The 144,179-nt window shown below is 47.8% G+C and overlaps 2 protein-coding genes and 1 long non-coding RNA gene across 14 annotated transcripts in view; 1 reads left to right on the forward strand and 2 right to left on the reverse strand.

Moving 5' to 3' along the window:
• Positions 1 to 13,334: 13,334 nt before the first annotated feature.
• On the reverse strand, positions 13,335 to 64,367 carry LOC109557819 (uncharacterized). The gene is made up of 3 exons (XR_002180590.2): positions 64,174 to 64,367; positions 53,817 to 53,917; positions 13,335 to 18,001 (listed from the first exon to the last, which is right to left on the reverse strand). It is a non-coding gene; the product is annotated as an uncharacterized lncRNA (long non-coding RNA).
• A 13,707-nt stretch (positions 64,368 to 78,074) lies between these two features.
• Positions 78,075 to 119,536, forward strand: RNF32 (ring finger protein 32). 6 transcript variants are annotated; one of them, XM_070788497.1, is made up of 10 exons: positions 78,075 to 78,257; positions 80,665 to 80,756; positions 81,279 to 81,546; positions 85,971 to 86,144; positions 92,064 to 92,206; positions 96,474 to 96,506; positions 97,246 to 97,370; positions 97,503 to 97,611; positions 116,182 to 116,349; positions 117,518 to 119,536. In XM_070788497.1, exons 2-10 carry the CDS (start codon positions 80,742 to 80,744, stop codon positions 117,614 to 117,616), a joined length of 1,134 nt encoding a protein of 377 aa, XP_070644598.1. In that variant the 5' UTR covers positions 78,075 to 78,257; positions 80,665 to 80,741; the 3' UTR covers positions 117,617 to 119,536. The 6 variants fall into 6 exon arrangements, with proteins under 6 accessions (XP_070644598.1, XP_070644597.1, XP_070644594.1 ...); XM_070788493.1 differs by lacking the exon at positions 117,518 to 119,536 and adding an exon at positions 117,033 to 117,426 and having other exon boundaries at positions 78,076 to 78,257; XM_070788494.1 differs by lacking the exons at positions 78,075 to 78,257; positions 117,518 to 119,536 and adding exons at positions 78,577 to 78,635; positions 117,033 to 117,426.
• Positions 119,537 to 132,216: 12,680 nt separating this feature from the next.
• The window catches only part of LMBR1 (limb development membrane protein 1), a 136,394-nt gene continuing 124,431 nt past the window's right edge, over positions 132,217 to 144,179 (reverse strand). For 5 of the 7 annotated variants that reach the window (XM_019959376.2, XM_019959375.2, XM_070788490.1 and 2 more), the window contains 2 exons: positions 137,601 to 137,762; positions 132,217 to 134,087 (listed from right to left, as the gene is read on the reverse strand). In XM_019959376.2, the coding sequence (XP_019814935.2) occupies positions 134,002 to 134,087; positions 137,601 to 137,762 (248 nt within the window). In that variant the 3' untranslated portion in view covers positions 132,217 to 134,001. The other 2 variants (XM_070788489.1, XM_019959377.2) reach the window with 2 other exon arrangements.

Here is a 144,179-nt window from a genome sequence, read left to right on the forward strand (position 1 = left end):
CAACAGAAAGAGCACAGGGCATGCGCATACATGTGTGTCTACAAAGGGTGTGCTTGCACACGCGCATGTTCTACAATGGGTGTTGTGTGAAGTGTGTGCAGAAAGCCTCACCCTGCTCTGTCACAAGAAGCAGGATGGTCACCTCCCCTCTCTTGCACCAGACTGACGTGTCAGGGAAAATAACTGGAGACATCAGGATCAGGCGTGTCAAGCTTACTTCTTCTACTTTCTATGCTTACTACTTAACAGTGACGAAGAAAGCAGACCAGTTACCCTTTTCTGACTAATGTAAACTGAAGAATATATGCGTAAAGCTATACACCATTTTATTTTGTAATAGTAATTTTTTTGTCTCCTGTGCCATACGGTACTTCTCTACGGGCTATTTTAAACACAGTGTGTGTTCACGTCAATCCTGAACTCACTATTCCCTCCCCTTATTCTTCCCCCAAGGTAACCGTAAGCTCTCTCTAAGTCGGTGAGTCTGTCTCTGTTCTGTAATTAAGTACATGTAGATTCCGCCTACCACAGATACCATGTATTTGTCCTCCTCTGACTTACTCCGCCTAGTATGATGATCTCCAGGCCCACCCATGTTACTGCAGATGGAATTGTTTCTTTTGTTAGTGGCTGAGTAGTAGTCCATTGTGTGTACACACCACAGCTTTCTTATCCATTCATCTGTGCACGGACATTTATTTTGCTTCCGTGTCTTGGCTACCGTAAATAGTGCTGCAGTGAACACTTGGGTACACGTATCTTTACAGATCATGTTTTTCTCCGGATATATGCCCAGCAGTGGGTTGGCTGGACCATATGGTAGCTATATTTTTTGAAGAATCCACATAAGATAGCAATTTTAAATGGCTGGGCTTCCCAGGCGGTGCAGTGGTAAAGAATCTGCCTGCCAATGCAGGAGACTCAGGAGACCTGGGTTTGATCTCCAGGTTGGGAAGATCCCCTAGAGAAGGAAGTGGCAACCTGCTCCAGTATTCCTGCCTGGAGAATTCCATGGACAGAGGAGCCTGGTGGGCTACAGTCCATGGGGTCCCAAAGAGTCAGACACAACTGAGCAACTGAGTGCACACACACACACACACACACACACACACACACACACAATGGCCGACTTAAGATCGACTTATTTTTCACAATATACGGTGAATGAGGAGTCCATGTTCTATGTTCTCTGAGGCGACTGAGTCGTAAAAATACAAAGTTTAAAATTATGCTTCCCTTCTGTAAGTTGCATGAAGGTCTATGTACTGTCTTGGCCACCACATGTACCAATGTTCACGGCGGACCTCTGCGGAATTCATGAGCACACGAACCAGCTCAGGCTCCTCCCGGGGACGGCCCCTCACTCACCCTGGTGGCCAGTCTGCTTGGCTGCTCCCAGCACAGAACCTCATTCCTCACTGTCCTGGGGGAGCATGTCCTCGAGACCTCTCTCCGGGGCTCGCAGACGGCACCCCCCCACCACTACCTCTCCACATGTGCAGCCCTGGGGTCACATCCTCTTCTCAGGGGACACCAGTCACAGCGGACTCACCTCATGTAACTTCAGCATCTCTGTGAAAGCCAGTCTCCAAGCAGAGTCACATGCTAAGTACTAAGGTCAGGACCTCAACATATGGATTTGGGGCATGATTTGGCCATAACGGGCTGGAAAACACCCTTCTCTTCCTTAGAGGTGAACTGGTACACAGAGACCTCTGGGTTCTCAAGAGTAGGGTTTGAACCACAGGTCCAGGAATCGTCCACAGTTCACAGTTAGTGATGAAAGTGGGAGAAAAATGTCAGTAAATGCTGCACTGCGGCGGGTGGGCTGGGGCTATGTGTCCAAGCACTGGACGGGATGGGACTTCACGGTGAGACGTGGAGCTGGGCTTCTGCTCCAGGGATTCCAAAATGGGAGCAGATGAGGGGAGTAAGTGCTTGGGGGAGACCCTGACACTCAGAAGGGTGGTCACGCTGGGAAAACAGAATGTTTCTACACAAAGCTTTCAAACTGTGTTGTTGGAGAAGACTGTGGAGAGTCCCTAGGACTGCAAGGAGATCAAACCAGTGAATCCTAAAGGAAATCAACCCTGAGTGTTCACTAAAAGGACAGATACTGAAGCTGAAGCTCCAATACTTTGGCCACCTAATGAGAAGTGCTGACCCATTAGAAAAGGCCCTGATGCTGGCAAAGATTAAAGGCAGGACGAGAAGGGGACAACAGAGGATGAGATGGTTGGATGGCACCACTGACTCAATGGACATGAGTTTGAGCAAACTCCAGGAGATGGTGAAGGACAGGGAACCCTGGTGTGCTGCAGTCCACGAGGTCACAAAGAGTCAGACACGACTGAGTGAATGAAGGACAACACAAAGCTGAAGTCAGGAGCGTACAGGCTGCGTCTCCACTAAGGACTCGGCATGCTTCCCGCTTCCTGGAAGAGCCGAGGCCCATGACCGCTCACAGACAGGGATCCTAGAGACAGAAGAAGGAGACTGAAAAGAGGGAGCTGTCCTGAACCACAGGCCCCAGGGGGCAGACTTACCGAGCACTGACCCTGTGAGTCAGGGCCTGGGCAGTCCACCCAGTTCTGCTGACCAAGGGTCCCCGTTCCTGCCCTCACTCAGGAGACTCTCTCCACAGACTTTCTAAATTTTATATTATCAGGTTGAATTTACTCTCTCCTCTCATTAGAAGTACTTATAAGAGAGTCTCTTCTAGTTAATACTTCTAAGTTCATGAGAGAACTAAAAATCTCTCAGTCCATGCAAAATATAATATAATTTTAATCATTTCTCAATAATTCAGCCCTTAAGAAAAAAAGAAAACCCTTGACAGTTTTCTAAACGGGAGTAATTTCTTCTTTAACAATCTTCGCTGCCATCTTTGTCCCAGGCAGGGTTGAGCATGGCCACAGGCCACATAAATACTGTTCTCACCTGACTGCCCTGCAAACAGCCAACATCACCCCCAACCCAGCGGCCCCACCCATCTCTGCACGGCTCTGTGCCGCCAGCAGACCTCATGGGAGTGCACCCCCCAACCCCGTGACCCCGAGTTTCGGGCTGAGCCACTGTGAGGGTCGGGAGACAGAGACGTAAGAAGCTGCATAAAGGGACCTCCCCCAGAGACCCCACCCCGGCACCTGCCCCCTGGCCCTGGCTAACAGCTTCCTGCTGGAGCAGCCTCCGGGGTCTGGCCCCTAAACTCCCTCAGTGCCCCCACTTAGGAAGCCCTTCACTATGGTCTCTGCATTTGCGTTCTCTGCTTCTGCCAGAACCTCATCCATAAGACACTGCCGCAGCAAACGAGGAGGCTTCATCCGACCACCGTGTTGTCGCTTCATGACAAGTAAGATGCTTTCCACGTGAAAAATGTGGCAAAGGCACCGGGGGCCTTACTAACGTGAACTCAAGAGAAGAGCCATCGCTGCTGTGGTTTAGCATCTTCAGATGGTGCGTTTCAGGTGCCCACGGCCCCCAGCACAGCCATCCTTCCATCTGGACGTCCTTAAGAAGACGGGCCTGTCACTCAGGACTCAGAGACCCGCACAGCATGGTGGCCACATAGGCTGCCTGCCCTGTGTCCACACCCCTGGGAGAGGGGTGGTCCGCAAGGGCAAATGGCCCCTGGAGCCCACTCTCTCCCCTCCTGTACCTTCATGTGGTTCCACTCCGTGGAAAGACACTGTGTCCTCTCAGGAATGGCAGATAAAAACAACGGTGTGGCCTCCAACCGAACCTCCCCGCCTTCAACTCATTCAAGGACCCCCTGAGAGCCAAGCATTTTGCTCACAGTGACTCACAAAACCAGTATCCACCAGAAAAGCCTTTCTACTTAAGGGCAGACACAAGAAGTCAATGTGTTGATTTAAAAAAATGGGAAAACGCACTTTTTAAAAATTAAACAAGTCTGATAACAGGGTGAAATAAAGAAGTCACTACTTCTGGGACCTAAAAATAGTCTCTTGGAGTAAAAAAAAACTCTCTGGCTGTTGATCTAGTAGGAAAAGAGATTTCTGTTTAAAACAGTGAGTCTCAAATTCCTGATTTCCCTGCGAATGCATCATGAATCATGGAAGACCTGCCAAGGTCTTTCTGCTCCAACCACTCATAAGCCATTCGGGGAATGGTATGCTATTGATCTTCACCGTGTGCTGAGGGTTCTCTACATTTCTTTTTGTGTTCCCATTGGAAAGACTCATCCACCATCAGAGTTTTCAGATCAGGAGCTAACTTCATTAGAGTTGGCATGGCATTATAAAATGCTCTGACACCAAAACAGAACTTCACCTGAGACCAAACATAATGTAGGCTGTGAAAGGTGCCTCCCCAGCAGAACTGGAATTTCACTCGTTAGCGGGGAGTTCTCCCAGTCGGCCCCAAAAGCATACCCTATACTCCAGAACGCCTCAGTATTTTCTCTTTGCCTGGGTCCTTTAGTCTTTTTTCCCAAGGTGTTAGATTTTGCACATTCTCACCTGGCGGAGAGAATGCTGGAGCAGAATTCCAGATATGTCAGCGTCATCTCACCTCTTTATATCTCGATTTTCTCAACTACAGAACACGGTGAGGAGCTTCCCTGGAGGGTCAGTGGCTAAGCCTTTGTGCTTCCAGCACACGAGGCACAGGTTCAGCCCTACTGCTGTTGCTGTTGTTCAGTCTTTGTGACCCATGGACTGCAGCACACCAGACTTCCATCCTTCACTGCCTCCTGGAGCTCACTCAAACTCATGTCCATTGAGTCGGTGATGCCATCCAACCATCTCCTCCTCTGTCATCCCCTTCTCCTCCTGCCCTCAATCTTTCCCAGCATCAGGGTCTTTTCCAATAAGTAAGCTCTTTGCATCAGGTGGCCAAAGTATTGCAGTTTCAGCATCAGTCCTACCAATGAATATTCAGGACTGATTTCCTTTAGGATTGAGTGGTTGGATCTACCTGCTATCCAAGGGACTCTAAGAGTCTTCTCCAACACCACAGTTTGAAAGAATTAATTCTTTGGCACTTAGCCTTCTTTATGGTCCAACCCTCACATCCATACATGACTAGTGGAAAAACCATAGCTTTGACTAGACAAACCTTTGTCTGAAAAGTGATGTCCTTGCTTTTTAATATGCTGTCTAGGTTTGTCATTGTTTTTCTTCCAAGGAGCAAGTGTCTTTTAGTTTCCTGGCTGTGGTCACCATCCACAGTGATTTTGGAGCTCAAGAAGATAAAATCTGTCACTGCTTCCACTTTTTCCCCTTCTATTTGCCATGAAGTGACAGGACCAGATGACATGACCTTAGTTGTTTGAATGCTGAGTTTTAAGCCGGCTTTTTTTTTTTTTGGACCCCTAGACTGAGAACTAACATTCCAAAGGCTGAGGGGCAAGGCCAAAAAATAAAAGAAATGGGACAAACGCCCCATCACCTCACAGACGCATTACACAGACATCTGCAACTCACCCAGGAGCACTTCTCATTTCTCAAAAAAGCGAGGCAGAGTAGTCACGCCTCTACTTTTAAAGCGAGGCAGAGTAGTCACGTCTCCACTTTTAAAGCTCTCATGGGCAATGTTCTCGTAGTTAGAAGTGGCTTCTTACGGCTCTCTCTACACTTCAGATGGAGGGTGCAAAACAGGTCCACTTGGTCTCTCTGTCCTTCCCCATCCAGAAGCCAACATTCCCACCCCTCTGTCCACTCTAGTCCCTCTTGAGGTGGTAGCAGGTGTCAGTGCTATTTCTCTGAGGGTTGTTTTGTTTTGTTTTTGCATTTCAATAGCAAATTATGGAAAACTTCCAGTGTGTCTTATGCTGGAATTTCAAAGTCTCTCACAGGAAGTTCAGCAGGGCTTCGGGAGTCTTTGGAGACACATTTCAGTCTACCCCAAATGCAGACACCTCTCTGCTCTGCTCCAAGGAGTCAAGCCCTTTCTAAAGAGAATGTTGTGATCCTACCCACAAAATTAAAACCTGAAAATTACACAAAATCTAAGACAGCAGTTGCTATAACAAAATCTCATAGGCTGGGCAGTTTATAAAGAACAGAAATTTATTTTTCATGGTTTTAGAGGCTGAGAATCTAATACTAAGATGTCAGTATATTCAGTGCCTGCTGAGGACCCCTTTCCTGGTTCATAGAGGGTCCTTCTCCCCATGTGCCTAAGTGGGGACGAAGGAGCAAGGAGCTCTGTGGGTTTTTTTAAATAAGGGCACTAATCTCGTTCATGAAGCTCCACCCTCATGACTGAATCACTTCTCAATGGTTCCACCTCCAACACCATCACCTGGGGGTTAGGATTCAATGGATAAACCTGTGGGGACACAGACATTCAGATCATACAAAAGGCAACATTTGGATGGAAATCTTTTCCACTGAAAGATGCCCATAGTTCCTCCTGGCTGTAAGATCCATTTGGTCTCTGGAGAAGATTTACGGCTTCATGACTTAAACCAGCTTCCATCAGTGCACCTCAGTCAACCCAGAGCGGAGCCTGTCTGCACCACTCCTATCTCTTTAAGACACTCATCAGCCCTGGAACATCCTCCAGGATAGATCACATGCTACTCTACAAAACAAGTCTCGGTAAATTTAAGAAAACTTATCAAGCATCTTTTCCAACCACAATGCTATGAGACGAGAAATCAACTAAAAGAAAAATACTGCAAAAAACACAAACATGTGGAGGCTAAAAAACAAACACATCACTGAAGAAATCAAAGAAATTTTTTTTAAATACCTGGAGACAAATGAAAATACAACAATCCAAAATCTGTGGGATGCAGCAAGGCAGTTCTAAGAGGGAGGTTTATAGCAATACAAGCCCATGTCAGGAGACAAGAAAAATCTAGAATAAATAAGCTAAACTTACACCTCGAGGAACTAGGAAAAGATGAACAAACAAAACCCAAAGTTAGTAGAAGGAAAGAAATCATAACGACTGAAACAGAAACAACAACAACAAAAAAAGAGCAATGAAACTAAGAGTTGCTTCTTTGAAAAGACAAAACAGAAATGATAAACCTTTAGCCAGACTTATTGAGAAAAAGACAGAAGGTCCAAATAGATAAAATCAGAAATGAAAGAGAAGTTACAACCATCACTACAGAAATACAAGGGATATAAGAGATTATAATAAACAATATGCACCAATAACATGAACAATCTGGAAGAAATTAATGAATTCCCAGAAATATACAGTTTCCATCTAAACTAAACTCAAACAGATTCAAAGATACGGAGAGCAAATGCATGCAGGCTAAGTCACTTCAGCCGTGTCCAGCTCTTTGTGGCTCCAAGGCCTGTAGCCCGCCAGGCTCCTCTGTCCATGGGATCCTCCAGGCAAGAATGCTGGAGTGGGTTGCTGTGCCCTCCTCCAGGGGATCTTCCCAACCCAAGGATCAAAGCAGCGTCCCTCATGTCTCCTGCACTGGCAGGTGGGTTCTTTACCCCTACTGCCACCTGGGAAGCCCTCGAGGGCACATGGGGGGTTGCCAAACGGGAAGGGAGAGGTGGACTGGGAGGGAGGTGAGACAGTTGAGGGGGATTAAGAGGCATGAATCTCCAGTTAGATAATAAAGAAGTCACGGGATATAACATACAGCATAAAGAATATGGTAGATAACATTGCAATACTTTTGTATAGGGACAGACAGTCATGTGACCTACCATAGTGATCATTTCAAAATGTAGGCAAATGTCAAATTACTATGCAGCATGCCTGGAATTAACACAATACTGTATGCAAACTATATTTGAACAAAAAATTAAAAAGCAAAAACAACAGAAGAAGACACTCATCAATCTTTAGCCTGTTCTCTGCTTCAGTGAGATTCTCTTCCAAATTCATGGAAAGCAGTTAAAAAAAATCTGACAAATAGGGTCACTAAATAAATAGTCATTGTTCTTATTAGTATTAATGCTTATTAGGCTATGGTTTTTCCAGTGGTCATGTATGCATGTGAGAGTTGGACTATAAAGAAAGCTGAGCACCGAAGAATTGATGCTTTTAACTGAGGTGTTGGAGAAGACTCTTGAGAGTCCCTTGGACTGCAAGGAGATCCAACCAGTCCATCCTAAAGGAGATCAGTCCTGGGTGTTCATTGGAAGGACTGATGTTGAGCTGAAACTCCAATACTTTGGCCACCTGATGCAAAGAGCTGACTCATTTGAAAAGACCCTGATGCTGGGAAAGATTGAAGGCGGGAGGAGAAGGGGATGACAGAGGATGAGATGGTTGGATGGCATCACCAACTCAATGGACATGGGTTTGGGTGGACTCCGGGAGCTGGTGATGGACAGGGAAGCCTGGCGTGCTGCGGTTCATGGGGTCGCAAAGAGTCGGACATGACTGAGCGACTGAACTGAACTGAATGCTTATTAGTTTTATTCTGTCAGATGAACTTTAAAACAATTTTGTCAACTAATAAAAGTAAAGAAGAGGGATTTCTATCCAATTTTTTTAATTGAATTTTTACCCCCAACAAATAACTGTGGAAAAACTGACATCTGCATAGTATTCAGTTTTCCTATGCATCAACATGGAATGCTTCTTTATTTCTTCCTATTTTCCAATAAAATAAATGATATTTCCTTCTAATAGTTTCTACACTTTTCATCTCAATATCATTATTTCAGGCAGGAATCACTGGCTTCAATAAAAAGAATTACCACTCAAGCTAAGAAGGAAAAAGAGAGATTTTACTGTTAGACTGCCTCTCGTGGAATTCAAAGACAGAAGATAACACAGACCCCATCACAGAGACTGAAACGGGGCCTTCGGGAGCCCAGGCTCTTCCTCCCACCTCCATCTCTGGAGCCAGTGGTCCCTCCTCTCTGCTCGTCGAGAATCTGCTTCATTCTTGTGCTTCTCTCTTCAGACCAACTTCTCTGCTTCCTCACAGCTTCTGTTTCCCTATAATTTTAGTCGGCACATGGCTTGGGTTTTTCATGGCCCAATTCCACCCCTAACTCTTCATGAATTTCTACCTCTGCTTCCTTCCACCAAAGAAGTCTCTGTGTCTCTTAGGTCAAATTCATAAGATATAAAATCCGGTGTGTTATCGGCTAAGTGAAAGTGAAAGTTGCTTAGTCGTGTCCGACTCCTTGTGACCCCATGGACCCCACTATACAGTCCATGGAATTCTCCAGGACAGAATACTAGAGCGGGTATCCTTTCCCTTCTCCAGGGGATCTTCCCAACCCAGGGATCGAACCCAGGTCTCCCAAGTTGCAGGCATATTCTTTACCAGCTGAGCCACCAGGGAAGCCCAAGGATACAGGAGGGGATAGCCTATAGCTTCTCCAGGGGATCTTCCCGACCCAGGAATCGAACTGAGGTCTCCTGCATGGCAGGAGGATTCTTTATCAACTGAGCTATGAGGGAAGCCTGTGTTATTGGCTCAGATCAGATCAGTCGCTCAGTCGTGTCCGACTATTTGCGACCCCATGAATCCCAGCACGCCAGGCCTACCTGTCCATCACCAACTCCCGGAGTTCACTCAGACTCACGTCCATCGAGTCAGTGATGCCATCCAGCCATCTCATCCTCTGTCATCCCCTTCTCCTCTTGCCCCCAATCCCTCCCAGCATCAGGGTTTTTTCCAATGAATCAACTCTTCCCATGAGGTGGCCAAAGTACTGGAGTTTCAGCTTTAGCATCATTCCTTCCAAAGAAATCCCAGGGCTGATCTCCTTCAGAATGGACTAGTCAGATCTCCTTGCAGTCCAAGGGACTCTCAAGAGTCTTCTCCAACACCACAGTTCAAAAGCATCAATTCTTCAGCGCTCAGCCTTCTTCACAGTCCAACTCGCACATCCATACGTGACCACAGGAAAAACCATAGCCTTGACTAGACGAACCTTTGCTGGCAAAGTAATGTCTCTACTTTTGAATATGCTATCTAGGTTAGTCATAACTTTCCTTCCAAGGAGTAAGCATCTTTTAATTTCATGGCTGCAATCACCATCTGCAGTGATTTTGGAGCCCCCTAAAATAAAGTCTGACACTGTTTCCACTGTTTCCCCATCCATTTCCCATGAAGTGGTGGGACCGGATGCCATGATCTTTGTTTTCTGAATGTTGAGCTTTAAGCCAACTTTTTCACTCTCCACTTTCACTTTCATCAAGAGGCTTTTGAGTTCCTCTTCACTTTCTGCCATAAGGGTGGTGTCATCTGCATATCTGAGGTTATTGGGATTTCTCCCGGCAATCTCGATTCCAGCTTGTGTTTCTTCCAGTCCAGCGTTTCTCATGATGTACTCTGCATAGAAGTTAAATAAACAGGGTGACAATATACAGCCTTGACGAACTCCTTTTCCTATTTGGAACCAGTCTGTTGTTCCATGTCCAGTTCTAACTGTTGCTTCCTGACCTGCATACAAATTTCTCAAAAGGCAGATCAGGTGGTCTGGTATTCCCATCTCTTGAAGAATTGTTCACAGTTTATTGTGATCCACACAGTCAAAGGCTTTGGCATAGTCAATAAAGCAGAAATAGGTGTTTTTCTGGAACTCTCTTGTTTTTTCCATGATCCAGGGGATGTTGGCAATTTGATCTCTGGTTCCTCTGCCTTTTCTAAAACCAGCTTGAACATCAGGAAGTTCACGGTTCACATATTGCTGAAGCCTGGCTTGGAGAATTTTGAGCATGACTTTACTAGCGTGTGAGATGAGTGCAATTGTGCGGTAGTTTGAGCATTCTTTGGCATTGCCTTTCTTTGGGACTGGAATGAAAACGGACCTTTTCCAGTCCTGTGGCCACTGCTGAGTTTTCCAAATTTGCTGGCATATTGAGTGCAGCACTTTCACAGCATCATCTTTCAGGATTTGGAATAGCTCAACTGGAATTCCATCACCTCCATTAGCTTTGTTCGTAGTGATGCTTTCTAAGGCCCACTTGACTTCACATTCCAGGATGTCTGGCTCTAGGTCAGTGATCACACCATCGTGATTATCTGGGTAATGAAGATCTTTTTTGTACAGTTCTTCTGTGTATTCTTGCCATCTCTTCTTAATATCTTCTGCTTCTGTTAGGTCCATACCATTTCTGTCCTTTATCGAGCCCATCTTTGCATGAAATGTTCCTTTGGTATCTCTGATTTTCTTGAAGAGATCCCTAGTCTTTCCCATTCTGTTGTTTTCCTCTATTTCTTTGCATTGATCGCTGAAGAAGGCTTTCTTATCTCTTCTTGCTATTCTTTGGAACTCTTTATTCAGATGCTTATATCTTTCCTTTTCTCCTTTGCTTTTCGCTTCTCTTCTTTTCACAGCTGTTTGTAAGGCCTCCCCAGACAGCCATTTTGCTTTTTTGCATTTCTTTTTTATGGGAATGGTCTTGATCCCTGTCTCCTGTACAATGTCAAGAACCTCATTCCATAGTTCATCAGGCACTCTATCAGATCTAGGCCCTTATATCTATTTCTCACTTCCACTGTATAATCATAAGGGATTTGATTTAGGTCATACCTGAATGGTCTAGTGGTTTTCCCTACTTTCTTCACTTTAAGTCTGAATTTGGCAATAAGGAGTTCATGGTCTGAGCCACAGTCAGCTCCTGGTCTTGTTTTTGCTGACTGTATAGAGTTTCTCCATCTTTGGCTGCAAAGAATATAATCAATCTGATTTCGGTGTTGACCATCTGGTGATGTCCATGTATAGATTCTTCTCTTGTGTTGTTGGAAGAGAGTGTTTGTTATGACCAGTGCATTTTCTTGGCAAAATTCTATTAGTCTTTGCCCTGCTTCATTCTGTATTCCAATGCCAAATTTGCCTGTTACTCCAGGTGTTTCTTGACTTCCTACTTTTACATTCCAGTCCCCTATAATGAAAAGGACATCTTTTTTGGGTGTTAGCTCTAAAAGGTCTTGTAGGTCTTCATAGAACCATTCAACTTCAGCTTCTTCAGTGTTACTGGTTGGGGCATAGAGTTGGATTACTGTGATATTCAATGGTTTACCTTGGAAACGAACAGAGATCATTCTGTCGTTTTTGAGATTGCATCCAAGTACTGCATTTCGGACTCTTTTGTTGACCATGATGGCCACTCCATTTCTTCTGAGGGATTCCTGCCCGCAGTAGTAGATATAATGGTCATCTGAGTTAAATTCACCCATTCCAGTCCATTTCAGTTTGCTGATTCCTAGAATGTCGACATTCACTCTTGCCATCTCGTTTGACCACTTCCAATTTGCCTTGATTCACGGACCTGACATTCCAGGTTCCTATGCAATATTGCTCTTTACAGCATCGGACCTTGCTTCTATCACCAGTCACATCCACAGCTGGGTATTGTTTTTGCTTTGGCTCCATCCTTTCATTCTTTCTGGAGTTATTTCTCCACTGATCTCCAGTAACATATCGGGCACCTACTGACCTGGGGAGTTTCTCTTTCAGTATCCTATCATTTTGCCTTTTCATACTGTTCCTGGAGTTCTCAAGGCAAGAATACTGAAGTGGTTTGCCATTCCCTTCTCCAGTGGAGCACGTTCTGTCAGATCTCTCCACCATGACCCGCCCATCTTGGGTTGCCCCACGGGCATGGCTTAGTTTCATTGAGTTAGACAAGGCTGTGGTCCTAGTGTGATTAGATTGACTAGTTTTCTGTTGAGTATGGTTTCAGTGTGTTTGCCCTCTGATGCCCTCTTGCAACACCTACTGTCTTACTTGGGTTTCTCTTACCTTGGGCGTGGGGAATCTCTTCACAGCTGCTCCAGCAAAGCGCAGCCATTTCTCCTTACCTTGGACGATGGGCATCTCCTCACCGCCGCCCTTCCTGACCTTCAATGTTATTGGCTAGTCAACAGCTAATTCAGATTGGCAATTTCACTCCTGAACCAATGTCACATCTTGGGTCTAAGATGGTGCAATGAGCTGAGCAAGGCAGCGAGATGTGACAAGCAGGATGGCTGTGTGCACAGCAAAGGACCAGGCCTCCACAAGCGCCCCAAGTAGGTCAGGAAACGACAGGCCTGTCCAGCGGTGCTGCTATACATTATCCACAAGTCTGCTACCATGAGCAGGGGTCGCTTTTCGTTGTATTATCCACACTCTATCCCTGTACATAGTAATAACCTTGACACTTGTGTTTTTATTATGTATCCAGCAACTTTACATATGAAATCCAATGGTTTTTAAATTATTCCTTTTAGAGTTTTCAGTTCTAACATACTGACTTATTTTTGCACTCTCTTTTTAAATTTTATTCTTCAGATCAATCGCTCAGTCATGTCCGACTCTTTGCAACCCCATGAATCTCAGCACGCCAGGCCTCCCTGTCCATCACCAACTTCCAGAGTTCACTCAGACTCACGTCCATCGAGTCAGTGATGTCATCCAGCCATCTCATCCTCTGTCGTCCCCTTCTCCTCCTGCCCCCAATCCCTCCCAGCATCAGAGTCTTTTCCAGTGAGTCAACTCCTCGCATGAGGTGGCCAAAGTACTGGAGTTTCAGCTTTAGCATCATTCCTTCCAAAGAAATCCCAGGGCCGATCTCCTTCAGAATGGACTGGTTGGATCTCCTTGCAGTCCAAGGGACTCTCAAGAGTCTTCTCCAACACCACAGTTCAAAAGCATCAATTCTTCAGCGCTCAGCCTTCTTCACAGTCCAACTCGCACATCCATACGTGACCACAGGAAAAACCACAGCCTTGACTAGACGAACCTTTGCTGACAAAGTAATGTCTCTGCTTTTGAATATGCTATCTAGGTTGGTCATAACTTCCCTTCCAAGGAGTAAGCGTCTTTTAATTTCATGGCTGCAGTCACCATCTGCAGTGATTTTGGAGCCCCCTAAAATAAAGTCTGACACTGTTTCCACTGTTACCCATCTATTTCCCATGAAGTGATGGGACCGGATTCCATGATCTTCGTTTTCTGAATGCTGAGTTTTAAGCCAACTTTTTCACTCTCCTCTTTCACTTTCATGAAGAGGCTTTTTAGTTCCTCTTCACTTTCTGCCATAAGGGTGGTGTCATCTGCATAACTGAGGTTATTGGGATTTCTCCCGGCAATTTTGATTCTAGCTTGTGTTTCTTCCAGTCCAGCGTTTCTCATGATGTACTCTGCATAGAAGTTAAATAAACAGGGTGACAATATACAGCCTTGACGAACTCCTTTTCCTATTTGGAACCAGTCTGTTGTTCCATGTCCAGTTCTAACTGTTGCTTCCTGACCTGCATACAAATTTCTCAAAAGGCAGATCAGGTGGTCTGGTATTCCCATCTCTTGAAGAATTTTTCGCAGTTTATTGTGATCCACACAGTCAAAGGCTTTGGCATAGTCAATAAAGCAGAAATAGGTGTTTTTCTGGAACTCTCTTGCTTTTTCCATGATCCAGGGGATGTTGGCAATTTGATCTCTGGTTCCTCTGCCTTTTCTAAAACCAGCTTGAACATCAGGAAGTTCACGGTTCACATATTGCTGAAGCCTGGCTTGCAGAATTTTGAGCATTACTTTACTAGCGTGTGAGATGAGTGCAATTGTGTGGTAGTTTGAGCATTCTTTGGCATTGCCTTTCTTTGGGATTGGAATGAAAACTGACCTTTATCAAGTACTCTTATCAGGTCATTTGCGATTCCTAGGATTTTCAGCTGTATGCACGTCAGGAAGCAACAGTTAGAACTGGACATGGAACAACAGACTGGTTCCAAATAGGAAAAGGAGTGCGTCAAGGCTGTATATTGTCACCCTGCTTATTTAACTTCTATGCAGAGTACATCATGAGGAATGCTGGGATGGAAGAAGCACAAGCTGGAATCAAGATTGCCAGGAGAAATCTCAATAACCTCAGATATGCAGATGACACCACCCTTATGGCAGAAAGTGAAGAGGAACTAAAAAGCCTCTTGATGAAAGTGAAAGAGGAGAGTGAAAAAGTTGACTTAAAGCGCAACATTCAGAAAATGAAGATCATGGCATCTGGTCCCATCACTTCATGGGAAATAGATGGGTAACAGTGGAAACAGTGGCTGACTTTATTTTTGGGGGGCTCCAAAATCACTGCAAATGGTGACTGCAGCCATGAAATTAAAAGATGCTTACTCCTTGGAAGGAAAGTTATGTCCAACCTAGATAGCATATTGAAAAGCAGAGACATTACTTTGCCAACAAAGGTCCGTCTAGTCAAGGCTATGGTTTTTCCAGTGGTCATGTATGGATGTGAGAGTTGGACTATGAAGAAAGCTGAGCGCCGAAGAATTGATGCTTTTGAACTGTGGTGTTGGAGAAGACTCTTGAGATTCCCTTGGACTGCAAGGAGATCCAACCAGTCCATCCTAAAGGAGATCAGTCCTGGTTGTTCATTGGAAGGACTGATGCTGAAGCTGAAACTCCAATACTTTGGCCACCTCATGAGAAGAGTTGACTCACTGGAAAAGACCCTGATGCTGGGAGGGATTGGGGGCAGAAGGAGAAGGGGACGACAGAGGATGAGATGGCTGGATGGCATCACCGACTCGGTGGACATGAGTTTGAGTGAACTCTGGGAGTTGGTGATGGACCGGGAGGCCTGGCGTGCTGCGATTCATGGGGTCGCAAATAGTCGGACACGACTGAGCAACTGAACTGAACTGAGGATTTTCAGAATAGCATGAAATAAGAATGAAACTATCGAACATTCATGTTTTTCCTATTTTTAGCAGATCTCCTCTAATGTTTTACTGTTAAATAATATGTAAGGAATTCGAAATGATCACAAATGGCTTAGAAATGTAGATGAGCAATGCTGATGCAACACAGATGTAACAGGACAAGACAGTGAGGACCAGCCTGACGCTCCCAGACCTAAGAGAAGTCCTGAGACCTGAGATGATGAAGAGGATTGAGCCAATCACGAGACAGCTCTGGAAACACCCCTGTTCACTGAGGGTGTGGGAGCGGCCACCCTGAAACCACAGGCTTCACACAACAGCCAAGCCACACAGAAAGCCTGGAGCATGGACAGGGCTCCCTCTGGGGTGGTGGTGGCCGACCCCGCTCTTCCCGATGGTGAAAGTGGCCCAGAGAGACGCATGCAAAAATCAGCCCCTGGGATGACAGTCACCTTTAAAAAATGGGGGGGAGGCAGTGGGGGGAGTTGGGAGTTGAAGGAGAGTGTGGAATGGATAAAAATAATATGCTATGAAAATATTTAATTACCCTGCCCCAGAAATCCTTACATTATATATTATTTTGAAATTGAGGGTTTTTTTGTTTTAAATTACAGCATGCTATTAGTCAAACTCCTTTCTTTTTTAAAAGCCTTTAATTTACTATGGCCAAATATCTTTATTTTGTACATGGCATTGTCAGTTTGGTTGATTATAATATGATTTAATTAGCACTATATTTCTCTATTGCCTTTCCAAATAGATTAAAATCTTGGAGCAGTAGTCATGGCTTGTACTTCTTTCATATTCTACACAACAGCTATCATTTTGCTGTAACTATGATAGGTATTCAATAAATACTTACTAAATATAGACAATATTACCAGACCACTATTGATAGCCAGGGATTCCATTTCTAACCTGGTCATTATCTCATGAACGCTTGTTATGGGTATTAAGTTCAACTGAGCACAGATGAGTGTAAACAGACTGTGCAAGCCCATTACCCACCCCAGTTTGAAAAACATCAACCTGTAACACAGCAGAAGACCAGAGAACATGAGTCTGTCAGTGTGTGTGTGTGTGTGTGTGTGTGTGTGCGTGCATGCATGTGTACAAATAAATGTTGATTCTTTTCCATAGGTTTTTTGTTTGGAAGAGAAACAGGGAAAGGACAGCCTCTCCAAGGCAAAGCATAAAGTTTGTAAGAGGTAACTTCAGGTTTTCACTCAAAGTGAACTCAGTTCTTCCTTTACATATAATTTTAACAGTCTGTCAAATGTTTACATTTTACAAAATATATAAAAGTGTTATTTTTTTAAAATAAAATCCAACAACATCTGTCATCTCTTGCAAGAACTGGAATATGTTTGGGGCCAGAGGTGGAATACAAACAGTGTTCTCTTGGGTTAGATTTTTATTGTTTTTAAGTAAAAACCAAACAGGCGAATGGGCATCAGACACACACATGTCAACACAAAGCTCAGGAACCCTGAGTCTGGAGGGAGGGGAGACGTGTGAGCACGCTGGCAGCCTGCCCCAGACCAGGAGAACCGAGCGGCCTGCAGCTCCTGCCGGACGTCTGCTCAGCAGCCGCAGCCTCCCACACGCGGGACCCAGGCCGCTCGGATGCACTGACCCGCCACGGTAACTCACCCAGCACAAGGTCTCGGGGGCCTGCGCTTAGATTTATGGTATCTATTATTGGGTTGTAGATCAACCTAGATATTACATGTCAGTGTAAACACCTTTTCACACTCTTCACCATATAACTTGTCATTTTTAATCTCCTACACTGATGTTAAACATCTCCTTACCATCAAACTGTAAATACAGCATGGACCGTATTTTCTATGTGACTAAAAAGAATGATTGAAGAGCTGATTGAAGAAAATATTCCTTGATTTATTTCACCTGAGGTTCCCCAGCAATATGCTATGATTTATGCCCCCGTGCAGGCTGTCTGATTAGTTCACTCTGGGCTAAAAAGGCAGACCATCTAAAAGCATTAAAATCACAACAAGAATGTGATCCGCTCGGTAAGCACAATAGTGACATCTTGTGTCTAGGAGCACAGGAGTTACCAGCAGCCCCGCCGCTCCCAGTTAAAACCCGGGCCTGGTGAATCAGCAACAGGCCCGTGCTGCGCAAGCCAAGCACGGACTGCTCCAAAGTCCGGCAAGCCCCTGGGCCTGCAAACAAACCACAGCGGTAACTCTTCTCTTAGCATACTCAGCAGGCAAACGGGGGTTCTTACAGCCTTCTTCATCATTGAGGAAAGTCTGGATGCAAGAGAATGAGCATCAGACGAAAAGCTGAGAGGCTGGCGCTCCTGGCCCAGCTCTGTTACTGACTCATCGTGCTAGTCCCTCGTCTGAAGGCAACCACACGAACAGTTTCGTGTCCATGGCTCTCACATTATGTTTATTACAAACGCTGTCAAAAGAACACAGAAAGCACACATCATTGTTACATATAACGCTTGGTATCCCTGGATTCAGACAGAGACTCCAGCCCTCCTCCACCACTGGCGACCGTCAGTTACCTACAGGCGCCACGACGCTGCATAAGGAGTACCCACGAGCTTCGGGAGCACAGCACAGGCAGGCAGCTGTCTCGCACGTCTGAAGGTCAGTGAGGGGTCAGCTGATGCAGGCTGAGTCCAGCTGAGCGGCTCAGCTCCTCTGGGGAACAGAGGCCTCCTGCACAATCCCCCCAAGCAAGGATACCTCAGGGTAGGGGCCAAGACACACGGGTCTCCAAGTGCAGGTGCTCACCGCGCCACTGCAGCTGCCACACGTCTGAACCCGCAGCTGAGGGGCAGGGAGGCAAACCTCCATCAGTGGGAGTCTGCAGAGTCATGTGACGAGCCCCATCACTTCCCTCTCTGGACAGAGAAGTGAAGACACGGGCGGAAACACCAGCATCACGCCAACGCGTGCCAGGAAAAGTGAATCAAAGACAGGGATTTCAGTCCATGCTGCTGATTTTCCTGACAGCCAGTGCTCCCACCCAGATGCTGGAACCCACTCACTTAACTTACTAAGTACCTGTCGCAAACACCTCTGAACAAGACGGGGTGGGAGGCCAGGATCACGGACCTGGTGCAACAACCCCTCAGCACCCTGAACTCAGGTCCACATACACTCACTGCCCAGGCAACACGGGCACCTGTGTGGCGCGTGAACACCACTTCTCACTACACAGGATCCTAGAAAACATGCAGAGCGTCAATGTGAGTTTCGTGCAACTGCGCTTCTGAAACACATACTCAAAACGGAAATGAACAGCAAAGAGGATTTGTAATCTGAATCAAAAAGTGAAGAATTTCCTTTTTATAAAGAACTTAGGAATAAGGACATACATGTGAGAGATTTGGGAAGAGTTTAGTCAATGGCCTGGATGTAAGATGGTTTTCAGTTTGCTGGGACTGAAGGAGCCTTTTCTCTCCCACTGCTGCAGCATTTTATCCAAGCATATCTTCGTGAACTAGATGCTCACTTATTCCGAATCCAACACATTTCACAAGTGGATTTGTGACTTGAGAGTCCCTTGGACTGCAAGGAGATCCAACCAGTCCATTCTGAAGGAGATCAGCCCTGGGATTTCTTTGGAAGGAATGATGCTAAAGCTGAAACTCTAGCACTTGGGCTACCTCATGCAGGGTTGACTCATTGGAAAAGACTCTGATGCTGGGAGGGATTGGGGGCAGGAGGAGAAGGGGACGACAGAGGATGAGATGGCTGGATGGCATCACTGACTCGATGGACGTGAGTCTGAGTGAACTCCGGGAGTCGGTGAGGGACAGGGAGGCCTGGCGTGCTCGATTCATGGGGTCGCAAAGAGTCGGACATGACTGAGCGACTGAACTGAACTGAACTGAACTGAACTGAACTAGTGTCAGAGTATAGGCCTGAGAAAACGCATTATTGGGGCCTACAAACAGTTTAAAACATTTCAGTGTCAGCTGAAGAGGAACAAATAAAACACACACTGTCCCTGGGAAGGGGGCTGAGAACGGCAGTGCTGACCTGTGGTTAACCGGACGGATGGGGGTAGGAGGCGTGGAGCGAGGGCACCACTGTGACCCCGGGCACGTGCCCCGGCTGTAACCGCCACCCGCGCGCAGCGAGGAGCAGTTACAGACGACACGGGACGGGGCCGCTGGGGAGGGACGCCATTACCCAGTGGGGCGGGCTGGCTGCAGAGCCCCAGAGCCCCTCGTGGAGGCACACACTCAGGTAGCCTTCAGTTTACATTCAGGGCCCTCACAACAGTGTCTGAGTGTCCCTTATCTCAGTCTTTAAACCTCCCTCTGTGTTTACAATGCTTCCAAACAAAACTTGAAAACAGTAAACAGATATCCAGTGGAGGACTTGTGAGAGTCAGCTTTCCAGGAGCCCTCTCAGCGCTGACAACTAACACCACAGATAAGATCTATCAACCGGGAAAACAGACAGGCTCCAGCTCAAAACCGGCTGCACGGCTTTATGAACCAGCACGACACACGGACGCAGAGCTGAGAGGAAGCCACGGGCTCCCTGGGAGCTGGGTTCAGGACGGTCCGGCCAGCTGACTGTCGGCATCCCTAAGATACCACGGTAGCAAGGGCCGCACAGGGCGAGGTGGGCACAGAGCTCATGACTCAAGCAACAAGGTCTACAGAACACTGATGATGATGCTGGAGGCCAGCGACCCCATCCCTCCTTTTGATCATAAACGCAAAAATCCCAAATAAAATAGTAGCCCATCAGTAGCGTATAAAGATAAGCTCTCGTGGCAGAGTAGGATTTAGCTTTAAGAATTTAAAATGACTCAGCATCAAAATATCTAATCAGGGCATCTACCAATTAACCCAACAGATTAGGGAAGAAAAGCCATGGAGTCACCTCAACGGATTCAGAAAAACCATTTTATAAAGTTAACAATCATTCATGTGTTTAAACCATGTAGAAATAGAAAGGAACTTCCTTAACTTGACACTCCCCCGCCCCAGAAAAAGACAAAACCTAAGGTAGGCTTCCCTCCCAACTATGATGAAAGAGCTTACAGCAAACCAGTGTTCTCACCAAGAACAAACACAAAATCTGGGGAAAACAAAATCCTGTTTGGAAGTGCCAAACAGGCGCTGGAGCGCCTCTGAGGGAACCAGGACTTAGGGGACAAGATCGTGGGGCAGGGAGATCACAGCAGAGCTGAGCTGACATCGGCAGCTTCTCCCACCAAGGCGCCGGCTGGTCCCAGTACCAGCAAGGTTCTGGAGCCCGTGCAAGGCCACAGCTAAGAGTCAGAGACACCTACCAAGGTGGCGACTGTCTTAAAAGGATGGAGCGATTGAAGCTGGAGGCGCGAGGGGCCAGGACCCCGGTGAGAGGGCAAGGGTGAAACTGGCCCCACAGCATGCCAGTCTCTCCCTCCAGAGGCCTGCTGGTGTGAGACCATGAGGGCAGGTAGCATGCAGCCAGAAAGACCCCAGGACACAGTGAGCAAAGTGCAGCCAAATGCAAAGAAATCAGGACTGGAGGCGGGGTCGGGCGGGAGGGGGTACCCCGGTGACCAATGTGGGGAGAGGGGCAGACGAGAGCCTCCCAGCCCAGCCTCACGGCAGCTCAGCCCACCAATGGATAAAGGCCGTCACACACCCTTCCAGCACAAGCAGTGTAAACCCTGCCTTGGACAAGAGGACATCACAGATTTTACAGCCGTTCATACACAACGTTCAGGAAAACAGTGACTCACACATTAAGAGACAGAGCCATCTGACCCCAGATCAAGGAAAAACACACCAACAGAAAGTGACCCACATGTGATGGAAATACTGAAATCATCAGATAAGGAACTTACAAGGGTCACGAACATGCTCAGGGAAATGATGGAGAAGATGATGAATAAAGGATAATCTCATCAGAGAACTGACATTTGTTAAAAAGGACCGAATGGAAATATTAGAACTGAAAAATACAGTAACTGAAATTAGGAATTCCAAAGATGGGTTCAGAGGGAGATGGCATTTAATAGAAGGAAAGATTCATGGACCAGAAGCAGGATGAAAAGAAAGTCTCCCAACCAGAGCATAACAAGAAAAAAGAGCGAGAGGAGATCCACATTATGTTAATATCTACATTTCTTCTTGGAATTGGAGTTCCAAGAAGAAATGGGAGTCACTGCAGGCAAAAGACAGCTGGAAGAGATAAGGACTCAAAATTCCCTAAAACCAATGGAAGACATCACCAAGCCACAGAGTTGAGAAGCCGAGCACCTTCCAAGCAGGACAGATGGGGTGGGGGTCCCCAGGGAGCCCTGCGCTCACTGGGGAGAGTCTGAAGCACGACAGAAGAGGGCAAATGAGTCGCAGCCCAAAAGAAGACTTCTGCAACCTGCAAAACCCACAGAAGATCAAAAACCACATTCCTGTTCTCAAAGGCTGACCATGCAGTTTTTAAAAGACAAGCAGATCACTCACCTTCCAAACCTTGGCACAGCAGCCAGTCCCTCGCTGAGCACTAGGCGCAGAGAGGAAGCAGCAGCTCTCGCCCAGACAGCTCTCCCGAGAGCCACAGACCCCGTGGCCACAGTCTGCCTCCTGGGCACCAGGCCATCGAGAGCAGCGCTGTGTCTCCCACGACCTAGCAAGGGCACCACACTCACAGCCTGCAAAGTCTGCTCTTCACACCTGACCACTTAGTCCGTGCACGTATTTGGGTTTTTTGTTTTTTGATTTTGCAGCAGAAACCCACCTAGAGGTTCACACTTCTAATGAGAGTCTGGCCAAGGAGACCCAAAATGCAGTGGGATAAGTAAGATGGGAGCTTATTTTTCTCTCATTTCACAACCCAGTCAGTCACTGGGTGGAAGACTATGGCATGACGTCACCCAAGGGCCCTGGCTGGCCAGCCAGCTCTGCAGGATGCACTGCAGACAGTCTCTGCACCCAGGACTGCGGCTGTCTTGGCAGGACGGCAGGGACAGTCCGGGCAGGGGACGCTCTTACTTCTGCAACCTTCGCCACCCAGACCTGGTCAGTCACACCCAGCTACCCAAGGTCTCAAAAGCGCAGCTTGAGTTTTCCAACCTCTCCAGAATAAGGAGGGTGAGGACAGGCTGCCAGCCGACCCAGAGCACCTCAGGGCCGGTTCCTGACCCCGCAGAGCACACCCCTTCCCAAGGAGGCAGGTGCCCGAGGAGAGCAGCGCTGGGCCAGTCCCACCGGGGTATCAGCCCCTCCAGACTTGGGGCCACAGCCTGGCTCCTCTGCTGTTCTCACCTCTCCTTCCACCAGGACAAACCGGTTTCAGGAACTTTGTGGGCTCTTGATCTGGACTTCACAGGTGGCTCAATGAGTAAAGAATCCACCTGCAGCACAGAAGATCAGGAGACGTGGGTTCCATCCCTGGGTCAGGAAGATCCCCTCAAGGAGGAAATGGCAATCCATTCCAGCATTCTTGCCTGGAGAATCCCATGGACAGAGGAGCCTGGCAGGCTACAGTCCATGGGGTCACAAAGAGCTGGACAGAACTTAGCAACTAAGAAACAAAAACAAGCTTTCAGTGGCCAAAAAAAAATTTTAAATAAAATAAAAATGGCTCTATGTACAGAAATAGTTGTACACCACCACAGAATCCATAAAAACGATGAGAGAGAACTCTACCAATGGACCTGGAGGGATTACTGCGTTTATTATTTGATTATCTATCATGCATTTATGAGTATATTTTTTATATATATTTATATATTTTATGTATAAGTATTTTTAAAAATCAAGATACAGGGAAACATAATATGAATTGATATAAAACAATGAACAGAAAAGCACATATGCCAAAATATGTGCTAATTATTATTAAGTAGCATGGAGAGCGTTATGAAATTATACACATCGTGTTTTTAATAATATTGTCGTAGGAGGACCCAGAGAGGACTCCAAAAGGATACGGACGTGAGAAATGACAGAAGTAACTGAACTCTGCACGAAACAGTTCCACTCAGTTAAAATCACAGGCGCCTGACTCCCGAGTGCTGAGGTCTGCTGTCACCGAGCAGAGCACATGCAGGTGAGCTTGCGTTTCCTCTGACCGTTTTACAACCTGGATGCCTTATAAAGTCATACTGTGACATAATCTCCATCTTTGGCTGCAAAGAATATAATCAGTCTGATTTTGGTGTTGACCATCTGGTGATGTCCACGTGTAGAGTCTTCTCTTGTGTTGTTGGAAGAGGGTGTTTGTTATGACCAGTGTGTTCCTCTTGGCCGCCACTCCTGACCTGGGACGTGGGGTCCTCCTCTCAGCCACTCCTGCGCCACGCACCACTTCAGCAATACGTGAACCGTGAGCTTCCAGATGTTCAAGCTGGTTTTAGAAAAGGCAGGGGAACCAGAGATCAAACTGCCAACATCCGCTGGATCATCGAAAAAGCAAGAGAGTGCCACAAAAACATCTAATTCTGCTTTATCGACTATGCCAAAGCCTTTGACTGTATGGATCACAATAAACTGTGAAAAATTCTGAAAGAGATGGGAATACCAGACCACCTGACCTGCCTCTTGAGAAACCTTTATGCAGGTCAGGAAGCACCAGTTAGAACTGGACATGGAACAACAGACTGGTTCCAAATAGGAAAAGGAGTACGTCAAGGCTGTATATTGTCACCCTGCTTATTTAACTTATATGCAGAGTACATCATGAGAAACGCTGGGCTGGAGGAAGCACAAGCTGGAATGAAGATTGCCAGGAGAAATATCAATAACCTCAGATATGCAGATGACACCACCCTTATGGCAGAAAGTGAAGAAGAACTAAAGAGCCTCTTGATGAAAGTGAAAGAAGAGAGTGAAAAAGTTGGCTTAAAACTCAACATTCTGAAAACTAAGATCATGGCATCTGGTCCCATCACTTCATGGGAAATAGATGGGGAAACAGTGGAAACAGTGACAGACTTTATTTTAGGGGGCTCCAAAATCACTACAGATGGTGACTGCAGCCATGAAATTAACGGATGCTTACTCCTTGGAAGGCAAGCTATGATCAACTTAGACAGCATATTAAAAAGCAGAGACATTACTTTGTCAACAAAAGTCCGTCTAGTCAAGGCTATGGTTTTTCTAGTGGTTATGTATGGATGTGAGAGTTGGACTATAAAGAAAGCTAAGCACCGAAGAATGGATGCTTTTGAACTGTGGTGTTGGAGAAGACTCTTGAAAGTCCCCTGGACTGCAAGGAGATCCAACGAGTCCATTCTAAAGGAGATCAGTCCTGGGTGTTCATTGGAAGGACTGATGTTAAAGATGAAACTCCAATACTTTGGCCACCTGATGAGAAGAGCTGACTCATTTGAAAAGACCCTGATGCTGGGAAAGATTGAAGGCAGGAGGAGAAGGGGACGACAGAGGATGAGATGGTTGGATGGCATCACCGACTCAATGGACATGTGTTTGGGTAAACTCCGGGAGTTGGTGATGGACAGGGAGGCCTGGCGTGCTGTGGTTCATGGGGTCACGAAGAGTCAAACATGACTGAGCGACTGAACTGAACTGAACTGAATGACGTATTCAGAAAGTAAATTACTTTGGATGATCAATGGGTATGAATCAAATAAAACCTAAAGGAAACAGAAGGAAGAACGTAATAAAGGCAAGAACTTTATAAAATAAAATAAAATAAAATAAAATAAAATAAAATAAAACTAATATCTGAGTAACAATTAGAGAAAAACCAATTTGCTTTTTGAATTACAAGTGAAAGTAATACACTGTAGGAAGAAATAGAAGAAACACAAATTTCCCGTATCAGGAATAAAAAAAAGGAGACGCCGGAAGAAATCTTACAGGTTACAAAAAGATGAGAGGGAAATATGAGGAACTACCGTATGACAACAATTTAACAATTCCAGCAGAAACGAATTTCAAGGAGCACACAAATAATAACCAACTCAAGAAATTTAAAAATGTAGAAAGACGCAAAAAAAGAAACTGATTTTGTAATTTAAAACCTTCCTATAAAAGTTTTATTTTATAAAATAATGCCTAAGGTGGGAAAGAATTTGAAGAAATAGGCATTCTTGTGTTGTTGGAAGAAACGAAAATTAACACAAGCTCTCTGGGGGGAAATTCAACAGCATACATCAATTTTTTTTAACATGTACACCTTCTCACTCGGATGAAGAGCAGGGCTGTTCTGCAAAGCCTTCCGTCTACTAACCCCAGCAGTGGACGAGCAAGAGCATTTGAGATTATCCATCATCAGGCTGTTCATATTTGCAAAAACAGAAACTGGAAACAAACTGATAAGCTATACAATTAAATTAACTAATATGAAAACAATGTAGTTAAATTAGTGTAAACCCATTACATTCTGACAATGAAATGAAATTTCTATGGTGGTGGTGATTACCTGTATTTACTGAATTCAAAATATGTTCAAAAGATATATTTGAAAGGTTATAAAGTAACATACCTGGTAAAAAATAAGTTGTGGTTTCCTTGACGGCACCTCTGTATATTTTCATGGCCAAAAATTAATCTGGAAGGGTTTTTTAACCAAGATGCTAATTATGATTATTAACAGATAGTAAGATCTGAGTGATTTTTCTTTTCTCATCTGAAGTTGTCTCTGTTGAGTATTTTGATACTGATCATACATTAATTTTTAATCTAGGGTTCAGTTCTAGATTTATTATTTTTTTTTTCAGTTCTAGATTTAAAGATACGCTTGAGTCCTTGCCTTTCCAGCATCAACCCCTTATAAAATCAGAGCCGTAAAGCCAGTTAAATTGAGCAGAAGGACCACCGCCCGTTCCCATGCATCCTTCTGTGACCACACTGATACAACAGCTGGGGACTCGGGCGCCGAGAACACTGGCTTCCCTCTCACGCTGATCTCACCCAGGCCGGCCCGCTGCCCGACGCACGAGCCGTGGTATCAGAGCTGGTGAGGACACGTCCCCCAGCGGGCAGGTGTTCAGGCAATGACAACGCGCAAGTCCACCGATGGAAGGAGGGGGAGAGGAGGAGGAGGAGGCAAGAAGGGAGGGAGAAAGGGAGGGCAGGAAGGAGGGAATTCTAAAGAGCACAGAAGGAAACAAAACCTTGGCGTGATGGTTATCTCATGAAAGCACTCAAATTCTTCACAGCCTGTTCCCTGGATGATCAAAGTCCTGCCTGTGATCACTAAACTTGGGGATAAAGTTAAGCAGGTGCCCAGCGGGACATGACGTCTCCTGGGTCATGTGACTTTTCCTCCTTGCAGAAGAGCCAAAAGTGACAGAATCTGTGTCTAGGATCCATCCAGGAGCCAGGGGAAATGTAAGCAGGCGGCTGTGGAGGCAGCGTGACAGGGTGCGAGGCCTGTGTTCAAGCACCAGTTTTATCATTTTTCATCTTGGGAGCTTAGATAAAATAAAGTACTCCCGAAAATAATTAAGGCTGTCGTTCCTCCGACTGGACCTAAAGGGCCGTAAAGGCCAAGTGTCGCCTGTAGGGTCGAAGCCACGGGTGGATGCGTGGGTCCGGGGAGGGCCGCCTTACTGGGTGGTGTGGAGGGTCCCAGTGGGCAGGGGGCTGCATCCTGCAGGGAGATGAAAGCTGGCCAGGTGGGCCTTGCCTGGCTCCTGGACACAGCCAGCGTGCTGCCCGTCAGGAACTGTAACCCGCTGAAAATGAAGACCCAGCAGCAGACACACTGCTGCTGTTTAGTCGCTCGGTCTTGTCCAATTCTCTACAACCCCATGGACAGCCCCCAGGCTCCTCTGCCCATGGGGTTCTCCAGGCAAGAATACCAGAATGGGTTGCCATGCCCTTCTCCAGGGGATCTTCCCAACCCGGGGGTGGAGCCCAGGTCTCCCGCACTAGCAGGTGGGTTCTTTATCCTTTATTCCAGGAAGTCCAGCACCCGTCATGAGCTGGACCAGCTGCAGAGCCGCATGTCTGGGAAGGTGGGGAGGGGACTGAGTGCCACGCCTGCCCTGAAACCCAGAGCCCACCTCACAAGCTCACTCAGCTCTAAGACCTATGGCCTCGCTTCCCCTTTGTTCCAGCCGACTCCACCCCACCCCAGGCCACTGGGAGCCACTCTGCAGGGTCTCTACCGTGGGTGGCCCCAACTCCTCCATACAGCGCTTTCCATCTCCCCGGACAGCAGGCTCCCAGAGATGGAGCGCCTATCATCTAACTGTTAGGTCCCTGGGGTTCACCACCGACGAAGCACATGCTCCATCCACACTCATGCACACTGCTCGAAAAGCCAGGGTAACTCGCGTATGTGTGTGCTCAGTCGCATCCGACTCTGCACTTCCATGGACTGCAGTCCCGCCAGGCTCCTCTGTCCATGGGACTCTCCAGGCAAGAATACTGGAGTGGGTTGCCATTGCCTCCTCCAGGGGATCTTCCGGCCCCAGGGATCGAACCCACGTCTCCTGCATTGGCAGGCAGATTCTTTACCATCTGAGCCTTCAGGGAAGCCCAACCCGGGTAACATTTACTGCTGTTTCACAGGAAATTACCATGGAGTGACGCTCCAGGTCTCTTCCTCCAGCACCAGGAACTTGGGTGTTGGGGGGGAGGTGCTCAGGAAGTTAGAGTTGCAGCAGGTAAGGGGCACCGGGTCCACCCCAGCCTCTCAAGGGACAGCTTTGCAGGGGGTGGGGGGGGGGGGGGCGGGGAGGGCGGATGTGTGGACATGAGAGCTGGGGCGGGCCTAAACCCAGGCCTGGTGGCCTCTCAGAGATGCCAGGCCAGGGGAGGGACAGAGGGGACCAGGGTGACTCGGCCAGAACAGGAGGAAGGTCCAAGGCCAGCTCTGAAGGTGACCCTGCCTGGGATTTATTCACGTGCAGAGGCACCTACATCTGAAATTGCCTGTAAAATCGAAATTTTTTTTTCTGACAATTTTTGCTAAATTGGGTAAAGAAAGATATTAAATCCCATTTATGATATCATAAATTTTCCAAATCTGAAGAACTACTTTCCACTCTACAAGGAGAGTGCCAGGCCCAGGAACCCAGCTGTCCCCCTCACCTGCTCCTCACAGGCACTTTCTGGTGGGAGCATCTCATTTTATGATCCCATCTTTCTAAGTGATATCCTGAATGAAGGGGTAACTCAGATAATAAATCCACTCCAATTACTGTCCATTAGAAGACGGGAAAACATTAAGCCCAACCGAAGCTGGTGGGCTGCCCTTGCAGGGGAAAACTAGCCGAACGTGACCACAGGTAACACCCCTCTCCAGGCAGCACAAGGCCTTTCTTATGGAAAGGGCAGGTTCCATTCCAGCAGCGAGCTTTCCCACAAGCTTTCCCACGGCGCTGGCGGATGGAGAAACCGTGGCGGGAGGGAAGCGCAGCCGCTCGCCTGCTCTGGCCCCCTCTCCTGTCTTTCTCGGACCTTCTCTTCTCAGCTACCTTACAGCTTGGGAGAACCTCGCACACGTCCAGACAGAAGCAGACAGGTGACTGTTTGAGGGGCGGAGGGACTCCAACTTCAGATCTCCTGGAGACCCTGATGGCAGGGCCCAGGCCAGCATCCACCCTGGTCCTGCCCCTCCAGCCTGCAGTGGCCGGAGCACATCAAACAAACAGATCTGCACCCAAGCGCACCTGGACAGGCGAGGGCCGCAGAGAAAGGGGGCTGGCTCAAAGGTCAAGGAAACGCCTCTAGAATGTGTCTACCCCAGTGGCTGTCCCTCACACTCCCCATGCTTTGGATGAAGGCTTTATGCTGACATCTGTTATGAGACCGAGAGATTTACCGGTCATCTCACAGTGACCACGAGCGTGTACTACCTCAGTCATCTACGACCGTGACGGTGCAGGCCCCGGGCAGGGACTCTGCCCAGCCCCGCCTCCTGTGGAGTCCTGACCCCCTCTCACTCCACAGGGGTGAGCAGCTACATAGCCACGATCTTGTTATTCACATTCACAACCATCGTGGGAGACTCATCAGGAACTCAGTCATTCCAAGAGGCTCTCAGAATGACTGATCAGAACCGGGAAGAAGAAACTAGCCAGACTGGTCCAAACATACTCGTCTGTCCCAGAGAATGGGGGGCTCATGCCCCCCAAGTTCACGGAGCATCTTCACGCCCAGCGCTCTCTCCTCCCGGGACGGGGCCGCCGTCGGGGCGCCTGCCTCCAGTGGGCTCCAGGTGCCTCACAGGTGACACTGATTCATGTCACTGCCGTGGACAGCAGTGGGAGCAGGAAGTACAGGTGGGTTTAAGAATGACTGGGGCAAAACAACATCCAAGCCACGAACAGCTCATGGAAGCCAGGACACATGTAACCTTTAAAGATGCTGATTTAAGGACTGATTCTGAACCCGTTCCTCCAGGCAGGATTTAACTGGGAACCACAGCAGAAGAGAAAACTCAGCAGACAGTGGGAACGGCAGGAACAGGACCCTGCAGACAGGCATGAGACACGTGTTGGGGGCAGGCAGGCCCCGCTACTGGGGAGAGACGGTGACTGCCCTCTCGGCTGGGGCGCCCGTCCTCCGGAGCCAGCGCCCAGGCCGCCTCTCCTGGAAGGCCACGGGGCCAGCACTGGACTTGAGGGCCATCCCTTGACAGCAGGGGCTCTGCTCAGGTAGCCTCAGCCCCTGCTGCACGGCGCGGGCAGCCCCAGACGCCACCCACCCTCCCCACTCAGACACTGCGGTTTCTGCTCAGGTAGCCTCAGCCCTGCCGCGTGGCGCGGGCAGCCCCAAACGCCACTCACCCTCCCCACTCAGACACTGCGGTTTGGTGCCTTTCTAATTTGGAAACTTTCTCTGATTTTAAGACACTCTTAAGGATATGAATCATTGTCACTTCTGATAAAACTGTTTCTTCTGACTTTTTTAAATTAAAAACTTTTATTTACAAAAACAATCACCTCTTCAGAAAGACCTTCCCTGAGTGGCCAGCTTGAGGAGGCCCTGGTCACCCTCGGTTACATGTTCTCCTGACTGCACTTGTCACTGCAAACAAATGTAAACACATATTCGTCTGTATTCTCTTGGGACTCGAGCGTGCTGAGGGAAGAAAGGAAGGGATGGGTTTCAAGACACCGGACCCCAAAACTTGGCACCTTGGCATCCTGACAGTTTCAAGCTGGAGGAGTCAGAACGTGCCAGAAGCAGGAAGGTTAACCTGACCTCCCCCGTCCCCCAGGTGGACTCCCAGGCTTTGCCTTCACCACCTCCGTCACCTCCTCAGCAAGAGACCCAGCATTTAACTGAGAAAAGAAACCTCGGCGTCACAGCCGACCCACCACCCTGGATTCAGCCTTCAGCTCCAGGGTCCACCGTTCTGATGAGGAAGAAGGGAAATCAGTCTGGAAACCAGCACTCAGGAAAAGACTGCTGTAGAACACGGGCTCCCAGGGTGTGGGAACTTCATCTTCACCGACCCCATCCCTGGCACACAGATAGAGCTATGTCAACATCATCATGGAAAAGGCAGTGGCAGCCCACTCCAGTACTCTTGCCTGGCAAATCCCATGGACTGAGGAGCCTGGTGGGCTGCAGTCCATGGGGTCGCTAAGAGTCCGACACGACTGAGCGACTTCACTTTCACTTTTCACTTTCACACATTGGAGAAGGAAATGGCAACCCACTCCAGTGTTCTTGCCTGGAGAATCCCAGGGACAGCAGAGCCTGGTGGGCTGCCGTATATGGGGTTGCACAGAGTCAGACACGACTGAAGCGACTTAGCAGCAACATCATCATTATTGAAGGATTCAGCTATTTTCATTGTAGCACATCAAAACACTCACTGACACTCTGGCTCACTCAAATCAAGCTGCCACACTCCGAGGATATCCGGTACGCAGGGCACACTTCTCTCTCTGAGCATCTCCTGTGTGGGGGGCACACCTCTCTCACTCTGAGCATCTCCTGTGTGGAGCACACTTCTCTCTCTGAGCATCTCCTGTGTGGGGGGCACACTTCTCTCTCTGAGCATCTCCTGTGTGCCAGGGCACACTTCCCCTTCCTAGTATCTCCTGTTTGCAGGGGCACACTTATCCTACTGTAATCCCTGCAAGAACATTCAGAGGCACAGATTAGCAGGAGGAACAAAGGAGATTAAGTGATTTGCCCAAGTTCAGAAAGCTGGTAAAGGACAGAGACGATTTTCTGATTTCAGTTAAAAGCTAAAAATGAACGACCCTTCCTGGTTAAGTCTCAGTTAACCCACCCTTTCACTGACACATGGTGTCTCGTTCCCAGAACTGACGACCTCAAGGAGACCAACAGAACCAAAGTCAGCTGGAAACACACCTCTGGAGCTGGGCCGTGAACACAGTGACTTGCATCTCCAGCCTAAGATCCGTTTGCTAGGCGGGCTCGCTGTTCCTGGGATGAGGGAGCATCCATGTCCCATCTTGCCCAGATGGGTCAAGGACAACACAGAGACAGAAGGGGTTTCAGCCCATGACACGACATGGCAGTCGGTAAACACGGTTGCCTAAAAATTTTCCTTACGACGACCCTTCTGGAGCATATGTGGTTTCACGGGCAGTGGAAACAGGAGCTCAGAAAGAATCGGACATGATGCTGACACTGAGTGTTGCTCCTCGAGCCTGCTAATGCACGATGTGACGCCTCCCCCAGCCCGTGCGAGCGCCGGCCCACAGGGGCCTGGCAGGTTCTGTGGTTCCATCAGCTCTGTGCTCGGCCTCCTCCCCAGAGGCGTCCCTCTGCTCCTTCTCCTCCATCCTTCTCCACCTCTGGCCACAGCATCCCGGCCGACGGTGTTAACTGACCAGCCGGCTCTGAGGCTGAAGCAGATAAACGCGTGTTGTGTGTAGTAGACTAGATCTTAGTCAGCTGACGTGGACTCGGGGAACAGCTTTGCTGGGAAACGTGGAGGACGCTTTACTCTGAGCCCTGGGTGGGATGGCTAACACGTCCGGGCTCCAGCTGTTCCTCAGGCGATGGTGGCCCAGAAGTGGGGGCGCATCAGCCCCCCTGTAGTCTGGGAACAGAAGCTTGGCAGGTGTGGCCTCAAGCGTGTCCCCAGGCTGCCCTGCGCCAACCGGGGTCCTGCACCCACACCCCCGGCCCCTCTGCACCAGGGACCCTGCGCCCCACGCCCAGCACCCCCTCACCCTCGACTCAGTCCTGCAAGGCGAGATCTCTCTGCTTCAGAAGCTCCCAGGCCCGACTGGCAGTGAACATCAGGATGAACGTACCACTGGCTGTTTGCTTAAGAACTTCTGATTTCCCAGCTTACACACTGGAAGCTGCACACACGCAGAAGGGTGTATATATTTTAAATTTACATAATGGAGGAAAGGAAACTTTATTTTGAAACATGAATTAAAATCTCAATTTGCTTTTAAGTGTATAAAACACATCTGGGTCCCACTTTTCATCTTATTGGCACATCTTGAAAATCAATTTAACTTTTTTTAACTTTTTATTTTGTTTTGGGGTACAGCCGATGAACAATGTTTGACAGTTTCAGGTGAGCAGCAGAAGGGCTCAGCCATACGTGTACCTGTATCCATTCTTCCCCAAAGCACCCCCTCTCCCATCTAGGCTGACACGTAACAGAAAGTCTGTTTAATTTTTAATTGCTCACTATTGACAAATAGAGACCAGGAGAATTTGTGCTGGGAAAGTCATAGCTAGACTAATAGCTGTAGGGAGCAAACCCTTGTAATTGAAGTAGAAAGCATGAATGCGGCCCACTGCAGTAGAGGTGGGCCTCCTCTCTGGAATTAATACAGCAGAGACCCATAAAAGATTAATCAAGACAAGCAATCAATAACTTCTCAAGTGCTAATAAGCACTGCCTTGTTCCGCGGCGTGTTAAGCAGTTTATCATGTTTAGCCGTACGAAGATTTATAGAAAATCCATAGTTAAAACCAAAGGATGAGGTAATGAAACACTTAGTAAATGAAGCCAAATTAAAACTGATGCCTCATACCACGCACTCCAAAGATTTGCAAAAATCAGTTTTGATTCCCCCTTCTTTTTTTAACAATTAAAAATAGTCACGTCACTTCAGCTGTGCAGTTAGGGAAATAATTTTTTAAGTATACGTTACTGAAATGACTACCTGCCTGTTTTGTGGTGGAGGGCAGGAAATGCCTTGGAAATTAATGAACTTTTTTTCTACTCTCTTTTTCATCCAAGGATCAACTTTTTCCTGGAAATTTTTTGAAAGTTCTGTAAAATATCTTTTAGGATCATTCAGGTCTCTACTCTCCATCAGCTGATGGATCAACAGGTCGTGTGAGCAGATGAGTTAATGGCTAACTAATAGTTCATAAATTGTAGGTCTGGACCAGCAGGTTACATCACTGAACTCCGCTCTGTGGCAGGCTATTAATTAAAAGTGTCAATTGTATGTTTTGTAAATTAATCTCTGAAGCAATATTATAATCACAAGGATATACCTAATCAAATAGATGGGCCACCATAAGTGTTTTCTTAAATTTAGAAACATAAACTAACCATAAGTAATTACAAACATGTGGATGCCGGGCGGAGGGGGGTGTCGAGACTCCTTCAGTGTAAACAATTGGAAAGACCAGAAAATACAAACAAGGTATCTATGAAGCTGCTAGCTGAATCAAGGTTTAAAATGAAGACATACTAAAAACGTGAAAAGCGCCAAACTTTATTAATTAAAAAAATCAAGTTTGCCCCATACCAAACTGGGAGCTTACAAAATAGAGAACGTAATAGATCCCTGAAGATGAAGAAGGCATTTCCTGAAGAAAATCCTCATGTTTATAATGTCTTCTGGCCCATTGTGAATTTTTTAAATCAGAAACTCTGGGTGCATGATGGAGCAGGAAAGCCCCACTAGGATGGCTACCACAAGTAACCACTCCACACACACGCCCACACACACGCACCCGCACACACACGCACACAAACACACGCCCACACACACGCACCCACACACACACGCACACACATGCCCACACACACGCACACACACACCAGCACACACGTACCAGCACACACGCCCACACACACGCCCACACACACGTACCCGCACACACATGCACACACACACACACCAGCACACATGCCCACACACACGCCCACACGCACCCGCACACACGCCCACACACACGCACCCGCACACATGCACCAGCACACATGCACCCACACACACGCACCTGCACACATGCACCAGCACACACGCCCACACCCTCGCTCTGCCCGGGCGCCTGCTGGGATTTACCGGAACCGCCTCTCTGCAAGCGTCCCTCCAAGTCACTTGATTGGACGGCTGTCAGTAGTGTGGGTCTCTTTCCACTCCCAGTTCAGGGGAAGCTGGGCCCGGCCAGAAACCACTCAGCAGGCAACAGGAGGTGGAGAACAGAGGGGACGTTTCTACCACGGGAAGCTGCCTGAGAAACAGCCACCCATCACCAACATCAGCGACTGCGCCTTCGCCTCCACGGAACAGGAGACTCAGCCTGCCACAGTCAGCTGGGCTCCAAAGGCCCATCCGAGGGCCCAGAGACAGCAGCAGGACCCCGACGACCTCCCTCCCACGAGGCCGCATCCCGGGCTCGGCTTCAGGCTCAGGTGGGTCCCCGCGGTGACCTGGGCTCCGTACTTCCCCCTTCGGAAGACGCCACCACAGGAGGCGAGATTTTCCTTCAGTCTTAGGAGAGGAAGAGCTTGCCCTGCAGCCCCCAGCAAATTCTAAGTGTCACTGTCCAAAGCGGGGCCACGTCCCCAGTCCTGAGCAATCCATGGGGAGACACGGCGGTGCTGTCTGGATGTCAGGTCCATGGCTAAGGCCCATCCCTCATGTGCTGCTGACCTTCCATGAGCTCCAAACAGACATGGGCAGATTCAAAACACTCCAAGCACACAGCAGAGTGGTTGCCAGTCACGGCTCAGTGGCCAGCGAGGGTCCCGGGAGTAGCTCTGCTCACACGCGGCTGCCAGAGCCCGCGCACAGGGTTTTATCGCCGTGCCCCTGCGGTTCAGTCCTTATGTGCCTGCTGTTAGTTGCCTGCCGGCCAGGCAAGATCTGGCTCATGATTTAATTACATCAGAAACTGCAAGTAATTATTAAGGCCCAGTTCAGGGTCAAAGCCTCATAATCATAAGATAATTACCTTTGCTGTGTAAATCACATCGTTTCGATGAAATACAAAAGTTGCCTGGCAAATAAACATCGAATTACACGGCACGTTCGATGTAATTCCTATTAAGGAAACTATCGGAGTATAGAACCACCACTCAGTGTGGCTGTAATGGTCAGCCGTGCTGTTGCGGAAGTTTCACTCAGCTGCTTAGGTCTCGAGAAAGGAAACGGTGTTAAAGCCACAGGGTGCTAAGAAACAGAAGCGGTGTCCCAGGGCTCTGGCTCGGGGGCTTTGTTTGTGTCGTTGTTCACGACGGTCAGCTCTTTTCTCACTGCATTTACTTTCGGCCAGGCTGCGTCTTCACTGCTGCACTCGGGCGTGCCGGCTGCCGCAGGCAGGGCCACCCTGTTTCAGCGCTCGGACTCCTCACTGCGGTGACCTTTCTTGCTGCGGAGCACAGGCTGTAGGCACGGGGGCTTCAGCAGTTGTGGTGCGCAGGCTTAGTTGCTCCGAGGCATGTGGGATCCTCCCAGACCAGGGACTGAACACTGGCAGGCAGATTCTTATCTGCTACACCACTGGAGGAGTCCTGTGGATTTTATTTTTTATCAAATAGTCTTTTCATAGGGTTCAATTCTAGGAAATTTAGGACATACACAAGAAGTCACATTGTAAGGGAGAAAACAAAAAACTAAAGGAACATGAAAAACAACGAAACCTCAGATGTAAAAAAAAAGAAAAGCAGTTATGTAATCAAGGAGGCAGATTCCCAGTGATAAAGAATCCGCCTGCCAATGCAGGAGATACAGGAGATGCGGGTTCGATCCCTGGGTTGGGAAGATCCCCTGGAGAAGGAAAAGGTAACCCACTCCAGTATTGTTGCCAGGATAATCCCATGGACACCGGAGCCCAGCGGGCTACAGTCCATGGGGTTGAAAAGAGTCGGAAATGACTGAACAGACAGGCAAACAAGGAGGCGATTCAACAAGCGGCTGAAGAGGTGAGGGCTCTGACAAATGAATGGCCACTAGGCTTCTCAGAATCTCAGGATGCAAAAAACAACCTCCCAGGTCTGTCCAAGGAGCAGAGCTGGATCTTTACAAGCCTCTCTTCATTAAAATTACTTACAAAGGAAGGCTCTGGGCTGACTATCCCTACTTTCCCTACCTTCCATAAGGAGCCAAACACACGCCACGGTCACCATGGATCTGCTCTCCCATGAAGCAAGAGCAGAACACCCAACCGCCGGGACTCGGGCCCTTTCGGTCCAGGGAAAAAGGGTTCACCAGTTTGTTCTGACTGACGGCTCCCATACCCCCCGCTTTGTTTGTTTCTGTTCCTCGTCACTTTTTTCCAATTCCTTCATACGATCAGTCCCCTGTCCCTACAGATATCATACATGTCAGCTCTCATCGACCTGGACCCCAGAAGTTTCATACGTTAGAACTCAAACGCTCAGGGCTGCACACACGTCCACCAACACGGTTTCACCACCTCACCCTCGACTGTTTTCAGGCTCCTTCTCCATGAAACAGATCTGGACCACAAGGATGCACGTTCAGCTTCTTCTCTGAAATCTTGCTGAACTTACCATCTGCATACAGTTGGGATCTCCCTAAGTACAGAGCCGTACTACTGCATCACTGTCTCATGTATTTTGTCTCCACCAATGAAATGGTTAAGCTAAAGTTTATTTTTCATTATTCTCATTGCAAGGAGATCAAATGAGTCAACCCTAAAGGAAATCAGTCCTGAATATTCACTGGAAGGACTGATGCTGAAGCTGAAACTCCAATACTTTGGCCACCTGATGCGAAGAACTGACTCATTGGAAAAGACCCTGATGCTGGGAAAGATTGAAGGCAGGAGGAGAAGGGGACGACAGAGGATGAGATGGTTGGATGGCATCACTGACTCAATGGTCATGAGTTTGAGCAAGCTCTGGGAATTGGTGATGGACAGGAAAGTCTGGTGGAGAAGGAAATGGCAACCCACTCCAGTGTTCTTGCCTGGGGAATCTCAGGGATGGGGGAGCTCAGTGGGCTGCCGTCTATGGGGTCACACAGAGTCGGACACGACTGAAGTGACTTAGCAGCAGCAACAGCAGGAAGGTCTGGTGTGCTGCAGTCCATGGGGTCGCCAAGAGTTGGATACAACTGAGCGACTGAACTGATTCTTACTACTGAATATATAGTGGGTATATAATAGCTATTAAACACTATTTGATTCATGCAACAAATATTTCTAGAGACTTGCCAGGTCACCAATGTTATGTTGAGATACAAGGGTGCACGAGGAAGACGTGACCCCCCACTAAGAGGTTTCAATCCAATGAGTGAGTTCCAAGGTAAGCAGTCACAGCTGATCCCTGTGTGGACGCTATGACAGGGACGCCTCTGCACGGTGGGGGCCGGGATGGGGGACACCTGGCCTGGAGAGACTGCAACCCAGACACAGGCAACACCCCAGAGCCAAGAGATCTTCCCATCACCATCTCAGCATCAAGAAACCACCTGCCCCCCTCCAGCAACTGCTCCCCAGCTTTTATAAACTCCTCTTTCAGCAAGTCTGATCACTGGTGTAAGAGACATCTAAGGTTAACAGTCAAAATGCACAATGGTCATGTCAATTTTCATGCACAATTTTGAAAATCAGAAATACAATCAAGTAAAATGTCATGATTTTTTCTTTTGACTTTTCGAAATCTCCAGATCTGTATCTCTTCAGTCTGGAATATTTGCAGTGAAACACAAATAACAGCAGTCACAGCACAAACCACGGGGTCGCAACCACGCTCAGTCACGCCTGGGCTGAGCGCTCACTTCTGCTTCCGTGGGTGACTCACCAGGACCACGGATTTTCGGAAGCATAAATGGAATCCAGCCACACAGTCCCTAAAACACTAAGAGAAGCCACACCAAGCCAGCAGCGAGATTCTGACGGAGTTTACAAAGTGAAGGCCAAGTTCTGCTGCAGCGCCTCGGTGACATCAAGGTCTGCTGCACAGCGTCCGACGGGAAGGGGTGGGGCTGCTTCTGAAAAACGTCACCTGCATCGTGGGTGAGCTGGAAAGCTGTGCCTCCTCCACAAGCACAAACGTCCTCAGACACAGCTTACGCAGCGTAAACCGACCGAGCCTGTGCACCTGCGAGTTAAGTCACCTGCGCTGTGCGACTCTGCAAATGGTATTTTCCTCCACAGTGCCTATCTCAACTCAACTAAAACCATCTGCACAGTCTTCCCAGGATCGCTGTCTTCTAGATCGGAACCCAGACCCCACAGTTTGGGACCACTTCTTCCTGCTCATCACGTCACTGCCCAGTGCCCAGCATGCTAATCTGCGCTGACTAAAAACCACAAGTGTGCCACGTTTCATGGCGGTAGGGGGGAGGTGGCATTTAGAGAAATATAACACAGCATCCTTGTAGCCAAGGAGCTACAGATGGCTGGACAGACAGAACGTCACCATGTCACAAGGTAATTCACAGAGTAGACAGTGTAAGATAAGTGACGAATGGCTTAGATACTAACCCCAACAGACACTGCACACAGAGTACTACAGTACACAACTTTGTGCTCAAAGCCGTTTCGTGCAGAATTACATTCTTATGTGATATTTCCAGAATTGGGCTCAGACGGTAAAGCGTCTGCCTGCAATGCGGGAGACCTGGGTTCGATCCCTGGGTCGGGAAGATCCCCTAGAGAAGGAAAAGGCTACCCACTCCAGTATTCTTGCCTGGAAAATTCCATGGATGGAGGAGCCTGGTAGGCTACAGTCCATGGGATAGCAAAGAGTTGGACACGACTGAGCAACTTCACTGGTTCAATTTCACTGGCTAGTATTCTGTAGAAAAATAACATTAATCCACTTTTTGCAAAAAGAAAAAAAAATAATAATATAAAAATGGTAATATTCAGAATATCCTAAACAAACTTCCAGGTTTCAAATGCTTGTAAGGTATTTTAATAGGAAAATTATCTAAATGTATGAAGCAGCAGACACAGATAAAGGACTTGAAAACAAGTCCTTCCTCATATGTCCAACTGTTATAAAGGACATTAATAAAAAGTCAGTCACTGCTATTATCCCAACACGTAAGAGCTCAGAAGTTGCTCCTCCTGTCCCGACAGCAAGGAAAACGTTTACTGAACGGAAAATCAGTCACCTTTTTTGGCTCCATCAGAAACTGGGGTCACAGGGCAAACCACTGCCCAGAGAACTGGAGACAGAAGAGTCAGACAGTCATGGAGAGATTTTACCTGAAACAGAAGCAGTGCAGCCGTAACCGGCAGGGACTTGGGAGTGGAGGTGTGGGTGCTGGGGTTATGGGTGGACACGCTGGAGAGATTCCTGGGGCCACAGTCTCCGGGGAACCCTACACAGTCACACTAAACCTCTAGGAACACCTCCAGATTCTCAGGTGAGCAGCCAAGAAAAATCCTCCTCTGTTTCTGGCAGAAAAGGAAAAGAATCATTCTGTAAAGATACCTGGGGCGCTCGCTGTCACAAAGGTCTACTCAGTGGGGAAAGACCCATCCAACCTGGATCACTGTCCAGCCCGTCCCACCTTCCTCTCACCTGAGGAACACGGCAGAGGTCAGAAGCCACTCACAGCTCTACTTACAGAGAGGCAGAGCATCAGAGAAGGAATAAACGAAAAAAGTACAATAATTTTATCCTTATTCTTAATTCATGTCACAGACAAGTGTTTGTGGGAAGTCATCACAGTAAGGATGTAGCAGGCGATTACAGTCCTGGGGTACAGGCAGTGAACGGCAGCAATGTTAGAAGGGGGTGGGCGGGGGCATCAGGGGACTGGGGTGCCTAGTTAAAAGGTAGCTGGAAGTGAACTTAGATTAGCTGCAAACATATGTTGCATACTGTCCACAGTCACTAATGAAAAATTTAGAAGTAGGTATAACTGACGTGCTAAGAGGACAGAAAGTGGGACAGTACAATATTTGGTCATAGACCATCAATTAAAACCAAAGAACCACTATCTAACCCCAACAGAGAAAGGTACGCCCTGTTAAGCAAAGCCTTCAAAGGAATCCCATCCGAGGGATCCTATCTCCCCTTCCAGAAGTAACGACACTCAACCCGCATGCTCTTTGGTGCCCAGCCCGAAGATGCGGCTGGATGTCTGGAGCAGACAGTCTCAGCAGCCCAGCCTGGGGTGGTCCCAGGGCAAAGACACGGATGCCAGCCCGAGCATCAGGAAATCGGGCTCTGGGTCTCACCTCCTGCTGATGAGCTAACAATTAGTCTACACCAGTTTCTTCACTCCTCCAGCCTCATTTCTATCATCTTTAAGGTGAGCTAACATAGTCTAAACACAGTAAGTTCCCTACATACGAAACTTCAAGTTTCGAACTTTCAGAGATGCAAACGCGTGTTCCATCAACAACAGGCATGAGAGGAACTGCAGCTTGCCTTCTGTCTCCTATTGCTGACAGCCCTTCAGCTCTACCATCTGTACCTCCTCGCCCTCCCCAAGTCAGTGACTCTTCTTGCCTGTTCACGTGATGCCAGCCCGTGTGCCAGCTGCTGTATGCTTGCAGTGTTGTTGCTGTTCAGTCACTAAGTCATGTCTGACTCTTTACAACCCCATTGACTGCAGCACACCAGGCTTCCCTGTTCTTCATCATGTCCTGGAGTTTACTAAAACCCATGTCCATGGAGTCAGTGATGCCATCCAGCCATCTCATCCTCTGTCATACCCTTCTCCTCCCGCCTTCAATCTTTCCCAGCATCAGGGTCTTTTCCAATGAGTCAGCTCTTGGCATCAGGTGGTCAATTATTGTAGCTTCAGCATCAGCCCTTTCAATGAATATTCAGGACTGATTTCCTTCAGGATTGACTGGTTGGATCTCCTTGCAGTCCAAGGGACTCTTAAGAGTCTTCTCCAACACCACAGTTCAAAAGCATCAGTTCTTCAGCGCTCAGCTTTCTTTATGGTCCAACTCTCACATCCATAGGTAACTACTGGAAAAACCATAGCTTTGACTATATGGACCATTGTTGGCAAAGTAATGTCTCTGCTTTTTAATATACTGTCTAGGTTTGTCATAGCTTTTCCTCCAAGGAGCAAGTATCTTATAATTTCATGGCTGCAGTCACTATCTGCAGTGATTTTGGAGCCCAAGAAAATAGCCTATCACTGTTTCCATTGTTTCCCCATCTATTTGCTATGAAGTGATGGGACCAGACGCCACAATCTTAGTTTTTTGAATGTTGAGTTTTAAGCCAACTTTTTTACTCTCCTCTTTCATCTTCATCAAGAGAGTCTTTAGTTCCTCTTCCTTTTCTGCCATAAGGGTGGTGTCATCTGCATATTTGAGGTTATTGGTATTTCTCCCAGCAATCTTGATTCCAGCTTGTGCTTCATGCAGCCCAGCGTTTCTCATGACGTGCTCTGCATGTAAGTTAAATAAGCACTGCTGTACTTTTCCAGGTACTGTAAGAGTTAAAATGTTTTTTTGTTTTTCTATGTATTGCTTGTGTGAAAAGTATTATAAGCCTATTACAATATGGTACTACATAGCTGATTACATTAGTTGGGCACCTAGGCTAACCTTGTTGGATTTACGAACAAACTGGGCCTATTCATGCTCTCAGAATGAAACTCATTCGTATGTAGGGGACTTACTGTAATAGCTAACGGTCTTTCCAAATTCACAATTCTTGAATTCTAAATTGATAAAAATAATACAATAGCTACTAAATGTATACAAGTATACTGTGCAATTCTAGACTGTACGTGACTGTGCATACAGACAACACAAAATACGGCAAGGTAAATCTCCACTATTAACATTGCCAACAACGCCTTCATTGTTTCATCATTTGAAAGCCAACTGGTGATTCTTGTTTATCAAATGTAAACACAATGTACATAAAAACAGCCCATTCCACACCAGATTCATTACCTCTCTTCACTTCTAAACTTACTTCAGTTTTAATTAACACCATGTTTCTTGATGAAGAGACAACTTTGAGACTTCTCCACTCATTTGTCCTGAATTCTTGATTCTTGATTTTGCTGGTTTAAAGAATCCCATGACATCACCACAGTACCAAGACCACAGGTACCATCTGTGACTATACTCTGCACTGTATTCAAAGGATGTATTACATACAGCCCTTCATTTACTCCTCATGATAGACCTATGGTGTAGGTACCATCCGTATTTAATCCACAGAGAAACTGAGTCTCAGAGAAGTCAGGTAACTTGACACTTGACACATTAGTACCTTTCAGGGTCGAATTCAACTCAGATCTGACTCACCCCATGTTCTCGCCACCATATCAGAGTTTTTAAATATCTTTAGTAACAGGGCCCCTTTCTGGAGAAAAATGTACACGGAATCTCAATATACAAAACAAATCACTGGACTCCAAGCCATGCCATGCTTCTCAGTCATGTCCAACTCTTTGTGACCCACTGGACTGCACCCTGGCAGGCTTCTCTGTCCATGGAACTGTCTAGGCAAGAATACTAGGGTGGGTTGCCATTTACCACTCCAGGGCATCTTCCCAACCCTGGGCTTGAACCCGTGCCTCTATGTCTCCTGCACGGGCAGGCCGATTCCTTACCACTGCGCCACCTGGGAAGCCCACTCATAAATACTGGACCCATAAATCACAAATAAATATATTCACGCCCCATTATAAAGTAAATCAATGAGCATAATAATGAATTCTGATGAGCATGTGAAATCAGCCATTACTGTTATGGTAGCGATTTTTTCAGGCTCTGCATCAATTTACTCTTGTATTTTGTTTCCATTGCACAGCACTCAACACAGCTGAAAAGCAATGGGTTATTAACATTTTTTATGTTGCAGTCACAAGCTACTCTTCAATTCAAAGTGATCCACAAGTCTGAAGGAAGGGGAATAGGAAACTATAAAAATAAGAAGCCCCAGGACTTACAATACACACTACACCAAGGTAAAGCACAAGAGCACGACTCCGAGATGCCCACACACCTGGCCTCAGCCTGCAGGCTGACAGGCTCTCCCAGGTCATGTCCAGATCAACACTCCAAAGCCTGCCGCACGTTGCACGGAGCCAGCAGACAGTACAGACACGGTTACACACGCTTGGGTAGCATGATCTTTTCTAGGAATCACAAGCCTGAATTTTTCTTTGAAAAAGGGGGAAAAAGGATCATTTAAGAGACAAAATTTTTAAAATTAACAATAAAGCTACAGAGTTATAAGAAATGCCCCCAATGGCAAGATGTTCCTTAAAGTTTTCCCAAAAGAATTAATCTGGAAGCATAAATCAACATTCTAATGGCTTTTTATATCTTTCAATGTATTAAAATACAGAATATTTTGTATTTGAGGATGTTAATTTTCCCACTATTTAAAAAAAAAAAAAAGAGGAGCTTAAGAAAGAAATTCACAGGCATAGAACAGAAAATGAACTTACAGTTATCAAAGAACAAAGGGGAAGGGGAGGGATAAACTAGGAGTTTGGGATTAACATATACACAAGCCTATACACAAAGCAGATAACCAGCAAGGACCTAGTGTAGCACAGGGAGCTATACTCAATATTTTGTAATAACCTATAAGGGGAAAGAATCTGAAAAGCATATGTATATAAAAAATATATCTGTAACTGAATCATATATATAAAAAATACATATTAAGAGAATTTGTGTATGCATTATTGGGTCACTGCCCTGTACACCTGAACCATAACACTGTGAATCCACTATACTCCAGTCTTTCATAAAAGAGTTTAAATTTATATGAAGATAATATCCTATTCACAGCATGAATGCACCCTGCCTTGGCGTGTGGAGGTGGTCCTGACTGGAACACGCACAAAAGGGCATCTAACTCCAAATGCTCAATACGACTGTCAGGATGTAATGAGCTCCTCAAACCAAAGCAGTGACCTTGTTCTATCGGTTCCTCTCCTCACTGGGAAGACAGCACAGCGCTGCTGCACTGGGTATTCCTTCCATGCTCCCTTCGGAGGTGCAGAGCTAAACTGATCTTTGTAGGCTCTCAATGGTTTGCCAAGTGTCACAAGTAAAACAGTAGAGTAATCGGTTCCAAGAATTTTCTTAAATAATATATGGTCTTAGTGCTGAGTAATTTATTAACACAACTACTAATGCCTAAAATGTTTTTGTCAAGTTTTGCAGAGATGGCATAAATGTTTCAGATGCCATCCACCCAGGCTGACTGCCAGCAGAAAGCAGCCCCGTTGCAGAGGACTTCATGGAATATTTATAAGATCCAACTTAAAACAACCCCAGGCACTTGGCCAAAAGTGCAAGATACTTGCTTCATAGTTATAATTTAAGAGTTTTATGAAATTCAACAAAACAGAAGAGAATCTGAACAATCTTAGGTGTCCCATTACACTCTATACACACTCTTCTTGAGACTGTGCAACACACTCGCACATACAGTCTGGATAGCCATCCACTTCCTCCCAAAGAACCCCTGAGCTGTCTTATGAACCTACTTAGGCTGCAAAAAAATACTTGGTCCTTGATGGATCTTTTGACCAACATGTGGAAGAAAGCAGAGGGCTGGTATGAGGAGTGTTCCAGGATGCAGACGCTGGGGTTATTAGACCATTAGACAAACTCTCTATGTGAAAAGTTACTGTGGACAAAGTCCACAAACAGGATGGCCCTGCACTGCCCAGTCAGGGGGCACCACGATCAGCCTGACTTCTAGTTTTGAGTAAGACGAGGTGTCTCTTGGAAGTGGTGCATCCGGAGATGGGAAGTCACACCTGAGTAAGGAGGAGGGGTGCTGATGCTTCTCTGGGGGAAAGTACAGACTAAACGAACTTCAGGAACTGTTCATGTGGCCTCACTCACTCCAGGCCAGTTGAAGCGGTGTCACTTACTTAGTAAAACAAAAATGGTACCCTGATGAGGCCTACTTCCAGGGATTTGGGGGGCGGAACTAATGAAAACAGGACAACTCCCACTATATTACATGGAGAACTAGTTTAAAATACAACATTCAGGAAACTACATAGCTGAGTGCAACAGAAAGAATAGAAAACACCAGAAGCTAAGAGTAAAAAGAGAAGGATGTTGTCAGCAGGACTTTGGTGCCCCGAGGCCCTGGGAACCGGAGACAGGGCTGCCCCCCTCAGCTTCTGAGCATGCGGCCTGAGTCTGGAGTGGGAGCACAGACCCTGCAAGGGATGAACGCTGAACCACCAAAGGCACCGGGGACAGACGCAGGGTAAAGATGCCGGCTGTCTCCACGGGGTCTGGAGAGGCAAGATTATCCACAAGACACGGAGGACCAGCCGCAGCACAGGAGGCTGGGGCGTGAACGTGAGCGCCGGGAGGGACCTGGGACTCCAGGCAGAGAGCCCCCTTTACACGCGCCAGAGCCACCGCGCCTGCATCCAGCCCCGCAAAGAGCCAAGAGGCAGATGGTCTGGTTGGATAGGTGCAAACCAGGCCAGAGGGAGGTCACGCACCCACCCACACCCCACACACACACTCACACACACTCTCACATAACCACACACACACCACATACACACACCATAAGTAAACTCTCACATACACACCACACACCATATACACACACCATACACAAACTCTCACATACACACCACACACACACACACCACATACATACATACTCACATGTACCATATACACACACACTCACATACACACAATCACACACACCATATACACACACTATATACACTCTCACACACTTACATACACACACACACACCATATACACACACCATACACACACGCACACACTCACACACACCATATATACACCCCTTACACATCCCATACACACACTCACATACACACTCACACACATCATATACACACACTCACATATGCACACACACACCATATACACACACCATACACATACACTCACATATGCACACTCACATATGCACACTCACACACACCATATACACACACTCACATACACACCACACACCATATAGACACACCATATACACACTCTCACATACACACACTCTCACAGACACACATTCTCTCACACACCACATACACACACACACCACACACTCTCAAATACACACCACAAACACATGCACACCATATATAAACTCCCACATATACACCACACACACCATATACACACACCATACACACACACTCTCTCTCACACACACACACACACACACCACACCCAGACCAGTTCAGAAGACTGTGTCACGGAGGAATTATGTAATTTCCCACTGTCAAGAGCTACTAAATAAAACAGCTGGTATGTGAACCCAGGCAGTGTGGTCACAGAGCCATTAACACGCAGTAGTAAAGTCCAGGATTCAACCTCTGCAGTGCTGCCCTAGCAGCTGAAGCAGGTAGGAGGGAAATGTATCTGGGCCGGCAGGGGATGCTCTGAAAAGAAACGACAGATTCTGAACCAAATGCAGGGGAACGTGATACAAACCTTGGAAACGGCTCCCATGGCACCTGAAGGAAAACATTCACCTTATGTGCATGGATGAGAAAAAGTTACAAATTAATAACCAAGAGTCCAGCCTAAGCTTGTAAATCCTGAGGAGAGGACACTGACATGAATGTCTGTGTCCCAGAGGACTTACAGGCTGATGCCATGACCCCCAGCATGGCCACATTTGGAGATGAGGCCCCGAAGGAGATAAAGGTTAAATGAGGTCACAAGGGAAGGACCCCCAGTCCAACAGGATTAGTGTCCTCACAGGAGCAGATGCCAGACAGCCCCCTGACCCTCACTGAGGGAAAGCCCACAGAGGTCACGGGGAGAGGTCGGCCTCTGCAACCCAAGCGAGGGCGGCCTTCCCCAGAGCCTGACCTCACTGGCAGCCTGGGCTCAGAGGTCCAGCCTCCAGAACTGGGAGATGCAGACGCCTGCTGACGAAGCCGCCCGGTCAGCGGTACTTGGTCACGTCAGGCTGAGCTGACTGACACAGAAGGAAATGAAGGATCACGACACGGAAAACCGTGAGGCGAGATGCTGTTCTACAGCTCGGGCCTTTGTCGACGATGCCGGGTGTTCACAGACAGGCCGTTCTCCAACTATTTCCTCTCTTAAAAATCGCCTCCCGGCTTCCCTGGTGGCTCAGTGGTAAAGACTCTGCCTGCCGATGCAGGAGACTCGGTCCGATCCTGGTTCAGAAGAGCCATGTGTCACAGCCACCGAGGCTGAGCTCTGGAGCCCATGCTCCACAACGAGAGAACCCACCCCGAAAGGCCTGCGCACCGCAGGAGAGTCGCCCGCTCGCAGCAGCTAGACACAGCCGTAAACAATTAAACATGTTAAAACTGCCTTCACGCCTCTTGGCCGTTTTCATTTTCATACAAATTCTTTAATCAGCCTATCAGTCTCCATAAACACTGCACAATTTTTATTGGAACTCCACTGAATCTACAGATGTATTTGTGATGACATTTTTACAAAAAAGTGTTTTCTAATCATTGATACAGCAAGTCTCTTCACATAGAAGGATCTTTATTTCAACCAAGTTTTACACTTTTCCGTATGGAGACCCTGCACTTTGTTCAGTAGATTAACCGTCAGCCATTTCATCTTTGTGATGCTACAAGTAATTTATTAAGATTTTGTTTCTAATTATCTAATGACAGTGTATAGAAGTGCAAGTACTAACCGTGAAAACTTGACCCACCAATTCTAATATTCACCTGTAGATTCTTCGGATTTTCTATGTATACTACTCAATAACATCTGAGCACACTGAATCTGAATCAAACACTGGAACTATTTTCTATCTGCTGAATGGTTTCTTCGGTAGCAGTGTGACTCTGTGTTTTAAAGGAATGTTTAGGAATTATGCTTCCAGGTTACTTAGATTTCAGCCCATTAGCAGAATTGAACTCTTCCCCACCCACCCCCATCCTCAGCCCAGGATGAGCCAAGCGCCCTTTACTCTGGGCGTGGACCACACCCTGTGTCAACATCCACGTCTCTAAAATGCTTCTTAGATGACACCATCTTCTCCTCCCTTGTCTCTCTCTTGTCCTGAAAACAAGGCCTGTCTTCTTCAATTCTGTATCCCCAACACCAACTGTAACATAAGAAGCTCTCTATAAATATCTATGGAACCAAAGGGCCAAGCTAGGTTATTTGAGTCCAGTAATGGCCAAGAGTTTCACTAACTGATCTTAATCTTTGTGAAAGCAGGTGTAATTAATAACCAGCTTACAGGAAACTCTGGGTCAAAACAGAGGTTAAGCAGGAACTGTCCACAGTGACTAGCCTGGTGTGGGCAGATTCAGTGGGCACACGCACTTCCCCTTCTGGTGGGCTGGGTCCATACACACAAGAAAACACTGAGAGCATGACCCCAGGGTGAGGTTTCTGTGGGGTGTGCACATGTTTCAGACACGCATTACCGCCTCTGCATCTGCCTCTCACACCCAGGTCCTCAGGAACAAAGGATCTCTACAGCAAATAAGAGCTTCAACTCTTAATAATATTTTAAACTAATCATAACCAGTGCATGCTTGCGTGTGCTAAGTCGCTTCAGTCATGTCTGATTCTTTGCAACCCCATGGACTGCAGCTCATCAGGCTTCTCTGTCCTGGGGATTCTCCAGGCAAGAATACTGGAGTGGGTACCCTTTCCCTTCTCCAGGGGATCTTCCCAACCCAAGGATCAAACCCAGCTCTCTCGCATTGTGGACGGATTCTTTACCATCTGAGCCACCAAGGAAGCCCAAGAGTACTCGAGTGGGTAGCCTATCCCTTCTCCAGCAGATCTTCCCAACCCAGGAATAGAACCGGGGTCTCCTGCATTGCAGGCGGACTCTTTACCAGCTGAGCCACCAGGGAAGCCTCGTTCTTTACCACTAGCACTACCCAGCCAGGCTCCGTGTCAAATCTCCAGATCGCTACAGTCACAGTGGGCTGTCAGCCACAAAATTCTTGTGTTGAAGCCCTAACCCCAAATGTGACCGTTTTCAGAGATGGGGCCTTTGGAGAAGCAATTCAGGTTAAATGAGGTTACGAGGGTAAGGCCCTGATCCAACAGGAGACCAGGGAGAAACCCCAGGAATCTGACAAGAGAAGAGGCCACAAGACCCAGCAAAAAGCCGAGGAGAGGCCTTGGGAGAAACCCTACCTGCTGGCCCCTTGAGCTCGGGCCTCCAGCCCCCCGACTGTGCGAGGACACACGTCTGGGGCTGAGCCAGCCAGACCAGGTGCTTTGTTACAGCTGCACGAGCTGACTAATACACGGGCCCCACACGCAGCTGTCGGACGAAGGCCCTCCTGTGTGTCTGCACCTGCCCTGTCCTTCCCCCACCCATCACTTCCAGGCCCCAGCAAACTGCAGAGCACAGGTCTCCCCCGACGTGTCTTCCCCAGGAGACCCTGCACTGGATCTGGGGAAGATTCCCACCCTCAACCCCAAAGGACCCACCCCATGGGTACAGCCTTCCGCGGGGACACACAGACGTGGGCAGCCACAGCAATGGAGCAGAACTCACCTAGCACACGGCGGGGCGGGGGGCACCTGACCCTTTCACACGATGGAAGAGGAGAGGCCACGCCAAGGGAGGGGATGCTCGGCCTGGCCCGACTCCAGGCCGACTCATGGTTTACCCGGTGCAGTGGTGGAGTAAGCGAGGCAGAGAGGCACGCGGCTGTGAGATTTATCGCCCATAAAGCCCTGTGACCCGCCCCAGGAGAAGCAACAGGGCTGCTGTACCCAGTAAGTCTGTGTCAACATACTTGTGCTTACATGTTTATGGAAAACTCTAAATTTCTATAAACACTTAAATTCCTACAGAAGATTTCACTCCTTTGCTGCTTCTCTTGACTTCTCCGAGGTCCCCACCAACCACCCTCTTTGTGGCAACCTCAGTGCGACCATCCTGGGGGCAGATGAGGCTCATGTCTCCAGTGCCTCTGGCTCGCAGACCGCAGCAGCACGAGAAGGGGTCTGCAGCTCTGCTGCGGGGCTGGAGGCACAGAGGACGGGCAGTCGCCTTCCAGCGTGAGGACCACATTCTGCTCCTAGAATCTGAGCCGCGCACGAGCCTCACACCTTGTCCCCACTACATCCAAGCCAGTGACATCCAGCAACGTCTGCAGCTGGGTTAACACAGCTGTACCCGTGGTGATTTCTTAGGTGTTTTTCTCCGCTTTGATAATTACAGGATGGTTCTGTGTTCACATTAGAGGGGACCTGGTAAAAGATACACACAAATCTGTGGTATTTAGCAACTCGGCTCTAAGTCTAAAATCATCTCAAAATAAAAGCTTGAGAAAAACAAAACACTGGCTTTGGATTTGACCTGGAGGTGAATGAGTGGAGGAGATACGTGGTCGCCGGCTCTCTGGTTCAGGACTGGACAGATGGTGGTCCCCCCCAACTGCGAACAAGACCCTCTATTTACTAAGACAACACCAGCATCTGTAACAAGCAGTCCCCAGCACTTCTGAAGCTGCCTCCAAGGCCAGCCGGCTCTTGGTCTTCAGTCTGTGGTGCTGGGGTCTCTCACATGGCAGCGTCAGTGGCCGGAGAGAGAAGTGAGGCACTGGCCCTGGGTTTCATGGCCAGACAGGAAGCAAACCCATCACTTCTGCTCAAAGTCTGTTGTTACCACCAAGTCACGTGGTCACACCCAAGTCACAGAAAGGAAGTTTTTCTGTGAGTCCAAGATGAAGCCGAGGTGATGTGACCGGCACTGGTGGCCCTGACTCTGACCTCTGACCCCGGGAGTCACTTACCAGCCATCACAGCCTCACCCAGGTGCAGGTGGAAATGTTCAGCACCCTGACCTCTGAGACCTTCCCTGGGCCTCAGTAGCCAGAGGTTGCCGAGATGGGTTGCTGTCACCCCAGGAGGTGACTAGTCTGAAGCTGTGGTTGGGGTCAAGGGTCAGCAGTCAGGACACTGCAGAGCCTTAATGAGCCGTGCTTGGCAGCTGCTCTGCTCTAGTGGGTCAAGAGCGAGAGAGGAGAGGCCTCAGCTCTGGACTCGGCTTGCAGGAGGCCAGCCCCAGTAAATGGAGGGACGAAGCCCCATGGCACCCTAGGGCTAGGCCTGTGCCAGGTGTGGACACATCGGGACCTGGCATCACACTCACGCCCACCCTGTGACTCCAGCATGGACACGTCCATTCCAGGGCTGTGGAGTCTGAGGTCACACGTCCCCAGAATCCACAATACAGTGTCTGGCGGCGGGGCCTCACATGCGGGGCTTCCAGAGGCCACGTGTACTGTCCAGAGCTGGTAGCCCCCACCCACACCCACCCAGAGACCCGGCTCCACCCCCAAGGGGCCTGGCCTCCTTCAGGTGCAGCAGCCCCAGCGCAAGCGTCCATCCCGAGTGACTCAGCCTTCCCCTCGGGGCACCTCGTCCGAGGTCCCCATGAGAGATGCTAAAGACCTGTTGGACCTCTGGACATCAGGACATGCCCCTGGTCGTTACTCTGAACTCTTTTTGGTGAACCCTAACTTTTGACAGCTAACATCCCAAATCCCAAACTTTACTTACTGAGGTAACTTCCTTAAAAAGAAACAAACAAAAAACAACAAAAACACACCCCACTGAATGGGAAAGAAGCTCTGTGTCCACATAACATGCTTCCAGCCGGGCTTGCTCGCATCTCTGTGAGGCCCAGGCGGCTGTTTTCACCGCCATGGTCAGCATTCAATCCCTGGTTGGGGAACTAAGATCCTACAAGTTTGCACAGCACACCCCCTCAAAAAAGGATGTCCTCTTTCAGGGGCCCCATAAGCCCCCATCAGTCCCCCATCAGTTCCCCCACCAGCTCCCCCAACCAGCCCCCAACAGCCCCTCATCAGTCCCCACCAGCCCCGCCATCAGCCCCCATCATTGCCCCATCAACTCCCCTTTCGGCCACCATCAGCCACATCAGCCCCCACCAGTGCCCCCATCGGCCCATCAACCCCCTTATGAGCCCCAGACCATGAGCTGGACAAGCTCCCTCTGCTCATCTGTGCTGACAGTGAGATCATAGCCATCACCAGCCAGGGGCTGGGCCCCTGATGTGCCACCAGCCCCTCACCAAGCAGGACTGCTTCATCACAAGTGCTCAGACCCTGAAAGCGCTCCCATTCCCAAGTAATATTTGCTCCTCTGCTAACTCTATCTTGGAAAAACCAGGTTTCCCTCCCAAGAAGTGCAAGTGAGAGAGGAAAAGCAAGTTTTTAGCCAAAATAAGTGGGAAGTAGAGTCTAACTCGGTCTTGACTCGTTTCACAGATTTTCTGATTTAGGGATCTGAAGAGGCCCGCCGCTTCTCTCGTCTGCCCCTGTGACTTCACACAAACCCAGCTGACAACGACAAAGCGCTTTCTTTGTCTCCACATCAGTTCATTTAAAGGGGACATGTTTACCAGCAGCTTAATCTGTTTAGTGCAAATACTCTTACATTCTTTTCCTCCATCAGAAACAAAGCCCTTCAAAAATCGCAGGGAAACTTGAAAGTCACAAACTGGCCTTCGAGGCCACGTGACAGTCGTGTGCATCTCAGCTGCACACACACGCCTCGCTCAGCTCTCCCAACTTCCTCCCTTTGTGAAAAGTTAAGACCAGAAGCTGGCTTTCTGAGTGCTGGTCTCCATTTTTACAACTTTGTGTCACACAAACAATACAGCCCAATAAAAGACTGCTTTGATCCAAAGAAGCCCGCTCCTCTGGGAATTAGCAGAAAGGGAAGCGACTTGTATGTCTGGCAATAAACTTAATTAGATCTGACATATTTAATAAGGGAACAATTGCTTGGCATTTCACAAACAGAATAAACCAAGATGCTTTTCTTTGGCTATTACGTAGTTATATCAGGAAACATTTGATGCTACCAAAGTAACCAGCTGCCTGGAAGTTTTAATATCAGATTTGCAAAAGATGTAGAGTATAATTGTAATACTGTACTTGCTTATATTTTACTTTAAATATAGAGTAATCTTTAAATTGAATTTAACTATAAAACTTCCATAAAATAAAAATGCATGATCTCATAAAATCAAATCAGTCTTTAATTGTAATAATAAAAATTACATTTAAGTAATGCTGTCTCTGAGTTAATAGCTCCATAAAAGAGCAGCTGAAGAGCCAATCTGTGCTACCTGAGCAACTATTTCTTCAACATTTCTGTAAGTAAAAGATGAGGTTTTGATACACTGTGCCCCGATTTGGCAGAACTCTTTGGAGGGAATTCCCAAGGGAACCCACCTGGAAGTGGTGAAAGATGGCAGAGCAAAGACGACTTCTGTTGTTCTCCAAAGGGGTTATTCATTTTAACCAGATTCCAGAGTAAAATGGCAACATTAAATCTGGAAACATTAAGAAAAAAATCAGTGCCAGTTATTACACGTATTAATAAAGATGGAAGTAAATTTTGCTGTTGTTATTCACTGAACAATGAGTAATATTTTCCCAGTATTATACACTAATTTTCTAATTTGTGGACTATGTGGTTTAAAAGTCTGATCTTCATTTTTTAATGCATTATGAAGCTAACTAATAAGAATATTCTACTTCACCAATGAACTTTATTTTCAAGAAAGGCCCCCACTTGTTTATCTTCAAAGTAACACATGTTACTTCTGTGTCTCAGAGAATATCTGAAGAGTTTAAAGGCAGCTGATGGGACAGCAGAATATATTTGCAAATCATTTATGCCTCATCAGGGACTTAGATCCATAATATACAAAGAACTCCTAAAAGTCAACAACAAAAACAACCCAATTCCAAATGAGCACACGATGTAGCTTGTCCACTAAAAGCTTAACTTACCTTTCCAAGGTTTCAATCCTTTTATCCACCCAATTATTAAGCAAAATTACTTGCAAAAAACAGGAGTGACTAGTGACTCTGACTTAAATCAACAGCAGAAGACTGGCCTCTGAACTACCTGGTCCTACAGCCAGCGGATGCTTTCTCAGTTACTGAAACTAAAGGGACAACATGATGAGCCTTGGGCAGGGAGCCCAGGGACACCAAGTCTTGCCCTCAGGCCCCCTGAGGCCTTGAGGGGTGAACATGGGAAACACCCTCCAGGCCATGTGGAACTTCAGGCGTCTCCGGCCGCTGGCCCCAACCCCAGTGCACAACCCAGTCAACTGGACTGGTAAATGCCTTGTTTCCCAAGCCAGTTGGGAACAGACGACTTTAGAGCCTTGAAACACCAGGTGGCTTCTTCACTCTCCACGTTCACGCTCGGCACCCCCACCGTCAGCTGTGGGGCCGCAGCTCTGACCTCATCACCGGTCGGGTTACCACCTGTGCGGTCAGGACAGCAGGCTGCCTGCCCCCGGCGCATCCTCGCCCCCGGCGCACCCTCGCCCCCGCTAACACGGCCTGACGCCTGCTCCGTCCGCACTTAGCGCCCAGGGGTGGCGTCTCCACCCTCCCTGGAAACGAAGCACTAAGCCCCGGGCGCGGATGCACGCCAGCCGAACCGTGAGAGGCCTCGCGCAGCTAGAAAGGGCCTCCTCCTTGTTCTGTGTTCCTCTCCTTCCTGGGCCGGATTTACCTAGACAGCTGGGTCTTCAGGCGCTATTTTAAGCCAGGACCACGACCTTGAGGACGTAAGCCCCTCCGGCCAAGAGCGGAAGACTGCTCTGCGGAGCCGCCAGAGCGGGCCGTGTGCGGTGACGACACGCAGAGCGCCGCCACCGCAGCGACGGGGGGCCCGCGAGGTCCCCGCCCCGCCCCACGAGGGAAGCGGGGACGGAGCCCACCCGACCCACCCGGCTTGTGAGGCGGATGCCGGGGGTGGGGGTCGGGGGTACCCAGGGGCCATGTGGCCGCCCGGCCCCGAGCCGCTCCGGGAGAACGCCGAGTTTGTCACTGACTCCACTCACCTCACCTGCGGGGCCGTCTTCACTGGCTGGAAGGAAGCCATTTTTTCAAAGTGCGGGAAATGCTGATAAACGTCTCGTGCGGCGACCTCTGAGGAGAACGTCCTCTGAAGACCGGCCTCCGAGAACAACCCAGAGGTTCAGGAGGCTGGAGGTGAGGCCCGGGACACGCGCACGCACGCTCAAGCCCCGCCCCCCACCCCTGACGTCCCCTCGCGTCACGCCTGGCCCGTGACGTCACCAAGCGTGTGCGGCTCCCACGCGGAAGTCCCTGGATCGGCCTGTTTCCGCCGGCAGCTCCACTGCCTCGGTGAGGACGGCGCACGGGGGTCGTCTCCCCGCAGGTGACTTTTTAACCCTTCACAGGTGACATCCGTGAGCATGGAGCAAGCATCTTTTCTCTCACTTGCAGCTTCTCTTTAGAGCCCTACAGTAACCCGGAGTTAGCCCCCATTGGGAGCTCCTGTGTGCCCAGCACAGGTGTGTGCAGGTGTGTGCAGGTCTGCCCTGGGCATCTGCACGGGCACGGAGCCAGGTGACCGGTGGGCACATGACACGCCACAGTCAACACAGCGTTCCCTGGGTGCCGCCAGGGACAAACACGGGGGTGCGGGCACCCTGAGGAGCAGGTGCCTGTCCTGGGAGGAGCCACACGTGACTGATGCCCAAGCCAGCCTGGCAGAGGGGAGAGAACGGGCACACGGGGACCTGCCCTGGCCGAGGGGCCCGCTTCAGGGATGACCACAGCCAGAGCACAAGACCACGTGAGGTGCCGGGCAAGGTGGCTGGACAGTAGGCCTGGGCCTTCATCCTCAGGGCAGTGAGTGTCATCATGGGGATGACCAGATGATCAGGATGCCTCTTCCGGTTTTATTTCTTTTCTTTTTAAATTAATTGTATTGGCCTATAGTTGCTTTCCAATGCAGTGTTAGTTTCTATTGTACAGTGAAATGAATCAGCCACACCTGTGTGGATCACAATAAACTGTGGAAAATTCTGAAAGAGATGGGAATACCAGACCACCTGACCTGCCTCTTGAGAAATCTGTATGCAGGTCAGGAAGCAACAGTTAGAACTGGACATGGAACAACAGACTGGTTCCAAATAGGAAAAGGAGTACATCAAGGCTGTATATTGTCACCCTGCTTATTTAACTTATATGCAGAGTACATCATGAGAAATGCTGGGCTGGAGGAAGCACAAGCTGGAATCAAGATTGCCGGGAGAAACATCAATAACCTCAGATATGCAGATGACACCACCCTTATGGCAGAAAGTGAAGAAGAACTAAAGAGCCTCTTGATGAAAGTGAAAGAGAGGAGTGAAAAAGTTGGCTTAAAGCTCAACATTCAGAAAACGAAGATCATGGCATCCGGTCCCATCACTTCATGGCAAACAGATGGGGAAACAGTGGAAACAGTGGCTGACTTTATTTTTGGGGGCTCCAAAATCACTTCAGATGGTGACTGCAGCCATGAAATTAAAAGTTGCTTACTCCTTGAAAGGAAAGTTATAACCAACCTAGATAGCATATTAAAAGGCAGAAACATTACTTTGCCAACAAAGGTTTGTCTAATCAAGGCTATGGTTTTTCCAGTGGTCATGTATGGATGTGAGAGTTGGACTGTAAAGAAAACTGAGTGCCAAAGAATTGATGCTTTTGAACTGTGGTGTTGGAGAAGACTCTTGAGAGCCCCTTGGACTGCAAGGAGATCCAACCAGTCCATCCTAAAGGAGATCAGTCCTGGGTGTTCATTGGAAGGACTGATTTTGAGCTGAAACTCCAATACTTTGGCCACCTCATGTGAAGAGTTGACTCATTGGAAAAGACTCTGATGCTGGGAGGGATTGGGGGCAGGAGGAGAAGGGGACGACAGAGGATGAGATGTTTGATGGCATCCCGACTCGATGGACACGGGTTTGGGTGGACTCCGGGAGTTGGTGATGGACAGGGAGGCCTGGCCTGCTGCGGTTCGTGGGGTTACAAAGAGTCTGACACGACTGAGCAACTGAACTGACTGAGGCGTGTATCCCTTCCTTCTTGGATTTCCTTCCCATTTAGGTCACCATAGAGCACTGAGTAGAGTTCCCGGTGCTATACAATAGGTTCTCATTAGTAATCTGTTCTATATATACTATCAATACTGTACATGGGTCAATCCCAGTCTCCCAGTTCCTCCCACCACCACCCCTTTCCCCCTTGGTGTGCATATATTTGCCTGTAGAGATGTGGATGGACCTAGAGGCTGTCAGATAGAGAAAGACAGATACTGTATACTAACACAAAAATCTGGATTAAAAAAAGTATATATATATATATATATATTATCTCATGCTGCAAAGCAGAAACAGAGACACAGCCGTAGAGAACACCTGCATTTGTAGAAGATTCTTCCCAGAATTAAGAAGAAAGGCTGCGGAGGGAAGGAGGTGTGGGGCAGGCCGACCCCAGCTTCCACAAGGTCAGCGCCGTCTCCACGGGGCAAGAACGGCACCGGTGCCGGGGGCAGGCGCAGAAGCAAAGGTGGATGCAGGTGGGAAGGTCTGTGTGGAGGCCCTGCTGGGACAGAGGGCGGCCTGACCAAGGGTCCTGCCCCACAGGAGCCAGAGGGTGTGAGGAAGGAAAGCAGATGCTGAGCGGCGCCAGCACTCACGGGGTCAGCGGCTCTGCCCAGCGCCCAGTGAGGTGGGAGTGGGCTTGGGACATGAGTCCCAGAGACGGGGCTGTGGTGTCCAAGGAGCCGGGATTCAGCCTAGTTGAAGTCAGTTCAGCCACGTTTATCGCTGCCCTCGCTGTTTTCCTTGGGGAACCCTGAGTCTAGCAGAGGTGCTGCCGCCTACACTCGCTGAGACACCAGTGCCAAGAGCTGGGGCAGTCATAGAGCAGGGAGGCAGGTGGCTGAGCAGTCTCATGAGAAGAGGCAGCTCTGCGACTCAAAAGATGAGGACTTGTTGGGGGCGACACAGCCCCTCGGGGGGCAGTTCTGACCGTAGCTGCTTTGGAATGGGCTGCTCCCAGACTTCTTGGTTCACTGAGTCCGCAGTGGCCCAAGAATTTGCCTTTCTGTCGGATTCCCACCTGACCCGAAGTCACTGATCTCGGGACCAAGCCCAGGAAACACAGGGGCACAAGGGTGGGCACGAGCCAAGGCAGAGGGCCCCGCGACAGGAAGGACTGCTGGGTACAGGTGCCCGGGCCCCACCCCAAAGGCCTGTAAAACTCCCAGGGGACCATGAAGTGCACCCGAGGTGACACCCGGGGACCCTGGTCAGGGCGTGAGCTGCCTCTCCCTGCCTCGTGTCACTGTTGATGCACGGATATTCTTTTTGTCCTAGCTTTTTATTCTAGGTGGGAGTCCAGGTGATTAACCACATCACAGCAGAGTGATTCAGTCATATGTGTGTCTAGTCTTTCCCACTTAGATTGTTACATAGTATTGAACAGAGTTCCCTACGCTTTCCAGTCGGTCCTTATTGGTTACCTATCTTAAATACAGGAGGGTATGCGTGTCAGCCCCAAACTTCCTGACTGTCCCTCTCCCACCCATCCCCTCTGGGAACCATAATTCCCCATCAAGGCCACTGATGAGATTTGAACAAGCTGGAGTCAGGAAACACAGCATCAGATTTGTCCTCCCAGTTTACACCAGCTCCTTCACAGGTATCACACGGGCCCTGGGCGTGGGCCTCGGCCCCGCCCACCTCACACTGCACAGGCGAGGACCTCGGGCAGCTCCGTCGTCTCCAGCAGCTCAGCCCGTTGTGCCGCCAGCACCGGCACCTGCAGGCCCTCAGTGTGGCATTTACTGAGAGATACCTGGGAGCCGTTAAAATCCTGCCCGTGGGGAATGTCATGGTAGAGTGTGCATTTTAGGTAGATCCTCAGACAGATTTAAGCAGGAAATGAGAGATCTTTTTTGCATAGTGGTGATCCTGGTAAAGATAAAGAGAATGTTGGAAGGCAAGGAGAGATGCGAGTTTTAAACCGGAGGTAAGAGCTGCAGGACTCAATGATAGGAAGCTAGGCGTATGGCTTTCTTTGGAGAGCATCTGTTGACTCTTAACTTACCAGGGTGTCCTCAACTGTCTGACTGACAGGTTACAGAGACAGCTTCAGGCCTCTCCGTTCTGCCTTTCCCTGTGTCTCCTGTCTTTCTCTTTCTCTTCATCATGAACTGCGTGTTGTCTGACCCCAGTGCCATGAAATCGGGCCGACACAGCAGCTCTCTGTCTTCATGTTGAGGAGACAAGCACTAGATCAGACCCACACAGACTCCTGGAAGTGCATGTGTGCTCGGGGCACGAGCATCCAGTTCCTGCCCCTCAGCAGCTCACCCCTCACCAGTGGCCTCAGGAAGGAGCGCCCGGGACCAGCTGAGTCAGGAATAGAATGCGGAGACCTCGCGTGTGAACGGCTGTGTGCGACGGCCTGCTGGTACCTCCCAAAAGTGGGCAGCAGGAGCCCCTGGCCCCACGCAGGCTGCTCTGAAGAGCCGCGGTTGAGGGGATCCACCCAGCAGGCAGGACTTCAGGGCCAGCGTCCATTCATTCTACTTGGAAGGAAGCGCAGCTGAGCTTCCCCGAGAGGCGTTGTTGCTGGGCTGGGTGGTCAGAGATTTGAAAGGAAACAGGTGGAGAGTCGACCACGAGGTGTGAGGAGGCCCGTGGAGAGACCTCTGGACTGGACACAGAAGGAGAGGATCCAGGTCCCATGGAAAGCTTCCAAACGGCAGCCTTGTCCGAGAAGGACGGGTTTGTGAGCATCCGAGGCCTCCTTCCCAGCCACCACGGCCATGTGGATGGACTCTCGAAAAGAGTGGCTACAGCAACGGGGATAGAGCCTGGGCTGGGGCTCCTCGGTGTCAGTGTCCACTCACAGAGGCCACTGTGGCTATGCCACCCTGAGCCACACGCTGCCAGCAGCAGATGCCAGTGCTGAGTCCTCAGGTGGTTCCAGCCCGCAGGGCAACCAGCTGCCCCTGACAGCGGGTGGACAGCGTCACCGTCGTGGGAGAGGCGGGCCTGTCTGTTCTCCAGAACAGACAGGGGCTCCAGAAAGAGATTCGCTTTCTCTGCCCACAATGCTTTTGCCAAAATTGCCATCCATAGAATGATGCAATACCCTTTTCATCAACCGATATTCCTTGTAACACTGCTTCTGGACAGGGAGACTCATCTTGTGGCAAGCCAGCTCCTGTCTGTGCAAGTCCCCGCCCTCAGCACGTCCTCCTTTCCCTGCCTGGCCACAGGACCAGGGACACAGGGCGCCACGCAGGGCTGGGGCAGTGTCCTCCCAGCTGTGCTGGATGCTCTGAATCCATGACCAAGGAAGGTCCAGCATTCAGCTCAGAAGTCTTTCCTGAGTCAGACGGGCCCAGATGTACATGTCCCTGGACTGAACAGGGTTCTTGCAAATCTCCTTCTAACCCTTTATCATGATCATTACCGCACTTGACTAACATCATCCGCCTACATGTTTGCCCCCCTACCTGAAAATCTAAAATGCCCAGGGACGTGGTGCCTGTCACATGCACATTTGAGGAAGGGAAGTGAAAGTTGCTCAGTCGTGTCCAACTCTGCGACCCCTTGGACTGCAGCACGCCAGGCTTCCCTGCATATTATATCTCAGGATAGTCTTCATCATATCCTGGAGTTTGCTCCAACTTGTGTCCATTGGGTCAGTGATGCCATCCAACCGTCTCATCCTCTGTTTCCCCCTTCTCTTCTTGCCCTCAGTCTTTCCAGCATCAGGGTGTCCTCCAAAGAGTCGACTCTTCACATAAGGTGGCCAAAGTATTGGAGCTTCAGCATCAGTCCTTCAAATGAATATTCAGGGTTGATTTCCTTTAGAATTGACTGGTTTGATCTCCTTGCAATCCAAGGGACTCTCAAGAGTCTTCTCCAGTACCACAGTTCAAAAGCATCAGTTCTTTGGCACTCAGCCTTCTCTGTGGTCCAACTCTCACATATGTATATGACTCCTGGAAAAACCATAGCTTTGACTACATGGACCTTTGTCATCTAAAGAAAAGGTAAGTGACATTATATAAATGGAAAAAGAAGACATGATCAGGGATTTCACAGAAGAGGAAATAACAAAGTTATAAGAAGTCAACCTACAAGAATCATATTTCTGTATATAAGCAATAAACAATTAGAAAAAAATGTAAATAGTAAATATTTACAGTAGCTCCAAAAATCATACATTTAGGTATAAATGCTAAACATATTCTGAGAACTGTAAAACCTTGATTAAAGAAAGGAAGGAAGATATAAATTAGATGGAGAGACATACAATGTTCATGGATTATAAAACACTCTTCAACCGTGGTACAGGTTTAATGAAATTCCAATGAACATTCCAGCAGAACTTTTGTCTGTGCATTCAAGCTGATTCAAAAACCAATAGGGAGGACTTCCCTGGTGGTTCAGTGGATAAGCGTCTGCCTGCCAATGCAGGGGACATGGGTTTGATCCTGGGTCCAGGAAGATCCCACACACTGAGGAGCAACTAAGCCCGTGAGCCACAACGACTGAGCCCAAGTGCTGCAACTGCTGCAGCCTGTGTGCCTAGAGCTGGGCTCCGAGACAGGAAGAGCCGCCATGGGGAGACACTGTGCACCACAGCGGAGTGCAGCGCCTGCTCGCCACAACCAGGGCAAGCCGGGGGGCAGGGAAGGCCCAGCGCAGCCAGGAGTCAGTAAATAAACAAGCTTTAAAAAAAATAGGGCAAGACAAAGTAGCCAAAATAGCCAAACAACTGTGGAAAAGAACAGCAAACTTGGAGGACTCCCAGTAACCAATTTTAAGGAGGGGGGGGGGGGGGTGTAGCGGAGAATATTTGTAAGTCACTTATCCACCAGAAGACTTGTATCCAGAAACCACGATGGATTCAAGCAATGCTTTTTTAAAATTTTTTTTAGTTTGTTGAATGTTAAGTTTTGTTTTGTTAATTTTTATTGCTAGATATTTGCTTTACAATGCTGTACTGGTTTCTGCCATACATCGACGTGAATCAGCCACAGGTATATGTATAAATAGGCATGTGTGTATTTATAGGTATGTGTGTATACAGGTATGTGTGTGTACAGGTATGTGTGTGTATACAGGTACGTGTATATATTGGGCTTCCGCTGTCTCAGCTAGTAAAGAACCCGCCGACAATGCAGGAGACCTGGGTTCAATCCCTGGGTTCGGAAGATCCCCTGGAGAAGGGAAAGGCTAGCGACTCCAGTATTCTGGCCAGGAGAATCCCATGGACTGTGTGGGCCACGGGGTCAGACACGACTGAGCGACTTTCACTTATGTATACACCACACGCATTGGGACGCTGCGAGGAGGACCGGCAAGCCTGCAGCACCCGGTGCTGGGGAGGAAGTGACGTGGCGGGGACTCGCTGACAGCATCCTGTGAAGCTGCGCATGCTCCGCACCAGACCCCCACTCTTAGATATCGATCTAAGAAAGGTGAACACGCGTGATCACACAGAAAGCAGTAGATGAATGTTTATAGGGGCTTTATCCCTAGTTGCCAAAAACTAAGATCAACCCAAATGCCCATTAAGCTGTGAGTGGTGAGGCACACTCCCCAAATGGAATGTGTCTCAGCAGTAAAAAAGGAACTTGGCTTGCATGTCGCAACACGGATGAATCTCAGCCACATCACGCCTAGGCCAGACCCAAGAGGTCACATACGGTGTGACTACGTGTACAGGACACACTAGAGTGGGCAAAGCTGCAGGGACAGAAAGCAGCTGCGTGGCTGCCAGGGGCTGGGGACAAGGGGAAGGAATTGGTTACAATGGACGGAAGGAGATGTTTATGATGATGGGTTGTATGTCTTGATTTTGGTGCTGGTTACGTGATTGTTTGTGTTCATCAAAATGCATGGAACTGTACAATCAAAAAGGCATGTGTATTTTTTACCTTGATATATTTAACTTTATAAATATTCCAGGTGTAGAAATATAAATTTAAAGGAATAGTATTGCTTCAAAGAGGAGACAAAGGGAATGTCAAAAAATAATGGTGTGCCTGGGTAAATTCTGGTACACCCATACCACGGATTATTTTGCAGCTATTAATTATATTTGTAATAGACAAGCTTGAATTTCCTACCAATAATTAACTCTACAAATGCAGCTTGAAGAGCAGAGCTAAATTTCTTTTATGAGAATCGTAATCTAGAAGAGTTACGAGTTAAGCATACCCAAATGTCCCCTGTCCCACTCCTCCCTCCTTCACCTTTTTATTGATTTGAGCCATTGCTTGTTAAAACCTGAGAGGAAATAGAAGAACAGGGCATCCCAGAAAACAATTAATTTATCTCCCAATATAATCAACACAGGCTCAATAAAAAGAATCTGAAACCAAATGTTCAGATGAAGATTACATGCCTTTGTTTTCCATCCAGTTTTTATGGTGTTGAAACAAGGATTTTTTTTAAAGCCTTGACTTTCAAAAGGTCACATGAGCACCGTTTCCCTAAATCTTTGTCTGGTCTCACAACAAGGCGAGTTTCCTTAATGCTGCCGCCCATCAGGTAAAAGCCAGGCCGAGGGGAAAGTTAAATAAAAAGCTATCTCAAATAGCATTTTTAAAAGGCAAACATCAACCTTGTAAGTATTAAAAGCACGTTCTGAAATCCGCTCTGATGACAGTTTAAGAAAGCTGCTTTTATGTGCGGGGAGCCCTGCGGTGCAAGGCCTTTTAAATGCGAGTGTTTACCTGAAGGACCGGCAAGGGCCGGGAGCTGGCCTTGAAGAGGCGCCGGCAGTGGCAGCCGGGGAGCTCAGCCTTGAACTAATAAACTGTCCCGCACCTTTGTCTCGCCGAGAAAGACCGGCCTGCTCTCTCACAAGAACGTACAAGCCTCTTTAAAGGGCTTGGGTTTTTCACTCTGCGTCTCTGTACTTGTTGACTTAGAGTTTCTGTGAGTGACAGTGTACATCACTTGGTTTTTTTCTAACTCTGTCATCTGTGCTACTGAGTGTACTTTGACTCAGATCAAAGTTGAAAGCTTCTAGAAAGATACACAAACCACAGGGTGACAAATAGCATGCTGTGTTTGACCCGGCAAACAATAAATTACTTTCATCAATCCTGGTAAAGAATCCCATGTTTTCAATGCTAATTCTGAGGTCTGAAATGATAGAACTTGACTACATTCTCAAAGAACGAAGAGCTTTAAATAATAAGGAAAAGATATAAATAAAACTCCCATACTACAAGTACTGAAATTTCCATTGTTCAGAGAACTGTGATTTCAATCTGCTCTTGTCTGAAATCCAGTCGTAAAGTTTAAACTAAGTAGCATAAGTTCCAATAAAACGTGTTAATTTGCCTCTCTTTTCATTGTTGTTGGTTGATCAGTCACGTCTGACTCCTTGCAGCCCCGTGGACTGTAGCTCACCGTCCTCCTCTGTCCATGGGATTCTCCAGGCAAGAACACTGGAGTGGGTAGCCATGCCCTCCTCCAGGGGATCTTCCCAACCCAGAGACCAAAACTGTGTCTCCTGCGTTGGAGGCAGATTCTTTACTAGCTGAGCCACCAGGGAAGCCCTCTCTTTTCATAGTTGAAAATAATTTGTAGTTTATCTATGGCCACTCAGATGGCATGGAACCACGCAACCTGCTCTCACCTTGTGGACTCACCAGGGATGCTCCGATCAGGAATGGTCGTCAAATAATATGGGAAGAGGAACACCCGCTCAGCCGGCTCGTACCTCACGCCACCTGTAACCACTAATCGCAGCAAAAACACCAACCGTCCACAAGCACGAGCTACCTACAGGCACTGGGGGAGCGCTCTACACACACTCCCTCAGTGATCCTACAGAAGTCCCTCACAGTGTGCATACACCCCCTCACTTAATCTAATGCAGACTTGACTACTCCCATTCGCTGAGGGAGGAAGCCAAGGCACAGGAAGTTGGCTGTGCTGCCCAAGACCACACACACCTCGTAAGTGACAGAGCCTGGACTCCAACCGAAGTCTTTTCACTTCTAAAACCCAAATCTTACTGCACTGCAGTAAGAACAGTTTATCCTAATATTTACCGTGTGTGCTCAGTCGCTGGAGTCACGTCCAATTCTTTGCGACTCCGTGGACTGTAGCCCGCCAGGCTCCTCTGTCCATGGGATTCTCCAGGCAATACTGGAGCGGGTTGCCATGCCCTCCTCCAGGGGATCTTCCTCACCCAGGGATCAAACCAGCATCTCCTATGTCTCCTGCACTGCAGGCGGATTCTTTACCGCTGAGCCACCAGGGAAGCCCAATGAACAGTCTCTATACCTGTTTAAGAATTGACACGCAGATCTTTTATTTCAAAATCCTTCCAGAATCAAAGAAAAAAGTCCTTCTTTTTTATCCCTAACTGAAGGTTTAAATTACATGGCTATTCCAGCTTGGAGAAGGATGAAGTCCACACTGGGTTGCTGGGTGCCTGCTGTGGGTGGGTTACTGAGCTGCATGCTGGGAACACCACAGTGAAGAAAATCAAGTAAAACAATTTTCAGTTCCATCAGACTTCTTGTTTTGATTTTTTTTAATGTAGTTTTGGATTCAGATGTCCTGCCAGAATCTGCTGCTGCTAAGTCGCTTCAGTCGTGTCCGACTCTGTGCAACCCCATAGACGGCAGCCCACCAGGCTCTCCTGCCCCTGGAATTCTCCAGGCAAGAACACTGGAGTGGGTTGCCATTTTCTTCTCCAATGCATAAAAGTGAAAAATGAAAGTAAAGTCGCTCAGTCGTGTCTGACTCTTAGCGACCCCGTGGACTGCAGCCCACCAGGCTCCTCCGTCCGTGGGATTTTCCAGGCAAGAGTACTGGAATGGGGTGCCATTGCCCTCTCCACCTGCCAGAATCTAAAACCCAGTAAATTCAAACTGGAGCTAACATTTTAAATTTTGAATAATCCTTGTATTCTCTACAACTACCCAGAAAAATTAGGTGACACAATTTGGGCGACAATTGATAATCAGAGAACAAAAATAGGGAAGTTGCAAACTGTGGAATGAAAGCGGCTGGCCCATTTCCGTGAGATCAGAAGTGATGAAACACGCAGGAAGCCCTGAGCCGTAGAAACGCCAGAAGTGACAGCAAGGAGCCGCTTTCACGCTTCGCTCTCAAGCAAAGTGGACTCACTGGCCGTGCTTAGTGACGCTTAGTTTCTTGGCCGTCAACATCTTTTGTTAAAGTTATTATGGAAATCCCTACAGGAAAAAATAAGCCTTGATTATGGAGCTAAAGCTTTCTTCTTTCCCACATTGAAACCATTTCTAATGAGTCGTGATGGTGTGAGGCCACACAGGTAAACCTGGCATTGTGCACTGAACGTTCTCTCCTGTGCCTCCACAAACCTGCTCCCCGAGCTCCAGGGTACCTGGCCCCTCATGGCTATCCTGGGGGTCCCATAGGGCCACCTCCTGGCCACCGGCGCCCCTGACACCGCATCCCTTCCCCAAAGCCCCCCCCCGCCCCTCCCCCAACCCAGGCTCTCCTATCTGAGCACCTGGGCGGGACCCCTGCCGCCCGACTCCTCCCAGCACGGGGCCACCAGGCCTGCCCTCAAGCTGCACCTCCAGCCCTCCCCTTCCCACCCCGCTCTCTGCAAGCCTGTCCCCCCTCCCCTCCTGCCACACCCGAGCCTGCTCTCCCGGGCCCTGGACACACGCCTGCCCCAGCTGCTCACCTGTGTGGCTCCTTTCAGGACCTTGCTCTGCACATGCTGCTCAGGTTGCTTTGTCTCTTCTGGCCCACTTCCCCTCAGGTCTTCTCTGATCTTGCATTCTCACCCCAAACCCTTGTCATCACTGCCCCCCCCAGCTCCCCCGCCCTAGCTTATCCCTCCTCCTCCAAGAGTGGACGGCAGCTCTTTTTATCTTAATGCCAGTTCTTCACGTGCATGGTTTCTTCTCTTTCTAAACAATAATCTCCTTGAGGGCAGGACTCTGAACTGATTTCACTTTGATGTCACTGGAGTTCCTGGCATCATACTTTCATAGACTAAGCGTTTCATAAATATTAGTTTAATGACTAGGCAATCAAACATGTATTTAGAAATAATGGCCACGTAAATTAGTTATGCTGAGAACAGCACAGGAACAAACTTTATTTAAAATATACTATACATGAAAATACTTCCAAACCAAGCCACTCAGAGGATTATCATATAATAGATCAACTTTAGAAAAAGAGAACTCATTTTTTATGTACTGTCTTTTATTTAGGAGTTTCTTTTTGTATCTCTACTGACACAAGACTACCTCTTTTTCTGTTAAAGGCGTTTAAGCTTCGTAAAAGTTCTCAACATGGCATTTGTTCCAACGTGGTGTTTATTTCCTGCTCGACACTGTCACAACAGAGGCAGCTGGACCCTTTCAGTATTCAACTTCATGCATTGTTGTGCACACAAAACGTGACGTCTTCTTACAAAATTCACACACCTGCTGTACTTAAATATACTCTAAACTCACTTTCTTTATGATTCATTTTAAGGGCAATAAAGAGACAGTGACAGTTATTATAATAGGATTTAATATGAATGAAAAGTATAACCTGTGTGTAAGACCGTTGCTACCTAAAGGCTCAGAACTAAGAAACTGAGTGCAGTTGGCAAAAAAAAATCATGGATACTTCATATAGAAACTTCTAGAGGATTTCAGTAACAGTGAGAATAAATACCACATGTATGACATGTATGACACTGAATTGTCACAAAACATTTACTTCCAAATTATCTCTGAAGAAACACACAGGCAACTGCATAAAAGTAGTTTAATGGACTCGTTCTAAATAATTTCTTGATTAATTAATAAATTCTGGCCCATGAGCTAAGATTTCACTTAAAAACTAGTAATGATACGTTTCGCACGTGTAAACGAATGAACTACGGTCAATGAGGCTGTCTTCCCGGACAGCTTCACTTCCCCGGACAAAGCACACGCTGTGGCCCCGCACAGGGGCCGTGGAGGGGCGGCCGGAGGGGCGCAGAGTCGGGCGAAGCGCTCCCCACAGCCTGGCCCGCCCCGTCCTCGCGCACCCACGGTCTCCCAGGCGCTCCAGGGTGCCACCCTCTGATCCGGGCCCCGGCCTGGACCTGCTCTGGCTGTCAGCGCAGCCGCACACGGCACACACAGCCCCGAGCAGCCCCGCGGAGAACACGCCTGGGCCGGCCTGAGCGGCAGTGCTCTAGCGGCAGGACTGAGTGACCCCAGTTGCCGAGGCCACCAAGCCCACTTGAATGAGACCGCTTTTCGGTTTCTTCCTGAGTAAGTTGCCTGTTGGTGTAAGAAGTCATCCCTGCTGAGGCCTCCGGCTAAGCCCAGCTAAAATCCCCAACCTGTGGACTTACTCACAGCCCGGATGAGTCTTACTGCTTGAAACCTGCTGAGTCTGGGGTGGAGAGGGGCTGTGATGGGTCATTACTGTAGCCACAGACAACGGACATGGAATCATGGACGGACTGAGCTTACAGAGAGACAACAGCCAGACCGTATGTGATAACAGAATACTGACCCACAGTCTGGCAGCAAGCAGCCAGGAAGCCAGCCCATCGCCTCTGCAGCCACCAGGCCAGGCAGTCAGGATTGATCCACTCCAGCTTTGGCGTGTTTTATCCATCCTGTCAAGTCAGGGCAAAGCAGAAAAGCTAAGTGTGCCCCAAACCAGGCACACCAGATGTCCCCATCTCCAGCTTCCCTGTGCCCACGGCCTCCCGCAGGGCACACTGAGCCTGTCCCCTTTCACTCCTGCCCGTCTTCGAGGCTCTGCTGAACAGGAGTGCTGGTGGCCAAGGCCCCCTTGATAGAAAACCCTTAATCAATAGCACGTCTTCCTGGTCGGTCTTTCTTTACTTCCACTGCACGAGGGAGCAGAGGCGTGTAGACGTCATTACCGGCTCTGACAGAGGTATAACCAGGAGCCAAATCATGATGTAAATAAAAGCGCCTGGTCAAAAAGCTGTGTTTTCACATCCTTTCGCTTCAGCTTTGCCTTTTACAGCAGAGTCTTTCGTCGCAGATGACTTGAGACATTCCTCACGGTGTGCCTAGGAGCTTCTCTTAACCCTTCAGCCTCAAAGCCTTTCTCCTCTGAAGCCCCTTTCCTGGTGATCATCCTTGTCCATCTCCTCTAAAGTCACCACCTAGTCTGAATCCACCAGATCTTCAATCAGCAATGGCTTTTCCCACGAGGCCATTTCCATCAGCTACAGTACGTCGTGATGCTCACAAGATCTGTAATCTCAGCTTTGCAATCCTTTGCCTCATGTTCTTAAAGTGTACAGTGTCCGCCCTCGGTCAGAGGTGGACGGGGGAGCTGCGGCACAGCTGATAGTGGAGCGTGGAGGGGACGTCTCTCTAGAGCTAGTTCTGTAGGCGCTTTGGTAGATCAATTTCGATCATGACGCCAGGACAGCGATACTTCACTGCTTTCATAACCTTCTTATGTTTTAGAAAGGCCTTTTGGAAACAAAAACATTCTAGTAAAAAATTTTATCTAAAAACAACCCTCAATACTTTTTATTTTTTAAATAGCATGTCAAGTGTGATTCCCTTGATCACACATTCATTTTCACAGTCTCTCGCTTTGTATACATGCATTGGAGAGATGGCTAAATGGTGTTCACCAAATGTTCATGATGACTACTCCTTGTGGTGGGGCCTTAAGTCTGTCCACGTAGGTTTATACATGTGTGTGTGTGTTCACTTTCTTCTTTGTACAGTTATATATTACTAGAAGTTGTTTAAAAGGGTCTATGATTTTACAAAACAGTGACGTTTTTCTTTTTGAAAACCCAAAACTTGAAAGTATACAAATAAACATCTATTTATTCAATAACTTACTGATAATTTATGAAAGTAAAAAACAATCAGGGAAGAGTTTAGAAACATATATATACCAAATAAATAGTAGATACAAGAGAGCTAAGGGAGAAAGTAAAAAAATTCAGGGATCATATAAACTAAAAGGTTAAAAAACTAAAAGATAATGAGGGAGGGGCAAAGAAAAATTACCCAATGAAAGGGAATGAAAGAAAGTAACCCAAGAAGAAGACAGTTATATGGGGAAAAAAACAAGACAAAACATCTAGACTCACAATGCTGACTTTTACTTTGACACGTAAATAGCTTGCAGACATCACTCCCATACTCACAAGGAAAGAGCTGAAAAAATCAACAACTTTTCTTAGGATGACCAGAGATTAGGATCAGAGGGCAAGCCATCACGCAAGAAACAGACCTGGCTCTCTAATCACTGGCGCGAGGACCAGCTTAAGAGCTGAAAGCCAAGTTTCTTAAAAATTTTGCTTTTGCTTATTTAATTTTGAATAAAAGCTAAATTCATAATACTTTTTTCTTAATTATTAGGTCAATGTCAAAAAAAGAACATGAGTTTTCTGTACTGTTTTGTGTTATGAGATGTAAATAATACAGCTTTCAAAAAAAAAAAAAAGAGCTGAAAGCCACTGGGAGGCCAGGTCTTCTGCGAGTTTCACCACCAGGAGTTTCACCAGGTTCTCATGGTGAATCTTGCAGGAAGACTCCCCTCCCCGGGGTCCATGGCAGTGGGAGGGAACACGCAAAGGAAGCGGCATTTTGAAACACACACGGAGCTTTCTCTTCTTTGCCCAGAGACCTGCCCTCATGGGAAACTTCGCTGTTGCAGCCAGGGACCTGGGGAGAGGACAGGTGGGTGAGTCGATCCCCAGCTATTCTTCCTGTCTCATACGAGGGAGGCGAGGAAGGCTGACGGACTCTTGTCAAGTTCACAGCCCGTGGACACTGGCCCGTTAAAAAGTGAAGATTTATCCTAAGATTATAGAATGCTTCTCCTGCCCCATACCCAGCCACCACATCAGCAGGGCTCCAGGATAATCAGAGTGGATTACGACTAAGACAGATGAGGCAGAGCATCTATCTAAGAGTTTCAGGGGAAATCCAATGGCAGTAGGGGAAAGAAGAACAAAGACCGCAGTGGAAATGGAAGCGTTGGTGCCTCCAGCTACAGCAAGGATTAAACACAGCACAGCTCCTCACCAGAGAAGCAAAGAACACTACACTCAAGGTCTACTTACCTCACTTCCTATTACCCAAAACATGCCTGGCTCCCACCAAAAATAAGACATACAAAAGGCACTTTAAAAACCGCTGTCGGGACATCCCTGGTGGCGCAGCAGATGGGGAGCCACCTGCCAGTGCAGGGGACATGGGTTCGATCCCCGGTCCGGGAAGCTCCCACATGCCACAGACAGCACAGCTACTGAAGCCCACACGCCCTAGGGCCTGTGCTGCACGACAAGAGGAGCCGCTGCAACAGGGAGCCCGAGCTCCGAGACGGGCAGTGGCCCCTGCAACAGGGAGCCCGAGCACCGAGACGGACAGAGCCGCTGCAACAGGGAGCCCGAGCTCCGAGACGGGCAGAGCCGCTGCAACAGGGAGCCCGAGCTCCGAGACGGGCAGAGCCGCTGCAACAGGGAGCCCGAGCTCCGAGACGGGCAGAGCCGCTGCAACAGGGAGCCTGAGCTCCGAGACGGACAGAGCCGCTGCAACAGGGAGCCCGAGCTCCGAGACGGACAGAGCCGCTGCAACAGGGAGCCCGAGCTCCAAGACGGAGAGTGGCCCCTGCTCGCCACAGCCAGAAAAAGCCCCCACAGCAACCAGGCCCAGCGAAGCCAGAGACGCACGAAACAAATCTGCTTTTTAAAAAACCTGAGGTCTGAAAAGACAAAGCAAGCATGTGAACCGGACTCCAATATGGCACAGGTTTTGAAATTATCAAATGGGTCTTTTTTAGAACAACGACAAATAGGATGATGGTTCCAGTGGGATAAAATGAACAACACGCAAGAACAGACAGGTAATTTAAGCAGAGACGGAAATTCTAAGAAGGAGTCAAAAGCAAACCCGAGAAATCAAAACTACTGTAGAGAACTGAGTGCCTCTTCTGGCTCATCAGGAGACTGTGGCACGCGGCCAGGGACAGACTCAGCGAGCTTGAAGACACACCAGTGAAAACCTCCCAAACTGAAATGCAGAGAGGATAAAGAAGGAAAAAGAAAGAGAACATCCAGTAACTGTGGGACAGTTCCCAAAGATTTAACATTTGTGCAATTAGACCATCAGAAGGAGAAGGAAAGAGGTGGGAAAAAGAAATATTTGAAATAATAATGGATAAGAATTTTCAAAATTAATGGTAGCCACCAAACCACAGATCCAGGAAGCCCAGCAACACCAACCAAGAGAAATGCCAAAAATTGTATGCCTGGCACATCACATACAAATCACAGAAAGCCAAAGGAAGAGACGGGATCTTGAAAGTCAAGAGAAAAAAAAACCCATCTTACCTATAGAGGGATAAGGATAATATTTACATCAGACTTCCCTTCAGAAATCAGGCAAGCAAGAAAAAAGTGCAGTAAAATATTTAAAGCATTGGAAAAAAAAAAAACCCACTAACCTAGAATTCTGTATTTAGTGAAATTATCCTTTCAAAGTGAAGGGGACACTAACAATAATCTGAAAAGGAAATAATTCAATTTTCAACTGCATCCCAAAGAATAACATATTTAGGAATAAATTTATGCAAGGAGGTGTAAGGCTTTTACACTGAAAACTGCAAAATCTTGCTGAAAGAAATCAAAGAAGACCGTAATAAATGGAAAGATATCCTGTGTTCTTGGATTGGAAGGCTTAATACTGTTAAAATGACAGTCCTACCAAATGCGGTGCAGAGATTCATTGCAATGAACCCCTATCAAAATCCCAATAGTATTTTTGCAGAAATGGGAAAATAAATTCTAAAACTTATATGGAAGCTCAAGGGACCCAAAATAGCTAAAACAATCCTGAAACAGAAGAGTAAAATTGTAGTCTCCTACGGCTCAATTTCAAAACTTACTGCAAAATACGACTCGCACCAGCATAAGGACAGACACATAGACCAATGTACTAGAACTGAGATTCCAGGTATATGTCTATGGTTAACTGATTTTTAACAAAGGTGCCAAGACCATCCAATGGGGAAAGGGTGGTATCTTCCCAGAAAATGGTGCTGGGAAAAATAGATATCCACGTGCAAAAGGATGAACTGCACCTTTGCCTTACACCATATACAAGCATTAACTCAAAATAGATTGAAGAACTGAGTGTAAGAGCTAAAACTACAGAACTCTTCGAAGAAAACATTAACGGAAAATCTGCATGACATTGGATTTAGTGTGATGTCTTGGATACGACACCAAGAGCATCAACAAAAGAAAACACAGATCAATGGGACTATTAAACTATGACCCGTCTGCTTATAGAAGACGACGTATGAAGGGAGTGAAAAGACACACCACAAAATGGGAAAAAATATTTGCAAATCCATATATGATAAACGTTTCATTTCCAGAATATATAAAGATCTCCTAAAATTCAAAAACAAGCATACAAGCCAATTTAAAAATGAGCAAGTGACTTGAATAAACATTTCTTCAAAGACAATATACAAGTGGTCTCCAAGCACATGGAAAGCTCCTCAATGTCATTAGTTATTAAGGAAATGCAAATTAAAATCACAGTGAGATACCACCTCACGACTATTAGGATGGCTGTAACATTTTTAAGTTCAAAATAGCAAGTGTTGGAGATAATGTAGAGAAACTGAACTGGTGCATTACGGACAATGTGAAATGGTGCATCTGCCATATAAAACAGTGTGGTGGTCACATACCGTATGACTCAGCAATTTCACTCCTGGCATGTACACGAAAGAATTGAAAATAGATATTGAACAAATGCAAGTACATGTGTGTTCACAGCAGTGCTACTGACATTAGCCAAAACATGGGAACAGCCCGAGCATCTAAGAATGAAGAATGGATATACAAATTGTGGCACATACATACAGTAGAATATTACTCAGCCAGAAAAAAGAATGACGTGCAGACATAGACTACAACAGGGATGCACCTCAAAAACATTATGCTGACTTACAAAGATCAGACACAAAAAGTCATATAGTGTGTGATTCTATGTATATGAAATATCCAGAGTAGGTAAATCCATAGAGTTAGAATGCAGACTGGTGGTTGCCAGGGGGGAGGAGGGAATGGTATGGGATTGTATTTTCTCCATGGAGTTATCAGAATGTTTTGGAACTAATCAGAGGTGGTCGTTGCACATTTTGAAGATGTTAAATGCCACTGAATTGTTCACTGTAAAACGGTTAACTTTATGCTGTGTAAATTTCACCTAGATAAATTGTTTTTAAAATAACGGAGAAATGTAGACCTTTTCAGACAAAAAAAAAAACCTGAAGGAATTTGCTCCCAGGAAAATTGTCTTTCAAGAAATGCCTAAAGTTTTTCAGAAAGAAGGGAAATGACATGGTCAGAAATTCAAATATACTTTTTAAAAAGTATATTTGAATAAAAAAGATGGTTAGAGAAGGAACAGATGAAGGCAAAACAAAATTTTTCATTTTTTCATGTTCTTCACTGATCTAATAGATCTATTGTTTCTTCAATATAATCAACAAAGAGCAACATATTGGATGATTTATAGCCTACAGATAAGTGAAATGACACCAACGTTATAAGGAATGGCAGAGTGTAGCATCTACTCCTATCCACGGAGCAGCATAATGTTATTTGAAATCAGATCAGGTTAGCTGCAAATGTATACAGTAGACTTAGTGAGTGAGTGAGTGAGTGAAGTCGCTCAGTCGTGTCCGACGCTTTGCGACCCCATGGACTGGAGCAGGCTCCTCCGTCCATGGGATTTTCCAAGCAAGAATAATGGACTGGATGGCCATTTCCTTCTCCAGGAGATCTTCCTGACCCAGGAACTGAACCCGGGTCTCCCGCATAGTAGGCAGACGCTTTACCATCTGAGCCACCAGGGAAGTCTCCGCTAAAATAACTTTTAAAGGAGTATAATTGATATACTAAGAAAGGAGGGAAAACGAAACAATATAAAATGTTCAAGTAAAATCACAAAAGGCAGAAAAAGAAGGAAAGACCAAAAAGAAACAACAAATACCAAAAAAATTTAAAAAACATATATAGCAATAAATATTAATCCAACTATATAATAATCACTTTATAAGTGAATGATTTAATGTATTACATTAAAACCCAGAGACTGACAAAGTGGATTAAAATACAACAGTCAACTACATGTTGTTTAAAAGAAACCCACTTTATATAAAGACAATGCTAGATTAACAGTAAAGGGATAGAGACAGATATACCATGTTAGCACTAATCAAAAGAGAGCTGGAGAAGTTGTACTGATGTCAAACAAAGCCAACCTAAGGAGAGGATAATCATCAAAGATAAAGACAGGCATTTCATAATGATAAAGGGGTCAACTCTACATGAAGACATAACTATTTTTAATGTGTATGTACCTAACAACAGGTCAAAATATGTGAGGCACAAATTTACAGATCTGCAAGAAGAAATAGATAAATCCACTATTATAAGTGGAAACTTCAACAGCCTCCCATCAGTAAATGGTAGTGACAGTAAATGGGAGTGACAGTAAATGACAGATCCAGCCTGTAGAAAATCATTAAGGACATAGTTGAGCTGACCAGCACCATCATTCAACCAAATTTAATTGACATTTAAAGAATAGTTCATTCAACAACAGCACAATGTACATTCTTCACAAGTTCATATGGAATATTCATCAAGATAAACCACATTCTGAAACTAAACTACTAGTTATCAGTAACTGAAACAGTTTGAAAATGCTGAAATATTGGGGGAATCAATTACACTGTGTGGATCACAATAAACTGGAAAATTCTGAAAGAGATGGGAATACCAGACCACCTGACCTGCCTCTTGAGAAATCTGTATGCAGGTCAGGAAGCAACAGTTAGAACTGGACATGGAACAACAGACTGGTTCCAAATAGGGAAAGGAGTACATCAAGGCTGTATATTGTCACTCTGCTTATTTAACTTATATGCAGAGTACATCATGAGAAATGCTGGGCTGGAAGAAGCACAAGCTGGAATCAAGATTGCCGGGACAAATATCAATAACCTCAGATATGCAGATGACACCACCCTTTTGGCAGAAAGTGAAGAGGAACTCAAAAGCTTCTTGATGAAAGTGAAAGAAGAGAAAAAGTTGGCTTAAAGCTCAACATTCAGAAAACGAAGATCATGGCATCTGGTCCCATCACTTCATGGGAAATAGATGGGGAAACAGGGGAAACAGTGTCAAACTTTATTTTTCTGGACTCCAAAATCACTACAGATGGTGACTGCAGCCATGAAATTAAAAGACGCTTACTCCTTGGAAGGAAAGTTATGACCAACCTAGATAGCATATTCAAAAGCAGAGACATTACTTTGCCAACAAAGGTCCGTCTAGTCAAGGCTATGGTTTTTCCTGTGGTCATGTATGGATGTGAGAGTTGGACTGTGAAGAAGGCTGAGGGCTGAAGATTGATGCTTTTGAACTGTGGTGTTGGAGAAGACTCTTGAGAGTCCCTTGGACTGCAAGGAGATCCAACCAGTCCATTCTGAAGGAGATCAGCCCTGGGATTTCTTTGGAAGGAATGATGCTGAAGCTGAAACTCCAGTACTTTGGCCACCTCATTCTAAGAGCTGATGCATTGGAAAAGACTCTGATGCTGGGAGGGATTGGGGGCAGGAGGAGAAGGGGACGCCAGAGGATGAGATGGCTGGATGGCATCACTGACTCGATGGACGTGAGTCTGAGTGAACTCCGGGAGTTGGTGATGGACAGGGAGGCCTTGGTGTGCTGCGATTCATGGGGTCGCAAAGAGTCGGACACGACTGAGCGACTGATCTGAACTGAGGAAAAAAAATCTTCAACGAAGCTTCTAATTGCCTTGTTTCATCAACATAATACCATTCATTCCCATGTTACATCACTAACGTGGCCTTCAACAATCAACGATCTATTTCCAACCAACTTGGTAAGTTCTTTAGACCTCGCTTTCAGAGGAGTGGAGAAAAAAAGGACTATTTGCATTTTGTATGTTGTCTCTGTACTTCCAGCTGAACTTCATTTGAATAAAAGTTGAAATAGTACAACTGAGTCAGTGTCTCAAGAAGCTTCTGTTGGTCTCCGGGTTGGGCCAGAGTGCGGCGTTAAGTACTGGATCCAAGCTCACCTCTAACGACTAAAAAGCCAAAGACATGTACGAAACAGTGGTTTTCGGACTCTGGACAACGGGTAGTGTGCGTGATGTGATGCTTAGAGAAGGGAAACCAGAGGGGCCCAGGCGAGTCCAAGCCATAACCGAGGCAAGACGGCGGCCCGGCGGCCCGGGGCCGGCGGGCTCCAGGAACCGCGCGGGGCGCGTGGGGAGAGAGCCGCGGAGAGAGCGCCCCGGGCCCGGCCGCACGCTAGCCCGTCCCTCGCGACCCCGCGCCCCGCGCTCCGCCCGCACGCCTGCGCGCGCGCCGCGCCCCCGAGCGAGGGTCGGGCGAGCGAGCACGCGCAGCGCGGCCTGTGCAGCGCGCGGCCGACGAGCGCGCGCGGTAAGAAAGCCCCGCCCGGTCATAGTGGGCGCCCGGCAGGGCCGGCAAGCATGCGCGATGCGGCTGCAAGCGGGGCGGGACCGGCGAGCATGCGCAGTGTGGCAGAGCCGCGGCGGGCCTCCGGAAAGCGGCTCCAGGCCCCGGGAGGCACGGGGCTGATGAGCATGCGCGCTGGTGCTAGCCTGGCGGTTGCTAGGCAACGGCGAGCCGCGTCGGTGGAGGGCTCCGGCTGCGGTGGGCGTTGCGGTGGGCGTTGCGGCCGGCGGGGTGGATTGCGCTGCAGATGTGGTCTCCGGTAGGGAACGCGGGAAGGAAAGGAAGGGGACGCCCTGCGAGCGAAAGCGGTCGGCACTGTCCCCAGGACAGCCCACCTGATCCGCGGCCATCCCTTGGGAGGGCCTGAAGGGTCAATGCTTGAGAATCCGTTACTGAAACCCTTCACGTGTACAGTTGACCCTTGAACTCAGAGTGAACTGCTGATTCCTCCCGTGTGCTGTGCGCGGATGTTCTTCAATAAATAACGTGCTACAGCGCCGTATCCTCCCTGGAGGAGGACGGGGACGGGGGCGGGGCTCCTGGGGCTTGAGCGTCCTGGGGACTTGGTCAAACTACTGGTACCCAGGGACCCGAGGACGTCATTTTACATCTGTCTCTGTGCTTCTGGCCAACCTAGGTGCAGTCTCATCAAAAACGTAAAACAAGGGATTCCTAAGTTATAAAACATAATAAGACAGTGTCCAATTGTCTTTTTAAAACTTGGGTTTCTCTTGTATGCCTGTGTTTTTAACTAGCGTGTCTATAAATTAGCTTAAAGTCACTTAGACAAATTGGTAACTAATTACTTTGGCACCACAGTAGTGGTTTTTTGTTACCAAGTCCTACATCTTTTAACTAATTGTTAAGAGTGGAATTTACAAAGAAAGAATATTCCTATTAATTTTAGCTCTAAATACTGGGTAAGGATTAACTTTCTAGCCCTACCATTGCCACAGACTAATTATATAATTTTGGAGGAGTCAGTAATCTCCGGATACGTTTTCTCATTTTAAAATGAAGTTAGTGTGTGTGCGTGCACGCACGTGCGAGCTCAGTTGCGTCCGACTCTTTGCGACCCAAAATGAAGTTGGACTATACCTCAAAAAAATGAAATTGGACTAAATACTTGAAAATAGTTTCTAATACTGAAATTTAATGACACTATAGGACTTACAAGGGGCACCGTTTTTAAAAGCTCTTATCCTGATGTTAATCACAATGGCTTACACGAGATAAAACTGTCAACTGCAGATGGTTAGCTGTGATTATTGAACAATTTTTAGGATGATGTAAATTGTACTCTGCCAGGTTGTGGGCGTTTTGAAAGTAGAAGATTCTGGTAGTGATCTTTCAGCATTTTAAATGTCTTCTGCCATTTCTCCAGCCTAGACTGTTGTGATGAAACATTGGAAGGAAACTTCCTTCATGCTTCTCTTGAAGCCGGAATGTAAGGGGAATGAGGTTGCCATGGAAACGGTCACCTCACTTCTAGGGGATCTTGGCAGCAGCTAAGCCCTGACTTTTCTCATTCTACATTTCTTATTGGACACTCTCTCCTTAGGAAGTTCATACTGTGGGACTAACTGGATGTAGGTGTCCATCCTGAGACACACATGAGGGATTACTTCCTTTCTCCTCTTACAGTCAGGCCCTCAATACTGGTCCCTAGATGACTTCAACAGGGTACTGTCTCTCCCCACCCCAGTGTATTTTGGCGTCTTGTCTTCTCAGATGATAAAGAATCATAAGATACACCCTTGTCTAAAAACTGACAGGGTCAACTCCGAATTCTTCCTCCAGCTTTGAAGGGAATTGGGCTGTGTCATTTAATCCTGACAGTCTTGCATGGAAAGTGCTGTGTGTGTGTCTTGAGATGGGAAAGCAGACTCAGATATGCTATGTATTTTGCAAACAGAGCAAGACTGGAACCTGGCTCACATTCTGTAGTCTGTACCCTTAGTGGGGGTAAGTCACAGAGCGCTCCTCCTCCATCCCAGGGCATCCACTGTTCCCTTCTCCTCTGAAACGCAAACCTCTGCTGAGTTCTGGAGCGCCTTTGCTTTCCTCATGCTTTGAGCAGCATGTTCATTGCCCGCTCTTTGTCCTTCAAATCCCAGGTTTAGTATTATCTCTTTAAGAAGCTTCCCCGAAGTCTCAGATGGTAAAGATTCTGCAATGCAGGAGACCCACGTTCGATCCCTGGATCAGGAAGATCCCCTGGAGAAGGAAATGGCAACCCACTTGAGTATTCAAGCCTGGGAAATCCCATGATCAGAGGAGCCTGGCGGGCTACAGTCCATGGGGTTGCAAAAAGTCACAGCAACTAACACTTTGACTTTTCAAGAAGCATTTTGCTTACATTCTCTGATCTTTTAGTCTGAAATTTTGTTGTATTCACACATGATATCACTATATTTAGCAATGGATTATTCTCGTTCACATTAATATGTTTCCCCCAACTCACTGGAGAACTGCTTGAGGACAGGGCCTGATCCAGATGCAACTGGCTCGAATTCCTCCAAGACCATACCTCGGAGCGTGGGCTGTGGTGGTAGGCGGTCCTGTCCTTCACCATCGGTTAGACCCTCAATTGATCTCTTCCCCATAAACTTCACCAGATGTTTTATGCACACTCTAACTTTGACTTTCTGTTGACTTTTTTACAGTGGAAGAATTAAAGGACTGGGATATGAAATGATGATATACTTTGATATAGCTAAGCAACAGCTTCTCCTGAATCAGCATGTTAAGAAATAAGGTACACAATCCTGTTTAAAACACATTGTTTTACTCATGAATATGTTTTAATTCAGCTATTTGACGGTATAAAAATGGTTTGCAAACCTTGCATCAGTGAGGCACTGCCAGCTGTAGTGCTTGGTGCTAGCATTTCTTAGCTGCAGAGCAATTTTATTTTGTATAAGTTTTCACCAAAGAAACATGCACTTAAATGCAAGGTTCTCTGTAGTATAAAAGAAACAAGCTTTGCCTAATCTAATTATAGTGAAACAATGTGCTCGGGCATGCACAGCTTTTATAGGTCAGAATGTATTTATTCTTGTTATGATTAAGGCCTTAGTAATTAAGTGAAAAGATGTTACTGTGTCCTTAACATAAATGAGACTGGCCTTTGGTCCCCCGACTTGGGTAGCGATCCATGCAGCATTCTTTACTACTGGATCTGGTCTGGTATGCCATCAAGGTTGAGTATTAAAGTGTAAGCTTTCTTGTAAATGAGCCATTAGATAATGTAACCAAAAGGCTTTTTTCCTGCTTTTAGGGTCATTCCTCTAAACAGGATAACTTAGCAGTCACTGCAGTGGCTTTACAAGATCACATTGTACATGATCTTCAACTTCAAAATCTTTCAGTAGCAGATTATTCTAAGACAAAGGTACAAAAGACAGAGAACAGATCCACATCTCTGAAAAGAAATGCAAAGGCAGCAACAGATACTGGACTGAAGAAAACCACACAAGGTGGCCCTAAAGCGGAAGATCCAGAAAAAGAATATGTTCTGGATCCAAAGCCACCACCATTAACTTTAGGTAAGCTGATCTCATCACTCTTATTTTGACTTACTAGAGCTAAAGAATCTAGTTGAGATGAATAGTACCATTTTCTCTGATACAGAAATTATTTTAATTTATAATCTTACAGAAAGATATGTGTGTACTAAAGTTTAAAAACAGTGGTGGAAAAAAAAATAAATAAAAACAGTGGTGGGGACAGTTTGAGCAAAAATTAAAGATAGTAATGATAAATGAAAGTTGCTTGGTCGTGTCTGACTCTTTGTGACCCCATGGACTAAACAATCCATGGAATTCTCCAGGCCAGAATACTGGAGTGGGTAGCCTTTCCCTTCTCCAGGGGATCTTCCCAACCCAGGATCAAACCCAGGTCTCCTGCATTGCAAGTGGATTCTCTACCAGCTGAGCCACAAGGGAAGCCCAGTAATGATAAGTAGAGCAAGAATAAGTAAGAGGACAATAAAGTAAATATCTGTTAATCTACAGTGATAGAAATAAATCATTGAATAAATAATAGGAAAGGCTCTTTCTTACAGTTGATTAACAGCTATTAAATATAGTAGATAGGGGCTAGAAATAGGAAATGACCATCTGGCCAAGACCATAATGACAAAAAGCAGCCACATCACTTTGCCGACAAAGGTCCGTATAGTCAAAGCTATGGTTTTTCCAGCAGTCATGTACAGATGTGAGAGTTGGACCATAAAGAAGGCGGCAGCCAAAGAATTGGTGCTTTCAAACTGTTTTTCTGGAGAAGACTCTCGAGAGTCCTTTGGACTTCAAGGAGATCAAACCAGTCAGTCCTAAAGGAAATCAACCCTGAATACTCATCGGAAGGACTAACGTGAAGCTCCAATACTTTGGCCACCTGATGTAAAGAGTCGACTCATTAGAAAAGACCCTGATGCTGGGAAAGATTGAGGACAGGAAGAGAAGGGGACAACAGAAGATGAGATGGTTGAATGGCAACACGGACTCAATGGGAGAAAGTGAAGGACAGGAAAGCCTGGTGTGCTGCAGTCCACGCAGTCACAAAGAGTCCAACGTGACTTAATGACTGAACAACAAGCACAGCGATGACAGTGGTACCCGGATGCTGGAACCAGCAGGGAGTGGTGCTGAGACTCGGACCTGGGCGCAGCCTCAGAGCGTCGCCCCAGGGCTGTACTCACTGCACAGAGAAAGCGGCGGCACCTTTACCGCGTGAGGAAGTCTGGGGCCAGGCTCTCAGAAGGGTGCAGGCCCCTCCCAGACACTCCTGCCAAAGAAGCATCTCTCAGTCTGCTCTGAGGACGCATCAGTTGGCCCACAAGGAGGGTCCTGCCCGGGCTCCACAGAAGCGTCAAGAGAAGCAAAGACCGAGGTGCCAGGCCAGGTCCTGAGGGGCCCAAGGGGCAGCCAGCTGAGCACATGTGCAATTGGGGCAGAGCAGACGGGCTTCAGTGAGACTAGGAGGACGCCCAGTGGGGCAGACAGATGAATCAACAGCGCTGGATCAACAGGCCGAGCTGGATGGGACCACGCGCTCAGGTCCCGTGACACATTAGCATCTGGGGAGGCCCAGGGCAAGGTGCGTGAGTCTCCTTTACACGGCTTTACAGTGTTAACAGACAAGTCCAAGCTATTGTAAGCTGCAAACCTAGGAACAGAAAAGGTTTTATTTATTTATTTTCATTTTTTGCAAGGGAGGGCAGATCCAGCCATGCACCCAGGAGGAGGCTGGTGAACATCAGCCAGCTTCCACCATAGATTCACAGGGTTAAGAGGATTTGTCCCTGCAGTTCCCTCATAGCTTGTTGGTAAATCATCTGCCTGCGATGCAGGAGGCCCAGGTTCGATTCCTGGGTCAGGAAGATCCCCTGGAGAAGAAAATGACAACCCACTCCAGTACTCTTGCCTGGAGAATCCCGTGGACGGAGGAGCCTGGCAGGCTACAGTCCACAGGGTCGCAAAGAGTCGGACACGACTAAGCGACTTCACCACCACCACCAAAGAACAGAGGAAGGATGTTCTTGACGGAGACAGAGGCACACGCAGGGCTCTGAAGCAAGGCAGCTCGGGTGCCTCAGTTGCTGAAAGGAGAGTGAGCTGCGGCCTGGTGAGCGAGGGTAGGGCAGAAGGGGAGACTGGGGAGAAACCGGGAGGGGCCGACTGGGAGGGGGGTTGTGGTTAGAACTTCTGTTGTGATGAAATATGTCAAGTTCACCACTGCGGCCATGTTAAGCGTGTCGTTCAGTGGCGGTAAGTGCGCTCCCGCTGCCCAGCGGTCATCGCTGCTGTCCATCTCCACAATGCCTTCATCCCCCCAGACTCTGCCCACTTACACACTCCCAGCCCCTCTCCCCACCTTGGCAACCACAAGTTTCCTCTCTGTCTCTCAGAATCCGACCACTTTGGCTCAGTCATTTAATATCTGTCCTTTTGTGTCTGGCCTGTTGCTCTCAGCGTAACGTCTTCAGGGTTCTTCGTCCTGGCAGTTGCAGCACTATCAGAACCTCCTCCTCGTTTAGGCCCACACACGACCCTCTTGCCGGCATGCAGCACGTCTGTCCGTTCCGTCGGTGGGCGCTTGAGTTGTTTCCTGTTTCAGTTACCATGTATGGTGCTGCCAGGAAGCTTTTTGTACAAATACCTGTTTGAGTCTCCACTTTCCATTCTTTGGGGCATGTGCCAAGAAGAGGAATTGCTGGACCGTGTGGTAATTCTATATTTAATTTTTTGAGGAACCGCCATAAAATTTTTTAAATGATGCTGGGCCTGGAGAGGAGGTTTGCTGGGGACCTGGTGGCGGAGCTACAGGAAAAGCAACTACTAAAAGGTTCACCCGAGCACTTCTTTGTTGCTGGGATGGACAAATATTTCCCCACCAGTTTCTGGTGGTCCCTGAGTGTCCTACCCCCTTATTGGGAAGAGATATACTCACTAAACTGGGGACCACCCTTGTGATGGGAAGTTTTTCAGCCCCCAGAGCTCTACAGCTCCTGGTCACTACTGAAGAACCCGTTACACCTTCAATAGAGAGGGACCAAAAACTATGGGAAGACAAAATTAACCCCCAGGTGTGGGACCAGGGGATTCCTGGACGAGCCCACCAAGCTGAACCGGTCACCATTGTCCTCCGAGATCCCACTCGGTTTCCTAACCGGAAACAATATCCTCTCAAAAGAGAGGCTCGGGAGGGACTACAGCCTTTAATAAATAAATTCCTCGCTTGTGGGCTACTGGTCCCCACCAGTTCGCCATGTAACACCCCAGTCCTCTCAGTAAAGAAAAAGACAGAACCTGGCGAATGGTTCAAGGTCTCCGGATCATAAATGAAGCTGTAGTCCCCCTCCATCCCACAGTACCCAATCCCTATGTAATCTTGGGAGAAATCCCACCCAGTGCCAAGTGGTTTACAGTCTTGGATCTCAAAGATGCATTTTTTTGCTTACCACTGGCTAAAGAATCCCAATACCTTTTTGTCTTTGAGTGGGAGGCCCCAGGAGAAAAACACCAACAGATGGCTTGGACAGTATTACCTCAGGGGTTCAGAGATAGCCACCACCTGTTTGGACAAGCCCTTAGCCGGGATCTCCTAGATCTGGACCTGGGACCTAATGGGAAAATATTACAATACGTAGATGACCTACTAATCTGCTCTCCAGATGAGAAAAGCGCCCAACAACATGCAATTCAGGTTCTAAACTTTTTGGCAGAAAGGGGATATAAAGTCTCCTGTGCTAAGGCACAGATGGTCGAGACAAAGGTCACTTACCTGGGAGTTCAGATTACACACGGGTCCAGGAGGCTGTCCTCTGATCAGGTACAGTAGCCCTCCCCCACGACTCGAAAACAATTGCGAGCTTTCCTGGGGCTAACTGGTTATTGTAGAATCTGGATACCCAACTAGGGTCTAATTTCCCAGCACTTATATGAAAGCTTAAAGGGACGAGATGATTCAATCCCACTGATGTGGGGAACTCCTCAAAAGGAGGCAGAGGCTACACTAAAACAGGCCTTAACTCAGGCACCTGCCTTGAGGTTGCCAGACCCAGAAAAAGCAGTCCAACTTTATGTCCATGAAAGAGAGGGAATAGCCTTGGGAGTGTTAACTCAAAGGTGGGGATCTGAGCCCCAGCCTGTAGCTTACTTATCCAAGAGGCTCGATCCAACTGCCCGAGACTGGCCCCCCTGCCTTCGAAATCTTGCACCTATTGCAATCATGATAGAAGATGCTTTAAAACTCTCCTTTGGGAGCAAACTAACTATTTTTACCAGCCACCAAGTAAAACAACTCCTAAATGGGAGAGGCCATTTATGGATGTCTGATCAAAGAATCCTCAGATATCAAATAATGCTGATGGAAAATCCAGGCCTCACTATATCCCCTTGTGAGGTTCTTAACCCAGCCACCCTCCTCCTTACCCCCGAGGGCTCTCTCCCATTTCAGTCCTGTCTAGAAACCTTGGACCACTGGACAAAACCCCGAGAGGGATTGTCAGAAGATCCTCTGACCAATCCTGAGGAAATCTGGTACACCGATGGAAGCAGCTTTGTCTTGGATGGAAAAAGAAGAGCCGGGTATGCAGTAGTCTCCAATTTTGAGACCATAGAGGCTAAGCCTCTGCCACCAGGTACTTCAGCCCAATTAGCTGAGCTCGTAGCCCTGACTCGAGCTTTAGAGCTGGGAAAAGGAAAAAGAATAGCCATTTACACTGACTCCAAGTATGCCTTTCTGGTGCTACATGCACATGCGGCTCTTTGGAAAGAAAGGGGCCACTTGACCACCGAGGGCCCCCAGTCAAATACAGATGATCAGATTCTTCGACTCTTGGAGGCAGTCCACCTGCCCACTGAGGTTTCAGTCTCCCACTGTAAAGGACACCAAAAAGGGAACACGGAAGTGGCACGAGGGAACCAAGAGCTGATCAGGCAGCTAGGAGAGCAGCATTACAGAACCATGACCTAATAGGGATTGCCACCTTAGTTCCACAGACTAGTCTGCCAGAAACTCCTTCGTATACTGAAGGTGAGACTCTTCAAGCTGAGAGCGAGGGCTTTCAAGAAGATCATATGGGGTGGTTCCAAAAGGAGGGACTCCTTTTTCTGCCTGGGAACCTCCAATGGAAGTTGGTTAACTCCTTACATGCCACTACTCATTTAGGAGAAAAGGCCCTCCAAATATTACTAGAAAGGTCCTTCAGAGGAACAGGCCTCCAAACAACTATAAGACAGGTGGTCTCCTCTTGTCCCACTTGCCAATTAAACAACCCTCAAGGAGCTCGAAGACCCCAGCTGGCCCAGCCTGTCCAACAACATGGGGCCTACCCAGGAGAGGACTGGCAGGTGGACTTCACCCAGACGCCAGTTTCCCAAGGGTATAAATACCTATTAGTCGTGATAGATACATTCACAGGATGGATTGAACGCTTTCCCACCAGGACTGAGAAGGCTGAGGAGGTGGTAAAAAAACTGCTCCATGAAATCATTCCAAGATTTGGTCTGCCCAGGTCATTACAAAGTGACAGTGGGGCATCCTTTACTTCTAAGGTCACCCAAAGAGTCTCAAAAGCATTGGGCATTACTTATTATCTCCATTGTGCCTGGAGGCCTCAATCTTCAGGAAAAGTAGAAAGAGCCAATCAATTCTTAAAATCAGCAATAAAAAAGATAACCCAGGAGACCTCCCTGGGATGGAAGGAGGCTTTACCAATAGCTCTCCTCCGCACTCGCATTGCCCCTAAGGAACAGGTTGGTCTTAGTCTTTATGAGATGCTATATGGGAGACCTATTGTTTATGTCAATGACCTCTTCCTAGATCCAGAGGCTCAGACCCTCCAGTCTTATACCATAGCCATTGGGCAGTTCCAACAGGATATATGCTTGTGGGGTATGAGCCAGGACCCAAAAGATTCTAAAGAGTCACCACTATATGCTCCAGGAACTCAAGTCCTAATTAAAGTCTGGAAAGACAGGTCCCCAAAGGCTCAACTCCAGCCAACATGGAAGGGCCCCTACCCTGTAATACTTTCTACCCCCACAGCAGTCACATGCTAGTAAAGTAATGCTCAAAATTCTCCAAGCCAGGCTTCAGCAATATGTGAACTGTGAACTTCCTGATGTTCAAGCTGGTTTTAGAAAAGGCAGAGGAACCAGAGATCAAATTGCCAACATCTGCTGGATCATGGAAAAAGCAAGAGAGTTCCAGAAAAACACCTATTTCTGCTTTATTGACTATGCCAAAGCCTTTGACTCTGTGGATCACAATAAACTGTGGAAAATTCTGAAAGAAATGGGAATACCAGACCACCTGACCTGCCTCTTGAGAAATTGTATGCAGGTCAGGAAGCAACAGTTAGAACTGGACATGGAACAACAGACTGGTTCCAAATAGGAAAAGGAGTACGTCAAGGCTGTATATTGTCACCCTGCTTATTTAACATATTATATGCAGAGTACATCATGAGAAATGCTGGACTGGAAGAAGCACAAGCTGGAATCAAGATTGCTGGGAGAAATATCAGTAACCTCAGATATGCAGATGACACCACCCTTATGGCAGAAAGTGAAGAGGAACTAAAAAGCCTCTTGATGAAAGTGAAAGAGGAGAGTGAAAAAGTTGGCTTAAAGCTCAACATTCAGAAAACGAAGATCATGGCATCTGGTCCCATCACTTCATGGGAAATAGATGGGGAAACAGGGGAAACAGTGTCAAACTTTATTTTTCTGAGCTCCAAAATCACTGAAGATGGTGACTGCAGCCATGAAATTAAAAGATGCTTACTCCTTGGAAGGAAAGTTATGACCAACCTAGACAGCATATTGAAAAGCAGAGACATCACTTTGCCAACAAAGGTCCGTCTAGTCAAGGCTATGTTTTGTCCATTGGTCATGTATGGATGTGAGAGTTGGACTGTGAAGAAAGCTGAGCGCCGAAGAATTGATGTTTTTGATCTGTGGTGTTGGAGAAGACTCTTGAGAGTCCCTTGGACTGCAAGGAGATCCAACCAGTCCATTCTAAAGGAGATCAGGCCTGGGTGTTCTTTGGAAGGAATGATGCTGAAGCTGAAACTCCAGTACTTTGGCCACCTCATGCGAAGAGTTGACTTATTGGAAAAGACTCTGATGCTGGGAGGCATTGGGGGCAGGAGGAGAAGGGGACGACAGAGGATGAGATGGCTGGATGGCATCACTGACTCGATGGACGTGAGTCTCAGTGAACTCCGGGAGTTGGTGATGGACAGGGAGGCCTGGCGTGCTGCAATTCATGGGGTCGCAAAGAGTCGGACACGACTGAGCGACTGAACTGGTGGCGGAGGGCGGCTGGCGGGTGGAGAAGGAGCCAGAGGCCTGCAGGCGGGAGCTGCCCTGTGAAGGGGAGCCCGGGGCCGGACAGAAGCTCCGACCTTCTCCGCAGAGCTGCTCGCAGCGCTAGTCCCGTCCTGTATGCGGTGTCGCACGGGAAGTGCGCAGCTTGGCGCACACGACAGTGGTTCGTGACCGCCTTCCGTCTGCACGTACAGCTTCCGGAAACCATCAGGAGCCTCAGCACCGTCACCTGAGGCTGTAAATTACACCAGGACGAGCGTCCGGATTTGGAATGAAAAAAACATCTTAGCATTATGCATGTTAGCTACTGCTGAGGTGGGACTGTTAGGGGAAGCACGCTGACTAAAACCGCCCTCCCTGGCCAGGCACCACGGTAACCATTTGCATGAGTTGTTTTATGACTGGAGGTCCTGGTAAGGAACATGGAACTAATAAGCCACCACCCACACGAAGAGTGCGGGAAAGGTCAAAAGGAGACACCACGTGTCCCACCACCTCCCAGAATCCTCCTCTCTGGCTTCCATCTTGGCTGAACAGGGCGTGCACCAGCAGGAAGGACCCTGAGTCAGAACGATGGGCTAAAGACGGCCTGGAAGCTAATCCCATCACGTAAAACCCGAGCCGCGAGCCGCGTGGCAGAGCTGTTCTGGGTCCCCTTACCCTCCTGCTCTCCGCCCAGGTGCCCTTTCCCAGTAAATCTCTGGCTTTGTCAGACATGTGTCTCCTTGATCAATTCATTCCCGAATGTTAGACAAGAGCCTGGCTCTGGGACCTGGTCGCCCTTCCTGCAACAGTCCCACACGCTCTTAACTGTTGCCCAAACCTAATACTGCTCTAGGGTTCCCATCTTTTCTTGCCGCCATGCTGGGCTCTCAGCGTCCTCTTTGTCTGAATCCCGTGTTGACTTCGCCACGGAGACTACCCTCTCTGGGTCTGTGTCTGATCGTACGTTTGAACAGACTCTTCACTCCAACTGCTGTTTCGTCTACCAGTTTTTCTCGTTATCCTTTATGATTTGGGGGGTTTCCATCTTTACCCATCCTTGAGATCGCAAAGATGTTCCCGTCTTTTCGTCACTACTTTTGAAGTTTTGCATTTCACTTAGATCTCAGCCCAGTTTATTTTGCAAATGATTTGGGGAACATTATTTCATGTAACAATTAAAGTTAGATTCTTCCCTCGAATCATGAGCCTTGCTTCCTTAGCTGGCTTGTGGCACCACGTTGCGTGTGCAGCGAGTTTTCTCTGTTTATCTGAGAGAGGGAGAGGGGGAATGTGCATGATTTGGGGCTTCTGTTTCTATGTTAGTATCTCACTGTTTTCATTCATAAAATTTTGTAATACGCTGTAGTAACTCGTAGGAAAAGAGCCAAAATCTGCCCCCCAGAATGTCTTCCAAAAATATACTCTCTCAGTACATTAAAATACAGTAGGTGACTTTTTGTTTTATCTTCATGGAGACATTGTGCTTGCAACTGGACAGTTGCTCTGTGGGACTGGTGCGGCGCTGTGGGCCCTGGGCCTCTGCTCTGCACCCTCCCGTGGACTGCAGCCCTGAGGCTCTCCTGCCCCTTAGCTTTCTGCACCCGCAGTGCCATTGTAGCAGGAACTTCTGGGGAACAGCGTGTGAGAGGCCCCGTCCAAGGGAGCAGACAGGAGACACCCGTGTGCCGCTCTGACGTGGCCTGTGGCTGATGAGAGATTCTCACAGGGAGAGCTCCATCTCACGATGCTGGAAGGGCTGCCTCCTGCTGTCCGTGTTGCTATGGACGCATCTGATGTGCTTCTGGCTCCTGGTACTTTGGATCTTTTTCTGCCTCTGCAGCATCACAGTGACCGGACTTGGGTGAGTCCTTCGTTCCGGCCTTGCTGGGTGCTCTCTGGCTAGAAACAGGTGTCCTCTTCTGGGAGACGTTGGGCTATTTTCTTTAAGTTGTGTACTCTCTGTTTTCTTTTCTTTCTGGAATGCCTGACTTTCAGATGTCAGACTGATCCTTGAGTTTTCTTATTTTCTGTCTCCTCCTTTACCGTGTTCTTCTACTTTGAGATTACCTTAGCTTCCTCCTCCAGTCTTTTGGTTGACTCTGGTATTTCCATTGGACACTAAAACGTTTCTGTCTTCGAGAGCTCTTTCTCGTACTCTGAGCGGGCCTGTCAAGGCCTCCCATTCTTGTTCCGCAGACCTAGCACTTCACTCTCCATCCCTGAAGGCAGCCCTGTGGGTTGATGCTGTGTCCACTCAGTGGCCTGGGGCCACGGTGGGGAGAGCGGAAGCTGTGCTGACGCCCCCACCACCACTCTCCCGAGCTCCTCGTGGTTCCTTCTCCAGAGTGAGTGCTTCCACTGGAACAGATGCTCTGGGCCTGCTCCAGGGTAGACACGCAGAGGATCCTCAAACGTGGCTGAGACAAGGACTGATTCTAACGGGTAACTGTACGTCATAAATTTTTAGCAAGGGAAGAACTGGGTTGATACTTATTTTACAAAGGTCACTGGCAGCAGAAACAAGCAAAATTGGAGGAAGGCAATGCCGAAAGCTGAAAGAGAAGTTAGCTGAGAAATGAGGAGACCTTTGGCCAACACCTATGAAAAATTCGTAAAATAGGATATCAGCCCGGCCTGCTTTATAGAATCATTGTGAAAATGAAATAGATATGGGGAATTTTTTGTAAATAAAAACAACATAAATATAAGATATTATTCACCTTGAGAGTCCCTTGGACAGCAAGGAGATCAAACCAGTCAATCCTAAAGAAAATCAACCCAGAATATTCACTGGAAGAACTGATGCCGAAGCTGAAGCTCCAATACTTTGGCCACTTGATGCAAAGAGCTGACTCATTGGAAAAGACCCTGATGCTGGGAAAGATTGAAGGCAGGAGGAGAAGTGGACGACAGAGGATGAGATGGTTGGATGGCATCACGAACTCGATGGACTTGAGTTTGAGCAAGCTGCGGGAGTTGGTGAAGCACAAGGCAGCCTGGCGTGCTGCAGTCGATGGGGCTGCAAAGAATTGGACACGACTGAGCGACTGAACAACACCAAATTATTCTCCTTGACTTCTGTTCACCCGTATAAAAGCAGCATTCTAAATACGGTGGAATGAAGTAAGTAATGTGAATGTCTTGCCTTAATATTTGCAAAATAATGTCATTAAAATGCTGCATGAGTTACCACCCTCTAAAATATACTGGACTCACATTCCCTCTTATTTGCATTTCAGCACAGAAGTTGGGCCTCTTTGACCCTCCCGCGTTGCCACTGTCGGCGGATGAATGGGACAGAGTGAAGCAGAGGTCCGTTGAGCAGGGGGACTCCATGCAGCCGTGCCCGATATGCAAAGAGGAGTTTGGACTTCACCCGCAGGTGTTTGACGTGAGCCTTAGATAAGCAAGCCTGCGGGCGTTCTCCGGTGACTGGACTCTGAACTGGGGATTAAGAGGGTCCACCTTCTTTCTTCAGTCTCTTCCTCCCGCTTGACCCTCAAAGACTCAACATTTTCTTTTCCATTAGTTAAGTTTGTATATGAGAAAGAGCTAAACACCCTCACTGAACAGTCTTATTTACTGATTGCTCTTAATTCTCAAGTACAGAATTTGTACAAGACTGTTCCCACTCCACCGACTGTGCCCAGCAGGGGTGGGGAAACCCAGCTGGCAAGGTGCACAGAGCAGAAGAGTGGGGATCATTTATGTTGTGTTGAGAAATGAAATCCTAAAAGGAAAACCGAGGTCTAATATCTCCAAAGAATCTGTGGGAGGGTCTTTAAGTAAAATCTTATAACGATTTTTGTTATGAAAGTTTACCATAGTTAAGACTGATGATAATATAGCTAATATACAATCGGTCTGTGTCATAGGTTTTTTTTTTTCCTATACATACTTTGACTAATTAAACTTCAATCTCATGGAAGTTAAGGGGCTCTGCTATTCCTAGAATCTTTTTTTGTTTGTTTTTAGCAAATGACCACCCTGAGTAATTTCTCTCATGTGTATCATTATGCTTCCTACACAGAAGCACTAGGAACTTTGCTTTAAAAAAAAAAATACAGTAAATATATTTAAAAGGAGGCTTAGAATTCACAGCCTAGGAATCCCAGGCTTCATCTACCAACCTGGCACATGAACTCTCAAACTTCATTTGTTTTAATAAGTTTTTATGGTTAATGAGTTAGTTCACAGTCATAAACTTTTGTTCTTTACTAATTTGAACTCACACATTATTTTAAACATACTTATTATGTTCTAGTTCTCTATCAAGACCTAATCTCTTAGGTACATGAAGGTTGGGTATTTCAGAATGATTGTGGTCCTTAAAGTGCGGAAGTAGCTCTGGGACGATTTAGCCTTTAGTGAAAGAGCCGCGAGGAGTCTTTCTGGCCCCAACAACCTCTTCCAAGTGTCTGCAGCACAGACATTTGGTCCGATGGTGATGTGAGGAAGGGAGGCTTGCAGCTGAATATCTGAAGGGGGAGCAGGGTGTCACACACCCAGCGTTTCTCCCATTCTGCTTTTTATAAACTTCTCACTGTAACAGTTTTGATTATAGATACAGACACGTGTCTCTCGTGTTTCTAGTTCTCAGGTTTAGCTCTCCTTTGGTGGTGTTTACTCACTCAGGCATGTCTGACTCTTTGCAACCCCATAGACTGTAGCCCACCAGGCTCCTCTGTTCATGGGATTCTCCAGGCAAGAATACCGGAGTGGGTTGCTATTTCCTTCTCCCTGGGTAGGATCTTCCCCACCCAGGGACTGAATCCCAGTCTCTTGTATTGGCAAGCAGATTCTTTACCACTGAGCCAACTGGGAAGCCCAGTTTTTCCTTAGTCAGCATTTTCCCAACGTTTGATCATTTCAACTCATGTGTCTCTGAGGTGGGCGTTATATCCCCTAACCGATGAGGAAATAAACACTCCCCGTGATCCACAGCACGCTGCCTCAGGACATGAGCTCAGCAGGGCTGGGATCCAACCCTGACTTCGAGGACACTGTCAGTGTGTTTACCACCATTGAGTCATTCAGTTTTCTTATCTCAGAGAACACTTGCCAATAACAACTATTCATGAACGTTTAATAGTATATTTTAAATATACAGAGTTCAGTTCAGTTGCTCAGTCATGTCCGACTCTGCGACCCCATGGACTGCAGCATGCCAGGCTTCCCTGCCCTTCACCATCTCCCAGAGCTTGCTCAGACGCATGTCCATCGAATTGGTGATGCCATCCAACCCTCTCATCCTCTGTCATCCCCTTCTCCTCCTGCCTTCAGTCTTTACCAGCACCAGGGTCTTTTCCAATGAGTCAGCTCTCCACATGAAGTGGCCAAAGGATTGGAGTTTGACTTTCAGCATCAGTCCTTCCAATGAATATCCACGACTGATCTCCTTTAGGATTGACAGGTTGGATCTCCTTGCAGTCCAAGGGACTCTCAAGATTCTTCTCAACACCACAGTTCTCAAAAGCATCAATTCTTCAGCGCTCAGCTTTCTTTACAGTCTAACTCTCACATCCATACATGACTACTGGGAAAACCATAGCTTTGACTAGACAGACCTTTGTCAGCAAAGTAAGGTCTCTACTTTTTAATATGCTGTATAAATTAGTCATAGATTTTCTTTTAATCTTTAATTAGCTTTTTAATCTTTAAGGAGTAAGCGTCTTTTAATTTCATGGCTGCAGTCACCATCTGCAGTGATTTTGGAGCCCCCCAAATACACTCTCACTGTTTCCACTGTTTCCCCATCTATTTGCCATGAAGTGATGGGACTGGATGCCATGATCTTAGTTTTTTGAACATTGAGTTTTAAGCCAACTTTTTCACTCTCCTCTTTCACTTTCATCAAGGGGCTCTTTAGTTCTTCTTCACTTTCTGCCATAAGAGTCGTGTCATCTGCATATCTGAGGTTATTGATATTTTTCCCCACAATCTTGATTCCAGCTGTGCTTCATCCAGCCCAGCATTTTGTATGATGTACTCTGCATATAAGTTAAATAAGCAGGGTGACAATATACAGCCTTAATGTACTCCTTTTCCTATTTGGAACCAGTCTGTTGTTCCATGTCCAGTTCTAACTGTTGCTTCTTGACCTGCATACAGGTTTCTCAGGAGGCAGGTAAGGTGGTCTGGAATTCCCTTCTCTTGAAGAATTGTCCACAGTTTGTTGTGATCCACACAGTCAAATGCTTTGGCATAATCAATAAAGCAGAAGTAGATTTTTTCTCTGTAACTCTCTTGCTTTTTCGATGATCCAAAGGATGTTGGCAATTTGATCTCTGGTTCCTCTGCCTTTTCTAAATCCAGCTTGAACATCTGGAAGTTCACGGTTCACGTACTGCTGAAGCCTGGCTTGGAGAATTTTGAGCTAGACTAGGTGGACCTTTGTTGACAAAGTAATGTTTCTGCTTTTTAATATGCTGTCTAGGTTTGTCATAGCTTTTCTTCCAAGAAGCAAGCTTAAACGATGATAATTTAAAAGGACCCACGTTAATGAGTTTTTGCAATTTAGGCTTCTTGGTGGCAGTAAGTTTCAAGGATCGGTTTTAGAACTTTCTGAGTTGTATTTATTTTGATATTTCTTCCATTCCTCCCATTGAGAAGAGAAGTATAGACTGAATAAAGGGGTGCTGGTGGGCTGAGGGGATGATTCATTAAAACTGGGAGGTTCCCTCAGGCCGGGTGGCCCAGGGAAGGCATGAGCCCCCGTGCCTCCCATGCCTTGGAACACGCACTCCTGGTGACGTTTATCTGCTGCACCCCCTCCAGCCCAGCTCCCTCAGAGAGACTTCAGGAACGCGGAGCAGGGGAGCGGGCTGCATGCTGGCTGGCCTGGTCTCACCCTTCCCTGGTCCTTCCTTCTGGAAGAACCAACGGCCTTTCTCTTCATTCAGTCTAAGCTCCTTTGTTCCAGCCCAGAATATCTTTAGACAGTCTGGACATAACATCTCAACCCAGAATATTATAGCATCACCGACTCAATGGACATGAGTCTGAGCAAACTCTGGGAGACAGTGAGGGGCAGGGGAGCCTGGCGTGCTGCAGTTCATGGGGTCACAAAGAGTCGGGCACGACTAAGCGACTAACCAACAACGGGATACCATTATTCAGTGGGAATGTGGGCCACGGAAAGGTGGAATTTTCTGGCGGCCACCCTTGCCCTGCATTTAAAGGAGAAAAAGTAATTCATGTGTCTCTGGGATTTAGTGCTCATTAAATTTGAGATAGCAGTTGAGTTGAACAGAGTCCTAAGAAAAGGTGTTTGCTTTCTGTCCTCTGCACCCTGCCCCCAGCCTGGGTCCCTGCCAGCTGTGCTCTTTCTTAGGATCTGCCCAGAAATACTTCTCTTTTATAATCATCTCATTTTTAAATATACACTTATTCTATAGTAATATTCTGTTCGTTTGATGTTTCAGATTGTTGTTAAGTTTCTCTTGTGGAGATTATATACCTGTGCCATGCTAAACTTTAACTCCGAATATTGTAAATATCAAGGTTGTTAATCTGCTTCTTAACTTTTTCAAAGAAGCAACACAGCTTACCTTTCAAAGAGTCAGAACTTTTCTTTTAATTAATGCATTTATGCTGCTTCTCCTTTAAACTAATTTAAGCTTCAAACCTCCTTTGTCTTCTCTGAACAGGTGCTGCTCTCCTGCTCACACGTGTTCCACAGGGTGAGGAGCCCCCTCCGCGCCCCCAGGGGCCACGGCACCCTCCGAGCTCAGAGGGCAGGGCCGCCTCTCACCTGGGTGTTTGGTCCCTCACCCCTGTCCCACTCTGGGCGACCCCACGGACTGTGGCCCACCAGGCTCCTCTGTCCATGGGATTTCCCAGACAAGGATACTGGAGAGGGTTGCCTTTTCCTCCTCCAGGGGATCTTCCCCACCCAGGGAGCGAACCTGCATTGGCAGGCAGATTCTTTACCACTGAGCCACCAGGGAAGCCCTCTCTCACTTCCCGGCTCCTGAAAAGAGCCACTTATTTTATCCATAGTCACCACTGACGGCTAGAAATATGGTTTTAGAGTAGGGCTCATCCTGTTTTGGAAATTGTGACTTCTCCGTGGCGTTAGAGCTGCACATGTCCCTACGAGAGAGTGTGGTTAGTGACGTCCTCCGGCGTGGGCGAGCCCCGCTCCCTCCGAGTTCACTGCCCGGTCGCCTGAACGCAGGGACATCCACCTTCACACAGGGCTTCTCAGAAGTGTTTGATGTGCCTGCATGTACATTCTTGTAAAATATCGTTTTTCATGAGGAAGGTGTTAACATCTGATGAAACTTCTTCCCTTCATAATCTAAATTGGGCCAAGTCTCATAATTATGCGAGAAAAGAAGACTATAATTACCTGAGAAGTAAAACGTGTTGTTTCTACGTAATTACTCGTGAAATTTCAAGTGAAATGTTTTCCTTCAGGCTTGCCTTCAGGCTTTTGAAAAGTTCACAAATAAAAAAACCTGTCCTCTCTGTAGAAAGAACCAGTACCAAACGCGGGTGATCCGCGATGGGGCCCGACTCTTCAGAATCAAGTGTGCGACCAGGTGAGCAGCCCGAGCCCGAGATGTGTGCCCGCCCGCACGGGGCAGGCCAGCCCGGGCGCGCTCTGGGGACTGCGGGGTGTGGGTCTTCCCTCCGCCGGGGCTGTCCCGGGCTGACAGCGCCTTGTGCCCTAGGATCCAGGCGTCCTGGCGCGGACACGTGGTCAGGAGGTGGTACCGGGACCTGCGGCGGACGGTGCCACCTGCAGATGCCAAGCTGAGAAGGAAGTTCTTTGAAACCAAGGTGGGTGTGACCCTGACGTGCCTGCGGGGCGTGACACCCTGAGCCAGGCTTCAGGTTTAGGCTCTTTCAAACGGTGGAATGCCGGCCCCTTAAACTGGCTTTCAAACCCCAACGGTAAATACTTTCAGATTCCCTTTTCTAGTCACCTCATGAAAGAGAAGTCGCTCAGTCGTGTCTGACTCTGCGACCCCAGGGACTGTAACCCACCAGGCTCCTACGTCCATGGGATTCTCCAGGCAAGAGTCCTGGAGTGGGTTGCCATTTCCTTCTCCTTACATAGAACTTTCCTTACATAGAACTTGTAAAATTGGATAAGGTGAAATTCAGAGCAAGCTTTTGTGTGTCCACCTTATGACAGCGATTTAGATAAACTCATCTCTTCAGAGAAAAGAAAGGGAGCCTGCTCAAGGTTTCACACCTCCTCCTGAGCAACGGAAGGGCCTCCTGGCGTCACCAAAGTGGGAGAGAGTTTTAGAAATAACTAACTGCAGTTTCTACCTTTTCCTTTAACCAGCTTTTACCTGTGTGTGTGCATATATATTTTGGTCTGTTTAACAACTTCCCCTTACGCGCCTCATACAGAAAGGCCAGGCGCAGAGGAGGGGCCAGCCCCGACCTGCACCCCAGCTCTGCGGCCTCGGGCGACACCCCGGCTCCTGCCTGGGGCCCCGTCTGTGCTGCGAGGGCCGTTGTCTCCCCCACAGAACGGAGGGCCTAGCCCACAGCGGGCACCGGAGACCGCGTTTACTGTAAACGTTACTGTGTCGTTCAGGTCGGTCTGTGCGCGGCTTTAGTGCGATTCCGTATTTTGTAGGCGCACCCTGCAGAGGGGATGGCGTTGTGACGGCGTCACCTGGACTCACGGGGGCAAAGCGGCAGTCACACTGTCCTATGCCCGTTGTCTGCGGAAGCACCACTCCCGTTTATTTCCATCCTTTCTAAACGCATCTGTCTTCTAGCCTGCACTCCCACGTGGGATAATGAGCGATAGGAAGTTACCCTTCGCCGTGCAAGGGGTGCCCTCTCTCCGGCTGTGTGATTCCTTGTATCCAGAGCCTAAGGACTGAGCCCCATGGGCTGGGGAGGGGTCACCGTGGGCCGTCGGCCGACCTCCTGCCCGACCTCAGGCTGCGGGGCTGATGTCAGTGTGGTCGTGATGTCTCACGACCCCACCATCCTTCTGCGTGCCCAGGGTGGGAGGCTTCTTCAGTGTCCCTGAAAGTAGGTGGATTTAGCTTGACCACAAAGCAGCGATCATAGCAGATTTTTCTAATGCCCTTTCTGGTTGCTAGGTAACGGTTCCAAGCAAGGTAGCTGTCAGTATGCACAAAAGAAAATCAGAATCATGGCCCATGTGAAACCACCATGCCTCAGACTTAATCGAGAAAGTGTACCTGATTTGCGCTCAGGAGTAGGACACCAGTAAAGACAGCATGTGAGCACGCGACCTTAAATACCGAGTCTCTTGATGACTCAGAGGTTGACGCGGGTGGAGTGCGCCCCTTCTGTGGCCCAGCGCGGCGGGCTGGAGCTGCCCCGGGGCAGCCCCCTTCCCTGGCGGGCGGGATGGCCGCTGGAGGGGGGCAGAAACAGGGAGGAGGCGGCCGTGGACGGGGAATCTGGGGCTCACCCCGCAGGACAGGCGCGGAGGATGTCTGCGGCAGGGGCGCGGCCTGGGCGGCTGCAGGCACCCCAGTGAAAAACCTCCGAGTTCCCTGCCGCCTGGGCCTTTCGCAGGCGTCCCCATTTTACAGAAGAAGCAGCAGATCCGCTAAAACCCCGGATAAGGGACTTGATAGAAAGGACATGTGCCGCCCTCACTGTTTCCTGGACAGTGAGCCTCTCCCCCGAATGGCTCAGGGAGCACCAGGCTCACCTCCTTAGTAGCTCCCAGCTCCACCGAGTCTACCGTCCTCTCCAGGGAGCCTTGGCCCTTCCCCGCACGGAGCCCCTGTGCTCACCACCCCCAGCCTGGATGGGGCCGCTGTCTCACCTCCACCTGAGACGGCGACCCCGCGTGTTGTGGTTCATTCTGAGCCAGTAAGCGACCGTCTACCATGTTGGTTTTTCCTCTTCCTCTTATGTCCCTTCCATGCTTTTCTGCATTCTTAGTCTGACAGTGAGGCTTATTCTCTGTGCTCCTCTTAATAATTTATAAGATATAATAATAATTATTATATATAATTATTACATAAATATATGTGGGCTCTCAAATCAGAAATTATCATTTCCACTTGGAAAAATTTAATGACAGACTCAATAGTCATTTTACCTTCTGTGTATAATTTTTTTATTTTCATGCATCAGTTTAAGATAACTTTGGAAAGCATAGACCACCCATTGCATTCACACGGAGCAGAGTCGAGCGGCTCAGCTGGCTGCACACCCCCCATACTTCATGTCACTCTTCGCCAGAAGCGTTGTAACTTAGTGAAGTTATACTCCTACTTTGTCGCACAAATAGGCATAATTGCCTCTTTAAATTTATGAAATCTAGAATCCCCGGCTCTCTCTGCTAGTTTCCTAGATCTTCTCCACAATATTTTCACACCTCACCCCAGCCCACTAATCCCATTTGGCCATGAACAATAGACATCTGTAAACCCAAACCTCATTTTCAATAACTGAAGACTGAATTTACATCAGGTAGCAGATTGGCAGAAGTATACACTCCTGTCCCTGCTCCTGGTGGCTCCTGGGGGCCTTGGATACTTAAATGCCTTCCTAGGTGGAGCCCAGAGACCGTCCTTTATGATACAGACCACTTCTTATCATTTATTGAATGACTCTTGTGATTTGATGACTTTTCCTTCCTCTTCCAAGTTGATGGACTCACTTGTTGAGCTATAAGTATGATCTTGTTCAGTCACAATCGTGTCTGACTCTTTGTGACCCCATGGACTACAGGACGCCAGGCCTCCCTGTCCATCACCATCTCCCGGAGCCTGCTCAGACTCATGTCCATGGAGTCAGTGATGCCATCCAACCATCGCATCTTGTATCGACCCCTTCTCCTCCCGCCTTCAGTCTTTCTCAGAATCAGGGACTTTTCCAATGAAGAGTCACCTTTTCCTAGGGATGATCTAGGAAATGTTAATATACAACATTAAGTGCCAGCATGCTTGTGTGGAATCTGAGAGATGATTAAACTGAGTCACTGAGTTTCATATCACCCAGGAGTCTATGGATACACCCAGACTACACGGATGTACACAGATAACAGTCTGAGAACCATATCAGTAAATTACTGTGAGCTGCTGGGTGGAAGATTGTTGGGGAACTGCATTTTTCACACACAGTCTCAAAGGAACCACCCCAGAGATGAGTCAGAATCTATCAGGAGAAGACGTGCAAACACTGGAAACGTGCAGTAATCCTCTTATAAGCCCAGGGCCCACGATGCCAGTCACTGGGCAGATTGACCCTGAGCCCCTCGTGTGCGTGTGGAGCGCTGGGACAGAGCTGCGCCTTTGCACTTACACACCTGAGCCCAGCCACAGGGGCCCCTGTAAGCAGGTGGACCCGAAATGAGAAATACTCTGTGAAACAGCTGACTTCAACAGAACATGTCATAAAGAAAAAAAGAGGAATGTTCTTGAACAAAGATACTTGAGAGATATAACATTTAAATGTCATGAAAAGTCTTTGACTGGATCCTGGGTCAACAGTAAACATGAAAGGAACGCGAAAACCAAGCAACTGTGACAGCGCCAAAGGAGCTCAGTGACCCTCCCGATGACTGACTCCAAAGACGTGGGGATCCAGGGTTTACATGGAAGAGAATTCAGACGTCTTGAGGAAGCTCAGTGAGCTACCATAAACACAGAAAAACCATTCGACAATCTCAGGAACACAACATGGAAACAAAGTGAGAAATTTAACAGAGTGATAGAAAAATTAAAAAGAACCAAGAAAATTCTGGAGCGGAAGTATACAATGAATGAAATAAAAAAAAAAACAAAAAAAACTTTAATAGAAGGCCTAAACAGAATGTTTCAAACAGAAGAGTGTGAGTTAGAAGACAGAACTTCTGAAATTATTCAGTAAGGGGAGAACAAAGAGAGAGTGACGAAAGCATGTGTGATCCTTGGAGTACGTTAGAAGGATCAGTGTGTAAATTACTAGAGCCCAGAAGAAGAGAGGGCGAGGAGGCAGATAGTATACAAAGAAACAGTGGCCGAGAACTTCCCAGATGGGGGAGAGACTTAGACATCCAAGTCGGTAAACCTCATAGGTCACCAAACAAATGCAATTTAAAGAGACGTTCTCCTAGACACATTATAATAACTGTCAGAAATCAAAGGCAGCATCTTAAAAGCAGCAAGAGAAAATAAGCTTATAACTAACTTAAGAAAATGCCCACAAGCTATCGGTGGGTGTCATCAGACTCACAGGCCAGAAGGCGATATATTCAAGGTGCTAAAAAGAAAAAAAAACTGCCAAGCAAGAATCCTCTGCTAGCAAAGATGTCCTTCAGAAATGAAGGACAGGCAGCAAAGCCTGCCCCAAACAGATGGCAGCTGGGGGTCTTCATCTCTAGACCCGCCTCCTGAGAACCTTGAGTTTTTCAGGCTGAATGCTGATTTCAGGAAGGACTCTGTGGCCCGTGGATTGCAGCCACCAGGCTCCCCTGTCCATGGGCTTGCCCAGGCCAGAATACTGCAGCAGGCTGCCCTTTCCTACTCTGGGCAATCTTTCTGACTCAGAGAGTGAACCCTTGCCTCTTGTGTCTCCTGCATTGGCAGGGGTATTCTTTACTACCGCGCCACTTGGGAAGTCCAGTTAGTAACATGGGGACATATGAAAGAGAGCACACTGTCAAATTCAGAATCCTCGTGATACTGTGATACTGTGCGATACTGCTCCCTTGTAAAGGCTAAAGGACAAAGTATTAAAAATAACCATAGCTACAGTAATTTCTCGGTGAATATATTTGTCAGTACTATAAAAGAGGGAAATTATATAGTATTTGTCAGTAGTATAAAAAGATGTCAATTGTGACATCACATATGTACGAGGGGGAAGTAAAGGGTGGAGTGTGTGCACTCAGTTATCAGTGCATCTGTGCGATGCTTCATGGAAGCCTCGTGGCAGCCACACAGCAGAGCCCTGCCGTAGACAGGCTGAGTTAGAAGGCAAGAGAGCGCTCCACTCCCCAAGACCTTCAGTCACAAAGGACCAGGGAGGGAGGAAGAGAGGAAGACAGGGACTCGGGTCAGACAGGAGGCAGTAGGGGGCGCCCGGAAGTCCTTACCTCGCAGTGATGACTCTCAATATGAATGAATGAATTTGTCCAATCAAAAGGCATAGAATGAGCAGATGCATTAAAAAGCAAAACTGCCTACAGAGAGACTTGCTCTACCAGTAAAGGCGCAAATAGGCTCACATTGAAGGGACAGAAAAAGATATTCCACGCAGGTAGAAACCGAGAGAGCAGGGGTAGCTGTGCGTCTGTAAGATAAAACAGACGTAAAGCTGCAGCAGACAGAGAAGACCATTGTATAAGTATGAAGTAGTTAATCCAGACAGGATGTGACCAAAACTAACCCAGAATGGGTGAAAGACTTAAAGCCTGAAACCACAAAACTCTTAGAAAAAAGCACAGAGGGAATCTTGGCACTGATCTTGGCCGTGATATTTTTGGAGACAACACCAAAAGCACAGCCAACAAAAGCAAAAATAAATAAACGGTCCACCGGAAACCATCGCAACATCGTCATATCAGCTACACCGGAAACCAGCGCAACATCGTCATATCAGCTACACCGGAAACCAGCGCAACATCGTCATATCAGCTACACCGGAAACCAGCGCAACATCGTCATATCAGCTACACCGGAAACCAGCGCAACATCGTCATATCAGCTACACCGGAAACCAGCGCAACATCGTCATATCAGCTACACCGGAAACCAGCGCAACATCGTCATATCAGCTACACCGGGAACCATCGCAACATCGTCATATCAGCTACACCGGGAACCATCGCAACATCGTCATATCAGCTACACCGGAAACCAGCGCAACATCGTCATATCAGCTACACCGGAAACCAGCGCAACATCGTCATATCAGCTACACCGGAAACCAGCGCAACATCGTCATATCAGCTACACTCCAACACAGATAAAGCATTTAATTAAAAACCTAATTGAGGGGAAAGGAGGGAAGAGAGAAGAGAAGTTAGGGATGGAAGCCAGATTTCTCCGAAAGTGTTCAGTTTGTGTTTTTATTGATTAAATGTTCTTAATAACTAAAAAGTAATAAATAAACTACATCAAAATAAATAGCTTCTGCACGTCACTGGAAACAGTCTACAGAATGAAAAGAGACAACCTAAAGAATGGGAGAAAATATCTGCAAATCATAAATCTCATAAGGGGGTTGTATTCAAAATATATAAAGAACTCATACAACTCAACAGCCAAAAATACCCAACCATCTGGTTTTTTTAAAATGGGCAGAGGCGGTGCCTAGGCACTCTTCTGAAAAAGACGCACACACAGCCAACAGATGCATGAAAAAGGTGTTCAGCCTCAGGAATGATCAGGGAAATGCAAATCAACACCAGGGTGATACCACCTCCCGCCTGTTAGAATGACTAATGGAAAGGCGAGAAAGAACAAGTGTTGGTGAGGACGTGGAGGAAAGGGAACCTGGGCGCTGCCGGTGGGAATGTAAATAGGTACGGCCTCCATGGAGACCGCAGGGAGGTACTAACGCTTGAGTAAAAGCGGGACTACCACCCAGTAGTTCCAGTCCTGCGCATCTGACCATCTAAGGGAGAAATCAAGAGCTCAGAGGGACTTCTGCACTCCCACGTTGATGGCAGCATTATGCACGTCAGCCATGACCCAGAAGCAGCCTGAGTGTCAACAGATGAATGGCCAAGGAAGACGTGGTGCACTTACGGTGGAAGGCAGCCCTGAGAAAGAAAGCAAGGCTACCATTTGCACCAACACACTTGAACCTTGAGGACATTATGCTAAGTGGCGTAAATCAGACAGAGAAATATGATGCGATTCCACTCGTGTGTGAAACCCGCGAAAGTCCAACTGACAGAAACAGAGCAGAACGGTGGTGGCCAGGGCCACGGGAGAGGGGCGGGCAAGGGGAGATGCCAGTCGGAGGGCAGCGTCGGCTGTGAGATGCCCTGTGCTCAGCCTGGCGGTGGCCGTCAGCAACACTATCAGATGCTTGAAAGCTGCCAGGAACGTGGATCAGAAATGTCCTCACCACAGACAGGAAATGGTGTTAACTCACCCTTCAGTACCTAAGAGACTCGGGTTTGACCCCTGGAGTGAGACGACCCCCTGGAGGAGGGCACAGCAGCACAGTCCAGTATTCTCGCCTGGAGCATTCCTTGGACAGAGGAGCCTGGGATGGCTGTGGGCTACGGTCCACAGGGTCCCAAAGGGTCGGCTCCGCGTGCACGCACCCTCCTGAGGGTCGGCTCCGCGTGCACGCACCCTCCTGAGGGTCGGCTCAGCGTGCACGCACCCTCCTGAGGGTCGGCTCAGCGTGCACGCACCCTCCTGAGGGTCGGCTCAGCGTGCACGCACCCTCCTGAGGGTCGGCTCAGCGTGCACGCACCCTCCTGAGGTAATTGCTTCCCAACATGTAAGTGCATTGAGTCATCACACTGTACCGGAAACTCACACGACGGTATACATCAGTTCTGTCCCAACAAGGTTGTAATGAGGTAGCACATCCTTGCTAAATATCAAAATATATATAAAACTTTGGTAACTGAGATTCTTGTGAAACGACAGACAGACGGGTGAAGAACCAGTAGAAAATCACCCACCTCGGTGTCCAGAGATTCTAAATCTACAGTCAGGAGACACAGCAGATCAGTGAAGAAAAAGACCTATTGAAAAGAACGGTTAATTTCGGCATTCATGGGAAGGAGAAAAACAGACGTTACTTCATACCTTATCCTCAGAAGAGTTCCATATTAATTACACAAATACTTTCCAAGAGAATATATAAAATTACTAGAAGGCAACAGATGACGCACCAGGCCCTGAGCTGTGCCCGCCCAGGGCCCAGGGCAGCGTGGCGACCCGTGTGCGCTGGGAGCTTAGCAGACCCTCCTGACGTTGCCGCTGGAGCCAGGGGTCAGCGGCCGCCACCGTGCCGAGCTGCTCAGCAGAAAAGCACGGACACGCTGATGGCCAACGGGGTGAAATGATCGTCTTTACCTGAGTTTTAGTAACAACGGAGCATTGGCTTCTATTAATACACAGATTGAAATACACGTTATTCAGGGGGTTGGGGTATTTTCATGTGCTTTTTAAAAGATGCGATCCTGTGAATAGAATAAGTATCTCTCGGTGCAATACCGTAACAACCTAATAAGAGAGATGTTAGACACGAAACAACCGTGAGCTCTGAGTTAGTGAAGAAAGAAGTCATCTTCCAGAGGTGCCTTTAGAAAAAAGACTTTCATCTCAGTTCAAAAGGATACCCTATTAAAGATAATTCAATGGCATTTTTCTAATGATGGAGACTCTTGAGAGTCCCTTGGACTGCAAGGAGATCCAACCAGTCAATCCTCAAGGATTTCAACTCTGAATATTCATTGGAGGGACTGATGCTGAAGCTGAAGCTCCAATTCTTTGGCTACATGATATAAAGAGCTGACTCACTGGGAAAGACCCCGATGCTGGGAAAGACTGAAGGCAGGAAGAGAAGGGGGCAACAGAGGATAAGTTGGTTAGATGGCATCACTGACTCAATGGACATGCATTTGAGCAAACGCCAAGAGATGGTGAAGGACACGGAAGCCTGGCATGCTGCAGCCCCTGGGGTCACAAAGAGTTGGAAACAACTGAGTGGCTGAACAGCAATGATGGAAACAGAATTTTATTATTTTCATCAAGAAACAAACATGTGTTTCAGTTTTTAAAAAAAGTTTGAGCTGATTGTTTTCCTTTAAATGCCTATAAAAATACTTTAACTTGAGCTTGTCAGTATAATGAGCCTTTCAAATCTGGAAATCACAGGTTAAGAGATTTAAAATAAAAGTGTAACTCTTGGCCCTGGATTCTCACTGTCTTCATCTTGACAGTTTTTCAGAACCAGATGTGTGTCCCAAACAGAGCCCAGCTTCAGAGGCATTGGGGTCTGCAGGTTCCCTAGTGATAGATCCAGTAAAAGATAAACCCCAAAGCCGCGGCAAGCAAGGGGTTCATCAAGGCCCCAGCGGGCGGGAGACCAGCCCTGTGACAGGGACATTCCAGGAGCGCCAGGCGCCTGCACGGGCCTGCCTTTGGCTCTGCCTTCTGACACCCGCGTGTTCACCCCATCACCCTCCTTGCACAGAACTGTAGATCAGTGCGCCATTAGGGACCCAGTGTCTGAATTTCAGAAATCTGACAGTTTACAGAGCAAAATGGGCAGTAGCTACAGTATCGAATATGGTACGTTTATCATTCTCTGTGGAACCAGGGGTCCTTTAAACTGGCGGTGACTTGTGCAACCAGAAGCCGCATTTCTAAGCTGTATCTCCATACTGACCACTGGCGAGAGTAAATGTAAAATCATCTTATATTCAGTCTGAAAAACTGAAATTGCCAGTAACTAGAAGGAAGAAACCGCATGACCTACTTCACCGCCCAAGGCCGACAGATGGGTGCATTTCGGCCCGGCCGCCTCCGTGGGCCTGTGAAGTCGGGGCACTGCAGCGGGGTCCCCTCTCCTCGCAGCCCCTGCAGCTCCGTACCTCAGGGGTCTCCCGCTGTCCAGAGTCTGGTGGTGATCAAAGAGAAACCACGCCTCCAGCAGACTCATTACCAACTTTCAAAAACTGTCCATTGGGCCAAGTAAGAGTTAAACCCAGGCATCTCATGGAGGCCCTCAGAATCATCTGGTAAGACTGAAGGGCTGTTTCAACAGCAGGAAAGCTGGAAGTACCTGACCACACTGAATTGTTCAGCTCTAGAAGTTCCACTCCACTGAATTCCCTTTTTTTTTTCCTTGTCTGGCAGATAGGTGAAAACTTCTCACCATACCTGGGAACCACTGGCCTGGTTCCCTTCAGGGAAAAGAAGGCTAATCCACAGAAAGGAAAGGCAAAGCCGGGGTGAGACTGTGATATTTTTAGGCACCACACATGAGGAAGTGCTCCTTTCCTTTAAAGTTGCAAGACCTCACCAAGATGGATATGTCTTTAATACTCGAGATTAGATTAGCTCCGGCCATTCTATTTTTATAAATCAATTCGTCTTTCTTGTAAAAGAACCCTGGCCTTGCGTGCTCGCCCTTCTGTCTCAGGGCGATTAATAAGGGGAATTAATGAGGTCTTCTCCCGCCTCAGCTGCGGTGCGTCTGCTGGGTGTCAGCAGTCTAGCAGAAGGCAGAGGTCATCTCTCCACAGTCACGCTCCCCCAGCCCAGGCTTTGTCTTGGCAGAGCTGCCTTGCCTGGAATACCCCTGGCACATTCCTGACGAGACGGAGCAGGGCGGAGTGAAGCTGCGCCACACCGGAGGTGGCTCAGACACCAGGCGGGGCCGCGCTAAGGACGGCAGGGGGTCGCCTGCTGAGCCCGAGCCCCGGGGAAGCGTGCGGAGCGACCCCGCGTCCGCGGCGCCCGCGCGCGCAGGGCCTGCAGTCCGCGGCGACCCCGCGGGCCGGGCGCGCTCCCGCGCCGACGGCTGAGCCCAGATCAAAGCCGCCCGGGGAGGTCACGAGAGCCGCCGCGCTCACGCCTGTCGCAGTGTGTACAGAACGCCCGAGTGTCGCCCAGAATGCAGTGGTCGGTCCTTGAGTGCCTTTGATCCTTATCTGGGAGTTCTGCTAGCATATGTCATATAATTGAGGTATGGCCTTTTATTGCGGCAATTAAAACTTTTCAAATGCATTATATTATCTCCACCCGAGCTAAAAGTCGGGGCCATTGTTTAGAAAGCGAGGTGAGGGGTCTGTCAGATGCTGCGGTTGACTTTAGGGACGGCCGCTCCCAGCCCCGCCCCTGGGAGGGTGCTCCAGCTTTTTTTTTTCATTCCATCTCACCAAACAGCATAATGGTCTTCACGTTTGCTCAGCCCTTTTGACTTCCTTTATCACATAGAGATGGCAAACATTCTGTTGCTAACTTGAAGTGGCTCCAAGCAGCAAGACGGGAGGACATTAAACCAGTAAAAGCTTATCAACGGATTCACTGATACGCTGTAAATTCCAGGCGTTTCGCTTTGCTTTTGAGGGCAGCCGTAAGTCAACACATTAGTAAGCAATTGCTGACATCAAGATGGATGCTCAGAGGGGCCCCTGGGCAGGCAGAGTTCACCTGGGCACTCCTGGGAGCGGGTCTTCTTTACTCTTCCCCGGGGATGTACTTGTAAATGACCAGTGATTGCTCTAGGTATCAGTTACCTGAATCCGTAACTGTTTAATTTATCAAATATATGAAATGTGAGGCTTAGAAAGAGAAATAGAAGATACTCATTTTTAATGGAAAATTTTATGTACTTTGTATGCTTCTGTAGAATTAATATTAACCACTAGTTTGAAAACTAGAAGCCAATCATCTTCGTGTGTGTGTTTTCCAACCACTAAAGGCCTCTGACCCACGTGACAGTGAGGGCTTAACAGGAGCAGAAGGATGCTGCTCAGGCAGGACTCTGGTCTGTAAGAAATATTTAATAACAGCTACACTTCTGACGTGGCCCTGACCTGGCCACAGCATAGTCAGTACCCATTTGCTAATTTAACTTTTTTTAGGATATTATTCTTGCTAACTTTTCAATACTTGAAGCGCAAGAGTGAAGACAGTCACGCCAGCTCACTTCTAGAACTGCGCCGCAAGTGCACACAGAAGGCTTTTCCACGTGTTTATCAACAAGCTAAAGCCAGTGTTACAGGCCAAATACTGAGGCTTTATTGAGCCTTAGCACTGGAAGTTTGTTCAGAATCTTCCCACACCGACAGTGTCCTCTTCTCAACCCCACGAGGAGACCGCAGGGCACTCCTGCAGAATGTGTACCCGGGGGGCGGGTGGGGGGGCGGCGGGCCATGTGAGCCTTCATTCCTCACCTGTTGCAAATTTCAAGGCGACGTTTTTGTTGAATGCCAAGGGCCTCCCCAAGGTGAAGCGGAGGAGCCAAGAGATAAGAAATACACACAGGAAGAAGGAAGGAGCCCTGGCCGGTGACAAGTGTCAGTGGAAGGAGCCAAGAGAGCCCTCTGGGCGGCCAGGCAGAGCGCTAGCCTGGCCGGAGAAGCGCGGCGGGGAGCGGGCGGAGGGAGCGGGGCCGGCCGGGGCAGAGCCGAGCAGGAAGGCTCGAGGAGAGGCTGCCAAGAGGCCTGAGGAGGGGAGCCGGGGTCAGAGGCGGAGTGCGAGGTGGGCCGGCTGGCGTCTGCCCACCATCCCACCTTTCTTCTGAGCCGAGTGCCCAGCTGGTCAAGGAACAACGTGGTCCCTCTCCCCGCTGGGCCACAACCGGCTCCTCCAGGCCGTCTGTGCTCTCACCCCTCACCTGCAAAAGCTAACCGGCAGGGCGAGGGCACAGTGCTTCAGCTTAGGTTAAATAACCTGCATTTTTCCAATTTTTTAAAAAATTTTATTTTTTATTGAAGGATAATTGCCTCACTGAATTTTGCTGTTTTCTGTCAAACATCAACTTGAATCAGTCATAGGTATACACATCCCCTCCCTTTTGAACCTCTCTCCAGTCTCCTGCCCCATCCCATCCCTCTAGGTTGATTCCGAGCCCGTTTGAGTTTCCTGAGCCATACGGCAAATTCCCGTTGGCTATCTATGTTACATATGGTAGTGTGAGGTTCCACGTTACTCTCTCCATACATCGCACCCTCTCCTCCCCTCTCCCCAGGTCCGTAAGTCTGTTCTCTATGTCTGTTTCTCCATTCAGTTCAGTTCAGTTCAGTTGCTCAGTCGTGTCCGACTCTTTGCAGCCCCATGAACTGCAGCACGCAGGCCTCCCTGGTCATCACCACTGCTGCTGCTCAGTCGCTCAGTCGTGTCCGACTCTCAGCGACCCCTCGGACGGCAGCCCACCAGGCCCCCCGTCCCCGGGTTCTCCAGGCGAGAGCACTGGAGTGGGTGCCACTGCCTTCTGTGGTCTGTCACCATTGCCGCCCTGTAAATTAAGTCTTCAGCACCATTTTTCTAGATTCTGTATATGTGCATTAGAATATGATATGTATCTTTCTCTTTCTGAGTTAACTTCACTCTGAATAATAGGTTCTAGCGACTTAGCAGCAGCCGCAGAAGATTCATCCACCTCATTACAGCTGACTCAAATGTGTTCCTTTTTATGGCTGAGTAATATTCTGTTGTGTATATGTACCTCAGCTTATCCATGCATCTGTCGATGGACATCTGAGTGCTTCCATGTCCTAGCCATTGTAAATAGTGCTGCAGTGAACACTGGGATACATGTGTCTCTCTCAGTTTTGCTTTCCTCAGGGTATATGCTCAGGAATGGGATTGCTGGGTCATATGGTGGTTTTATTCCTAGTTTTTTAAGGAATCTCCATACCATATTCCATAGTGGCTCTATCAATTTACATTCCCACCTACAGTGCGAGAGTGCTCCCATCTCTCCACACCCTCCAGCATTTATTCTTTATAGACTTTTTGATGATGGCCATCCTGACCAGTGTGAGGTGATATCTCATCGTAGTTTTGATTTGCATTTCTCTAATAATGAGCAATGTTGGGCATCTTTTCATGTGTCTGTTAGCCATCTGTATGTCTTGTTTGGAGAAATGTCTGTTCAGGTCTTTTCCCCACTTTTTGATTGGGTTGTTTTTCTGATATACAAGCTGCTTGTACATTTTGGAAATTCACCTTTTGTCCGTTGTTTCATTTGCTGTTATTTTCTCCCGTTCTGAGGGTTGTCTTTTCACCTTGCTTATAGTTTCCTTTGCTGTGCAAAAGCTTTTAAGTTTAATCAGGTCCCAGTTGTTTCAGTTCAGTTCACTCAGTCGTGTCCGACGCTTTGCGACCCCATGGACTGCAGCACACCAGGCCTCCCTGTCCATCACCAACTGCTGGAGTCCTTCAAACCCATGCCCTTGAGTCGGTGATGCCATCCAACCATCTCATCCTCTGTCGTCTCCTTCCTTCTCCTCCTGCCCTCAATCTTTCCCAGCATCAGGGTCTTCTGAAATGAGTCAGCTCTTCGCATCAGGTGGCCAGAGTGTTGGAGTTTCAGCTTCAGCATCAGTCCTTCCAGTGAACACCCAGGACTGGTCTCCTTAGGAGGGCCTGGCTGGCTCTCCAGTTGTTTACCTTTGTTTTTATTTCCATTACTCTAGGACGTGGGTCATAGGGCATCTCGCTTTATGTCATCAAGTGTTCTGCCTATGTTTTCCTCTAAGAGTTTTATTGTTTCTGGTCTTACATTTAGGTCTTTAATCCATTTTGAGTTTTCTTTGTGTGTGGTGTTAGGAGGTGTTCTAATTTCACTCTTTTACATGTAGCTGTCTACTTTTCCCAGCACCGTTTATTGAAGAGGCTGTCTTTGCTCCATTGTATATTCTTGCCTCCTTTGTCAAAAATAAGGTACACATAGGTGTGTGGATGTATCTCTGGGCTTTCTATTTTGCTCATTGATCTGTATTTCTGTCTTTGTGCCAGGACCATACTGTGTTGAGGACTGTAGCTCTGTAACATAATCTGAAATCAGGAAGGTTGATTCCTCCAGCTCGATTCTTCTTTCTCAAGACTGCTTTGGCTATTCAGGGTCTTTTGTGTTTCCATATGAATTGTGAAATTTTTTGTTCTAGTTCTGTGAAAAATGCCATTGGTAATTTGATAGGGATTGCATTGAATCTGTGGATTGAGCTTGGTAGTATACTCATTTTCAGAACATTGATTTTTCCTACCCAGGAACACGGAATATCTCTCCATCTATTTATGTTGTCTTTGATTTCTTTTGTTACTGTCTTACAATTTTCTGTGTACAGTTCTTTTGTCTCCTTAGGTAAGTTTATCCCTAGATATTTAATTCTTTTTGTTGCAGTGGTGAGTGGGATTGATTCCTTAATTTCTCTTTCTGATTTTTCATTGTTAGTGTACAGAAATGCAAGGGATTTCTGTGTATTGATTTTGTATCCTGCAGCTTTGCTGAAGTCACTGATTAGCTCTAGTCAAATGTATTTTTTAACTGGAGGAAAACTGCTTTACAATGTCATGTTGGTTTCTGCTGTCCAACAACGCCAACAAGCTATAATTATACAGAATGCTGTCTCTCGTGAGCCCCCCTCACCCCACCCCACCCTCCAGGTGTCACAGAGTGCCAGGCAGGGCTCCCTGTGCTCAACGGCAGCCTCTCACCAACTCTCCGTGTTAATCTGCATTTTAAGTCTCTGACGACCCCTGCAGATAAAGGGATGGCTGTTTTTCTCATTTGTGAAATGCTTCCCATCTAGGCTGAGGAAGGAAGTGTGCCCGTGAACAAGTGTGAGAGCGACGTCAGGTGAGCCGTGGACCTGCATCCACGCTGACCCTGCCCTCCGTACACAGAACTGGGCTCCAGCTGGGGGCTGTGCCACAGACCCGGCGACACCGGGAGCACCCCCGGCCAGGCGCCTCCCCCCAGGCCCACGGCTACCTCTGGGTGCGTCCCGCCTTCCTGGAGGGGAGACACAGCATGTCAGGTATTTTGTTGAAAACATGGATTTCCAGCAGTTGTGTCCTGGAGAAAACCCTGGAGAGGTGAAGGGGTGGCAGTGACTCCGGCCGTCCCAGAGCTCCTGGCTGCATCCGCAAAACCGCCACGGCCATTTCCTTCAGCGAGTCCTCTGGTGCCTCGCGTGGCCAGTGCACAGAGCGGCTCACAGACACACACACGGGGAGCACGCGGGGAGACAGCCCCGCGCTGGCAGAGGATGGAGGCAGCGCACCGCAGGGCTGGAGCAGGAAGGGGACACCGAGGGTGTCCTCATGGGGCCACTGGGACCTGCGTGCACAGCCACTCCAGGCACACCAGCTCTGTGCATCTCAAGCCGCGAGTGCTCACACAACACGAGGACAGGTGTGGATTCTTGCCGTCCCCCTGGGCGTGTGCACAGCAAAAGGAACACACGTCTCGGCATGTGTGCGTGATAATATACACACATATGTAAGAAAATACAAATGCCCGTGGCCTCCACACTTACTGTCACTCCCTGAGGTGACCCTTGAAAGCTCAGGAGGGTACCGCACACTTGAAGCTGGGTGGTCACATCTCAGGGAAGGGAAGGGAAAGCCACTCAGTCGTGTCTGACTCTTTCGGACCCCGTGGACTATACAGTCCCTGGAATTCTCCAGGCCAGAATACTGGAGTGGGTAGCCTTCCCTTCTCCAGTGGATCTTCCCAACCCAGGAATTGAACTGGGGTCTCCTGCATTGCAGGTGGATTCTTTACCAACCAAGCTATGAGGGAAGCCCCACGTCTCAGGGATTGACGACTAAATCAGTGTTAAACAACTTTGACTCCTAAACCTTAATTGGGCAGCTTCTATGACAGCAGTTCCCATTGCCAGTGAGCATCAGTCCCCTTGCCTGGGGGGCTGTTAGAACATGGACAGCTGTCTCTGCCTGCGGTGCTGACCCAGGAGGGCTGGGGCGGCCCGGAATCAGCACTGCTAGCAGCTCCCCAGCGAGGCGGATGCTCTGGTGCAGCGGCCTCCCCTGGAAGAAGACTGCAGTCCCCCCGCCCCAGCGGTGGGACACCCTGGCACTGCCCTCTCTGAAGGCAGCACTTCTGCTGAGAACTAACGTGAGAGCGAACCTCGGCATCCCAGAGGCTGTGTAAGGTCTGCACTGGCGCAGGCTAATTCTGGAGAAAGAAACGATCTTACCTCTCAGCTCTATTTGGGGAATCTCTCACGCTGCATGAAAAGCCAACTCAGAGAAAACCTGACATAAAACATTAATTGAGGCACCTGTGTATGCATTTCCAAGGAATTCTTCCTTTTATAAAGTATAGGGACCTCTTCTACTTTTAATAATAGAGATTACCAGGTATTTGAAAGGCTCAGGAACAGAGAAAATGAAGCCTTGCCAATTGGAGCCCATGAGCTTGGATCCAGCTGTCGGCTGGATAATTGTCAGCAAGAAACAGAACTGGACTCCAAAATGGAAAAGCATCTTCGTCCAGGCCTCGGACATGGCTGAGAAACCACTGCCAGTAAGACCCCAAGATGGAGGCGCCTGGATTCAAACCCTGTGGGCCACCAGCCGCTTCACAGGCCGCCTTCCCCTGACAGCCGACACCCGCCCTGTAAGCCCCAGGGACCAAGGCCGGGGAGGATCACTCCCCACAGCCCTGGCCCCGTCCTGCCCAGGCTCGAGGCTTCTTGCGGGATGGAGCTGGAAGGGGCCCCCGGGGCCGCGAAGGCACCTTCTGATGCAGGTGAGCGACACAGACACTGCATAAAAACACAGGCAGACACACCGCACACACATGGTGTCCCACAGACCAGAATACTTGACACTGGGGACGTCCTCTGAGCCCGTGGAGAATGTATTACGCGCACCACACACCTAAAGGACCACGAGGCCGAACTGAGTCCCGAAGAAGGAGGATATAGCTCATGCTTTGCGTGAGACATTAGCCCCCAGTGCCGCGCAAGGCGTGGGCGAGGGGACAGCACGCCCAAGTCCATGCGCCGCCCACGTGACCTCGGCCCGTAGCATTTTACAAACCGCACATGGCCAAGTGCGCCCTGCAAACACCTGCGCTCATTTCAGCGACCCTGGTTTGCTCAGAGCTGTTGCCCTCAGCAGATGACCACGATTCCCATTACCTCTTTGTCCTGAGAGCAGAGTGCTTTTCTAGATCTGTTTGTACCAAATGCAGACCTTTATAAAGAGGCCTGAGCCTGGGGGGACATTAGAGTCTGTATTTGAGGACAGTGCCTTCAAAGCAAAACGAAAGTTTGCGATAAACTGTGATAAGCCGCCTTCATATTTAGGCTAGCAGTGAAGTCAGGATTGTTAGGTAAGTCCTAAAAATGTGTTCTGTAGCATGGAGACACACGATGGTCCATAAACTGATTACCTCAGCTTATTTTTTTTTAGCTCGTTAGGCAACAGGGGTGGGTTCAAAACAAGGAATTTAGAGCTCGGTGAGAAAGGCAGGACGAGTAATCAACTCAAAAGGAGGAGATGGTCTTTCTCGTGGATTCCCTTTTTGGAAATGTTCACACTGAAAGGATGGTTCCTGACCTGCAGCTGCGAGGGACGATGCTGCGGAGCCAGGGCACATGCAGTGCTAGGCATCACTAATGACGGCCTGCCATGGACCCGGGGGTGGCACTGCCCAGGGGCAGGCCTGTGAGGCTCCAGGGGCGCTGCCAGCACAAGATAACTTTGTGACCCACTGTACCTGGCTCTGGCCCCTCCTCCTCTCAACTCCTCACCGGCTCTGGTCCCTCCTCCTCTCAACTCCTCACCAGCGTGCTCCCTGCCACCAAGCAAGGCCAACCAGCAGGTGCCCCTTCCTGAAATCTCCGCCCATGCTCTCTGGGCTAGCGAGTGTGAGGGCAGCTGGGGGAGGGTGATGGGGACACCAGGGTGCTGCCGAGTGCGGCTCACAGTGGGCGCGGGTGCTCAGTTCACAGAGATCAGCCAGCGCCTGCTCTGCTCCTACCGCACGGACATCGACGAGCTCTTCTCCGAGGTGGACCGCTGCCTGGCCATCAACCGCAGCGTCCTGCAGCAGCTGGAGGAGCGGTGTGGCCGTGAGCTCTCCGAAGAGGAGTGGGGCGAGATCCAGACCCAGGTAGGCATGCCAGGCCGGCCCTGCAGCGGGCGGGGAGGGGACGGGGTGAGCAGGGCAGATCCAGACCCAGGTAGGCGTGGCCAGCCTGCCGGGGGCGGAGGGCCGGGCACCGCGTAGAGGGCATGTGTGTCTGCCCCTAGGGGGCCCTGGGACCCTCGTCACCCACTCTGGGGTGAGGCCAAGGGCCCTGGGTGTGGAATTCTGCTTTGATGAAGGCATCTAGTGAGCAGTGAAAGTGCCAAGGGCAAAGGCCTCCCCACGTGCCCCCCCCGCCCCCACTCCGAGCTTCCTGCCCGTCTCAGCCTGCCTGTCCCTTGCATCTGAGGAGAGGGACACCAAACCCGGCAGGGGAAACACTTACTTAGAAATCACAAAAATGGTAAATGCATAAAGAAGTTTAGCGGCTACATAGTGTCAGAGACTGCTTAATTCAAAGAAAGTCAGTTACTAAGGTTCAGCATTTTATAAACTGTGTTTCGAAGTCGGTCATCCCAGGTGGGTTGCGGTCCCTTCCATTTTTCGCAGGAGTAGCAGAGCACAGACATAATTAGCGTTATTTTAACCCAGGATGAAATGTCTTCACATTTAGAAGACCCTCGTCTGTGGGTGCCCGGTTCTCACTTAAACGCGGGGCACTGCCCGCTGCGGCGTGACCCACACGTGTGCCGCCTGCCCTGTTGCAGGCCCTGCGCCGGGAGGCCCCCGACTGCCCCATCTGCCTCACCGCGCTGGCGCCGCGGGAGACGGTCCTGCTGTCCTGCTCCCACGTGTTCCACTGTGCGTGCCTCCGCGCTCTGGAGGAGTTCTCCCTGGGGGAGAGCGCTCCTTTCCACGCCTGTCCACTCTGCCGCTGCTGCTATCAGAAGAGAATTCTTGAATGCTGAATTCACAAGGGAAAAAATTATATAATTCGGGGGGGAAGTGTTAACCTTATTGTTGGTAGTTTTATGTTAGGAAAGCTGACAATATTTTAAAAGCTCACAAACCCATCCAATTCTAGTCTTCATAAAGAGAAAACTTCAAATTCATGAGTTGAGTCAGCTAAGTGAAGAACGGATTAAAAACTTCTATCTCGGAGGCTCTACAGTTTGCTGATTAGCTCGGCTTCTGGTTGGTGGGCTGGGCTGCTCGTGAGAGTAAAGTGATTCCCTCCCTGCCCTCTCCACAGCGGTGCTGCGGGCACCCGGCGGGCCTGCCGGTGAGGTGGCAACACAGCGTCTTCCCAGGCGTGCCCTACAGCTGCAGCTCAAGTCCACCCACAGACTGAACCTAAACCTCTCAGGGCATCCAAAGGCCTTCTGCCATTCAAATGCTTGCTTTTAGTCCTTGCTTTCTCTCTATGGGATACGTTACTGTTGAGTCCAGCACTCTGAATACATAAACCCAAGATATAAAAATAAGTATTCAGTGGTTTCAGCATCAGTTCAGTCACCCAGGCATCTCTTTGTGACTCCCTGGACTGCAGCACACCAGGCCTCCCTGTCCATCACCAACTCCCAGAGCACAAACTCATGTCCATTGACTCAGTGATGCCATCCAACCATCTCATCCTCTGTCATCCCCTTCTCCTTCCGCCTTCAGTCTTTCCCAGGGTCTTTTCCAGTGAGTCAGTTCTTCCCATCAAGTGGCCAAAGAATTGGAAGCTTCAGCTGCAGCAACAGTCCTTCCAATGAACATTCAGGACTGATTTTCTTTGGGATTCACTAGTTTGATCTCCTTGCTCTTAAAGGGACTCTCAAGAGTCTTCTCAACACTACAGTTCAAAAGCATCAGTTCTTCGGCACTCAGCTTTCTTTATGGTCCAACTCTCACATCCATACACGACTACTGGAAAAACCATAGTCTTGACTAGACAGGCCTCTGTCAGCAAAGTAACATCTCTGCTTTTTAATATGCTATCTAAAACAGCACATCACGTATTAATAACTCAGAGCCACATGTTCATGGCTCACATGTAAAGAAATCCACGGAATCTTCCTGGGAGCCTGGTCATTCACAAGCACATTCACAAACCACAGGGTCCTGGCGAGGTGCCCCAGCTGCTGGGACAGAAGAGGCCCCAGATGTTAGGGACAGACAAAGCAGCCTGTTCCTCTGAACTTCCCTGCCCATCAGCAGTAGGTGAGGGGCCGAGGAGCTGCCCTCAGTGGCTCCCAGCTCTTGGCCGCTCTGCTTGGAGTCTCCAGTGAACCCTCCCCGGTGCTGAGGAAGAGCAGGTAGACTTTTCCTTTGAATTAAAAAAAAAAAATTCTTTATTTATTTGGGTCTTAGCTGATGTTTGCAGGATCTTCATCGTGGTGCCTGGAGCATGTGGGATCTTAGTTCCCAGACCGGGGATCGAACCCACATCTCCTGCACTGGAAGGGGGGTTCCTACCCCTGGGCCACAGGGAGAGCCTGCAGGCAGGCTTTGCGGCCACCTGGGGCCCCCAGAAGGTCAGTGCAGCCACAACTAACAGCCAGGGCGGGAGGCGCGACAGGCAGGCAGCCGGGGCCAGCTGCACACCTGTCAGAGTGCACAACAGCCCCGCGTCGCCGGGGCAGGAGCCCCACCACGCCTGCTCCTGTTTGTTTCTCATCCCATCTGGGGTGTTCTCGTTACATAAAGCCCACGCACATATGTCCCTTAATGAGCACATCCACATAACCTGGGGTACGTTCACTTGCAATGGTGGCGAGTCCCACGAAAGAATCTGGAGCCTGACTTGGAGACGATTTAAATGGTGAGCAGACACTCATTGGACCGTTAAGAAAGCTGAGCACTGAAGAATTGATGCTTTTGAACCGTGGTGCTGGAGAAGACTCTTGAGAGTCCCCTGGACTGCAAGGAGGTCCAACCAGTCCATGCTAAAGGAAATCAGTCCTGAATATTCATTGGAAGGACTGGTGCTGAAGCTAAAACTCCAATACTTTGGCCACCTGATGCGAAGGACTGACTCCTTGGAAAAAACCCCAATGTTGGGAAAGACTGAAGGCAGGAGGAGAAAAGGATGACAGAGGATGAGATGGTTGGATGGCATCACTGACTCGATGGACGTGAGTCTGAGCAGGCTCCAGGACATGGTGAAGCACGAGAGAAGCCTGGTGTGCTGCAGCCCATGGGGCCACAAAGAGGGAGACACGGTCGAGCGACTGGACAGCAGCAGCAAACGCCATTGTGAGACGGCTGAGCAAGGCTGGCTCCCACACACCCCTCCCTGCCTCCTGCCCGTGGCCCCTCCAGCAGAGCACAGCCTGCTGAGGAGGAAGGCCTGGCCAGTCTGATGCCAGACCCACGCCCAGAGCCTGCAGGGGGGCACCCAGGGGGCCCCAGGCACTCAGTGAGCGCGGGAGGCCACTCAGGGCCGGCGTGACCGTGTCCTGGGCATGACAGCAGGGCGCTGCTGCCCACACCTGGCGACCCTGCCTGCTTCCGGAGCCCGCCTCTCACATGGTCCCTCTGACTCCATGAGTTCTGCAGATCCTTCCAGGAAACTTCCTGCCTGTCGCGCTCTGCCGAAACAGGCAGCGGATCCGCAGGAGGGTCAGTAGGGATGGAAGCCTGGGCTTGGCCGAGGTGGGAGGTGGCACAGTGACAACCCCGTGAGGGCCCCGGGGTGCGTCTCACTCGGCCGCGACCGTTGATGGCAGATCAGGGAACTTCCTTGCTGAAAAGCTCCTGGAACATCGTGCCCAGCAAAGGCTGAGGAGGCCACACTTACCAAACGTGCACTGCAGGGGGGCAGCCACTTCTCTGGCAGACCACACGTGCTCAGCCACAGGCACCACGCAGACGCTCATACGATTACATTGCAGTCTCCCTGGGTCTCCTTTGAAAACTGGTCACTGATCAAGACAGAGTGGCGGCCCAAAGAAGCCTGAGTTTGGTGGAGGACTCACTTGTGACGCTGCCTAAATCCAGAGATAATCCCTAAGTTTCGTTTCACCTGTCCAAGCAGCTGAGTATTTGGCTTATTCTCATTTTAGTAGTAAATCCCAGTTTTGTTTCATTTGATATTTATATATATCACTTTGAAATACTGTAGATGTACAAAGTTCCCAGGGAGCTTTCGCCCAGCTTCCCCTCGTGTTAACACGCCTTAGTAAAATGTCAAAACCAGAACACTAGCATTGAAACAACAGTGTTAACTGACCTACAGATCTGATCCACCATCTCTGGGATGTCTTGTGAACAAGAACTTTCTTTGCCAACAAGAATGCTAATGTCTAAAAGAATGCATCTTCCACGCTATAAGCCAGGTGTATGTCGGGGCATCACCGTGCCATGTGGGAGACAGAGGAGAATGAGTCACTGACCAGGGCCCGAGAAGAGAAGAGGGCGTCTGAGTGTCCGTAACTCAAAACACACGGTTAGTGTTCGGTACATGAAGAGGCGCATATATTTCAAAACAGTGTGAGAAGTACTAATTAGAGCTTTGGGTTACAGAGTTTAGACATCAGCCCAGTCCTCAAGGACACTGGGTTTATGGAGAAGGCACGAAGGTCACACACTGTTCACCCTACGATTTGCCACGACCCACAGCAGCCTCGTGCGGAAACAAAGCTGATGGGCAGGAGCTGCATTTGGGGCTCAGAGCAGACTGACGGTGGTGGCCTGAATCCCCGCGCGGAGCCCCGGGAGGGCGGGCAGCCAGGTGTGCCCCCAGCGGCTGCCAGCTCCTGCAACTGTCCCTCCAGAGTGTAAGTTCATGCTTGGACGTGGCTCGGAGTCCCAGGGGTAACTCCCCTTCGCGTCCACGGTGCTTCTCCTGGTGGACCTGCTTCTCTGCAGTCACCTTCCCGGGACCCCACACCACACGGCTTTTGTTTGCCCCTGAACCGCACAGGCCCAGGGCCACGGCCGCCTTGTGGGAAGCCACACTCATCGCGCAGCACATAGGAGAGCGGGTGTGTGGCAAGTGACAGCCTCCGCCTAACCACGATCGCATTCCTTTCCTCAAAAGAAACCAGGAAAAGGATGACTGATTCCCACAATGAAGCCTTCAAAGTGGTTATGCTTGGGCTTTCCTGGTGGTGCAATGGCTGAGAATCCGCCCGCCAACGCTGGGGCCACAGGTTCAATCCCCGGGCCAGGAAGATCCCACATGCCTTGGGGCAGCTAAGCCTGCGCTCAGCAGTGACTCAGCCTGGGCCCTAGGGTCCGGAGCCACAACCACTGAAGCCTGTGCTCCACAATTAGAGACACATGCACACCGCAGGGACAAGTAGCCGCCGCTCACCGCAACCAGAGCACGACCCGTTGCAGCCAAAAATAAAACTTTCAAAAAAGTAGGTCAGTTTGAGGAAACAGAAGTGTTCTGGGATTGATTTAGATGGTGGTGTCTGCCCACCTGAGGATATACTCAAGGTTAGAGAGAAAACCACAGGCGCAAGGCAGTCACTAGTATCACCGTGCTGAAGCCCGTGCTCCCTGGCCCAGCTGCAGTCTCGGCCCCCACCAGCAATGCAGCCTCGACCCGCTGTCTGGGGCCTTGCAGTCCTCACCAGGGGGTCTGTCTGGTGCGCCCCCTCCGCCCACCAGAGAGGAAGGAGCAGCCTTACTGCTGCCTTCCCCAGAGATGCCTGGGCTTAAACACGCTCCTTCTTCTTCTTTGGCTAATAGTCCCCTTGTCCTGCCCCCTCCCTACAAACAAACACCTTCCACACCTTCCATCTTGTACAACCCCTGCATGCTCCCTCTAGCCGCAGGACGAGATGCTGCCCAAATCATAAACCTAATCAAGCCTTCAGATCCCTGGACTTACTTGAATTTTGGTTTTGAACACGAATCACCAATGGACTGTATACTGTGGGAGTGAGTTTTATGGTGTGTGGTCAGGCTCCCCCCAGAGACGGCCATTCTCCTGCTCTCTGTCCATCCCCTGCTGGCCTGGTCCTTGCCTCACCTGCAGCCTACTCACCTACACCCCTTCCCTCTTCCTCACAGAGCCTGACCAGTACCTGCCCGCACGCCTGCCCACCAGCCCCAGCTACTGAGCACCCTAAGCTTCCAATGAGAGGGGCTCCTTTTTGCTCCTGTTTTCCTGATACCCAGCCAGCCTGATGTCCCGCACCACTGACGTCCATCCCCCATCACTTTATACCGCCCCTTACCCTGAGGCCAACCTGTAACTGATCCACATCCCCTGTAACTGACACGCACCCCCACCCTCTACGCTGCAGCCTGAAGTCACTCCAGGACCTTGCTTCAGAGGTAAGATCTCTGGTCCAACAAACCCCTGAGGTCTCTGTTGCCGCCGCCAGCCTCCTCCTTTGGTCTTCTGACGGGGCAGTTACAGGGCTTGCAGGCCTGTGGGGTGAAGCCTGACACGTGGTATGCGAGGTACATCTCAATGAAAAGAGTTGGGGCAAAATTCAGTAAATATTTTAAAAGCTCTTAGAGTAGGGAAGTCCTAAGTATGATATCAAAAAATTTATGGGAAATTGTATACTTTAACTACTTCAAAATTTTAGATTTCCATATAGCAGAAAACAATGTGAACAACATAAAAAAAAAAAAAAAGAGGAAAAATATTTATGACAACAAAAAGATAAACATTTACTACTGTAATAATTTTATAAAAGAATAAGGATAAGAGATATCAAACCTGGGCCAAGTATATTTAATAACCCATATAAGGAGAAATATAGTGGACTGATGTTGAAGCTGAGCCTCCAATACTTTGGCCACCTGATGTGAAGAACTGACTCACTGGAAAAGACCCTGATGCTGGCAGGAGGAGAAGGGGACTACAGAGGGTGAGACGGCCAGAGGGCATCACTGACCTAATGGACATGAGTTTGAGTAAGCCCCGGGAGTTGGTGATAGACAGGGAAGCCTGGCGTGCTGCTGTCCACAGGGTCGCAAAGAGTCGGACATGACTGAGCGACTCAACTGAACTGAAAAATTCTTTTTAAAGATCCCCCACTGGTTACTAAAAATGCAAGAAAAAAAACACTTTGTGCCCATCAACCACACCTGGGCTTATGTGAATGAAGTGACTTTATTTAATTCAAGTGAAGCTGATTTACAAAACTGTGTTCGTTTCACGTGTGCAGCAAAGTGATTTGGTTATTCATACACGTGTGTGTATATGCATATATGTATTTATCTACATTCTCTTTTTCCGGTTCTTTTCCATTGCATTAGTAGCTTGCCAAAAGATACTGAATATACTCCCAGTTCAGTTCAATTCAGTCGCTCAGTTGTGTCTGACTCTTTGCAACCCCATGAATCGCAGCAGGCCAGGCCTCCCTGTACATCACCAACTCCCGGAGTCCACTCAGACTCACATCCATCGAGTCAGTGATGCCATCCAGCCATCTCATCCTCTGTCGTCCCCTTCTCTTCCTGCCCCCAGTCCCTCCCAGCATCAGAGTCTTTTCCAATGAATCAACTCTTCGCATGAGGTGGCCAAAGTACTGGCGTTTCAGCTTCAGCTTCATTCCTTCCAAAGAAATCCCAGGGCTGATCTCCTTCAGAATGGACTGGTTGGATCTCCTTGCAGTCCAAGGGACTCTCAAGAGTCTTCTCCAACACCACAGTTCAAAAGCATCAATTCTTCAGCCCTCAGCCTTCTTCACAGTCCAACTCTCACATCCATACATGACCACTAGAAAAACCATAGCCTTGACTAGACGGACCTTTGTTGGCAAGGTAATGTCTCTGCTTTTGAATATGCTATCTAGGTTGGTCATAACTTTCCTTCCAAGGAGTAAGCGTCTTTTAATTTCATGGCTGCAGTCACCATCTGCAGTGATTTTGGAGCCCCCCAAAATAAAGTTTGACACTGTTTCCACTGTTTCCCCATCTATTTCCCATGAAGTGATGGGACCGGATGCCATGATCTGAGTTTTCTGAATGTTGAGCTTTAAACCAACTTTTTAACTCTCCTCTTTCACCTTCATCAAGAGGCTTTTTAGTTCCTCTTCACTTTCTGCCATAAGGGTGGTGTCATCTGCATATCTGAGGTTATTGATATTTCTCCCGGCAATCTTGATTCCAGCTTGTGCTTCTTCCAGCCCAGCGTTTCTCATGATGTACTCTGCATAGAAGTTAAATAAGCAGGGTGACAATATACAGCCTTGACGTACTCCTTTTCCTATTTGGAACCAGTCTGTTGTTCCATGTCCAGTTCTAACTGTTGCTTCCTGACCTGCATACAGATTTCTCAAGAGGCAGGTCAGGTGGTCTGGTATTCCCATCTTTTTCAGAATTTTTCACAGTTTATTGTGATCCACACAGTCAAAGGCTTTGGCATAGTCAATGAAGCAGAAATAGATGTTTTTCTGGAACTCTCTTGCTTTTTCCATGATCCAGCGGATGTTGGCAATTTGATCTCTCGTTCCTCTGCCTTTTCTAAAACCAGCTTGAACATCAGGAAGTTCATGGTTCACATATTGCTGAAGCCTGGCTTGGGGAGTTTTGAGCATGACTTTACTAGCGTGTGAGATGAGTGCAACTGTGCGGTAGTTTGAGCATTCTTTGGCATTGCCTTCCTTTGGGACTGGAATGAAAGCTGACCTTTCACTTATACTCCGGCGGTATACAGTAAGCCCTTGCTGTTTATACTCTACCTACAGTAGTACTCGTCTGTTAAGCCCACCCTTCCCTTTTGGTAACCACAAGTTTCCTTTCTGTGCCTGAACGCATTTGTTTTGTAAATAAGTCAATGTGCACTACTCTTTGGCGCCCGCGTGTAAGTGGTACCGTATCCGTCTCTCTCGGACTCACTTCGCTTAGTCCGGTCATCTCTAGGTCCGTCCATGATGCTGCAAAGGGCATTATTTCAGTTTTCATGGTTGAGTAATATTCCACTGGGGCTTCTCTGGTGGCTCAGATGATAAAGAATCTGCCTGCAGTGCAGGAGATCTGGGTTTGATCCCTGGATTGGGAAGATCTCTTGGAGGAGGGCATGGTAACCCACTTCAGTATTCTTGCCTGGAGAATTCCAGGACAGAGGAGCCTGGCAGGGGGCTACAGTCCATGGGGTCAGAGAGTTGGACACAACTGACAGTCACTTTACTTCGGTACTCCACTGTGTGTGTGCACCGTCTTCTTCATCCACTCCTCTGCAGATGGACATTTAGGCTGTTTCCATGTCTTGACTGTTGTAAACAGCACTGCCATGAATACTGGGGTGCATGCAACTTTTCCAACTAGAGTTTTCTCCAGCTATATGCCCAGGAGTGGGGTTGTTGGGTCATATGGTAGCTCCAGCCTTTGTGTTTTTTTTAAGGAACCTCCACACTGTTCATAGTGGCTGCACCAACTTACATTCCCACCAACAGTGTAGGAGGGTTTGCTTTTCTCCACACTGAACGGGGTGACTTTTGTAGACTCCCCAAGGATCACCAGGGGCACCAACCCTGTGATTAGGGGCTGAACTGTCAGCCCCACCCTCGTGACCTCTGGGGAGGGGAGAGGGGCTGAGCTTATCACCAGCAGCCAATCATTTAATCCAGCACGCCTGTAGGGCAGAGCCTCCTCCACACAAACTGCCATCTGAAGGCATTCCGAGAGTTTCCTGCCATGTGGAGGCTCTGGGAGGGTGGGGCACCCGGGGAGGGTCGGGAAGTTGAGCGCCCCCTCCCCAAACCTGGCCTGGGGGTCTCTCCCAGCTGGCTGGTCCTGACCCTGCTCCTTTATGGGAGGCAGGTCATCTAGTGAATGAACTGCTGCCCAGCGTCCTGCGAGCAGCTCTGGAAGGGGCTGGACTGGATGAGGGAGTCCTGTGCTCTGCTGTGGAGTGGGCTGGGCAGAGCATGATGGCCTCTGGGCTCGGGATGTGTGTCTAAAGCAGGGGTGAGCAGTCAGGCTTACTGAGACTGAGCCCCTCATGTGTGGGGTTGCACTAAACTGAATCTGCAGGACACCCAAGCAGTGATCCACAGAGGACTGGAGAAATACCTGGTGAGGGAAAAAACCCACACTGGTGGCCACAGATGAAATAGAGAACAGAGACAGAGATTTTCATTACCAACTCCTAGAGCAGTGCACTAAGGCACGCAGAAAGCCGTTGGTTAGATTCTATGGCAGATAGAAACCGGAAATAAGCCAGACACCACCCATATGGAGCTGACTACAACATGGTCCCCACACAGCAAGAGGGCTATACAGACATCCCATGGACTGATGTTAACCTACACGTTGGTAGGAAAAGAAGTTCATGAGCAAAGGCTGTTCCATACACACATGAAAATCCCGTGGGGCATGTGGTGTGTCACAGAGCACCCACGTGGGATTACTGCGGCAGGCACACTTTCCGAAAGGTGAGAGCGCGATTCGGCAGACCAGCGGGAGCGTTTCAGCCACCCGACGTCATCGCCGTTTCTTTTACCAGCCGTACTGTGCGGCTTGCGGCACCGCAGTTCCCCAACCAGGGGCTGAACCCGGGCAGCCAAAGTGCACGTCCTACCACTGGACGCCAGGGAGCCCCGCACCGCCTTTTGTACACCAAGATGTGACGTCTATCAAGGACAAAGCCTCATAAGAAAACTGTTAATTAATTTAACACAGCTCAACTTTCAGATTTAACCAGAACATAACGAGGATGTACAGACTCAAAAATGTTCTCTTGTTTAAAGTTTTCAACATAGCCTGCATTGTTCCAAAATCCTCATCACAATTTTAAGACACTAAGCCTTTAAGCAACCCCAGTAGCTGAGTCATTTCTGTAAGGATCAGCGAGGACGCATTTAGAAAAGCCAGGTGGACCAGATAAACGCAGAGCGGCTTTCACGGGCTGGTCTCAGCTCTTCCTACAGTGATCACGGCTAACCATTTAAGGCTCCCCTTAGTTCCTTATTGGAGAAGGCAATGGCACCCCACTCCAGTATTCTTGCCTGGAAAATCCCATGGACAGAGGAGCCTGGTAGGCTATAGTCCATGGGGTCGCTAGGAGTCGGACACGACTGATCGACTTCACTTTCACTTTTCATTTTCATGCATTGGAGGAGGAAATGGCAACCCACTCCAGTGTTCTTGCCTGAAGAATCCCAGGGACAGGGGAGCCTGGTGGGCTGCCATCTATGGGGTCGCACAGAGTCAGACACGACTGAAGCAACTTAGCAGTAGCAGAACATAACAGACAGAGAAGGCAATGGCATTCCACTCCAGTACTCTTGCCTGGAAAATCCCATGGATGGAGGAGCCTGGTAGGCTGCAGTCCTTGGGGTCACTAAGAGTCGGGCATGACTGAGCGACTTCACTTTCCCCTTTCCCTTAGTTCCTTATGGGCTCTGCTACAACTAACTGTGACATCATCTTACAGATGTCAAGCCATTGTGACAGAACATTTAATTATTAAGAATAACAGCCAATACTTAAAGAGCATCTGATGTTTTGGGCCCTGCGCTACGACAGTGGCCTGGCGGCCCCACTCAGAGCCCTGGGCACAAGGCACACGTGTGCAGGTGAGAAGCCACCCGGGTTCCACTACACGGCTCGTAGGTGGGGTGCCCACTTTCTGACTGGCACAGGTAATGGCTACCGTTGCCTAACCCTTTTCACAAGCGCGGGTCCTGCCCGTCTCACGCATGGGGAAGGAGTGTGGAATCGTGAGGAAACCGCAGCTCTACTCAGCTAACAGTGGGGCTCAGAGCCCAGGTGCTTGCCCAGCACCAGCGGCTCTGCCGAAACTTCCCCAAAGGTGGAGCTCGCTGGGCCGCGGGAAACCTGCAGGGCTGAGAGCTGGAACGGGCACAGCAGAACCAGCATCTTTAAGAAATTTTCCCAAACTGTTTTTTTCCTTCCAAGGCGATCAAGCTGCATTCTTAAAGCCCCGATGTCTCACTCGTGGTTCCCTATCTGGTTCACTGTCCTCACTAAGCACCATAAAGTGAAGTGAAGTGAACTCGCTCAGTCGTGTCCGACTCTTTCTAACCCTGTGGACTGTAGCCCACCAGGTCCTCTGTCCATGGGATTCTCCAGGCAAGAATACTGGAGTGGGTTGCCATTTCCTTCTCCAGGGGATCTTCCTAACCCAGGGATCAAACCCGGGTCTCCCGCATGGCAGGCAGATGCTTTATCCTCTGAGCCACCAGGGAACTCAGGCACCATAAAAACAGGTAACAATTTTAAACAAGTCCCTTTGTTTGTCTCAGAGGCTCTGATATTACAAGGCTCTGTCAACTAGTACAGGGGCTCCCCTATGAAGACAGGTGTCTTCCATCAGCTATAATTGATAAGTAAAGGCTATCTGGGAAGCAAGGTTTACAAAGTGGTGACGGGTGAGGACTCAGGAGCCAGATGGCCCGGGGTTCAGACCCTATGTTCTGTGGGTCCTGGGTGGGTTACCCAGCTTCTCTGTGCTCTGTGGGTCCCGGGTGGGTTACGCAGCCTCTCTGTGCTTTAGCTTCCTCATCAGCAAAGCGGGAATACTAACAGTGCCTCTTCCCCAGGACTGTTGTAAGGATTAAATGAGCTGCTGTTGTTCAGCTGCTCAGTCGAATCCGACTCTTTGCAACTCCATGACTGCAGGCTTCCCTGTCCTTCACCATCTCCTGGAGTTTTCTCAAATTCACATCCACTGACTCGGTGATGCCGTCCAGCCATCTCATCCTCTGCCGCCCCTTCTCCGCCCACCCTCAATCTTTCCCAGCATCAGCGTCTTTTCCAAGAGTAAGCTGTTTGTATTAGGTGGCCAAATATTTTAAAAAACACACCTATAAAATGCTTAGAACAATACTTGCCAAAGAGAAGCACTACTTAAGTGCCTACTGCTATTACTGCTGTTGTTATTACCAATTTAAAGCAGTAAATCTCTCTGCAAGTTATGTACGTTAAACTGGTCTCATCTTAAAATGACATCTTCGATACCTACTTATGCTATCTGGGTAATCTAGACAGAACCAAGTCGGCTTGAGTTTCTGAGGCCATGCCGCACTCCTGCACCTGAGACAAGAAGGCAGACAGTGTTCGAACGCTTAACTCGACACCCCGGTGTTGGGAAATTCCGAACCGCCCGACTGGAGTCACTGGGAAGGCAGAACCCTTGGAGCAGGCAGAGGGGAGGTGGCAGCGATACGGACCTGTGCTCACAGCCAGTGCTACACCTCGCTGGCGTGTCCCCAGGCCACGTCCTTACCTCCCTGTGCTTGGGCCCCTGAGCTCTGGAGCAGAGACGAGCATCTCCCCAGCTCCCAGGGCTGCTGACAGCAAGGACTCTGCATCCGCCTCCTGACTTCAGCCCCTGACTTCGAGTCCTGAGGAGGTGCCACGGTGAGGACTAAAAAGAGCAAAGAAGTGGGTGGCTGCTAAGAAGCAGAGACAGAAGGGAGAGTGCAGGTGCGGCCAGGGAGGGCCAGGCCTGGCTCTGGCGGCTACCCCGTCACCTCACCCTCACGCCCACTGCTGAGCCAACACAGGGAGACTGCAGGCCTCAGGAGGCCACGAGTCAGCACGCTGGCTCCAGGGGCACCCTGCTCCTGATGCTCGGTGTCCCAGTCTGCAGGCAGGCCGTTCTTTTAAAACAACAGCTTTTCAAAGGAACAGCCATCGCAGCAGTCTCGTAATAGAACACTGTACTTGTAGGAGCCGATACAGCTCTCTTCCTCAGACCCACAGCGACGTGTGGATGCCAGCTGCCCGCATTCAGATGCCGAGGCCCTTTGCTGTCTCTGGTCCTCAGAGAAGAGCACAGCAGCTGTGTCTGCCCGGCTCCCGTGACCCTGCTTGTGAGAAGCGGGCTTCTTCACACGCCAGGAAGAGCACACACCAAAGTCACACCCATAGCGACTGGGCTGTCTGAAGTGCCTACCTGATTACACCTGAACTTGAAAAAAACTTTCCTAATTGAATTACAAAGAATTGGAAGTTAAGTAACTTCTCTTGAAAATGAGCTCCCAGCACTACTCCTTCAACACATATGGATCACTTAGTTTTGAAAATTTGTAATCCAACTTTATAATCCAAACTTTATAATCCACTTAGTTTTGAAACTTGTTTTAGAGTCAGCAATTTCTACTGACTTTATTAATTACATTCTTTGCAGTGCAACAAATAATTTTCACACTCAATCTTTTTGCTTCAGTGGTATCTGCGATAATGGATTTTACCAGAACAATATTCAAAAGCCAAAACAATTCTTTGTATTCATCATTCTTTCAGCCAGGAAATGACTTAGTGGTTTCTATCTAATTAAAAATATATATATACAAAAAAAAAAAAAAAACCCCAAAACAAAGCAGGACAGAAAATGGCAGCAAGCGTCACACACAGTAAAAGCAGGTACTGTTTTCTTAGATTTTTGTTTGTATGCATAGAAGTGTGTGTGTTACACTGTAAACTGGATTTCTTACTGTGATCAGAAGTCTGAAAGTCACTGCCGGAGAGGCTTCTGTCAGTGAATGAACCAGATGCTAAGGGCATGTGCCTTCCAAAGACTCTGGATTAAGCTGCCCAGACCACAGTCAGGTATGTGGCTCAGTCCTTCAGTGGAAAAAATTAGAGAAATCGTATCTAAGTAAGTCAAATATATAACATAACATACATGATTTCAATCATTTTAGGTCGCAAGAAATTGACCTACCAAAAACTCCCCAACAAAAAGGGCAGAAAACATGCACTTCTTCCTCAACTTACCATTCCACCAGAGTAACTACTGCCCTTCGTAAGACTGAAATGAACGTAACCTGCACCCTTAAGTTTTAGCCATGAGGGTATTTAAGATAAAAAAACAAAAACACAAATATTTGAGTACTTGTAAACCAAAATATGAAATCACTTTTTGTAAAACTTTAATTTCTGAGAAAGTCACACTAAAAGTAATCTCATAGAAACAAACAAGACTGATAATTTGTAAACAAAACACTCTGTAAACAAAAATCATTTGCCAGTGCATCGAAACACTATTTTCAAAGTAACACCATACCAGTTTTTAAAAGTGTGAATAGTCAGTACCGCATACATCCTCATCGCAAGCACTGCCTTTATACACTAAATACACTGAACTGTGCTAACAACACAGAGAGCCACAGAGGAGCACGACGTAAGCCTGTGCTGTAAGCAAACACGGTGACCACTGAGGCCACAGGGGTCACCTGTGCCCCCAGCAGAGCCAGGCAGAAGCCACTGCCCCAGGTCAGGTGTGACAACCACCAGTGAGGTTTCGTTCTCATCTGCTGCCCGCCCCTCAGCGTGGCACAGAAGGTGCTAACGTGTGTGCACACAGAGTCTTCACATCAAGTCTCACATTTACAGCAGGTTCGTTTTCATAGAGAATGTACCTAATGCTAAATAAATTTTAAACCTAAGAAATACCTTGGAAAATCAGTGAAGATCATTACAAATGTTGTATGTATAAAATGTGTAACCAACACATTTAAATACCACAGAACCAATACACTGGTTCCCAGAAGTGAGAAAACGTGAGAGGAGCCTTATTAAATCCGTCACTGACGTACCCCGCCCGCTCAGGAGCAGGGCAGCCGGGCGTCTGACTGCAGCGCGGGGCCCTCCGGCCCGAGGCCTCCTGGGCGCCACCCCCCGCCCAACGGCACTCCTGGCTGTGGGCCCAGCTCCACGTGCTGCCCCCCATCAACCCCAGCACAGGGCCACGCACCAGCCTCCAGCATGTGTCGGAGAGAAGCGCCTGAGATTAGAATGAGCGTTTCACTCAGGAACGGGACTGTGGATGTGACCGGGAATATACGGGGTATCTGTAGTCTCAAGTGGTTGTCATTACGTGCAGACCGAGGACGTAACAACCTGTATTTGTTCACACAGAACACATCCGAGGCCCAAGGTTTAAAACCATACCTCTATTCCACACAGCAGTGAAGAAGCACCCAATGAGAGCTTGAAAAATCCATTTTACATTTCACTCCGTACTGATCCAAACCTGGCTTACATCCTCTGATGGAAAGAAACTTTAAGATGAGCAAAGAGTTGATACAGACGTTGAAAAGTTTAATACTTTACTCAAAAATTTTCAGACATCTTACAAATACCCAGAAGCTCTTCTGGATGTGTGCCCTGAAAGTGGTGTAAGTTAAAAGTGATATTCTTTTAAAGGAACTTTTTTCTCTTCTCCCCTTGACCTGGTCTGCTCAAAGCAAGCAAGTTTCAGTAAAAATCAAAACCTCCAACTAATGCTTAAATAGGTATAATTACCAGTAAAATTGAAGAAAGCCATTTTTTATAAATTTTTCTCAGTACGTGGATCTTACGCTGAGAAATTCACCCACACTAGACTGCTTGTATGTACTGAGGGTCATTTAGAATCACAAAATGTTCTTTTGTTTTAAAACTAAGCTGCATTTTAACAAGAGAAACTCAGAAGGAAATGCAGAGATGTAAATAAAGAAGTCTACACATGGAGCTGAGTTACTTTTCTTATAATTTTGGTTCTTAGTGGAAATTTTTTGTCAAATATATACAGCCTATTTTTCATAAATTTCTCTCCCCAGAACCTTTAAATTCAACAATCTGAGAAAACTATTCTTTTACTTGTGTCTGAACACAGACACTCTACGGCCACACACACAGTGCATGTGGGCACACGCACTTTAGGCCTCATGGTATGAACTGCGTGTGAGGGGCCCGCCTCCTGCTTCTGATGCACAGTTTCTGGTGCTCTAACCTAGCGAAGGTGACACAGAGTTACCACGGTATAGTTTTTACTCAGTGGACTTGAGGTCAAAAACCTGTCCCCACAATTATTTACAGTTTAATAACTGAATGAGCGTGAGGTCACGATGCACTGCAGAGCAGTCCTGACACCACGAACGCTGGCTGACGCTATGTGTTCTGGCTTTAAATGATCACCTTTGTAAGTCTGAGGCTTAACTTGGCATGTGCAGAAGTGACCGAAGGCGAAAGAAGGGCTTTCTACCACAGAGGATTTACGGTTCCATAATGGACACAGGATTACAGGGAATTACGGGATTCCTGAAAAAAATGTTTAAAAAAAAAAAACTGAGTGTACATATAGCCTATAAGGCAAAATCTAAGTTACAAGTGTATTCAACACTGGCAACTATGTTTTGAGAGGTAATATTGAATTATTTACACATAAACTGTCAGAAAATATGACGACGCAACATATCCTGCCATAGCTTATCACACTGGACAGCAGACGGATTCCTGTGCATTCTACCAAGGCTCAGGTTTAGAAGAGTTGTGTATTTTTCCCTTAACTCAAATTCCAGTCAATATTTGGTAACTTAAGTCAGAACTATGCTTTTGTTTTTTTCTTGAAGGAAGTAGAAAATGTCATTTGCAACCATTACAGTTTCAATGCAGCCACTGCAATAACACCTATAAACTTCCATTTTTTTGCAGAAACTGCCCATCTGAGGACTAAGGAAGGATGCCTTTCATGTAGGTGTCTACACTTTGAATGGACTATATAATGAGATTTACATGAATCCTTAGAAAGCCCTAAAGTTGCCTTTTCTCACATCCTCATGGCTGCACAGCTGATGCAAGCAAGCATGTCCCCCAGAAGACGTGCTGCCTGGAGGAGCCTGCGCTTGGCTGGAAACTATAAGGTCCACCCAAAGGCAAACAAAGAGGAGACGACCTGCGACAGCCAAGCCCTCAAATTACGAAGACGGGGACACGGGCAGGCACAGGCCCGACACATGGACCGTGGTCAGCGGGATGGCCTGGCTGGCGGGAATGTCACGAGTGTGGGGTGCTCGCTCTCGACTGCAGAGTGGCGCTGGGGCCTCACAGTGCTTTCTGATGCCCGTTTGCAGAAGGCTTTGCTGTGTCTGAATCCCTTGGCGTATCTGATAAGTGCAGTTTATGAAGCCCTGCAGAAAAACGAAGAAAATGTAAGAACTAATGCACTGCTGAGAGGCTGGGCAGAACATGAGGTGCTCCTGAGGAGACTGCCGCGTGGCACACTCCCTGCAGCAAGAAAGGGCTCCGTGCCCCACCGGCAGCGCCCAGGGCCTCCGCTGAAGACAGGTGCCTGGCGGGAAGCCAAGCCTCCCCTCGTGCAGGAGCTGTCCCCTCACCCAGCCTCCCACAGGGCAGGCTCAGCTTCCTCCGCTGAGGGCAGAGCCCCTGCCCTCCACACAGCCCCCGCCACGCCACGCCCTCCACCTCGGTCCCAGGAGCAACTTCTAATGAACCTGCGCCTGCAAGCTTATCCCCATCCTCAAGTGCCCTTCTTAGGGAATAACCTGAAACAAAGATGATCCCATTTTTGTTTTAAAATACACTCATACATACACACTCACAGGAAAATGCAGGGGAAAACACACTAAGACATTAAGCATGTAAGGAAAAAGAAAAGCAATGGAGAGTGTTACCAAGAAGAAGGAAAGGACCAAGAGCAGCCTGAACACAGAGTCGATGCGCATCCCTGCCTCGGGAGCTGCGCTCCTGCCCTCTATCACATGGCGAGGGCTCACCAGGGCACTGACACACTGGGCAGCACTGTGCCTGCGTGGGCACAAAAGCTGGTAGGAAGTTTCAAGTATTTAACTGGCACTAAAGCTCTGAGCACTTTAACAAAACGAAGCATAAAGATATTCAAGAACACATAAGCAGCACACCCGTGGAAAAGATTTCCAGGGAATGATTTTTATGAGGCTCAGATATTTGTAAAAATATACTTGGATGATTTTTCCCCCTAAAATTTCAGGTAGTTTTCTAGCTAACTTGATATACAATTTTATACCCCTCACAAGCCAACACAACATTCCAAATTTTAAAATTTCTATCACCTGCATATCTTCATGGAAAAAAAGTGAAATTGAGCCTGTCTATGATGGATGACTGGGAAGGAAAAAATAAGTCAGTCAAACACACACACACACACACACACACACACACACACACAGTTCCGGTTTCAGGAGTGGCTGAGCCGCTGAGTGACGAAAGGTGCCTACAGCTCCAGCTGGACACAGACACGGGGCAGTGTGCTAACACAGGCTGGCTGCAGGGGGCGGCAGGCAGGGCGCACGGCCACCAGGTGGTCAGCCCTCGGGGAGACTCAGCCCCTTCAGGGGCCATTATTCTGATGAGCTACTTCTCAAAACCTGGGTGGGGCACAGGTTATCTATTTGGAAAAACTACAGTGTCTCTCTACTGTAGAAATCATCACCGGTTCCACCATCACAGCAGCTGAATTCCCAGTGGCTGCCCTGTGCCAGAGGCTCTATGAGAAAGACTGTGATTCTCAACCCACAGCAGGAGAGGGAAAAAGCCCTCCCGCGCCACCCCCAACACACAAAAGAAGAAAAAGAAAGGAGATGGTTAAGTTTTATATTTTCTGATCAAATTATATGATCCTCAGTGAAATCATATTAAGATTTCAGATCATTCACACATTATATACACTTAATGAGGATCTTTTTCTAGGTATCAAGTATTGCCTCCTTAGAGCGTTCCAAAGAGTAACAGAAAACCTTAGGAAAACTATGTTTATTAGATGTTCTACATAGCTCTTGATAACACCACTGCCTCTTATGGTCAAAGAGCCAATACAACATACACAAGCTTTAACTTACGGTAAATTATATCTTACTACTTTATTTATTTATCTGTCTGTGCCAGGTCTTAGCTGGGGCATGTGGGATCTAGTTCCCTGCCCAGGGATTGAGCCCAGGCCTCCTGCACTGGGGGCTTGGAGTCTTAGCCCCTGGACCACCAGGGAAGTCCCCTATCTTACTGTTGTAATAAAGACTTCTTTAGCAAGATGATATCCAAAACACCCAACGCAAATGCTGAAGTTACTGCAATTTGATGGCACCCCACTCCAGTGCTCTTGCCTGGAAAATCCCATGGGCGGAGGAGCCTGGTAGGCTGCAGTCCATGGGGTCACGAAGAGTCGGACACGACTAAGCGACTTCACTTTCACTTTTCACTTCATGCATTGGAGAAGGAAATGGCAACCCACTCCAGTGTTCTTGCCTGGAGAGTCCCAGGGACCGCGGAGCCTGGTGGGCTGCTGTCTCTGGGGTCACACAGAGTCGGACACGACTGAAGCGACTTAGCAGCAGCATTTACCACCATCTCATTTTAGTGAATGATAAGTAGGAATTTATCTGAGATTATGGGTAACTAATATTGCTGATGCTACAACAAGCTAAATATGAAAATATAACTCTAAACATCTGGCTAAGAGGACTGTTTGATTCCCACTTTATCTTTAGATTTTAATCTGACCAGCATTATGGAACCTGGGCATTAAAATTCCCAAAGTGTCTGGGGCTTCAGCTGAAATGAGATGTAACTCTTCCTTTTCTGCCCAGTATTTCATCAGCCACTGTCTCCTAGGATAAATTCACAGTAAAACAGACATGAGTAGACAATCTGAAGTCCTTTTTTCTTCCCAGTGGCCATCCTTTCAAGCATCAGGATTGGAAAGCTTGGTGGTGTGTAAAGCTTTCTGTGGTCTGCCTGGCAGACATCCCTGTACGTGCGAACAGGACCTTCAGGCACACCATTATACTGTGCTCTGCAACAGCTCAGAGCCACAGAGGCACGTGGACTATGAGCATTCACATGGTGTCAATTCAGGTAAATGAGCTAACGTCAGGACTTTCTAACCATAAATCACTACCTTTCCCCTCTTTTATAAAATTACACACCCTAAACCCAAGAAGGTTTAAAAGCAAGACAGTTTATATTGTCTTGGTATTCCCAAAATACAAAGCCTGAAATATGCTTATCACTAATGTTGAATTAAGCATGAAAAATACGGTCATGGGTGACATCTATACCTTTTATAGCTTAGCCAAATCTATGAGTTTTTAATACTGTCTCAATGCATATGACTCATGGAATACATAATAAATGCCCTCTCTCTTATTAATGCCAAACACTAATATTTTTATTCCAAATTATTATCTGACTTATGAAGAGAACTGTAATTGTGGGTCAGCCTGAAACTTACAAAATCCAATTCTCAAAAAAAATCTTAAACTAAAAAATAGTAAGAGGCATCATTACCAGAATATAAGCCTTGCACCTCACAGTTCATCACAACTGCTCTCATCATCATAATAAAAGAGCTACTGCTTGCTAAGCTCTCACGGGTGTCAGGACTTCCCTTAGGCCCTGACAAGAACTATTTTAGTTAATATTCACAACAGTTCTGAAGATGATATTATCACTGTTTTATAGATGAGAAAGATGAGGCTTAATGAAGTAATCTTATACAAGAACATAACCAATAAGCAGTGGGTTCAGGAATGTGACCTCGAAGGATTCACACGTCTGGAAAATGAATAGGTAAAGACTTAAAATTAGCTGAAAACCTAAAATTATTAAAGTGGAAAGAGAGAAAAAGTACCCATAAACCTCAGGATTACCTAGGGCCTTGAAAAGCTCTTCTCGCACAGCAGAGGTGAATTTTCTGACCAGACACAGTGTGGTCACGATAGCAAAGAGCAGATTGTAGGACAGCACAATATAGAAATTTCCCAGCCAGTTAAACCTTCCAAAGTCTCCAAGCAGGTCAAATCTAGTGATTCCTGTTAAAATAAATAAAATAGCCCTTAATGAATTAGGTACAATCTATTTATATAAATATATATTTACCAAGATAAAGTACAAATCAGACCAAATTCCATGGCCTTCCTCATTTCTGTTAGTGGGAATCCTCGGTTACCACAGACAGTCATGGTCCTGCGGCCAACCACAGTCAGCCTAAGCAACTGTCCACGCGTCAGTCTCTGGCAGCGGTGAGCAGCGAAGCTGAAACGGGTCACTCGCTCAGCATTCTCCTGCATCCACAAGAAACCCGCTGTGCTGCTCCTGTGTGGAGAGTGGGTGCAGCCACTCCCCAAAACAGGAAATGAGGCTGTGATGGGAGAGACACTGACAAACTCTCTCCCGCCCCAACGCTTGTCCCACCTCCCTACAGGGCCCTGCTCACATGCCAGCTCCTCCAAGAGGCCACCTGTCTCCTCTACCCTCAACAGCTGACCTGCTGAGGCCCTCCACCCTGACAATGTTTCTTCAAGGCACACACTATCTGAAATGCTTCTTTTCCTTTGTGGTTCATTTACTGCCTACTTCCCGCGGAATTATAAGAACAGAGACTCTGTTGTTTTTAGCCCTATGATCCCAGAACCCAGAGCAATGCCTTGCACATACTTAAAACTTACTACTTAACAAATAAACAGAGTGGTTCCTCTCCAGGGGGAAGAAAACACACATCACATGTGTGAACTGGAGGCTACAGTCCTGTGGGATGAATGGCCAAGGCTGAGATGCAGTGTGAGCGCTGTGTGCGCTAGAAACGCACTGCAGTTGTGTTCTATATGCATCACCACTTAAATCCACCTGGAACATGTAAAAAACAAGCCTTATTTTTTTAAAAGTCTGAATAGTCATTGTATTCAACAAGTACATGCCCTCGGCTCAATACTTCTTGGAAAGAGTCTGCATATGGAAGGATTTTTCTGACTACTGACAGGTAAATAAATAAAGTAAAACAGCATTCAAATGGTCAGTCAAGTGAGAGGTGACGGGACTACTGATGTTCTTTAAGGAAGAAGCTGGAGAGCTCACCATGGCCATATCAAGTTGAACCACTAAGGCCCTGTATATCCAAAATCACGCACCTCTCATTTTATGGGTGGCCTACGAATTTCAAGAACAGCTTTGACTAAACTCAATGTCACCTCATCAGCTAACTTTCAAACTTAACTCTCATCCCCACTCAACGCAATCCCATCACCTCTTATCTGGACAGACTCTATGAAAGTAGCTCGTGGACATGACAGAAAAAGAGCAGGTATCAAAAAGCAGGTCTCGTGTAACCACACGTATCCAGGGCCAATGTATCTGAATCTGAGAGACAATACTCTACCAAAGTAGTTTAAGGAAATACAAGATTAATGGAAACGTACAATAACGTGCTTTTTCAAAGAAGGTAGAAGGGACCCGGACCCTAGCAGCACATACAGCGTAGGTCACACCATGAGGTCATGGCACCGACTCGGCGGCAGTTTCTCTGAGTGAAGACTTACTAAGACTTTGTTAAAAGGAACATGTGTCTAATTATATATATTATTTTTCAAATGAAGTTAACTGTAAACAAGATGCAGTCCTCCCAAAACACACTTCAGTGGGCTCATGGCCCGGGGACCCCAGACAAGCATCTTCGGTCCTTAGAGCCCAAGCCTCCTGAGCGTGCGGTGAGGCACGCACGCACGCACACGCACCACTGTGGCATCAGGAAGCTCCTTTGAAGAGGAGCTGACGAGTCACAGGGTAACCCTGCCCAGATGCTCTATGCAAGTCTGATCTGGTCTCAAAAATTTTTGATCATACACTACCATTAGCAAAAATAAAATCAGAGTATACATACCTATTACATGTGTATTTTATTTGAAAACTATATACACACTACTCACTGACCTATATATTATTTTATACACAAAAGAAAGACTTAAAAAACTATAGCAATAAAAATAAATACAAGTTCTGATAGCTTCTCCACAGAGCCCAATGACTTACTTTGTGAATTTATGGGGAAACCAACTCTACTTTGGAAACCTCTGCTACATGCCAACTAGTAATTCAGAGTCACCCAGAACTTGCTGTGTGTCACGCACCCCATGAGAGGGAAGCCAGGGGCAGTAGGTGAGAATTCACCCAGTGAGACTGGAAGGTACGTTATGAACAATGGAAAGGTGCTTTCACTAGAACTTCTCAGTGGGCTCACCCTGGTGTCTGGAGAGGCAGGTCAAGACCCAGTGGGAAACATGAGAAGAGCAACCCCTCTTGTTAGAGGCTCTGGCCACAGACACCTCAGGTTGGCCTCAGACAGAAACCGAGAAGCCTGGTGCTACTGTGGACGCACTGAGGCTTCAGACAAAACATCAGAGATTATAGGAGTGAGCTCCAGAAGACTGCTGTTCAGAATTTAACATTTTAGAAATATAATATCAGCTAAGTACTACAAAGCTCTTCAATTCTGAAAATCTTCTAATAGACAAAAAGAAGTCTTAAATAAACACTTTTCTAAAATGTCTAAGAGGATTTTGTCACAGTAATAATTGTAAATTGTACTTATTTCTTTTCCAGCTTATCACTGCGTAAGTTTAACACGTACAGCATGTTTTAACTCATATATACCATGAAATGATTATTAAGATCAGATCAGTGAACATTCATCACCTCAAACAGATACAAAATTTTAAAAGTTTCAAAATTTTTTTCCATGGGATGAAAACTCTTAGGATTCACTCCCTTAACAACTTTCCTATATAACACACAGCAAACAATTGTATTTGTCATGTTGCACATCATGTCCCTACAATTTATCTCATAACTGGACATTTGTACCTGTTGATGACCTTCATCCAATTCCCCCTCCTCTACCTCCTGCCTCTGGTAACCACAAATCCAATCTTTTTTCCTAAGAGTTTGCTTTTGAAGTATAATCAACCTAAAACACTATCCAAGTTCCTATGACGTGACACTGTGATTTGGTATTTCTATACATTTCAGAAGATCACCATCTAGTTTTTGACTATATTCTCCACACTGTACATTTGAGATCCTGTGAATTTTGCAGACCTCATCTCCTGCACCTATTTTTCTCCCCCACTCACCACCCAGCCCTGGAAACCACCTGTCTGCTCTCTGTGTCTGTGACTCTGATTCTGTTTTGCTGCTCATTTTTGTCTTCTAGAGTTCATATGTGAGTGAAGTCACACAGTATCTGTCATTCTCTATCTGGCCTATTTTATCAAGCATGATGCCCTCTAGGTCTAGCCACGTTGCCACAAATGGCAATATGTTAGTCTTTCATGCCTGAGTCATATTCCTGTGTGTGTGTGTGTGTGTGTGTGTGTGTGTGTGTGTGTGTGTGTACGTACCACATCTCTATCCATTCATCTGTTCATGGGTACTGAGGCTGCTTCCGAATCTTGGCTACTGTAAATAACGCTGCAATCAACACAGGGGTACATATTTACTTTCTAATTAGGGATTTCATTTTCTTCAGAAAACTACCCAGGAGTAAGACTGTTGGATCATATGGTAGCTCTATTTTTAGTTTTTTAGGGAACTTCCATACTGTTCTCCACAATGGCTGCACCAATCAACATTCCCATCAACAGAGCAGGAGGGTTCCTTTCTCTCCACACCCTCTCCAGCATTTATATATAGACTGTTTGATGATGGCCATTCTGGCCAGTGTGAGGTGATGCCTCAGTGTAATTCTGATGTGCATTTCTCTAATAATTAATGATGCTGAGCATCTTTTTATGTGTCTTTTGGCCATCTGTATGTCTTCTTTGCAGAAATGTCTATTTAAATCTGCCCGTTTTTGGACTGGGATGTTTGGTTTCTTGGCATTGATCCTTTGCAATATTTTGGATATTAACTCCTTACTGGATGTATCATTTGCAAATATCTTTTCCATCCAGTGGGCAGCCATTCATTTTGCTGAGTTCCCTTCACTGTGCAAAAGCCTTTTAGTTTGCTGTGGTCCCATGTGCTTATTTTTGCTTTTGCTCCCCTTGCCTGAGGAAACAGATCTCCCCAAAATACTGCTAAGACCAATGTCAGAGGGAATACTGCCTATGCTTTCCTCTAGAAGTTTTATGACTTCAGGTCTAACATTTACATCTCTAACCTGTGTTGTATTTATTTTTGTGCATGATGTGAGAACATGGTTCAGTCTCCTCTGCATGTAGCTGCCCAGTTTTTCACAACATCATTTACTGAAGAGGCTTTCTTTTCCTCATTGTATATTCTTGCCTCCTCTGTCACAGATTAATTGACCATAGGTGGATGGATTCGTTTCTGGGCTTTCTATTCTGCTCCATGGACACATATGTCTGTTTTTGTGCCGGTACCATGCTGTTTTGATGGATGTAGTATTGTGGTATAGTTTAAAATCAGGGCACACTGACCTCCAGTTTTAATCTTCTTTCTCAAAGCTGTTTTGGTACTTCAGTATCTTTTATATAGTTCCACACGAAGTTTAGAATTATTTGTTCTACTTCGGTGAAAAATGTCATTGGTATTTTGATTGTACTGAATCTGTAGATTATCTTAGGTAGTATGGTCATTTTAACAGTGTTAATTCTTCCAATCCATGAACATTGTATTTCCCTTCATCTGTTTTTGTTGCTTTCAATTTCTTTCATCAATGTCATAGTTTTCTGAGCATGGATCTTTAATCTCCTTATTTAGATATACTCTTAGGTATTTTGCTCTTTTTGATACAATGGTAAATGGGATTCTTTTTTAAATTAATTTTTCTGATAGTTTGTTTTTAGTGTGGAGATATGCAACAGATTTCTGTCTACTGATCTTTATATATTAATATTACATCCTGGAACTTTATGGAGTTCATTGATAAGCTCTAGTGGTTTTTTGGCAGTGTCTGTAGGATTCTATTAGTATATGTCACCTGAAAACAGTGATAGTTTTACTTTTTCTCTAATTTAGGTTCCTTTTAGTTATTTTTTCTTGTCTCACTGCTGTGACTAGGTTTTCACCTAGTGTGTTGAATAAAAGTGGCAGGAGTGGGCATCCTTATCTTGTTCCTGATCTTTAATGAAGTGCTTTCAACTCTTCAGCACTGAGTTTGATGTCAGTTGTGGGTTTATCATATATTGCCTTTATTATGTCGAGGTATGTTCCCTCTACCCAATTTGTGCAGAGTTTTTATCATAAGTGGATGCTGAATTTTGACAAAAGAGTTTTCTGTATCTACTGAGATAAGCAATATGATTTGCATACTTTAAGTTTCTTAATTTGATATATCACACTGATTTGCAGATATTTAACCATCCTTGCTTGCATCCCTGGAATAAATCCCACTTGATCATAGTGTGCGATCCTTTTAATGTACTGTTGAATTCACTTTGCTAAGATTTTGTTGAGGATTTTTGCACACGCTGACTCAAGTGATATTGGACAATAATTTTTTTGTGTGTGGTATCTTTGTCTGATTTTAATACCAGGGATGCCAGGGTGACAGTGTGCCTTCCTAAGCAATTGTTTGGAGTGTTTGAAAAGGATAGGTGTTAACTCTTCTCCAAATGTTTGTTAGAATTCACCTGTGAAGCCGTCTGGTCCTGGACTTGTGTTTGTTGGAGTTTTCATTTCTAATTCTATTTCATTACTAGTAACTACCTATTCATATTTTCTATATCTTCCTGGTTCAGTCTTGGGAGACTGTACACTCCTAGGAATTTGTCCACTTCTTTTAGGCTGTCCATTTTATTGGGGCATACAGTTCTTCTTAGTAATCTCTTATGATCCTTTGTAGTTCTGTGGCGTAGGCTGTAATGTCTTCTTTATAATTTCTGCTATTTGGGCCCTCACATTTTTTCCGTAATCAGTCTGAGTAAAGGTTTATCAATTTTGTTTCTTTTCAAACACCAGCTCTCAATTTCATCGATTTCTCTTTTCTTAAGTTTCATTTATCTTTGCTCTGATTCTTCATGACTCTCTTCTTCTACTAATGTTGTGTTTTGTTTGCTCTCCTTTCTCTGTAAGATTCTTTATTTGAAATTCTTCTTGTTTCCTGAGGTAGGCCTGTATCACTATAAATGTCCCTCTTAGAATTGCTTTTCCTGAACCCCACAGATTTTGGCTCACTGTTTTCATTTGTCTATAGGTATTTTAAAATTTCTCCTTTGATTTCATCAGTGACCCATTGGTTGCTTAGGAACATGTTGCTTAGCCTCCATATGTTTGTGCTCTGGGAAGTTTTTTGTTTGTTTTTTAATATACTTTTATTTTCTCTGCAAAGGTGATTCAGAGAATTTATCTTTTGGCTACACCACACAGCATGTGGGGTCTCAAGCAGGGATCAAAACCACGCCCCCTGCAGTGGAAGCATGGATTCTTAGCCACTGGACAAATCAGGGAAGCCTCAGGAATTTTTTAAAGATTGTAGCTGCTCTTTAGTTTCA

The sequence above is a fragment of the Bos indicus genome, chromosome 4 (genome assembly GCF_029378745.1).
Source record: "Bos indicus isolate NIAB-ARS_2022 breed Sahiwal x Tharparkar chromosome 4, NIAB-ARS_B.indTharparkar_mat_pri_1.0, whole genome shotgun sequence".
Taxonomy (NCBI): Eukaryota; Metazoa; Chordata; class Mammalia; order Artiodactyla; family Bovidae; genus Bos; species Bos indicus.

What these genes read in the sequence shown, in the direction of transcription:
- RNF32 (XM_070788493.1), top strand. An exon ending in AGTTTGGACTTCACCCGCAG is followed by an intron (nt 92,207 to 96,473) that starts GTGTTTGACGTG and finishes TTCTCTGAACAG; the next exon opens with GTGCTGCTCTCCTGCTCACA. An exon ending in GGAAGTTCTTTGAAACCAAG is followed by an intron (nt 97,612 to 116,181) that starts GTGGGTGTGACC and finishes GCGGGTGCTCAG; the next exon opens with TTCACAGAGATCAGCCAGCG.